Here is a 129,407-nt window from a genome sequence, read left to right as displayed (position 1 = left end):
TCGAGTTCATTTCGAGGGAACACACCTCCTTATGTCCGTGCGGAGTGATTACCATCACGAGGACCATAAGTGAGCTCCAGGAGCGATCCTATCCATACGGAGGTGAAAACCACACGAGGGCATAGTCTCTCACTCCTACTTAAATAGACGAGCGGGGTTTTTAGCTCATGTCATGATAATGCAACTGTGCAGTGGTGAGGAAAAGCGAAAAAAACAAACAATGAAAACTCAAATCAATTCCTAAACAACAATTATTCTGAACCATTAGCAACAGATTAGTACAACTATTTAATTGTCAATCGAATTAAATTAAAGAATCAAAATACAAACAAAACTTATTAAAACCAAACATGGATCAAAAACCAAAAAAAACGAATTTGTAATTTTCAATTGGAAAGACAATTAATTAATCGACTATCGGCCTGACTCTCTAAAAAAAGTCCCCAGCAGAGTCGCCAAGCTGTCGAAACGATTTTTCTTAAAGGTGAAAAGGTGAGATTTTAAAAACCACATTATTTTTTAATTTACCTCTTTCAACTGATTTTTAATTTAAAAACAATGCGATTAAAAACCTCTCGTTTCGAAAAATTTTGGATTTCCTTTACGATAGAAAAAAAATACAGTTCAAAGAGTCGCCACCAATCTTTGATTAGGGGTGATTGGGCACCCAAAATTGTTTGTTTTTAAATAAAATTAATTTTTATTAAACACAAATTAAGGTCTGCGTTACCAAAATCCGAGTTCGGGAGTCGGTTTTACGTGCAGGGAAGATTAGCACCCCACACGCCCTAAAACGTACCTAGTCGATTAATTAACGTCTTTGCAATGAACTTTACAAATTCGAATTTAATTTGATTATGATCCCCGACAAAACAAAATATACATATTTACATCATTTGTAACACCAAAACAAATTAGATTAAAATTACCCAACCATTAGAAAGATAAGAATATTCGATTATTTAAATATCGAGACCAGATCTTAATCAGTTTATAACTACCTTTTCTCGATAAATTTAAATAGTCGAATATTCTTTTCTTTCCATTCCCAAATTTAAAGTGACGAATCAATTTGTTTCACTTTTGGGATACACTTTTAATTTAAATCGTCAAAACGACCCTCTAATCAGTTAAGACAGGTCATTCAAGACAATTTAAATTAAAAGGGTATTACCCTTAATCCAATTATGTCGTATGGTCGAGATATGCACATGAGGCTAACATGCAAATTATGCAAAAGGATGTCACGCAAAGATTAATTAATAAAAATATATGTTACATCTAAATCCATGCTTATAACCACGTAATAACATATGCACACATATCATCATCGTTCAAACCATATATACATCCTAAACGGATTCTACTAATCACATATCATACACATAAGAAAACTTAAACATGAACTAAAACGTAACATGTAAAAACTTGGAGCCCTAATGTCTAGAGCACAAAAAACGAAATAACCAACATTTATGACCAAAATTAAATGCGCATGAAATGCAAAGATCAAATTAAAAACATAACAGATTAGATTTAAAGACGAAAATGCCAATTAACCAAAATTACGTGCCAAATGCGTAAACAATAATAAAAAACATAAACAGGTGACCAGAAAGAAACACTTACAAACCTGAAGAAAAAATTAAAATTTGGAAAATGTGATTTAGTGACTCAAACGTGACATGCAAAACAATGAAGTCAAAAGTCAAAATAGCAAATTTAAAAAACAAGACTGGGGACCAAAATGAAATGCCGAAAGCTATAACAGAATTAAACATAAAACTACGACATAGGGGAAACATAAAAAAAAAGTAACAGTTCAATGTCTGAAACGGCAAAGATTAAACAACACTTAGACTAAAATTAAATGCGGGTAAAATAAAGAGACAAATTGGAAACAGGAAAACATTCAGTTTGGGGACCAAAATAAAAAAAAAAAAACTAGAGGATTAAACGACATTTTCACCCTAAGGATTCGGTGGCTAAAAGTTAATTTACCCAAAACAAATTAATATATACCTAAACTACAAACCTAAACTAATCTAATCCTAAGTAATCATGCGCAGGAACACTCTGCCGCTCAAGCTCCATTTTTCAATCTTCTTCGCATACTGCCCATACTCCTCTCTTCTGGCCTTCAATGCCATACTCGGCTACCATCCCTTTGGTGGCCACTTCTCTTCTAAACGTAGCTCACCATCACACTCTCGTCCTAAAACTCTACACAATCGAGCCTAATAAAACCGACCCTGTTCAAGATGGTTCCCTCCTCTCCATTCAACAGGCCACACAAGGGAAACAACCACTGCGGCCCCTATCGCTCGTCTAACAGTTTCCACCCGACGAAGGCTTGGGATCACTCCTCTCCGGCGAAATTGAAGCGAAACAAGGTATAAAACTAACTAGTAATTTTTTTGTTTTTACTTTACAATTTGCATTTAGTTTAATTTTTTAATAGATGAATGGAAATACTAATGTAATCGTAGGAAAAGAAAAACCTTGTAGGAATTGAATTCCACTTTGTTTACTTTGATTCGTTGAAACGAGCGAACTCTTCCGTTCCTTTTTTTTCAAATTGAAGGAAAAAAATACAGTATAATGTTTGTTTTGCTATCTATCTTCTGTAAAAGAAACAATGGGTTCTTTTGTTTTTTTTTGCTCTCGGTTAATTGCTCCCCCTCACTGTGTGATTTCTGCCGGATGCCTCTTCTCTTTAATTCCCCTGTTCTGTCCAAAAACCGCCCCTCACTGATGTGTAATTTTTTTTTTCTTTTAAAACTGATCTCCCCCCTTTCCTTTAGTTTAATCCCATTAAACTGATGATGAGTGGTTATCTCCTAAAAACAAAAACTGCTAAAACCGACCCTCAAACTGCTCTCGTCTTGTGCATATATCTGTCCATTGGCTTGAATGGGCCTGTAATTAGTTTTGCTTCGGGCCTGCTCCGACCTAGACTCGGATAAAAACGAGCATCTACAGTGAATGATCGAATAGTTCGCGATCGCTGCCAATTTTACCGTGTCTTTTGGACTTACCCTCATTGTATTAATGCAGTCAAGTACTGTAACCATTTGTCCAAATTGATGGTACTTTCTTGTATGGGAATACAAGCAAGTTTATTATTGGCTGTGGTCCAAGATGGAAACCGCAATATTCTTCCTGTGTGTTTGCCCTCGTTCAAGGAGAAGACACTGAGTCTTGGGCTTTTTTCCTTAAAAATTTACGTTTACATGTTGTCACCAGGGAACGAGTATGCATTATTTCAGACCGAGGAGCCGGATAAAAGCAGCAATGGACTCTTTGGGTACAATGTATAGACCTCCACATGTTCAACTCGTTATTGTGTCCGTCATATTGCTGCAAACTATTACGGAAAATACAAGAAGAACGATGAACGTCAGTTAGTTGTGCGGACAATTTCTTATTACTTATTTATACTTCATATTAACTATTACATATTCCTAATGGCTTAGGTTACGAACTCTTACCTCAAAGGTTTGAGTCGATGCTACAAGAGCTGTTTGCAAAAATAAGAAGGGGTGCAGTACATTATGGACATCAGCAAAGAAATGTGACAAATGCATATGACGGGGGGTATCGCTATGGTCATATGAAACAAACTTGGCTGAAGCAATAAATTCAACCTTAAAGGGGGCGCGTTATTTACCAGTCACGGCGTTGGTTTAAAACGACTTATTTTCGTTTGGGTCAACTCTTTGCAAAGCTCGGTGGACAAGCTCTTACTTGGATGCAAAACAGACATATTTACCACCCAAGACTAGTAGTTGATTTACAGAAAAAAGTGGCTACATCAAATGGGATGTTAGTTACAAATTTTTCTCGCACTCGTGAATTGTTTCGTGTAACCGAAATGCCACGTCCGCTGCAAGGGATTGAAGCTAACTCTTTCAGAGTTAATCTGCAAGAGAGGTGGTGCGATTGTGGTTTCTTTCAAGCACTCAAATATCCATGCTCTCATGTCATTGCTGCTTGCTCACATTCGCATTTGGACTACAAAATTATGTTGATCCCGTATACCAACTTTCACAAGTATTCAAGGTATATGAATTGAGTTTCCGCCCATAGGAAACGAAAGAGACCCAAAGATTCAAACTTGGAACTTGGCTTACAATTGTACCAGATCCATTGCTATTGAGGGACTCAGGTCGTCAAAATCTACTAGAATACATTGTGATAGATATTCGGGAGAAGTCAACAAACAAAACGATGTGGGCATTGTAGAAACATCGGCACAATAGAAAAAATGTCCAGCTCTGTTATCATCATATAACCGTTAACTCTTATGTAATTATTGTATTTAAATGAATGTTTTTGTTTCTAATAATTTAATGTTATTGCATTTATAATTTGTCAATGTATGTACACCTAAATAATTATTTTTAACTTTTAAATACATAAATAATATATCACAAATCAAAAATAATATAACCATATGTAATATTATAATTTCATACATTTTTCCTATAACTACAATAAAGTCAAAACTGGTTTTCATATATTTTATATCATATTAATATATTTCATCCACCTTTAACACACATTAACAAATACATTTGATAATTCTTACATTATAATCGAAACATTTTACATAATATTATTAATTTATAATAATAATAAAATTAAAATATTTATTATTAAACAAAATACGTGGCAGTCGAGCTGGCGAAAGGCGCGTCCCCGGGGATGCGCCTTCCACACGTGGCATCCAACTCAGCGAAAACACGGGTAAAGCGCATCCCCGGGGACGCGCTTTTGCCAGCTCAGCAGAAAGGGTGCTACTTCGGGAAATATTTGTCAAACGGTGTCAGAAAGGGAATATTAAAGAAAATGGTGTGTCAAATAGCCGGTGAAGTTTTCTCAACGTCACCCCTACACGTGGTCCCTCCATCTCGTACTCTGCATTAACTCAACACCCATCTTTTTAATATTTAATTTTGATATCATTTCATTTTAAATTATTAACGTTCATTAAAAAAAAAAACTATTAATTAAACAGGAGTTTTAAAATAATTAATTGTGTTTAATTTGATTATTATTATAGCATATAAAATATGAGATTGTGTTTGAAGGTTTAAATCTCTTCATTCATAAACGAAAAAATATCTACATAATATAAAAACTCAACAAAAAATTATATATTCAAAAAAGTTCCCCGAAATAATTATTATAATTTCACGTATTGACAAATCATTTTTCGAGTTAAAAACAGACTAATTCAATATTTTAATTATATTAGTAATCGGTTTTGACTAAAGCATAATATTAATAATAAAAGAATATTATATTTCAACCTCGTCAGACTCCAATCCTAGCAGTTGATACACTTACATGGCGGAGCCGAGATTATATATAAACAGGGGTCGAATTATTAATTTTTAAAAAAAATATACAATGATTTATTATATATTTAAACTTATAATTCAAAAAATAATGTCTAATTTATCTAATAATTAAATTTATAATGATTTAAATTATTATTAGACAAAAAAATTAAGAACATTAGATTATCATTCCTTTTTTTTATAACCACCGATTTCTAATCTATTGGTCGACTAATTCGGATCGGATACTGCAGAGATGAGGGCGACCCTCCCAACCCAGTTTGCTCCATTCGCAATTGCTAAGATTCGAACTTCTGACCTTGCTCAAGGGATCTAGTGTCTCGTCTCTTTAGACCAACCGATTGTTGATATTGAATTATCATTCTTCAGCACACCTCCTACTTGCTTAAATATCTAATAAATTATTATATTCTTAATTTAAATACTTATTTTTATATTACTAAAATACTATTAGATCAAAATCTATCGAATATAAAATAATAATAAAAAATAAAAAACTACCAAACTACCAAATTGATTTTGGTATTTTGGCAGTTAGCATATAATTGTTGGACAGATATGCGGTTAAAGTTATAGAGTTGAGTAATAGAAGTACCTTGGCAAATGACAAGGAAAGGCTTTAGCAAATCAAACGGGAAGGGAAGATGAAAGGCTTTTTTTTTTTTTTTAAAGATGAAAGGGTTAAAGTCAAAATAAGCCCTAAACTATACTTTTTATTTTAAATTTATAAATTAGTTTTTACTTAAAATAAATTCTTAAACTTCTATATGAAATTATTCCAAGTATCATTATTTTTAATTAAATGATATATTTGTAACTTTTAAAAAATGATTTGATTATTATTAAACTCGTATTCAAGTGATCTTTGATGTAGTTTACCCTTAGGAAAACTGTCCAGTACACTATGTATAAAGTTTAGATTACATAGGTTTGTTTATTTAGCTTAGATTTTAAATTTAAGGGGTTTATACTTTTATTGGTTAGTGTTTCAAGTAAGACTTATGATTAAAATAAGTAAGCGATAAGTCATAAGTTCAGTTCACGTCTCCTTATTTTATTTACATAATATTATCAAATATTTTTTATGCTTTAATCAGTGAAAAATTTAAAAAAAACAACTATTAATTAATTTTGTAGAATAAGCCGTTAGTTCTCGTAAGTAAAATTAAACGTTCAAGTCTTGATGTTAATAATAAAGTAAATTAAATTAGGAAAATTATTCTCCTAATAAGTCTTATCCAGAATAAAATTTAGATATGAATTATTAAAAAAATATTTAATCATTTTTAACTAATAGTAACCGCTAGTTTTATTAAATAAAGAGTGAAAGTCTACAAAAACAATAACAAATTAATTACATAAGATATATCTCCTAAAACCATCAAGTCAAAAAACTGACCACCTAAGAATAAAAAAATATCATACAAGGGTTTATATCTCAACCATCAACACTTACATAAAAATGCATATATTATAATTTACTTTCATGTCACATAGACACACAAGCATACTTTCACGCCGAGTATTCGAAACATATCATTTAGTTCAAACATCATAGTAACACTTCAATCTATAATAAATTATACATAATATACATATGTAACGTATAAACATAAAAGTAATTTAAATATATGAATATAGTTAAATTAGTAAAATTATAATGCTTTTAGTTTCATATACATATCAACTATCTAGCACTACACATGTCATATACTTTTTTCTCATATCATTGACAATTTTTCAATAAAATTTTACTAAATTATTTGAGACTTAAAATATTTACATCTAAACATAATTAGAAAACATTATAAGTCATTTGAATCAATCATATGCACATCTAATCATATTCAAAAGTCATATTGTATCATATAATAAGGTAGCATATAAAGTGCACTCACCTTACTTATGAGTTTTCGTATTCTTATTTTCATGGTCTTATGATCGTAAGTTCAAGGAGTATTCAAAAAATTTAAAATATAAAAAATATTATTATATTTTCGATTGAATCTACTTAATAAATATCAATAGACTTAGGGTGATGAGAGATTGTAAAAGCTTTTATGATGGAAGTGTTTATACTTTTAAATAATTTTTTATTTTTAATGATTTATAATTTATTATTTTATATATAGTGATATTTTATTTTTTAATATTTATAACAATTTGTTTTTTTTAAATAATTTTTATATTTTAAATTTAAATAATTACTTATTTTTAAAAATTAAATAACCTTCAAGTTTTTTAAGAGACTAGTTAAATCTTTTTGTAATATCATTATTTATGGTAGACTATCACGATAGTACTATAGCGACCAATGTTATTTTATGTTAATCAAAAGATTAAATATTTTATCTAGTTTAAGATCCACATTAAATATAAAATAAATTTAAAAATTATATTATTTTTTTAAAAACAATTAAGAATCTCAAATACCATTAAATTTAATAATTAAGATTTTTCCAAAAAAAAATAAGAAAGAAAACTCAGAGCATAGCACTGAAACAGCTGGATTTGTTAGACGCCATAAAATCCCTGGATTTTAGCCTCTCAATCCCTTCATCTCTCTCATGCAATTCAATGGAAGCAGCCGTTCCACAATAGTAACATAAAAAAAAGAAACTCGCTACCTCCAACCCAATCCAATATTGCCTTTTACCAAATGACTCGGAATAAAATCAATCTATTCCAGTTTAATTTCATAATTCAATCTAAAGTACTGAGTTCGTTAATACTAAAATTATATTTATAAATAAATAGACGAAATTGCTGGAATCAAAAGCTAGCTTAATTATTATTATTTAAAAAAAATCAAATTTGAATTACTTAGGAGCACACAGATTTCTTTGACACTCATGTCCAGCAAAACCAGAGGCAAGCGCCAGCAATCTAACTACGAACATGTCTATCTGTCCATGTAAAATATAAATTAGCAGGGAGAGATTTGGTGGTGCACTCACTTTATCTTCTCTCTGTGATTCTGAGTTTTTACTACAATTAATTTAAATAGCATTGATGATTCATCCTTTGTCTCTAGTAACCTCTTTCTTCTAACTGCAATTGAAATTTGAGTTTTCAGAATCTAAATTCAGTTTATTTCAGTTATACGCAGGCGCCGCCGCCGCCACTGCCGACGATGATCTCAAAGTCAATTTCAGTTTCAATATAGATTCTTTTCCATTAACCTAAGCGTAGTTCGGTTGTAGTGTAATTGAGATTTCCACGCAATTCAGTGATTTCCTTAGTAGAAACAATATGGTAGAATCCTGTGCGGTTCGGTCCACTGACGAGGCGGTGGAGGAGATCATGAGAATCCACAGATCTCTGCCGCCGCGCCCTGCTCTCGACGAGGTTCAAGCTGCCAAGGAGCTAATTCGGAATGTCGAGAAGGAAGATCAAGCTAGGCTCGACGCCATTGCTCGGAAGATCAAGAGCCCTAATGTCCCCCAGGAGCTCTTCCTTATCCTCCTCGAGATGCAAAATAAATGTGTTTACTTCCAGAGCAAGGAGCAGAAGCGGGAGGCTTACAAATTGCTGGATCTCGAGGCCGTCCATGATTTGTTCGATGAGTTTATCCAGAGAGCTTCCGATTGCCTTTCATCTTCTCCTTCTTCCTCCAAATTTCACGATAAATCCACCCACTCAAACGAATTGCCCAGCGCCGCCGCTCCTCCGCCGTCCTCCAACAACTCATTTGCCGCTGCTACGACGTCTTCCTTCACCACCAGGGAGCCTGCATCAGGGCGTGTGCTATTCTCCAGAGATGATAGTTACGTTAAGAAGGCCAAGTCTTCCTTCTATGGTAACGCCACTGATCGGGGGTTGGGTATTTCTGTTTCATCTACACCTCACATATTGGATTCCTCTCTGAAATCTGACGCCGCCACTGCTTCCGGTTACCTTCTACTTACCTTAATTTCTTTGTTTTTTAAGTAAAATATTTAGAATAAGATTTTAGTACACTTTATTCAGCCGCTGGTTTCTCTTTCTCTAATACTCCATGCATATTACTTGCCTGTGCAGTTCAAGATGGTGAGAAGTTGAGTTTGATCAAGCTAGCTAGTATAATTGAAGTCTCTGCAAAGAAGGGCAGTCGAGATCTCAACCTCCAAGCCAAGTTGATGGATAAAATTGATTGGCTTCCTGACTCAGTAGGAAAGTTGTCCAGTTTAATTACACTCGATTTGTCTGATAATCGTATTGTAGCTTTGCCCGACACCATTGGTGGCCTTTCATCATTGAAGAAACTCGATTTGCATTCAAATAAGATTGCTCAACTCCCAGATTCCATTGGAGATCTCCTCAGCTTGGTCTTTCTAGATCTAAGTGCCAATCAGTTGTCATCTCTGCCTGCTACATTTGGGAGATTGGCACTCCTGGAGGATCTTGATTTGAGCTCGAATCACCTTCCTTCACTCCCGGATACAATCGGTTCACTCATTAACCTAAAGAAACTGAATGTGGAGACAAATGACATTGAAGAAATTCCACATACTATTGGTCACTGCTCTTCACTTAAAGAGCTTCGTGCCGATTATAACCGGCTCAAAGCCCTTCCTGAAGCAGTTGGGAAGATAGAAACGTTAGAGGTTTTATCCGTGCGGTATAATAACATCAAACAGTTGCCTACAACTATGTCATCTCTGGTGAACCTAAGGGAGCTAGATGTCAGTTTCAACGAGCTCGAGTCTTTGCCTGAGAGTTTATGTTTTGTCACCACACTCGTCAAGATGAACATAGGCAACAATTTTGCTGATCTCCGATCCCTACCAAGGTCTATTGGTAACCTTGAGATGCTTCAGGAGCTGGACATTAGCAATAATCAGATCCGGGTCCTCCCAGACTCTTTTAGGATGCTAACCAGCCTTAAAGTTCTACGTGTGGAAGAAAATCCCCTGGAAGTTCCTCCTAGGCACATTGTTGAACAGGGTGCACAGGTAATATTTCCCTTGCTATTGCTTGTCTATATATATATATATATATAAATGCAGAATAAAACACTACTTGTTCATTTCCTTAGGCTGTTGTCTGGTATATGGCTGATGTAGTCGAGAAAAGGGATGTTAAATTACCGCCGATGAAGCAGAAGAAGAGTTGGGCTCAAATATGCTTCTTCTCCAAGTCTAACAAAAGGAAGCGCAATGGAATGGACTATGTCAAAGCCTGATTTACGGCACTTGTATGTTTGGGGTAAGTTGTCAGGAAAGCATCTTGTTGCTAAATCTTATCGTAATGGCAAAATCTTCATTAAGGAAAGCTAATTAGCAGGATTTTCACTCGTAGCTGTTGTATCTTACAGTTTTTTTTAGCGTTAACGAGTCAGATGAAATCAATTAGCACGATGCACCAGTCGTTGGCAATGCCAAGTGGATCATAGATCATCATTCTGACTTCTCAAATCGTGGATTTCAAATAAATGTTCTAATCTGTATTTCTATTGTAAAATTTAAGTTTGGGGGTACCATTTTAACAAGCCGTAATAGAAAATTTTATTTATTTGAAGACTGGGATGGTTTGGAAAAAGTTTGTAGAACGATACTCGATCACTCAAATTTCTGATGCTACCTGCATCCATCGAGAGATTCCTCTTTTTTTTTGTAGGTTTTGTGTCCATTGATACTGTGAGTCTCACCTGAATTTTCACCCATGTTGTAGCTTTAGTCTGACATTGAGATACATGGTGGACTTAGCACAAGCATTTACGGACTTCACGGAGATGAGCTGATTCGAAAGAGACAAACATGAATTATGTGGCAAAGGTGATAGGGAAATGGCATTTGGGAAAACTGGTTCATTTGATTCGCCGTTGGATGAGTGATGGGTCAGCATCGTCGGTATTTTTAGTCTATATTTGTACTATCTCATCTTCAGTAAAAGGGGTTTGGGATCTTGCCAGCACTCTGCAATGCATTAATGAAAAGTACAATGTTTATAAATTAAATTTAACTTCATTTATAAAATAAATGTTTAAGTTATATATTTTTTCTTTTAAGTGTTTATTTTTTAAAAAATAGGTGACAAAAATATTTGGTAACTATTTTTTAGGGTATCCGTTTTTTAAAAAAAGTGTCTAATAAATATGTGATACGTGGTCTTCAAACATCTTTTCTCCTTTTTTTTTATTGTCTAAAGAAATAAACAGAAAAAAAAATTCATTTTGTTTTTGAAAAATTAAAAAATTCTAAGTTTTAAACACTTCGATTTCGACTTATATATAGATCGAAGTCTTATGTATTCTCAGCACATTAATTTTAGTCTATACTTCTTTATTTTCTCTTTTTATAAAAATTAAAAACTCTACATCTTAGTATCAAACGTTTTGATAGCAAAAATCTATCTATTCAAATATGAAACCAAAACCCAACTCTAAAAAATCAGTGTTAAAAAACTTCAATTTTACAACGATTTGGATAAAATATAAAACTTAAAGAATTTATCAATTAAGAAAAACAATGTTTTTAATATATGATCCAAAAATAAAAATTAAATCAAAGATTACATATCTACTTTAATAAAAAAATAGTATAATTTATATATTTATTTTATAATAAAACCTTAAAAATAATATAAAGTGACAAAATCTATAGCAGAAGACAGTAAATAGATATAAGTTTGATTATGAGTAGATGATGCTATGCTGTTGCTGCTCCGCTCCACCCTCCATGTTTGTAGAATAACAAGTAATGGTATATGAGGGATGAGGACAACTGCCAATGCTAACATTGTATAGGATATGGTTCTATTTATTTATTTTTTAAATTTATTTGATAATTTATCAATTTTTTTATCTAATCTAATTTAATTCAACTAGGCCCCTTATATTATATGGTTTTCAAACCAACCTAATCCAACTAGCCCAATTTCGGCTTTTCCATTAGAAGTAACTATTCTTTTCTCCCCCAAACCCTAAACCGGTTAATAAACAGTATTGGTCTGCATTCATTCAAAGCAGCTTAAGCTGTTAAGCTAACTTTATTATTCATTTTTTCCTTCTACATTTTCAGTTCACCACTGCATACTGTTGGGAGGTATGCGTGCAGATATGAACAAAATTGAATTAAGACTTTGAATTTTATTTATAAATGTTGTTGACGTATGATGGGGAGATGATGGTGGCAAATATTGATATCACGGTTTACCTTTTCTAATTAAAGTTCGAGTATTAGTTTGAAACAAAAAAAAGTAACAATATCATTTTAAAAGAAAGTGTCAAGTACAAGGACAAATTTAGTAATTAAGTGTTTTCTCTCTCCTTATGCTAGGTTGCATTTGACGGTGAGAATGACATAATTTAAATTGAGTGTCCAATTTGCTCAATATGAATTTTATAGGGATTAATTCACTCATTTTTTTAGTAAAGGGACCAAAATATAATACATCACTCAGTACAGATACTTCTGCGGTACTTTCAACAAAAATCTCGCTATATTACAAATTTCATAAACTAAAACTATAGTCATATATGAAAAAAAAAAGTATAGTTGGATTTAAACCTTCTAGAGAGAAACATGGCGAACGGACCAAGATAAAATTATAAAACTTTAGGGAGATAAAACTTAAAAAATAGAAGGGCTTAAATTAAATAATTAATTTTTAAAAGGGGTTAAATGTGTAGTTTGTCCACTTAACTATTGATGCATGTACAACTTATAAAAATAGTTTAGACTTTACCTTTGTTGAGTTGTCGAATGAATAAAAATGAATTATTGGTTTAATAAAATATTATCTTTACAAACAAAGATAACTATTGGTAGCCATGCATTTACAAGCTATTCTCACAACACACTGTTGGCTTGCAAAAGGTTTGGCTTCTCTCATTGTTCTTGTTTACTTGCAAGGAAAGTCCCTTTTGCCTGCTCCGACACGACACCGCGTCATCAGCAGATCTCATGGTCCCTTCGCCGGGGCAGGCTTCGAAAAGGAGAAGTCGTCTTCATTTCTTGTTTCCACATGGTAGATTTCACTCGTTTCAGTTGTTTGCTCATCGTGGTCCACTCTTATTGTTAAATTGTCGGTTGATGCAGGTGTCAATGGTTCAGCTTCGAGATCAGACAAGTCTTGATCATCATAGGTATACAACGAGCGAGTTGAATGACCGGTAGTTTTGAATCGGTGAAGCGATTGTCCAAGGGAATGAAGTGTCGAATTCGGGCTTGCGCTTCCACCCGTGGGGGACTTTCTTGCATTCCCTCGTCTCTTTTTAGCAGCCATGTGCCAATTCTTGAGGGCCTTGGATGTTTGCTCGTCAAAGATGGACTTCTTCATGCGGGAACCCATCTGTAGAAGTATCCAGCAATATAAGCATCAGATGCCTAGCATTATGAACCCGTGGAGGATGTAATCAGAAGATATTGGAAACGGAAAATGCACCTGAGTTACTAGGGCATATAGCGGAAGGGTGATGTAGCTGCACAAAAGTAGAACTCCGACCCTGCAAAACACCAGAAACGTTCGAGTATCATATTCCGACAAACAATCATATTTCAATCTGTGGTGCATAATATTACTATCCACAATAAACGCTTAAGCTTACCCCAAAGCTATTTTTACTATGACAAGTTTGAGATCATCATGAAAGCAAGCATTCATCCCAAAGGAATACTGCACAAGGAATTACAAAAAGGAATGTTACATACTTATAGAAGACTTCCAGAGTAGAAACAACGAAAAAATGGATTCGGAGAAGAACAAATAAAAGAGCACGAGAAAAGTTGTGAATAAGCAAGTTAGAAGAGCTAAGATAATTACCAAGATCCACAAGAAATAAGTTATCTGGAATGCATTCTGCCAAAAGAAGAAGAAGAACGACGGATGTTAGATCAGTGCTCATCACATGAAATATTCTAGACAACTAGGATAGAAAATAGCTCAAGGATTGAACTGGTTCATTTTCTGTTAAAAGGCAGCTATTCTTATAACTGAGAATCAATCGATGTAGAAAACAATGGATACCTGAAATAATGCAAAATGTATCAGATGAAGAACTAATTGGGGTCGACCGAACCAAAAGTATTTGTCAGAGGCTTGTACAAGAGGCATTCCCTGGACCACAGCATGCCTTTCCGTAATTTCAAGAGCCATCTTTGTCAAAATGACTTGAAGCTTTGTCCCGACAGCTAAGATTATCTGTTATCAAATTAAATAATTAGAACTTTAAAATCTTCAACTATAATCATACAGAAACTGCTATTAAGAAATATTGCTTACAATCACAGGAATTATGCATGCCCAAATAGTGCTTGCCACCCTGCAAAAAGCATGTGTGTTAGATTAGTAAACAGAACTCAGCTTATAATTCAGCTTACCATAGCAAAAAATTTAATCCGAAAAGATCCCCTCAAGAAAAGGTGGCTCACCTTTGACATTTAGCAGCAAGAAGACCACAAATGATGCCCAGAGCACTGGACTGCAAAAACGATAAACCTAGGATAAGGCATATTTAACAGCAAGGGAAGTTGTCCAGACAAGACAGAAATATAACTAGTACCTTACTCCTACAACGATCTTGAAGTCATCCTCCAATGATCTTTTGATATATTTTTGGAAGTTAAACTTACTTCCGGGAGCTAAATGAACCTACAAGACAAGTTTGGAAAGGTCAGGAAGAAAGGACAAACTGACATCAAATATTGTTGGCTTTGTAGTTGAAAGAAACTCACATTGATAAATCCATTTCGCAATGTCAAGTAGTCAACCCTCCCAACAGACCTGAAAAATTGTCGAAAGAAGCATCCCTGCAGTGAATGTCTAAGAAGGTCAGTACTGAATTAGAAGGTATCACGTTGAAATACATAGTAATAACCCAAGAGAACTAAACATTACTCAAGCAAAGCAAATTCCGTTTTTCTCATAAAACATTACTTACAATGTAAAAGAAGACAGGAATCCTGGTCCAAAAGCTGGTGTGAGCTTTCACAAAAGATGTCTCATGAGTAAGCCTGAATCGAGAGGGATCTGCAAAAATCAACCACAATCAAGTTAGTTACCGGATGCAGTAAAGATTTAAAGCTATAAAATGCACTAGAAGTTACTTGCGGAAACATACCGTTTAAAGTAAAATGCACTAGAAGCTGTTAGTTTCCTGCTCCCACTTTTTGCCACGAGTCAAAGCAAGCTCCCACTTTTTCCAGCCACGAGTACTTTGCATCTAGTGTAGAGCTGAGAAAGAGGATCATGTACAACACACACAAATAAGACTAAATTAATTACCTTTAGTCTCCCAAGCATCATAGTAACAAAACTATACAAAACATGGAAAACAGCAAGGAAGAATATGAGGATGTGTAGCTCATGCAACCCTTCGACGGATATAAGCGGTTCATGCCCCTGCTGAGAAAACAGTTAGTTACAATTTGAGAAGGACAGAAATATATGTTTCAACCTATACTAAGGCCAAAAGCAATTCTAAAGTTGCACCGACAACGAACAAATAAGTGATTAGGAAGATTAATCCAGAAAAGTAAACAAGAGAAGCCTCCATATAGCTGTAATTTGAAATGCCATTACAAGATGGAGGATGACTTCAGGAATCTTAAAGGAGTATTAAGTGTTTTTGATTTTATTACAAACTGGTATCTATAAGACCAATTTGAAACTGTAAATGATCAAACATCATTTCACTAGTTTGTAATCCAAGAATTAGTAATAAAAAACCATACTACTTGGACATTAACAGATGTCGGTGTAGGTTCACCTCCTTGCATTTAGGAGCGGTTGAAATGGTAGCCAAACTTCTACGGTCGAACCATAAGAGTCTTCGACGGTGTTCTTCTTCACTGTCTTTAGGGGCCTTCTCCTCGACAGCAGGTCTACAAGGCAACATGGTATTCGCGACATCTGTAGGATACAGATTCTGGCAATATAGCTCTGGCTAAAGTGAGGAGCAGCGAAATAAAACCCATAACCATCAGCTCTGCAATAATCATGTTAAAAGTAAAAAAAAAAATTAATTGCACAGAACAGTGGCATCTATAGAATCGAACCATAAAAGCATAAGATGTAAGCAACTTGTTTGTACAACCAAGTTTCTGGGTATTAAAAGCAGTATAAATAACTATCTAGTGGATCATAAGAAAACAAAATCCCCGACTTACCAGCTTTAACCTTGTCCAGAGCTTCAAACAGAGCTCTCTTGTGTCTTTCTGTGAACCACTGGATGCCACAAAAATATAGAGATGATGATGATGAAGATAAACTGAATTAATTTCAAAAACCCAAAAATGATTTAAAAAAGGTAAGAACTTGATAAAGGAAGGGAAAACGGGTTACCGTTCCAAGTTTGTGAAGAACCTTCTCCAAGGTAATTGAAATGATGATGATAACAGCACAAACACCGGACACTGCCCATGTAGGCGTCTGGTCAAGCTTCCTCTCCCCTGAACTCTCGGATGCCCCCATTACTCTCTCTCCCTCCATTACTAACAAAACCCACAAACAGCACCATAGCAACAATCCCTTCATATCTTTCTTTTCCAGAAGGTAAAGGCACAGACAAAGACAGATGAGAGCAGAGGCAAAAGGAACGGAATCTGTAGTGGAGACAAAGTATTAATTTGGGTTTGCTGAAATTTAGAAAACAGCAGCGGCAGTAATATTTGTTGCCGTTGTTAAAAAGGGGGTAATAAATACTAGAGATTCGGAAGAAGAAGAAGAAGAAGAAGAAGAAGCTAAGAAAGTTCAGAAACGGGCGCCTCTGCTCTGCTCCAACATCTGAAGTTGATTTGCGTCAAATACCATGAATACTAACACGCTTAGGATGATTTAGGTTTAGCCAGCCAGGCAGTATCGTTCCATTTTTGTTGATTGGTGAGCACTTTGGGTTACTTTAGACGTAGTAAATTATGGGTGGCAGTGAAAGTCGAAAATTTTGTTGTTTTTTTTCTTGTTTTCAACGAATATTTAATGTTCAAGTCAAATAAGAGTTCACAACTGAAAATTAACGGCGTGGAAATTATGCAGCTGGGGATACGTACAAATGTAGAGATTTGTCAAGTCAAATTGTCCATTGAAATGATTAAAGTATAGAAAAGGTGTCCAATGAATCAAACCCTTCGTGTTGATAAAAAATGAAAAAAAAGAAAAGAATCAACCCTCCGAGCCAACGGCTGCCGTGCCTCACCAGCCTACTTTCCAACTCGGTTCTACTTTTTTGGGCAAGAGCTTGGATAATGGATTGCTTATAGTTATCTGGTTCCCATTTGGAATATAAATAATTTATTATCATTAATGGTCACCTTTCTATTTCATCCTTTCCATGCTTATAGATTCAAAGCTTGGAATTAGTCTCTACCTTTTTCACTTTCACGATCATAAATAATATTAAATTTTGAATGTCACTTCACCTAATCACAGTTGACCACGATCGATATTATTACAATTAATTTTTCATATTTTCAGTGTACTTGTTATACTACAAAATCAAAATTTAATTCATGTGAAAGGTGAGTGTTAATAAAAGAACGAATGAGTGTTACGCATAATGATAAAATACAATATACATTTGGAAATCAAAATTAAAATTTTGAAGATAATATTATTTAGAACAATGATAGGCCTTGACCACACAATTTGAGACGACTTGCTTAAATTTGTTTTAAAGGTTTTGGATGCCTAAATTAATTTTAAAAGAAAAAATAATTAAAACTTTTAGAATTTTGAGATTTAATGAGAATGACAATTATAAAAAAAATATTAATAAAAATAAATAATTGGCCTGGTATAAATGTTAAGTCGATTTCATTCTTTAAATTTTGAATTTTGGGTGTTTGCTTTATTACTTTTAAGGTTGTCTGGCATGTTTAGGTCATTTATTATTTTTCTTTAGATAAGATATATAGAGGGCATTTGAGAAAGACTTGAGATTTAAATTCCTATTAAAGAAGACGCGGGTATGAACTTCATTGAGTTCCAATTTTACCTCTTCTTTTTTTGCATGTTCAATCAAATCCAGTTTTACAACACCATGGGTTGCCATGACTGAGACCATCATCACGCGTTACTGGAATTCGAAATTACAACTTCACAGTTCAAAAAGGTTATTATTTGATCCACGTGGACAGGGTCATTATTAACCCTTTTAATAGAATTAATAATAGATCATATATATATATATATATATATATGAGAAAATAACCTCAGTGACCAAAAATCTCAGATAATATACGATTTTGACCAATTTTTTTTGGATTTACGAAAATGACCAATAAAATCGCAATGCGATCTCTAATTCGCATTGCGATCTCCACTATCGCAAATTCGCGTTGCATTTCGCATTGCGATAGTTGAAAATCGCAACGCGATTTTCCATTTCGCGTTGCGATTTTCCATTTCGCGTTGCGATTTTCTACAGTTGTCGTTGCGATAGTCTACAGTTATCGTTGCGATTTTCCAAATTCGTTGCGAAAATTCTTTGTGATAGTTAAAAAAAAAGATTTTGTTTCTTAAAAATTTTCTCTAAAAAGACACGTATGACCACGACCACGACCACGACCCGACCCGAGACGGACGACGGCGGCGGTGGCGCGCGAGAGTCCCCCTTGTTCTCTATCACTCAACAAGGAAGTGAGAAAGCCAAACCTTAAATACCATTCCCAATAGTGTTTCCAATACTATGTGGGATTGAGCATTACCAACACTTGTTTCCAGTACAATGTGATTATTCAGGAAACAATTAACAATCATACACCTTAAAACAACTGAATTAGCAACCAATTGCATTAGTACTATACGATTAAATATGTCATAATTAAAAGTCAATTTACAATCAATCGCGATTATTGTAATTTTAAGCAAAACATTCAAAAATAATATCACTATTTAAGGCTCAATCCCACATAGTATTGAGAACAAGTGTTGGTAATGCTCAAATCTCACATAGTATTGAAAAACACTATTGGGAATAGTATTGGAAACACTATTGAGAATAGTATTTAAGGCTTGGCTTTCTCACTTCCTTGTTGAGTGATAGAGAACAAGGGGACTCTCGCGCACCGCCGTCCGTCTCGTCTCGTCTCGTCTCGTCTCGTGGTCGTGGTCGTGATAATACTATCTTTTTATAAAATGAATATAGATAAAATTTTAATACAATTATTATCAGTAAAAAATTATTTCGTAGAAATAATTTTGAATTTTAATGTCTATCGTGAATCACACTTATAGCCATCACTAACAATGATCCTTCTTGGGTAAGGTTGGGTGGGCGCCGGTCAGGTTACTTACGTATGAGCTTAGTGCCGTCTTCCCCTTCGACTCCACGGATAATATTGTAAACGAGTCAAGTTGAATTTGAGTATTATTGAATTTAATTTAACTCGAAAATTTTAAAATAAAGTTTGATTCGGCTCGAAAATTTACGAGCAAAAAATTTTCAAGTTTGAATCGAATACAAAATAATAAATTGAAGCTTGAAATAAAAAAAATCTTAAACTAGTTAAAGTTTTATAAATTAATTTAATAAAATTTATAATTAACGGTATTTATCTACGCTCAAACAGCATTGTAGAATTTTTCTATGTTATAATATTTCATTTGGCAATCAAAACTAATTCAACACGTGTATAATAGTTAAACCTGTTAGGTGACACCGTGTGAGACAGACGAATTAATTTAAAAAATTGCAAGTAGGCAAGAAAATTATTCTACACCAAATGTGATTTATTCCACATAAACTCAAAAGCATATAATTAATTAAACCAATATTACATTTAAATATACAAAAGCAGGTGATGGGCACTGTAGATTAAAGGCCACTGCCACCCTAAAAAATTATGAAGAAAAACGAATATTGTACATTAAAATACAGTAAGTTGACTCTGAATTCTTTCCCCCTTTAACCTTTTTATAATCAATTAATTAAATGAAGAGATTAAATAAAAAATAAAAAATAAAATATTAAATGAAGGATTGAGTGATCCAATGAGAAGAGATTATTTCAAGATTTGATTTAGTTTGAATTGAACCATTCAAGAAGCTTTAATTAGGTTGTAATCCGCGTTGATTTATGTTGCTGCATCCTCCATTTCTTCGCCATTTAAATATATAGCTTTACTTTTAAATCATTGATTGAACCCAATTACTTGCACTATTAAAAATATTAATTATTATATTATATGGATAATTCTTGTACTTTTCATTTCGTGTCAACTAATTTGATCCAAAAGTTGACGGAATCGAATTCCTCCACTAATTTTAATGACATAGGATTGCGACAATTAAGATGGATCCAGAGAAGAACGGATAAAAACGGTTATTTTAAAAAAAAATTAAATTTCTATATCATATATATATATATATTTATTAAAAATTTATTTTTATCTCTCTAAAATTGGCTATTTTGCCGGAATAATGCATACGGGGAGGTTTAATTCCCCAAATAATGCACTTTAATTATTATTTCCCCAAATGGGGTGATTGCTGGCTATTTGCCGGAATAATGCATACGGAGAGGTTTAATTCACCAAATAATGCACTTTAATTATTATTTCCCCAAATGGGGTGATTGCTATAGGAAATATGGAAAGCTCGGCGTCTTCAGATTTGATGGAGCTGTCGTCGTCTTCAACTTGGATATCCCGGTGTCTTCAGCAGATGTGGAAGCGTGGGAGCTGTGCATGTATGATTGATCTCTCGGTGTCTTCAGTTGGATTCTTCATAGGAACTCTCGGCGTCTTCAGTTGGATTCTTCGTAGGAAATCTCGGCGTCTTCAGTGCTGTGCATGGGACTGGACGTGAGAAATCACGGGTTCTGCAAGGAGAAAGCACGGGTTCTGCAAGGAGAAAGCACAGAAATCACGGGTCCTGGGTCCTGCAGGCTGCACGTCTGCATGTGGGGGTCCTGCACGTCTGCATGTGGGGGGCATGCAACTGTTGGATTTCTCGGCGTCTTCTTTACATTTAGGTAAGGATTTCTCGGCGTCTTTGCATGGAAGGCTGGATATCTCGGCGTCTTCTTAACAAATAAATCCAATAATGCATGGATGAGTTACGAATGTGTTTATAAGAGACTGCTCGGGCTGAGGCAATGTGAGAGTTTGGGGCTGAGGCAATTCACAATTACAGAAGCAGTGAGAGCTTGAGAGGGAGATTGATCAGCAGTAAGATCACAAAGCATAGCCTGAGGTAATTTAAACTCAAGCCCTAGATCTCATTTGATTTTGTTTTAAAGGTTTAGGGTTTCATATTGATCTCATAATTTTAGTTTCATAAGTTTATTAATTTTGTGATTATATGTTGTTACACTCTGAAATAATAATTTATATGTTGTTACATAATTTGAAATAAGGTTGGGACCATTTTGGAACATTGTAAAGTTTTAGGGACCGTTTTGTAAAATTTAAGGAATTTAAGGAATAAGAGTAATTATTAAAAGTTGCTATACTATGCTGGAATTTAGTATTAGTAGGCTTAATTGGTTAAATTAGAAAGAATTAAAATTTATGGATTAAATTGCTAACTTTGAAAATGTTGAGAACCAAATAGTAATTAGGGATCGTTTTGCAAAATTTGAGGAATTTAAGGAATTAGAGTAAATTATAAAAAGTTGGTATACTATGCTTGAATTTAGTATTAATATGCTTAATTGGTTAAATTTGAAAGAATTTATAAATTTAGTGATTAAATTGCAAAGTTTGAAAATGTTGAGAAGCAAATAGTAATTAGGGATCATTTTATATTTGATGTTTATTTTTTATTAAAGTAGATAACATGCAATTGATTATTTGAATAAAACAATGTAATAATTGAGTGTAATATTTAATTTTTTTTGTCTAGATTTGTTGAAACATGGCCGAAGAAAATGTTCTTTTGAGGCTAGATGGTCGACACATTTCGAGTAATTTGGGAGAACTGGTAATATGATCGACTTATTTTTTTTATTTGAGAACGGTGTATTAATTCTAATTACAATGATTAATAAATTGCAGGATGACGAACAACGAGTCCTTCGTCCTCGACTTATCAACTGTGAGATGCCAGATCAACGTATTGTTGATAATTTGAAAACAGTGGGTTTTTATGATGTTGCTTTTGTAAGAGAATTTCGGTTGATCCCCGGTTTGATAAGTGCATTAATTGAAAGGTGAAGACCAGAAACTCATATTTTTCATCTTCCATGTGGTGAATGTACGATCACTTTGGAGGATGTGGCTTTACAACTAGGGGTTCCTACAAATGGAATGGCAGTGGTTGGAAATACAGATCTTGACATGTTTGCAATATGTGAGCGTTACCTTGGGAAGGTACCAGACAAAGATATAACAAAAGGATCACGGCTGAGATTATCCTGGTTGGCAAATGAGTTTAAGCTCGATCCACAATGTAGTGAGCGAGACATTATATATGCAACTCGAGCATATATATTACGTTTGATCGGCGGAATCTTGATGCCAGATAAATCCAGTAATCTTGTCCATATACAATATCTTCCGTTTTGGAGAACTTCTTTATGACCCGTCAGTATAGTTGGGGATCAGCAATATTGGCATTCTTGTATCGCGAGATGTGCAAGGCATCATTAATTGTTAATGATGCGTACACGACTGAAATCGGTGGATGCACGATGTTATTACAATCGTGGGCGTGGTACAGAATTCCATGGTTAACACCGATTAGCCGAACTGCAGTTGACTTTCCTCTTGCCGGAAGGTAATTTTATTGATTTAAAATATTTTATCTTTAATTAAATAAAGAATATTTTGTAAATGAAAAATAATTACAAAATTTTATTTTGATTGGTATACAGATGGAGGCATAAAATAGAAAGAACGGGGTTGGCGCACAACAACGTGAAAGAGTTTAGGTTTAAGATTGACATCAAATGCAAAGTTGAGGTATATATAAAATTAATAAGTGAATTTATTTTTTATTATGTTTATATTATAATATTGTTATTTATTAATTTGTTGATTTTTATAATTATTTAATTAAATAATAACTATATAATTTTATTTTATAGTTTATTTGGAGGCCGTACGATGATCAAGAAATTATGTCGTGCGTACCGCAACATGTCTGGGAGGGTTGTGAATATTGGTGTGCTGTTACACCATTGATCCATTTCATTCCAATTTGCCGATAGAGTGTTGAGGCAGTTCGGCTTCCACCAACATATTCCAGTCATTCCAGAGAATCATGATGCTCTCCATCGATTAGATGGGCGGGGTAGGGTCGGTGAGGATTGGTCGGTGAGGCATGCTAACCATATCAATCATTGGAACAACAGGGGTTCATACTTGCCAACGCTCACTCCCATACAAGCAGATGACTTTGACTTCAAGAGTTCGGAATACCTGAATTATTTTTGGGAACATGAAAAGCCGTTCTTGACAACGATCAGAGAAAGGCGACAATTTATAGAGTATACGAAAAAATTCGGTAAACCCGAGAAACCAAGAAGGACTGGGAGTGGGAGTGGGAGTAGGAGTTCTTCTCACCGTGGAGCAGAACAAGAGACAATGGATAATATCCCACCAGAATCTTTTGATCACACAAGATCATTTAGTCAAGTGGTTGGTGATTCTGGTGTTACGCCCTACACTCCTCAGCATGTTCCTCATCAATCACTCATGTTCCCTCCTATGTTTGGGGCAACAAATGATTTTGATCAGATGACATCTATGATCACAAGTACGAGTGTTTGTCCTCAGATGGGAGAGCATAGTGGTGGTGGGCATGTATTTACAACACCAGAACCTATGCCCTCGATGAATGAGCAGGTTGGTTATGCTGAACAAACTCCTGAACAAGTGCAACGACAACAACGAAACCGACGTGGGCCTCGACATTATTACTCAACAACACCCCGACACCGACAAGAGTTGTAATCCTTATTTTAATTATTTGTATCAAATTAAAGTAATTGAATCGAATATTTACTATTATTATATCAGTAAATATAAATCATTAAAGTCAAGTAATTATTATTAAATCATTAAAATTAAATCATTAAATTAAGTAATTATTATTAAATTATTAAAATTAAATCATTAAAGTAATTATTATTAAATCATTAAATCATTAAATCATTAAAGTAATTATTATTTAAGCATTAAAGTTAAATCATTAAAGTAATTATTATTAAATCATTAAATCATTAAATCATTAAATCATTAAAGTAATTATTATTAAATCATTAAATCATTAAATCATTAAGTAATTATTATTAAATCATTAAAGTTAAATCATTAAATCATTAAAATTAAATCATTAAAGTAATTATTATTAAATCATTAAAATTAAATCATTAAAGTAATTATTATTAAATCATTAAAATTAAATCATTAAAGTAATTATTATTAATCATTAAAGTTAAATAATTATTATTAAATCATTAAAGTTAAATCATTAAAGTAATTATTATTAAATCATTAAATCATTAAATCATTAAAGTAATTATTATTAAATAATTAAAGTTAAATCATTAAATCATTAAAATTAAATCATTAAAGTAATTATTATTAAATCATTAAAATTAAATCATTAAAGTAATTATTATTAAATCATTAAAGTTAAATCATTAAAGTAATTATTATTAAATCATTAAAGTTAAATAATTATTATTAAATCATTAAAGTTAAATAATTAAATTTAAATAATTATTATTAATATGTACTCGAGTAATTGAATCGCATATAATATAAAAATTTATAAAATAATAAGATTACTGCTGAGGTCTATACTGTGGAAGGTTTGGACAATTTCTTTTTGAATGCTCTTCACCTCTACATAATCCACACCTCTTCGGTTGGCCTTTCTCTCTAATATGTATATCCATACTGGTATGAATACGAGTAGATTCCGGTCGACCCGTTGGACTTCTACGAAGTAGTGGATTTGGCAACCATTCATCATGATCTCGATTGTCCCAATAAGATTCATTTGGGATCGGTCTGAACTCATGGTTGTATATATTTAATATCCTCTGTAGGTGAAAGCACTCATCAACATAAGTGTATGAATTGATTCCAGTATGCATACATGCAGCGACTGCATGAGCACACGGATATCTCCACGCCTGAAAGCGGCCACAATCACACCATCTTTGTCGTAAATTAACAGTAAATGATTCTCGATCTGCTCTTTCGTTGCGACGTATGCATGCGATGACAACAAAAGTATGTCCAATTCGATCGAAGTCATGAACAAACATTGAGGTTGCCATACGCTCATTTGCTTCCATTGCTTCTACCACCGCCGGAGCCCAGATTTTACCTCGATTTATCAGACACTCGATCTCTTTCCCTTTATCAGACCAAACTTTAACCAACCTAAAGTATGTCTCTTTCACCACACTCGTTATTGGGAGATGTCGTGTACCTTTTAGTACTGAATTAATGGCCTCAGCAAGGTTTGTAGTCATGTGTCCGTATCTCCGACCACAATCGTATGCTTGCGACCACTTCTCCCGCTCGATTTTCGACGCCCATTTCCAAACGCGCTCATCTATGGCCTTCAAATCCTCTAATCTCTTGTCAAAATTTGGTTGGCGTAGTTCATATCATGTTTCAAAATAGATATTGTGTTAAAGTCAATTTATAAAAAAACACATAAATGAGTACAAATGCTGAAAATAAAACTTACCCATGCTGACTATCTCCCTACGAATACGGCCGTTATGAAACTTCTCAATACAATTCTTACCAATATGACGGATACAATATGCGGGATATGCGTGCGGAGGTGTCCAACGACTTCCCGGTCGTTCAATTGCTGCCAAAAGGCCAGTTCCTCGATCGGATATCAAGGAAACTCCTTCTTCTCGGACGACATACTTACGTAGATTATTGAGAAAGAAGTCCCAAGCCTCTGTTGTCTCTCCTTCAACGATGGCGAATGCAATTGGGAATATTTCGTTGACCATCCTGCGCAACTGCTATCAATAATATATGTCTGTATTGACCGTATAACCACGTACCATCTATTTGGACCATACGTTTGCAAAATGGAAAACCTTCTATGCAAGACTTGAATGCCCAAAAGAGTCTATGGAATATTCTCTTCCCTTGAACAAGTTGATCTTCTCGGTCGTATGCAGGCATGGTCTGAGACTTCACGATGGTTCCAGGTATGAATTGTTTCATAGCTCGTAACAAATCAGGTAACTCATTGTATGATGTATCCCAATCGCCATATATCAACCTCCTTGCCTTCTCCTTCGCATGCCACACGGGTTTGTATTTTACATTGTATCCGAACTGGTCTCGAATAGATGCTGCTAACACCGAGCAAGGGATCCTTGGATTTTGTTCAACCAAAACCTTCACATATTGACAAATTACATCGGAGTCCAGTAGTCGGTGGTCTTGTTCGATAGAGTTTTGCAAACATGTGTGGACCATTGTACCTTGTGATGACCCAAGCATCTTGCCTCTGCATTTTGGACACTCTGATCAACCATTACACTCGGGCCCATATTTAACACACTTTGCGTACAAAGTTTTCTGGTTGGACTCTGCAGTCTTGCAATCTACATGGCCTCTTATGCAATACTCTTTAATCGCTAGTGTAGCTTCTTTTTTTCCTCTGTATTGCTTCCCAACTGCTAATTCACCAGAGTTATCGGACGATTCAATCATATAGCCTGAAGTTAAATGTGGCATCTCCGGGAATTCAGGTGCCCTCATTGCTTCATAATCAATCTCCTGCATGTGAGGGGTAGGTTGATACGATGTCGAATATCATCAATATTGATATCAGCTTCATCACCATGGAACATGGCATCATCCTCAGCCAAAAGAGGTTCCTCAGTTTCTTCATCTTCACTGGAATCTTCAAGTATTTCTTCCCAGCGGTTTTCAGCATCATACTCTACGGCTCCAGATGTTCCACCAACTTCATTTGCACTTTCCAACATCGCCACAAAGCTGTTCATCGACCTATATGTTGGGTTATCGAAATGACTCTCGAAACCCATTTGAGATGAAGTTTCAACCGCATTTATTGATGACCCAGGCACATTAGATATATTACACAACTCAACAAATAACTCAATAATTGGAATATTTGTTGAGTCATGTAATTCAACCATAGTTATAATATCATCGTCTTCTTCAAGTGGTACTGCAGCACCTGACCGGATTGGGACATACCATAAATCTGTACCTCAAACCATCAACTTTAGCACGTATTTTTTCTTTCTATCCTCTCCTTGATCTCTGCAAATGTGATGTCCCTTTTAAACATCATATTTATAGGTATTTCAGACTGAAAAATAACTCCGACCTCATTTTCCATCATATGTCCATTGTAATGGACAATCGTGAAAAATTTGTTGCTCATTTTCTCTACACGTAAAAATATAGATATTCAGAATAAATTACATTAATAATGTAATGAAAATTAATTATTTACAAAACTATAAATAATAAATATAAATTATGTTAACAATTGTTTTATAAAAATAATACTTAAATACATTATTATTACGGTAAAAATGTCAGGATTACATAATGGGAATTTTTTCCCACTAAATCAAAATAAAATTCTAATAATTATTATATAAAAATACAACTAAAAATTACACGAAAATTTAAATTAACAATAATACTCAAACTTAAATTTTCTGTATACCTAATCATCAAACTTACATTTTCTAATTTAAATTAACATTAGTACTCTAAATTACATTACTATGGTCTCATTAACAAAATTTAAATGTATCATTCTCCTAACATATATGAGCATTCTTTCAACACGAAAAAAACAGAGTTCGCATGGGAAACGAGAAAGAACTTACGTGTTTTTGAACGACGTTAAACCAAAGCTCGAAAAATTACCGAACCAATAAAAATCTCCAATATCACTTCAAGCAGCAGCTCCAATTGAATCTAATGCAAAAAAAAATTCCTCACTTGCTTCTGTAAGTTAAAACCAACTGCATGCAATGAAATACAATACCCACCCCTATTTTATAACAAGTCGGTGCACCAATTATTGACATTTTTTTATAATATCATCCTGCAATTGAAGACTTCGAGTAAATTATTAGTCTCAAAGCATACAACAAATCTCACGCTTCAGACGAATCTCACGCTTCAGACGAATCTCACGCTTCGGCCACAAAGAATACAGACGTATGCAGAACGAATCTCGGAGGAAGAAGAAGACGCCAAGATTTCATGACCACCTGCAACCAAATATTCTCCATGTATAGCTTAAGACGCCGGGAAATCGAACGCCCCTGTAACCCTATTAACTAAAGACGCCGAGCACTCCTATTATTATTGTATTCAACTGTTAAATCAACTCTGCATGCATGCAGAGAGTCATGCAGAGATGAAGAGTCCAGGCCCCCAGAATGCATGCACGATTCAGAGAGTCATGCAGAGATTCCCGCCAGACGACAGGTGAAGACGCCGAGAGATCCACCTTGGCATTCCTTGTAGCATGCAGAAGACGCCGAGAGATCCCACAGTCCAATTGCTTGAAGACGCCGAGCATTCCCATAGTGTCATAACCCCAAAGACACCGAGAAATCAAGCATGGAAAAATTAACCCTAAAAACGCCGAGATATCCAAAGAACCACTTGAAGCACTGTACATTTCACCCCATTTCGGGAAATAATAAATAAACTGGATTTTTTTGGGAATTAAACAATCACTAAATCATTATTTGGCCAGTTTTGCCCTCTAAAATTTTATAAGTTCTTATTTTTTAATATAAATCTTTTGTCTATCTTTAATCAAATGTACACGTGTAATACAGTTTGAGCTATAATCTTAGACAAAATAATTTTCCCCGTCAAAGTTGTTGAGTTGGGTGTAAGTCTTTCTTCAACACCAGTCATCCATTGTGGCAATATTAATACAGTTGTCCATGCTGTCAACCATGAACAAAGTAAATAAAGAAATGGAGAGAATGGGTCTTATTTATTCAAGCTTGATATTTACAAATGAACAAACGGAGAGTTTTAGCAATACCGCTGAATCTGTAACAAAAAGTAACTCCTAACAAGGAGGATAAATGAATATAATATTTGATCAACTGTTTGTATAATATTTGTTTATATTTGTTTGCTGACCTAAATAACTGAGTATGAACAAAATTTTTAAGTTCATTTAATAAATAAACAAACACGAACATAGGTGGGTTCGGTTCATTTATGTTTACAAACAAACTCATTTATCGACTCGTTAGTTTATGTTCATGAACAAACTCGTTTAATATCTAATTTATAAGCTTGTTTACTTTTTATTTTTATATTTTAAATATTAGTGAATGTAGGGACTAAATTGAACATACGATGATATTTGGAGTTTAAATTATGAAGCTTAAAAAGTTTAAGCACCACTGGAGTAATTTTACCATTTTAACTTACAGATGAACATGTTCGTGAACATATAAATGAACATGCGCGTGAATGCTAAACGAACAAACACGAACAAACACGAACACCTTCAAAAATAAATAAATAAATAAACACAAATACGATCTTATCATTCAAAGTTTGGTACATTTACACCCGTACTTATAACAAAAACTAACATACTAACATAAATAATGAGTTAATTTCATTATATGTCTTCAGACTATCACTCTCATTTTAAATTATTCATAAGTTTTTTTGGATATTTCAATTGTATCCCTAAACTACGTCTTTCATTCTAACAACAACAACAACAACAAAACCCTATTCCTATATATAACGAGATAAGGGGAGGTAGGGTAGTAGGCTGCCCCCAACGCCAGGTTGAGAGCAGCTTCTGTGGAAGACCTCTGGCAGTCAAAAAATTAAAAATAAAGATAAAATGCAATGCATGTATAAATAAATAAATACATAGTTGAACAGTCTTCATATGCAGTCTTCATATGCGCGTATGTAATGGGAAGTAATCCCTGCAAATAAATCTATGCGTAAAAATCTCTGCATATAGACAGAAACATAAGACCCGACTAAATTTAAAAAGAGGAAACATGAAGATAAGGATACACAGTAGTCAACGATAACAAGCTACGAGAAGAAATAAAGTCAAAAGGGTTAAAACCTAAACTAAGGCAACACTACTCTGCTACCCTAGTTCTAAGCCTTCATAAATTATAATGACAAAAACGTAAAAAAAGTATAAGTCATGGAAATTACTACAAGGGCATTAAAAGAAGATAGAGATGATACACCCTATGGATGTGACCCGCACTACTCGACTACCTTGGTTTTAAGTCTCCATACTTTCCTATCAGAAGTCATGTCCTCAGTAAGGGCTAGATCCTTCAAATCAGATCTCAAGCAGTCTTCCCACTTCCGCCTTGGTCGTCCTCTCCTTCTGGCACCGTTCACTGTAATCGACTCTACCCTCCTAACCGCATCCGATGGTTATCGCCTAAAGACATGCCCAAACCACCGTAGTCTTCCATCCCTCAATTTTTTGGATACAGACACCACCCCCAAGGACATCCTAATAACAGAGTTTGGTGTCATATCCCATAGAGTCCTACCATATGCTCATCGAAGCATTCTCATTACTGCGGCCTCCATCCTCCTTACATGATCCTTATTGATTGCCCAACATTCTGATCCATACAGCAGCGCTGGTCTTTCATTCTAAATTGATCCCAAATTTTTGAACTTTTTAAGTTCATCTTCAAATCATGGCTCTTATTCTATATTGATCTCCAAACTTTTGAATATCCTAATTTCATCTCCAAACTTTTATATGTTTTTGAAGGGTGCTATTGGAAAGTTCAAACATACAGGGACTAAATTAGAATGAGAGCCATAGTTTGGTGATGAATTTTGAACATCTAAAAATTTAGAGATCAATTTAGAACGAGAATCATAATTTAGAGATACAATTGAAATGTTCAGAAATTTAAAAATAAATATAAAATGAATATTATAATTTAAAGATGTACGATACAATTAACTCGATATAATCAGAAAAAAGCCCATCAATGATTGATTATAGTAAGTCTAACAATAAACTAAAATGGATGTGATGAGTATATACATATAAGTGAAAAAATGTTCAAAAGTTTGTTATGTAAAGATAAAGATCATATATGGTTAATATAATAGAAGCTAATTTAGTGAAAGTAGATGGCGACTTCACGTTGGCATTTCATTAAATGCTACTTGCACTTTTCAACAATTTAATCCTAAGGTGTATATGTAGTACTCAAATTATGAGATAAATCTACAATTTAAAATACAAAATTTAAAAGATCGAGTCGTTATCTATTATAGCTTGATGAGTGCAAATATATATTATTTTCAGAGATGATTCTATCTTATAGGGTGAATACCTTTTATGTACATATACATAGGCAGAAGTAAAGAAAGATTTTTTTACTGTATTACTCCATGAAAACTATGCTATACATAGATGTTATAACCTTTAACTACATAAGATTATCCTTTTTAATCCCGTGTGTTCTGTTTAGAGTTTATCATTAATTTAAAATTTATTTATTTTTAAATAATATGGGTGGCTAAAATTTAAAATTTAGGATGTTAGGATTGTGTTTTATAAATTCTATGATTTAGAATTAATAAAATTACACAAAATGTATTAAATAATGTGGTAGTTCTTACTTTATCTACTTTTTTATTTTTAATTTTGTCGTTTACCGAGTTATAAGTTGATATTATTATTTTTAATCAAAGAATATATATATTTAAAAGGATAATATCAACTTCTGAACACAATCTAATAGGAGAATATGTAGCAAGTTGGTCGAACCGGGAATCTCCATCTCAATCAAGAAAACGAGACTGAATTTGGTCCAGCCTAATTATTACGGTTGTTGCCGGTTGCCATCATTCATTCCATAATAGTACCGAATAATCACTGTACTGTAACTTGTATCAAAGCAAACAACATAATTTACACAAAGCAAACTCAAAGACAGACAAAATAGAAGGGTGAAGTAAGTCACGGTCACTGGTGACCTTCATCGATATTTCCTCCATGTCTTTTACTTAACCCCAATTTCCTTCTCCATTAGCCAACACTAGCACTATCAAATCAAACAGCGTAAAAATAACACTGCATCCTCCTTCCCTTTATCATAATGGGATTTATTCATCTTCTTTGTTGTTTTAGCCTCAGTCATCAACCATCAGCGTAGGGAGCCTGCACCCAATACATTTTCTGTCTCACACTTTCACTCACTCTCATTTACATATAAACAAATTAAGGTAAAAAATAACATGGGTTTCTGGACACTGTTCGAGGTGGCTTGCATGCCTATTTTACAGGTACTTATAATCAGTTTGTTGGGTGCTTTCATGGCAACTGATTACTGTAAACTTCTCCCTGAAGATACCCGCAGATACTTGAATAAGGTGATGTTCAGTTTTTAACTATTTTCATCCATAATTCTGTCTGTAATATGTTGGTGATGTTACATATGTCGTGTAATTAAAATGCAGCTTGTGTTCGTTGTGTTTACCCCCTCGCTCATGTTCGCAAGTCTCGCCAAGACTGTCACGCTCCAAGATATCATTTCATGGTAACATACATACATACACAAGTATATATATAGAGATACATGCATGGGGACTTTGGTTTTCAATGTGTTTGAACCTGGACTCACAGGTGGTTCATGCCTGTAAACGTTGGGATAACCTATCTGGTGGGAGGAATCGTTGGATGGATTGTGGTTAAGATTCTGAGACCGAAACCCCATCTAGAAGGTCTTATCATCGCTACATGTTCATCTGGTAACATGGGAAACCTTCTCCTTATAGTTGTCCCAGCAATCTGCAATGAAGATGGAAGCCCTTTTGGGAACCGTAGTGTTTGCAACTCAGTTGGACTTTCCTATGCATCTTTCTCCTTGGCGGTAAATCAATACTGTTTATTTCAAGCTTTATGGGCAGATTACTACGTGATTACTTATTAATAGCTTTTAATTAATGTAGATTGGTGGTTTCTACGTATGGACTATCAGTTACCAAATGGTAAAAACTTCGGCTATGAAACTCAAAGCAGCTGAGGAATTCGCTGAACCGAACAACGAGTCGGATGCCACGGTGGAGGACCCGGCTTCTGAAAGGAGGAAGTGAAATTGAAGTTGAAGTTGAAGTTGGTATAACGACGGTGGCAACAAAGGGCGTTGAAGATCCGGAGAAAGAAGCAGGAGTGGGTAGCCTGCACTTTTATATGAATAATTAAAGCAATTACTGATTTCATTAAACCATCTTGGGTGTTGGGTATTGGCCTTTGAAACCAACTGTTATTGCAGAATGTGAGTAGCCCAAAGCAAAAAGGGAAGGCATCGTTGTGGGTTGAAGTGTTGGGCTTTTTTCATCAGATTTTGAAAGAGCTAATGTCTCCCCCCAACCTTGGTGCAGTAAGTTTCTACGGGACTCCTAATTCAAAAAATTTAGTATTATATTCAATCAAATGTTTTTTTTATCATTATGATCATTAGTTTAGAACGTAGATTTGGATATGTCATAAAGTAGGTAAGTTGTATCCATCTATCATACAAAAGACTTGAATCTAATGTGTATGTCAGATATTGGATTCATTTTCGGAGCGACTACTCCGTTGAGAAAGCTTGTAATAGGTGCAGGGGCTCCCCTACGGGTGATTCAAGACTCCACAAAACTTCTAGGGTACACTCTCTTCTCCTCTTAATTTGTTCCTATTATTGTAAGAAGGAAAGGGTAATTAACAAAGAAGGAAAAATATGTGCACTGCAGATGCAACAATCCCTTGTATCACCCTGATAATAGGAGCCAACTTGGTAGACGGAATACGATCATCGTTAATAAACCCTCATAATCATAGGCGTGGTGTTTGTCAGATACGTTATACTCCCGGTTATCGGCATTTGGGTCGTAAAAGCCGCCGGGAATCTCGGGCTCCTATCGTCCGACCCTTTGTTCCGCTACGTCTTGATGATTCAGTTTGCTCTCCACCTGCCTCCAATATTGGTCAGTGATCACCTGAGCCCTCATTTTGCATTTGCAGAAAATAAAAAGAAACAATAATGAATAAATGTCATTTGCAGGGACCATAACCCAGCTGTTTGGTGTGGGTCAAGAGGAGTGTTCAGTCCTCTTCCTGTGGACATACCTGATTGCAGCTCTTGCTCTCACCACTTGGTCAACAATCTTCATGTGGATCTTGACCTGAACTTTCATCAACAAATTAATCAAAGAAAACTAATAAGGCATACCTATTCATATTTCGTTGCATAGTTTATAAGTTGATGATAATTATATAATATAGTTGCAGTATGCTGTCGACTTAATTGCAATAATGAATGAATAAATAAGAAGATACAGATAGATACAGATCTCTTAGGAGTGCTAGGACTAGGAAGCCTGTTTCATCCTGCATTTTGTATGTATAATTAAATTAATGTAATTGTAACTCATATTCTTACTCGGATACTAAATTAACTTTTTTCCTATTATCGTAACATGTTTTTTTCTGAGTTTTTACCAAGTTTTTAACCTGTCGGATGTCTAAGCAATGTAGCGGGTTTGACCTCAGATAACGGTGAAGACGAGGTGGTACAAATCGATTTGGGGATAACAGATCCGAGTGTCTACTATTTAAATTGTTTTGTGAGTTCGTTCCTCGCATCTAGAGTAGTAAATGAGAGCTACTCTAGAGAATGTATGGCACCCGATTTATGGAATCTTTATCACAAATTTTAGGAGAGGGCGTTTTTTGTTCAGGCTTTACCATATTACTGACGCAAATTTTAACTCACTTATTGGTTCTTTGTGTATTACTTATTACATTGAGGGTGATGGCCCCTTAAATGTTCCTCTGTACCATCTGGATTATTGGGTGCTGGTCCATGGGGGTTCATGTCAGAGTAGGTTGCTCGTGTCTTGTTAATTCCATTGGTTCATTGTTAGATCACGATGTCTCTGCAATATCATTGGGCTATAAATGAATAATGTGGGTGTCCCCTCCTAAAATTTTAGAAATTCACCTCCTATGTCCATCCTTGATTGGAATAAGATCCTCCTCGAAGGGCGGCTCCATGCTAAATAAATTCCCAAGTTTAGGAATTCTTTGGCAAAGACATAAGGGTAAGGATGAATCTTCCAAAGCCTTATCAGATAATTGAAACTGAAGTTAACAAGAGGATAGAGGTGTAGTTGATTCAAAATGTATCCCTTTGAACGCAGTCAAAGATGGAGTCCATAATGGTGGTTTTGACATTGGAATAGGCTTTCATTGAGGAAGATAACCAAATTGAACAAATAGAGGGTGTTCACGAATTCTCAACATCCATCATGATCAATGCGACCCTTACTAACCAGCACACAGTGACTCGCTTCAACGTGCAAATCCTTTTTCTTTCTTTTTCATATTCTTATGATTAAACATCTGAAATCATTGGTACATGTAATAAAGCCAAATTCCCAAGTGGAGATCATATACTAATAGTTTTCCAATAGGTGGAAAACAATGCGGCATTTGGTTGATGAATTCTCATCTTTTCTGAGACAAACAAGACATACCACCTTTGGGTCCCTCTAACTGTAGACAAAAAGGTCTAAGAAGATCCTTTCCCCCCCCCCCTGCTTTTTCCCCATTTTCAATCAATTACTCATAGCCGTTTGCAACAAGCAACATATCAAACATTATGCAAACTTATTTAAATATTCCCATTTCCCACCACTCCACAAGTCCCACATAAATGCTCCATGGTATCAGTAATGACATGTCCTTTTTCCTTTCATTTCTTCTTTGGGTGCTCAATGGAAAAATATTAATTTGAAAAGGTGAATGAAAGATGTACTTAGGTTGAGATAGCATTTAGAGTAATCTTCTTTTCTTCTGTAGGAACTTCTAAAAATTATATTCATGCATTTTATAGCAAGACATCATAAGAAGCCTCCTATAACAGAATTTTGTATGAAGGGGTTACATTTTATGAATTACTTCTTTTTGGTATATTTTACCTGTAATTTTGTCCACAACAACAGAGCTAAAATTTCGGAAAATTGTGGACGCTTTGTTGGGCAGTTAATCCAGCACTTGGTCATGGCAGTCCTTGGGGATATCGGGCCTTAGGCCACAAGAAGCTATTCCTACTGCCGCTTGCACCGGTGAACAAGCAGAATAGGCTGCCTCGCCTGTCACCATCTCCCAAATCACCATACCAAAAACTATAGGAATTACTCATCCATGTCTCGGTAACATTCTCTGGGTCCCCAGCAATGATCTGCCCTCAAAAAAATGTTATGGCCAGAAATAATCAGCTAATATAAGTTGTACAAAATGGAACACGAGAAGAAAATTGGATGAAGTAGATATAACACATTATTGTGCGTGCAAATAAAATCTGACATATTAATTATTGAAATTTGGTATAACTTGCAGATAGAAAGAGAACCAATAAGTTAAAGTTGAAACAAATTTTCACCAAGAGAACTCTTCCGTATGGTGCCACACATGCCAGGAAAACAAATACCAACAATAAAATATGATATCACTAAAAGGTTACTGAAATATATAGAATCAATTAGGAAAGGTAGTGATCACACAGTGGCCTTGAGTATGGAAAAGGACTATAATCATGCTAAAATCAAAAGGTTCCACAGACTATTTGGTAATTGTGTCACTTCAACAGTATAAAGTAGTGCATAAATAAAGGGAAACACAATATTGAAGTGTGAAGCAAAAACAGTCATTTAAACATGTTGCGCATGCCCAAACAATGATGTTTTAAGTGGTGACATAAAGACTTTTAGCAAGATTAGATTAATAAACAGTAATACCGACATACATTGAACCTTAAGAACACATATTGATGGAGTCGACTGCACATGATGGCTATGAGTTATGACTAGCATTAGCAAATAGATTTTGTGCAATCGGGCGAGGGGAGGGAATGAGGTTATGGCTGCATTATGACATTAATTCAAAGAACAGTAAGGTGAATGCAAACCTCGGGAGCAAGCCAACGGTAACCATCAGTTTCATACTCCATTGCTTCACTAAAACTCTTGCAAGCAGTGACTATACCCATGTCCGCCAAGCATGCATTCCCATGATTATCTAACAGAATCCTCTGTGTGTTAAGGTCTTTGTATGCAACGCCATGATCGTTCATGAATTTGACTCCCTCTGCTACATCAGCAGCAATCCTCATTATATCCTTGATCTGAAGCTTCTTGTTCTTCAGCATCAAATCATGGACTGATCCACCTTCCATCAACTTGGTAACAACGCACAAACCATTATTTTCATCAACACAAACACCATAGAATTGCAAAATGTTCCTATGCCCACATGTCATGAGTTCTAAGAGATCTTTTCGGAGCTCAAACTCATAAGAATTCCCCTTGTCACATCCTTTGAGCCTTTCGATTCCAACACGTTTACCCTTGTAGACACCTTTAAAAGAGTTGGGTGCAATCTGATCAATAAACTCAAGACTGTCGGAGTTCAATAGCCATTTCCCAATCTCTTCTGCCCCTGATTGGACGGTTCGCCATTCATTGACCAATACAACAAACAACGAGGAGGGCAGAGGCATTGGAAGCTGAATCCTAGTATTTGGATTTTCGAACCCATTTCTTTGAGTTTGCTCAATCGGGTCTTCCTCAATTTCCCCAAAGTCTCTCCCTTTAGTACTCTCCTCCTGACATCCACAAAGTCCAAACGGTAGCTTCAAAGTGGTAGTCTTGGTTTCCTGAGAGCGGATTTGAGGGCATTCTTGATGTGGGATTTAAAAAACTTGTCTTGGGTGTTTTGAACTAAGAAGAGAATAATTCCAAGGGTGAATCCTTTCTTCTCAAATACATGTATCTTCTTGCAACAGATGGAAGAAGTATCAAGGGCACCAGACATGGCAGACCATGAAAAGGAAGAATTACAAGCAAATGTGAGCTTAAACACCGAACCCTCTACCTCATCATCAGATGTTTGCTGAATAAATATAGCAGGTTGATCATCACCTGATGCCTGCTCTATCAATTTTACATGTAGAAATACTTCTTCATATCAAATCCCGCTTGTGCATAACTGTCAACATGATGCCAAAGAAAAAAATTAGAAAAACTTGAAAAATTGGGGGAGAAGAAATAGCTGAAAGGAAACTGTTGTTTAGAATTCTGTTGATTGTTCTTGCATTCTTTTTTAGAGTAACCTAAAAACTGAGTACGAACAACATGCAAGGGAAGGGAAGGGAACCTGAGAGGCAAAGAATCATAATGCTTGCGGATATTGGAGACAAGCTTCTCAGGCAACTGGCTCCCAGGATAAAGCTGAGTCAAGTTCCGAACAACGGTACCCCATACCACTTTCCGGCTAGCCTCGGCCTTGGAGGAAGCAGGATGGACAGAAGAAGCAGTAGAAGGCTGGTCACGTGGGGATGAAGTGTCAAGATTGAGAGAGCTCTTGAGAGATGCGATGGCCTCGGAGACGTTCCTGCTCAACCTCTGGAACCGTTTGTTCTTGGCGGATGCCGCTTCGAGCTTGGCGGAAGCAGCGGAGGATGAGGAGGAAGAGGTGTCCTCCGATCGGTCATTGGAGCGCATGAGAACCTGCTCGACCATGTCGTCATCGGTGGTGGTGGTGGCTCGGCTGGACCAGCACTCAAGGGCTGCAGCCATGGGGTGGCGGTGATCGTCGCGGCTCGAGGTCTCTTAATGGGGATGGTAAATTGGTAATGTAGATGGGAAATGGGTTACTGTGGAAGCCTGTGGGAGGGGCTAAATTACATAACTGACACCGTTTGTTTTTAATTTTATTTTTCTAACACCGTTCGACCAATATTTCCAAAACTAGCACCCTTTCTGCTGAGTTGGCAAAGGCGCGTCCCCGGAGACGCGCTTTACCCGTGTTTTCGCTGAGTTAGATGCCACGTGTGAAAGGCGCGTCCCCGGGGACGCGCCTTTGCCATATCAGCAGACACATGTGGAAGGCGCATCCCCGGGGACGCGCCTTCCATTAAATGTCATAAATGCCCCCATCCGTTTTTCCTAACTACCCCTCCTCCTCCCCCTATATAAACCCCTCAACCCTCACTCATTCTTCACCACCAAATCATCTTCTCCTCTTATATAACTCAAATTCTCCAACTATTTGAGTTTTAAATTTGTTATTAGTGGTAATAATTTTTTTATGTTAGATTTTTAAATAGTATTATTTTTTATATTAATATATTTATGTAAATTATTTTTTTATTAAAATAATATTTATATAATTATTATTTATTTAGAAATTATAATTTTTTGTAAATATTGTTTTGTCTACAGTTATAATGGAAAACGAAATGCTGTTGCGATTGGATATGATCATATCTCCAGACATTTTAGCGATATGGTAATATTTTTTATAATTAATGTTAATATTAAATTTATTTTTATTTTAAAGTTATTATGAATTTATATTAATTTTTACTTTTTATAATATATATTATTTTGGATGCTGATCGTATTTTAGAAACTTTTATTAAAATCCACGATACCGACACCGGAACGTATTTTGCCATATTTGGCTTCTGCTGGGTTGGGTATATTGCAACATTATAGGCGGTTGCAAACTCGAACCTGTCCTAATTTCTGCATGATTGAGGGTGGAGGCCCGAGACACACACTTTTCACTTCCATGTGGAGAGGCAACAATTACATTGGAGGATGTCTCTATGCATCTGGGGCTTCCGTCGACGGAAATATGATGTGTGGTATGGCGGATGGTGATTGGCAATCAATGTGCATTGATTATCTTGGAGCTGCTCGCCAGAGTTTAATGGAGGTAGAATAGCTTTATCTTGGTTGAAAGCTAATTTTGAGGTTTTAAATGAAAATGCTTCAGAGGATCAAGCAAAGGCATGTGCTCGGGCATATATTCTACGAATAAGAAATGTGTCGGGCGACGAATTTAAGAAAACTGCTATCGGTGGATGTCTTCTGCTTCTACAGGCGTGGTTCCGCATGCCTTTCTTATGCCGATCGTGAATGAACCATACGTATTCCCCTTATTGTTGAGGTAATTTTCGAACTAAATTTTAATTTAAATATTTTCAATTAAATAGGGTGATATTTAGTTTATATTATATTTCATAGGTGGTCGATGAAAAGAAAGGACCATAAAAGTATACCTACTGGGTTAGAGGAAATTCGTTTACTTATTGATACGAAAGCTGGGTCTGAGGTATGTTTTTAATTTGTTTAATTATTAATATTTTAATTAAAATGGTAATTTCGAACTAAATTTTAATTTAATATTTTCAATTAAATAGGGTGATATTTAGTTTATATTATATTTCATAGGTGGTCGATGAAAAGAAAGGACCATAAAAGTATACCTACTGGGTTAGAGGAAATTCGTTTACTTATTGATACGAAAGCTGGGTCTGAGGTATGTTTTTAAATTTGTTTATTATTAATATTTTAATTTAAAATTTAGATATAATAGAATATTTTTTATTTTTGAATTGTATATTTATATTTCAGTTTCAGTGGATAAAAGAAAGATGTAACTGGGTGGTGAGACACAGAGATTGGATTGCGCTTGGGAGAACCGATATACACTGTTGGCCCATCGACAATATTACGCTGAAAACTGGTCATATGGTTACGGATAACTATATGGATGGTTTAATGAAAATGGGAAGCCGTTTCTACTTTCGGCGGAAGCACGAGGGTTAACATTCCTAGGCGCCGAGAAAGTCGTCAACCGTCTCAATATCATCGTCCCCCGACGCGTGGACGGAGAGAAGGCGCTACCGGTTCTGCATCAGTCCCACCAACATCCTTATTCGTCGATGCCGCAGGGGTACATGCCCAGCCCTCACTCATATGCCAAGCCCACCAGTTTATATGCCATCTTCGCAGGTTACATTCCGAGCCCGCAGGGTTACATTCCTAGCCCGCCAGGTTACATGCCTAGCCCGCAGGGTTTTATACCATATGGAGGTGCATACGACTATGTTTAATGATCCAGCATATGTTCATATGCATCTTATTTGGCTGGTGGTGCTTCTCCGCAGACACCTCAATCTTCATCTGGATCACATACATCGATGTCAATGTTTCCACAGTTTCCACAGTTCCCGGGGAACGGTGGGATGTTACTAGCACTCCTCCAGGGTCGTTATTTTATACAGGCCCTTCAGCCCCTTCAGCGTCATCTACACCAAATGAAGAAAATGCTGCTGATGATGATAGTGAAGATGAGGAGACTGAAGAACAAGTTCCACGAAGAAATCCTCCGAAATAGGCAACCACCGCCATGTGGAACTCATTCGAGAAGACGACATCGGTGATCCAGTTATTTAATGTTATTTAAATAATTAAATTTCAGAATTTTATGTAATTGGTTATGTTATTTAAATGTTTCATGGTTGTTACATACTATTTTTAATTATTTTTTTATTCACATTTAACATTAAATGTTTGATAAATGTTTTTAAAATACAAATTTATTATTCGAAATTTAAATTTAAATTTAAAAAAAAATAAAAATAATATTATTCAAATTTAAATTTAAAATAAATTATAGTATTCGAAATTTAACATTAAATTTCAACTTAATATTCCAATTGTATTCGAAATTAAAACTTATATTCCAATTATAGTTCACAATACTTAAATTGAAATTAAATTTATCCATACTATGATTTATCAACATATATAAAACGTATACATTAAAATCAACTTATGTTGAGTTCATCGATCGACGGAATCAACCAAGAGGGGGGTGAATTGGCAATTTATTCAATGTCACATTTCAATGCTCATTCCATACAATTTCAATGTCACAATCAACTTATCACTTCACATTTATTCAATTTATCCATAACATTTTATCTAATTATTCAAACTTCACACAACGTTTTAATTTAAGTTATTCTTAACTGTTGAAACTTTCAAAAGAAGTTAAATTTAAGTTATTCCCCGGGGACATGAGTGACAATAGGGCAATGATAACTATTCTCTGACGAAATAATGGAAGGCGCGTCCCGGAACGCGCCTTCATGTGAATAGTGAATAATAGGTACTGATATTCTAGTGTCCCCGAGGGACATGAGTGACATAATAGGGCAATGATAATATTCTCTGACGAAATAATGGAAGCGCGCCCCCGGGAACGCGCCTTCATGTGAATAGTGAAATAATAGGTACTGATATGTCTAGTGTCCCCGAGGGACATGAATGACATAATAGGGCAATGATAATATTCTCTGACGAAATAATGGAAGGCGCGCCCCCGGGAACGCGCCTTCATGGAATAGTGAAATAATAGGTACTGATATATCTAGTGTCCCCGAGGGAATGAATGACATAATAGGGCAATGATATATTCTCTGACGAAATAATGGAAGGCGCGCCCCCGGGAACGCGCCTTCATGTGAATAGTGAAATAATAGGTACTGATATATCTAGTGTCCCCGAGGGACATGAATGACATAATAGGGCAATGATAATATTCTCTGACGAAATAATGGAAGGCGCGCCCCCGGGAACGCGCCTTCATGTGAATAGTGAAATAATAGGTACTGATATATCTAGTGTCCCGAGGGACATGAGTGACATAATAGGGCAATGATAACATATTCTCTGACGAAATAATGGAAGGCGCGTCCCCGGGAACGCGCCTTCATGTGAATAGTGAACCGATTATATACACTATTATATGCAACGTATTATAAACTTTCAAAACAAACTTCAGTTCACAATCTTTCAAATTCTCAATTCCCAAACTCTAAATTCTCAATTCTCTGAAATGAGTTGTCTTTCTGCTGTTGTTTGTATGATGGAGAGAAATTAAGGAAGCTGAAGGGGGTTGTTTTTGAGTCAGATCATATATCCCTTAACCTTGAAGAGAAACATCACAAATTGAGGAGTTAATCACAAAAATTTCGTTAAAGATTCGTGTAGCAGGCCAGAAGACTATCTTCACTTCAATACAGTTCCTACGAACTTTTTCCGCTCACGTATACATCATTTCAGCTTTCAAACGATGATGATGTTTCTATGATGGTTGATGCTCATATGGGAGTTCACAATCTCTTATTGAAATGTATGCCACTTTTATTGAGGTTCGTGTAACTCGTGGTCTCTCATATTCCTCACTTTGGCATTGCATATCAAACTGATCAAGTGATAGCCCGACACAACTTATCTGTAATGATTTCACATCATTAATGGCGGATCCAACGCCATATACCATGCCATCAAGTTCAATAGGAAGGCATTCATCTGCAACTGCTTATGATCTCAACCCGTGGCTTCACCAATAATCCATATGGAAACATCTCTTCTACTTCAAGGGGCAGACATTCATCTGCCAATGTTTTCGACTTACATATGGAAATGCCAACGAGACGACAGTCTATTCACATCCCACATGATCAATGGCCTCAAGTTCAAGGGGAGGACACGCAAGCGGAACTTATTTGACCTCAACATTGGATTACGGAGGAACCCTCATCTCCACCAGAAGAACCTCTTCGGGAGCCAGGTGCAGATGGTGCTGAAACGGGATTATTCGTTGAACTGACTCACCACAGTTCAACGTACATTCTGATGATGACGAGGATGACGTTCCGATAAATACAACACCAGCCGAACTTCCTGCACATATGTATGAGGCTGATTATGATGCAATGTATGAGCCTGAATTTCCAGATCTTCCTGATGTTGGCAACTATGGACTTCAATCATCAGTCAATGACGGTAATTTACATATTGGAATGAAGTTCGCATCGAAGGAGGAAGCAATGATGGCAATAAAGAGTTACAATATTCGTAACTCAGTTCAGTCCCGAGTTGATCGATCTAACACGGAGAAATATGTCTGCTACTGCGTCCAACGTCACAACGGATGTCAATGGATGGTCCGTGTATCAAAGAGGAAGAGGAAGAACAACTTATGGGAACTAACCAGATACAACGGTCCTCATACATGTTGTGCAACAGGTATAAACCAGGATCATCCCAACTTGGACTCCAACATTATTTATCAAGCAATCATGCCCATTGTGAAGCAAAGCTCTCATGTAGCTGTTGCAATGTTGATTTCTGTTATACAGTCACAATATGGGTACACTGTCTCATATAAAAAAGCGTGGTTGGCAAAACAGAATGCCATTTGCAAACTTCATAGCGAATGGGATTCCTCTTACAACGAGCTGCCCAGTTGGTTTCATGTTGTGCAAAGACTTAATCCCGGGACAATTGTTGAGTTCGAAACTCAACATCATTACGTGAATGATCGAATGGTTCGCGATCGCTGCCAATTTTACCGAGTCTTTTGGACTTACCCTCAGTGTATAATGCAGTCAGTACTGTAAACCAATTGTCCAAATTGATGGTACTTTCTTGTATGGGAAATACAGCAAGTTTTATTATTGGCTGTGGTCCAAGATGGAAACCGCAATATTCTTCCTGTTACGTTTGCCCTCGTTCAAGGAGAAGACACTGAGTCTTGGGCTTTTTTCCTTAAAAATTTACGTTTACATGTTGTCACCAGGGAACGACTATGCATTATTTCAGACGGAGCCGGGATAAAAGCAGCAATGGACTCTTTGGGTACAATGTATAGACTCCACATGTTCAACGTTATTGTGTCGTCATATGCTGCAAACTATTACGGAAAATACAAGAAGAACGATGAACGTCAGTTAGTCGTGCGGATGGGTATGTTACTTTTTCCCAATTTTTCTATCAATCTTATTACTTATTTATACTTCATATTACTATTACATATTCCTAAGGCTTAGGTTACGAACTCTTACCTCAAAGGTTTGAGTCGATGCTACAAGAGCTGTTTGGCAAAAATAAGAAGGGGTGCGAGTACATTATGGACATCAGCAAAGAAATGTGGACAAATGCATATGACGGGGGGTATCGCTATGGTCATATGACAACAAACTTGGCTGAAGCAATAAATTCAACCTTAAAGGGGCGCGTCATTTACCAGTCACAGCGTTGGTCAAAACGACTTATTTCGTTTGGGTCAACTCTTTGCAAAACTCGGTGGACAAGCTCTTACTTGGATGCAAAACGGACATATTTACCACCCAAGACTAGTAGCCGATTTACAGAAAAAAATGGCTACATCAAATGGGATGTTAGTTACAAATTTTTCTCGCACCCGTGAATTGTTTCGTGTAACCGAAATGCCAACGTCCACTGCAAGGGATTGAAGCTAACTCTTTCAGAGTTAATCTGCAAGAGAGGTGGTGCGATTGTCGTTTCTTTCAAGCACTCAAATATCCTGCTCTCATGTCATTGCTGCTGCTCACATTCGCATTTGGACTACAAAAATTATATTGATCCCGTATACCAACTTTCACAAGTTTTCAAGGTATATGAATTTGAGTTTCCGCCCATAGGAAACGAAAGAGACCCAAATGAGATTCAAACTTGGCTTACAATTGTACCAGATCCATTGCTATTGAGGGACTCGTCCAAAATCTACTAGAATACATTGTGATATGGATATTCGGGAGAAGTCAACAGAACAAAAACGATGTGGGCATTGTAGAAACATCGGCACAATAGAAAAAAAGTCCAGCTCTGTTATCATCATAACCGTTAACTCTTATGTAATTAAAGTTTTTAAATGAATGTTTTATTTCTAATAATTTAATGTTATTGCATTTATATAATTTGTCAATGTGTACACCTAATAATTTTTTTTAACTTTTAAATACATAAATATATTAATATATTTATTTAATATAATATTTAATATTATTAGTTATAATTTTTTTAAAATTATAATAATTCCACCTTCTAAGTAGAGAAAATATTAAATTAAACAAATTAAAAGTTATTAAAAATTTATGTATACGATGACACATTTCATATTCTGATTAGAGGATTAAATTATTAAATTAAATTTTCAATAAGATTAATTTTATAAAATATGTCAGTCTTGAAGATTAAATATGTAATTATACTAATTATTAACTTATGCATCAATATTTCGTTAAATATTGATATGAGATGACTAGATTGATTGATAACATTAAATAATTAACTGATAAAATTAATAGATCGATAATCAAAATCAAAAATACTCGAAACTTGATAATTCTTACATTATAATCGAAACATTTACATAATATATTATTAATTTATAATAAAATAAAAAAAACTATTTATTATATAATAAAATACGTGTCTGCTGAGTTGGCAAAGGCGCGTCCCGAGGACGCGCCTTTCACGTGGCATCCAACCAGCGAAAAACACGGGTAAAGCGCGCCCCCGGGGACGCGCCTTTGCCAACTCAGCAGAAAGGGTGCTAGTTCTGGAAATATTGGTCAAACGGTGTCAGAAAAGTAAAATTATAATCAAACGGTGTCGTAAAAACCCCAAGGCGAGGGCATTGATGTTTGATCTGCTCCAGATTTCTGACTCGCTATCTGCTCTGCTCTCGTTGTCCTTCTTTCATTTTATTTATATTATTTTCGAAATTAAGACAAATAAGAGTAATTTATTAGTTGTCTGTGTTGGATTTCTGACATCGGACGGAGTATGTATGAGTAGGTCTGTAAACGAATTGAATGTACACAGATGTATGTTTAAGTTCGTTCATTTAATAAATAAGCGAACACGAATAAAACGAATAATTTTTTTTTGTTCATATTTGTTTATTAAGGAATATAACTTGTTCATGTTCGTTCATTTAATAATAAACGAACATAAACGAACACGAACATAAACGAACACGAACATAAACGTTGGAGACCCTACCTTCCATATCCTTTCATGAAAATAGTCGACAATGCAAATCAATCAAATCTACAGATAAATAGCGTAAGAGTTGATTAGCAGTGATGAATGTTTGAATATCAAATATTTCGATCGATCTTTTAAAGATATTAAATGATTCACACGACTTTAATTTAACGATATAACATTTATCTTAGTGGTCCATGATTACATATAAACAATCATTTTCCACTACGTTATTCTAATAAATTCGTTGGCTAAAAGTTTTGTGACATCAATGTCAGATTTTAGTGAGGTTTGTTAATAATGATTTTTTCCGTGGCAGAGTAAAAAATTTAACAGCATGAAAATTTCGAACGGTACAAATTGTATTATACAAGGCAATAACATAGATCCGAAATCCCTTCGATGCTACATATAATAACTGTATTGCTAAACCACCATTCAAAATTTCAACGTACCTAAAGTTTACTTCACAACTAAAAGTCACACAAGAACTATGAAAACAAAAGTTCATTGTCAAAGTGTATTTTCTACTTATTAATGGGTTCTTCGTGAAAAACTCATTACTTCCGCTATTACACTCTTTTGCAGAAATTACATAGAAACCTTTATTTTGTTTTCAGGCAAATTCTATATATTTTCTCTTACTGATGCTCATATACTTCCGATTGTTATCTTTATCTTCCCATCTATTTCTAAAAAGAAGTATGATGTTTTCTTGAGTTTTTAGATGTAAGATATCCGCAATAACTTTACATCAAACTATTAACCAAATAAAACAGAGAAAGAGATGAAAATATACCTGTAAAACTTCAGATTGCACTATAATATAACTGTTTTGATGCTTCAGCGATCGTCTCCACTCTCTAGTGAACACTAGGGTTTGGGAAAAAAAAGAGAAAATGAATATAGGTGCGAGGTGCCTCACGGGTTAACATATTAGATTTAATCTTCAAATAAAATTGGGTTAATTATGAAATTGGTCATCAGAATATCAGATTAATTAATATTTTAAGATACTTACAAATTGGTCACCAAAATTGATTTCAGAAGATTGGGTTAAACATAAAGATTATATAACGAACATAACCGAACGTTCACGAACGAGACCTAGTTCATGTTCGTTCATTTGATTAAACGAACACAAAATTTTGTTCATGTTCGTTCATTTAATAAATAACACACGTAAACGAACTTCCCACGCACAATTCGCTGAACGTTCAGTTCATTTACAAGCCTATGGATGAGGTAAAACACTGAAAGATGAGAATGAGTTGCTAATGCTATTCAACACTATACTACTTTGTTTTCTTCATTTTATCCAGCAATGCCTAATACTTGATTTGATACAATAGAAGCACCACATTCACATTCACGTTCCGAAAAGGACAGGCAAGCCCACTCCTCTTTAGTCTTTCACTTCACAGTTCACTCACATTTCATCATCTTGCATTCATGCATGCATGCTCCATCATTATCTCCATTGATCATAATTATTATACTCTTCAAATTATTGATTTAGTGACAATAAAGTATATGAACTTTAAATTTATTAACATTGTTAAGAACATATTTAAATTGAAAATCCTATACAGTTTAACCGTTGAGGTTTGAAATTAGAAATGGGGTTGTGTAAATTGGTTGATACGACATGGTAAAAGGTTAAAAAAGGACTCTTTCTTCTCTGTCAATACCATATGACCCTTTAGTCAAAAAAAAATACGTGTGACCCACACTGAGTAATCATGTGAAATCAAAGCAAAGCGGAAGGTGTATATTTGGGACGTTAATTACGTTTACTTCTAAGCTGGGGTCCCATGTGTTCTATGAAGAAAAGAATCAAGATTGGCTTATGGATATGCATAAAATAATCAATAGGTCCACTCGAGATCATATCTTTCACATATATCAAACAATATATCGTTTATATTCTTAAACATTTTCTCCTCTGTGTATGTTAATGTTATCTTTTGGTTCTAGGTAATAAGAGTAAGCTGCAGTTTAGGGTGGTTTGGTTGGGTTCCACAACCTCCATGTGGATCCTCACTGCTTGCTGTACACAGTAAAGGCTGTACACTGGTCCTTCTATACCATATCTGTTAGTTTTATACAAACAGTGCCAAAACATTATATTTTCTTGCCTAGAAAGGGATTGAAGTAAAAAGACACAAGGGACGTGTATAGATAATCCAGCATAAAAAGAATCCAAGTTTCATACTTGGGCACAAACACAATGAACCCGTTGGACCTTATCTTCACTATCCTGGCTTCTGTGTCAGTCGGCCCGCAGCATACACAAATTCAAAACATGGGCAATTATTCATAATGGTATATGCAAGGCTGTTTCGACTAGATGGGAGAGGCCCAAGGCATGTACCGGTTTCTGAAGTAAATGAGAGTATGGAGCTCCACTGAGGCCCTGCTTGCCATTTGGGCATTCCTGTGTCTATAATTCAGATCTAAAACAGGTAAAATACATTGTAAAGATTGTTTCCAAATCCAAGGAAGCCTAAAAAATGCTACGAAAGAACACAAGAGTTACTATCAGCAATACTAGTTAGTTGAGCTCTGTCTTGGAAAACTGATGGAAGCTTATCAATCCCTAGGGATGCAGCAAGCAACCTGTCACAATCACATCTGCAAAGAGAGGAATGTTACATACTCGATCGATAGTATCATAAAAAATATATATCAGCAAGAAAAAGAAAAAGCAACAAACAAAATGTTATTCACAAACCTGCATATCTCCTAATAGGAGAGGTGAAATGAGTATATAGGGGAGCTGCAAACCCATAATGATGACATTCTGGAGGGCTTAGATCCCCACTACAGAAATAAACAGCCTAATTTGAAATCCAAGGCAAATTAGTACAAAGTTAAAACATGCCTCACCCAAAAAATCATCTGGAGATTGAAATGGTTTTCTAGCTAACTTAACCTGTGTCATACACTTAGTTGCCATATCCGAATCAACTTATTAAAGTAAGGATCATCACGGTGCAAGACAATTTTTACAGGAAGTAGAAATCAACTATGGAAGAGAGCGGCCAAACAAATACATGAACATGACCCTAACAAATATTAAAAATAAATAAACAGGTAAAAAAAATCAGAAGCCTGATAAGCTACATGTTGGACAAAGCAATGCCTAGAAAGGAATCATCTAAGGTGGTACATCAACTATGCTGTCAGACATATATATCATTAAAAGGAATCTTACCCAGCACGGTCAAGGGAGTCAGCCAATGCCTTGATGATGCAACATCCAAGTCGAGTCCAACAGCAGCAGCAGTGCACAACAAAGGTTCAAGCATCTCCCTTGTAGAAGTTGGATGACGCCTGAACCAAAACCCAGTGAAGCAAGACAAGGTGTCAAACAACAGCAATATCATTATCAAGAATAGCCACAACTCCAGAATTTTCCGTAAAAGGTCCAATATTAGATGGTAAACGAATTTTCTCAATTATGAACCTTAAAAGTATTCCGAATTCATGAAGAGATTAGATGGTGTACAATATTCACAATTATCACCTGTTAATGCATTTTATGATTTAACATCTTGGACCAATGATTTGTATTAAATATACTATCGTGCAATTTAATTTATCCCATGATAAACAACTCCAGTGACAAATTCACACAGGATCATCAACTGGTTTGGATTTATCTGGCATTTACAGAAAACGTAATCATTTTCTGAGGGGATAAACCTTAACACGTCTGGATTTTGGGATAGCAAAGTGTTATGTAAAAAACAAGTTTACCTTAGTATCAGTGAAGAAATTTGAGGTATATAGCATGGCTAGTTCTTCCTATGAAATCAGAATATCAGTTGATGATCTTTCAACGTTCAGTAAAAAAAAAAAAAGATAACAAATCATGAGTTCATAGTAGAGAAATTTCGAAGTTAGCATCAGAAGCATAAAAGAATATTCAATTAATCCAGCAGATTGACAAACTCCAACTCAATCTCTCCTCAATAATAGTATGTTCTTTCCCTATTAATAGCTCTATTAACTAACAATCAACTGCAAAAATTGGGGGGGGGGAATATAGGTGATTCATAGTATGAAGCTTGAATACACCGCATGTAACTCTCTTCGGCTACCATTCATCCGTGAGTCACACCCAACTTTTGAATGACCCATTCCCACTAACAATTTACTAAAAGTAGCAAGTCTGGCTAGGTTTTTACTATGTAGGCCATGGACAATAAACAAATGACTACACATCGAAGACTTAACATGACAAATAATCTACTGGGTCATAAACTACAGAAGAAATCTATCTTAAGAGGGAACCTGTGATGCATTATGTCAAAAACAAGTTATCACAATAACTAAACGAGAAGAAAATAAACACTTATCATTGAAAATTAGTCGAAAGGCTATATTAAAGCACCTATCATCCATCCTAGCCTCCGCTTCAACATAAGACAATGCAGCACATGATTTGATATTACTTTTTGTAAATCTAGTCGAGATAATCTCCGCATCAGGCGACATTTCCTGGAATTGATGTGAACATAAGTTTTTATTTATTGAAATGAATACAGAAAAGTGGCCATAAAATTATTTGAATAATTTAATAGCGCATACCCAAATAGCTGAGAAAGCTAGCCTTTCTACATCTGCTCTAAGTGAACATATATCTGCAAATAATGATCTTTAGTACTTGAATATCAGAAAAACAATTCAAAATCCAAATATAGAATCCATCAATCCAATAAAACCTTTTTGTTACCATAAGCAACTCTATAACAAATTCGGAAGGGGAAAAGGAATACAAAAACTGACCTTCTGTCAAGGTTTAGGAAGCATGTCAATCCGGTGCTCAACGGGTTTCACCATCCATGTACTTTACAAATGTGTCTCCGTTAACAAAAAGAAAGAAAATAGCAGATATAAGAGCTTGAAAATAAAAGCATTTTATTAGCGGCAGTGAGCGAAAATAAGTGAATTTGAGGAATGAAAAAAGTAACTTATGGAACTGATTACTGAAAACATAGAACTTGTGGAGAGGATTGGTGGAGAGAGCTCTAATTCTGTTGTAAACGGCCATGTTCTTGTTCTTAACCTCATTCAGCACCACGGACAGTAGTACGGCGTTGTCCATGGAAGGGTTCTCCAGCAAGTCGATCTTACAACATCAATTAATAATAATAGCAATAATGAAAATGTTAGTATTTGGGAACACAATGAAATAATCAGTATAATTATATTGAGCCAAAAGGAAAACAAAGAAACCTGTTGAAGGATGACATTGCTATCAAGAACAACAAGGGGAGAAGCAGCATCCAAAGGGGCATTTGAAGTGGAAGTGTCGCATGTTTTGCAAGCAGCAGCTCCACCGTAAATGTCATCTCTCAAATATATTTCTCTAACTTCCTGACCCACCCCAATGCCACAACCAAATCAAATACAACCAATCATCATTATAAACAAAAACTAAAATGAATTTGTTACATAAGAACGAGTAAAACTCGACTCGAAAAACTGATTTTTTTAAAAAAAAACTCTATTCGAATTAACTTCAAGTTATAATTTCATAAACTCGACTTTAATAGTTTAGATTGAATTGTAAAATACAAATCGACTTGTAACTCGAATAACTCAAAAAAAATTATAATCATTTTATTGTATATAATTATGAAAAATTATTTAAATTATAATCAAATAATATGATAATATTATAAATATTCACAATTAAATTTAAACAATAATTCAAAAATTCGATAAAGTCGGCTTGACTCAAAAAAAATTAAATTAAAGTTATAAAATAACAATCGTCAACTCGAATAACTCAAAATTTATTTTTACTTGGAACATTCACCCCTACTGGGATAGGATTCCATATTTTCATTTTTATGTAATAAATATGAATAAATTGAAGAGGAGGAGAGGCGTGTAGCAACCTTCTTAATTTTGCCGCCCTTGGTCTTCCTGCTGAACGTGTTGCTTTTCAGCATATTTTCTCTTCTTTACTGACGTTTTCTGCCTCTAATGCTAAGCGCTCCTCTCCTTTACACTTCAAGTTGGAGTGCAGAAGCAGCAAAGAATCAAATTACTAACTAAACAAAGATATTAGATAACTGAATAAAATAAATGAAATTCAATGAACGCCTTCTTTAATTATTCCTTTTGAAAACCTAATACCCCAGCCCAATAACTTACTTCTTCCTCTCAAAAGTCTCTCGAGAATGATAAGAAAAAGGTTTAGAAATCTCAAGTTATAAAAAAGAGTCCAAGTTTACTTATAGTCACTTTACTATACTGAAAGTTGGACAAATCGACAATAGCATGAATTGCCAATGTTAAAATAATGATATGAATTTTATACCGTAAGAAATTCATCTCAGTTATGCTATAAAATTTAAAATTAAAATATTCACAATATTATTTCTAATGATAATAATTAAATAATTTTACTAATTTAGATCTACTAATAATATCATAAAAGTAGATTGATCAAACTATATTGAATAAAATTACAAGGGCTTAAAATGAAAACGTGAATATAACTATAAAAATAGAACGTTGAATTAAAATTGGAGCCAAGATTAATGATAATGTAAGTCAAAGTTATGAACATGAATCATGAAAAAGATAATGAAACATATTAAAAAGAACTTAAATATTAGATTTTTGTACAGTGAGGGACTAAACCATAATTAAACTAAAATAAAATAACCTTTTATTTACTTTTTACAGTTTACTGCTATATTTATATTTCCGTCGGCCCATTGAGAAAGTACAGAAATCAGTAGGTAAGCAAAATCAGAGAGGCATGTCGACCCTGAAAGAGATCCTAACGCGGCGTCCAGTGGCGGCGACCATCAGACTGACAGTGCCGGCGGGAGGAGCAAGACCTGCACCGCCTGTAGGGCCAGCCCTCGGACAGTACCGGCTCAATCTAATGGCCTTCTGCAAGGATTTCAACGCCCGAACCCAAAAATACAAGCCCGACACCCCCATGGCAGTCACTATTACCGCCTTCAAAGATAACACCTTTGAGTTCACTGTCAAGTCTCCGTCCGTCACGTGGTACCTGAAGAAGGCGGCGGGTATCGAGTCTGGAAGCAGCCGGCCAGGCCACGTGATAGCCACCACGTTGTCCGTCAGACATATTTATGAGATTGCCAAGATTAAGCAATCCGATCCCTATTGCCAATACATGTCCCTGGAGAGTATTTGTAAGTCCATTATTGGGACTGCTAATACTATGGGGATTAAGGTGGTCAAGGACTTGGATTAGATTTTTTATTTCCTTTTCAATCTTAAATTTTGCAATGGCGTTTTTTTGTTACTGCTTTGGATTAGGTGCATCTTAACTGTTCGACATATTGTCTGTGTGGGAAAACCTTGGCATGTCTGTTTGAATGATTTCGGCAACTTTCGAACATCATTTCAATTCACTGCATCATTTCTGAATTGTTTTAATTTTCCCCGGATTGAACCTGGAAAGTAGTATAAATCACAGGAGACTCTTTTGTATATGCCAGATGAGAAACTCTAATAGCACTCTACTTAAATCTCTGATGTATATGCATTTGGTATGAAGTTTCAGAATCGAAGTGTTAATCGAAAAATGATTACACGCAAACCTCTTGAATATTTATATTCTGAACCAATCAAGTTTCATACATCAAAGTTTTAATCAAAAGAAGTGCCTTACAACAGCCTTAGAAACCTTCCAGTGGACCTAAAAGCTCGCAAATTTCACCCACTCTTCATCCTCCTACCCTGCTTTGATCAACGAGCTTTTTGCTCGACATTGTCAAGGAACTGCTCGACAAAATACCCACTCCATTATGTGTGTGCCCCCCAGTTGAAGATGTTCTTGTCAGCCTTGTTCGAGGCCGATTGCAGAGAGGTTCTAGATTTGGCTTCTGTTTGGAATACCCCTCTTGTGAAGTTTTCAATTAGAGCCGGGTATATGGGTTAAGGCCCACGGGCTACCCGTTTAACCCGTAATCCGTGAGGGTTTCGGGTCTCAAAAATTGAAGATCGTTTAAATTGCGGGCTTTTTAGCCCGGACCGTTAAACCCGCGGGTTTAATGGGTATAATCGCGGGCTACTCGTTAAACTCGCTAAAGTCCGCTTAATTTAAAATTTATACAATTTTAGAGAAAATAAACTTAAAGAATTTTATAGAAAAAGAAAATAAATTACTTATAAATATGATGTTACTTATAATTATTGTAGTTCTTAAATTTATTAGGGCGTTTATCATAATTTTACCGTTGCTTGATATTTTTTTCATTTAAATATACATCATTATAATTTTGGTATTTAAAGATTTTTTATTTAATTTTGACCTTTATTTTTTCGTGAATTATGTTATTCATTTTGTTCTTTAATTATAAAAAGTCACGTGATATTCTAATAATATATTACATGACACGTAATATTTAGATTAAAAATAAGAAAGAAAAGTAAATGAAAAAATTGAAAACATACTTTTCAACTTTTAAAGACTTTTACAAAATAAATATATTTTAACAAATTAATTACTTATATTTTTATCAATTTTAGTATAATTGTATCTTTCAAATTTACTCTTATACTGTAAGAATTTTATTTTATATTTTCATATTATGTTTTAGTATTTCTCTAAAGTATCCATAAAATACAATTATTAGGAACACTTGACAACTTTCTTGTTAGATTTGTATAATGTGTTTGACTTTGTTGAATTTTTATGTTTGAATTTTTGCTTTCAGACACTTCTGTGCCTTCATATTATAGCCTTGAATAATCGTGTTTTATAAAAGTATAATGTGGTTATTGTTTTATTTGTTTTTCAATTTGGTGATATAAGTGAATATTGTTTTTTTAATTTAAGTTTAAGTAATTATATCATTATATATATATATATATATATTAATGATTAAAATATTAAAAAATTATTATTTTATAATCATTTCTGGCTATTTAAAATAAAATTTAAATATTATTTATTATTTTGACGGTGTTACCTTCCTTTTCAAGTTGCTCGATCATTTTTAAAGGTATAGTAAGTTAAAACATTATTTTTTATTACATTTAAAGCATTTAAAATTATTTTTATTAAACGGGCCGCGGGTAAACCCGTTTAGCCCGCGGGTTAAATGGACGGGCCGCGGGTCTTAAAATTCAAAACCGTTTATGAATGCGGACTTTTTAGCCCGCTCCGTTTAAACCCGCACCGTCAAAATCAGCGGGCTAAACGGGCGGGTAGCCCGTATACCCACCTCTATTTTCAATATCAGCCAATTGGTATTTCAATCTCTTACTGTCTAAGATTCCCTCAATCTTGGGCTTTGCCTAAAGAATGTAGCTGATTTGATGTATTATTTGGTAGGCTTGGCTGTGTTTTTTTTTTTGAAGTAGGGATTATATTTATATTGATATTGGCATTAATCATTATAGGCTAAAAACAAAAGACCAAATTTTGGTTGCATTTGCATTTTAGAGTAGGCCATTAGATTTTGAAGTTAAGAAATATTGTCAATGTCGACCAAATTTGTGATGTCAGAAAAAAAAACACAGTAAAAGAAGAAAAAATGTCAACTAAATCATCCTCTACAACATACCATCAAAAGCAAACATTCAACAAATAAACATATACTAAAAGAAATAAATAAAGGATTGTTATCCAAAAACAAAAACAAAAATCATTACAAGGCCACTGAGTGCATGAGAAATGAGTTTATACAAATTTTACGTTCATATGGCATACAATGATTATCACCGACGATTTGGAAATAACAACATTACGTGAGTCCAGACCCGTCCATAAACAAGGAGAAGAAGAAAAAGCACTAAAACTAAAAAACTAAAAACAATCAAAAGAAAGAAAATGGCATCGGTATAAAGATGCAGATAAGGGAAAAGAAAAACAAGACTTAGCACAACCACTCCTTTATCCAGACGCTGTATATACTAATAAAAGAATCAAAGCCGCCAGACAAGAGACCAAAATCTAGACCTACAAGGCATGATAACGTGAAACACCCCCCAGCCGTCCATTCAATTGCATTTATATTATTTATGTATTTATACCTAAAAAGCACTCCATTTATCGGAATCTTTCCTCGGACTCTGACTGTCCAGTGATGTCCTAAATGGCCCCGTTGACCCAAATGGATCGTTGTCATCAAACGATGTGAACTCATGACTGTGATCAAACCCTGTAGTGCTTCCCATGGAATCAAACCTTGATAGTGATTTGTCAGGTCGATCATGTGCGTTTAATGAATTAAACCCCGAAGGGGGGAACCCATAACCCTGATCAAAGTCTGTTGAGCTGCGCATGGAATCAAACCTGTCAAAGGTGCGGGGTTGAAACAATCCACTGTCTTGCATGTTGAACGAATCAGACCTAGAGAAGCTGTCAAACGAATAAGCATCTGATCCTTCACCAAAACTCTGTTGGGAATGATGATAAGCAGGGGTGCTCGGAACAGAGTCCGCAAAAAGAGACGAGCTCTGCCCCTTGAACATGTTATCTGCATAGGCAGGAGTGCTTGGAACAGAATCTGCAAATATGGATGAAGTCTTCCCCTTGAACATGTTATCTGCATAGGCAGGAGTACTTGGAACAGAATCTGCAAACAAGGATGAACTCTGACTCTTGAACGTGTTATCCGCATAGGCAGGAGTGCTTGGAACAGAATCTGCAAACAAGGATGAACTCTGACCCTTGAACATGTTATCCGTGTAGGCAGGAGTGCTTGGAACAGAATCTGCAAAAACAGATGAGCCCTTCCCCTTGAACATGTTATCTGCAAAAGCAGGGGTGCTTGGAACAGAGTCTGCAAAAATAGATAAGCTCTTCCCATTGAACATGTCACCTGCATTTGCAGGGGTGCTCGGAACAGAATCAAAAACAATTGGACCTTTCCCTGGGAACAAGTTTTCTGTGTGCGAGGACTGTGTTTTTATGCGCTTTATATTGAAGTCGCCAAGACCAAATATAGAGTCATCAGTCTCCTGCAAGAATTCTCTTTAGACCAATTTGTGATTCAAAATACAATTCCGACAAATCTTTTCAAGACACAAATAACATCCGTTGTGAAATATATTGAAATCAAGACAAACAAAAGAAACTTCGATATTCAAAGAAAGAGATAAAACAATATAAGGTTTCCTTTGATAAACTAAGTTGACACTAAAAGGTCCTGAGATATAAAACTAGAAAATTGTAGGCACTGCTCAACATCGGCTAAAAGACCAAACAATAAATTTTCGTCATAACTGAAACATAATTCTTTTTCATTGACAAATCTGAAACTATTAAGTGACTAAGAAAACCCAAGCCGAACAGAGAAAATTAAGTTTCATTCTCGATTTGGCTTAAGAAAGAAAACAGCCTGCAATTTAATCTGAATGGGTGCTGCAAGACAAAAAATCCACTAACCTTGCCTCTTTCATTGTCAAAACCCCAAACTGGGTTGAACTGAGAATCAAATTTTCCCCAGCTATGTTCATCAAAACTCATGTCCTCAGAAAATAAAGATTCCGCACCACCCTGATCCCTGTACAGGTATATCACCAATTAGTCAATAAACCATAAGCCTAAAACATCAAACACTTGAAAGGAAGAAAAATGAAAAAGAAGATAAATCCCTACTGTACAACCATGTGCAGGTTCACTGCTTGCAGAAAATGATGCAAGAAGAATTGTAGCTGGAGAACTACATAATACTGCAAACGAAACAACACACCTTCTAGGTTCTTTAGCGAGAGCTGAGCTATCAGCATCATCCGTTTTCTTGGCGTGGGGGGACCCATAAGGATCACTCGTCTTCTGAGCATGGGGAGAACCATCAGCACAAGTAGTCACATGGATATCCTGCAATTCTTGAGATTGCTTATCTGTTGTAACAGCTGGCTTTTTGGACAGGCCATCCTCACTTTGATCAAGTGCTAAGTCTTTCTCAGGGATCCTTTCACTTGTATCTGGAACCTTATCTGAGTTAGCATCAGCAGCAGTTGTAGAAGCTGTTTCTTTTTTAACTAATGAAGATTTTGGTTTGGAGGGGCTATGACATTTTGCACATCAAGTGTGAGCTCCTTTACAAATGTGAATCCTACAAGGAGAATCAAGTCATGATTCATCAGAATAGAATACAAATTACACTATTCAAAAGATATTCTATACATTATGTTCAAGGGCATGCCAACTATTATTAAATAAAGGTCACCAGACAATAGGTTGGACATCAAAAGATATGCCCTACAAGCACATACCTTCATCTTCAAACTTATCCCAATCTTCATCCCAATCAGCTGCACTTTCTTGGATTCCAGTTTGCCAGCCTTAGAAAAGTTGACAATGAAGTGCAAAAATCTTAGGTATAAGCTTATATAAAACACATAAGAATAGCTGGACAATGAAATGCTAAAAAAAAAGTAGCCTGATTAAGAAAACAAATCCAATTAAAGCTCTCCAGATATCTAAAATTTACTATAGTGAAAAAAGAAAAGATGAGGGGAAACCTAACAACCACATCCAGCTCAATGCAGATTAAAAAGCAAATAAAAAGACACTGTGGTCATATCTTAACATTTGCATCCCTCGATTTGCATTCAAACGTTCTAAGTTCTAACTCTTTCTTTTTCTTGATCTCCAGTTCAACCTTTAACCCTGTTAAACAATTTCTCTATGCTTCTAAAATATGCATCCCTCAATTTGAATCCTAAGTGGCTATACCTTATCACCTATAGGAATTGTCCCAACTTGGAGATGGAATATCCACATTTCTAGGTTTGGCGATGGAATATCCAAATTTTTTTGGTCTCCAGTTCAACCTTTAACCCTGTGAAACAATTTTCTCTATCCTTCTAAAATATGCATCCCTAAATTTGAGTCCTAAGTGTCCATACCTTATCGTCGATAGGAATTGTCCCAACTTGGAGATGGAATATCCACATTTCTAGGTTTGTCCTTTTACTAAATGTACAGTCTATATACTGCATCTTTGATTAGCTCAATCTAAACCCCCATGATTCAAGTGTTTGTCTCCAAAGCATATGGAAAAGACCATAGATCATAAAATAATTATAACAAACATAGACCGAGACTCTGAGAGGAAATAATACCAAAAGGAAGCTCCACCAGTGAAGTTGGTTTAGCACGTAATCCATATTGTTTGCAACGTTCATTAAGAGATTTCACTAATTCCTCCAGACTTGATTGTATTTGATTTGCGCGCTCCTGCACAAGCCAACAGAAACTACACTCTTACATACAAGTTTCCACACCAATGACTAAATTTAAATTTACATATAGATAATACCTGGAGAGCACCATCCTTATTGTCACCATGTTCTATTTTGACAATTGCCTGATACAATTCCATTTTTTCCTCCTGCAAGTGATTCAAGTCAATCTGACAAAAATTTCTAATGAAAGCAAAGCACAAGAAATTTTCAGAAAAAGGAAATTCAAGCATGGCCACCAAGCCAACCAACCTTTAGCTATCACTAAAAACATAGTAAATTCCTAAATACCTGAATATCACGAAATGTGGACTCCTCGATGGTTAACCTAGAGGCTACATCTCCAGACAGCCTGTATTTCTCTTCATACTTCTTCGCCAATGCTTCAACCTGAAATACAGAATAGTTCAACTGCCCAACAACAACAAAATACCAAGCGGAAAGTAGATTGAATTGTGGAACATTGAAATAAAAGGCAAAGTACCTCTCTTTTGTCAGCAGAGGCTCTTTCAGTAATCTCATTAAGTCGATTGTCACATCTGCTTTTATATAAAATCTATTGTCGAGTGGCAACAAGTGGAAATGAAAAGGGAAATAAATCAATAGTCTGAAGATGCAACATCAAAGACAGCAAAACATATGCATTTTAATAAGAATTTAGTTCAAAGATGATTCCCATCTAAGGCATTCTTATGTCTTTAGAAAACCGTGTTTAATCCCAAAGAGATCAACTGTAGTTGAATGATGAAGGCCTTGCAATAATCATAAAGACAAAAGGAGCATACTTACAAGTTCCTGCATCTTAGCACGAAAGAATTCAGTTTTTTCTCTTGAATCTTGTATCTCCTTTTCCAGCTCTTCAACCTTCAAAAAGAAAAATGAGGCCAACTCAAATTCTTGAATAGATAATATCAAGATTCAAACATTTCAGAGAAAATAGAACCTAAAACGATTATAAAATTGTAACAGTTTATATTATATCACATTTCACAAGCAATTGCCTAGACGAAGTTACTTTAAACATCTCTTAGGAATAGCGAAAAATGAAGATGAACTAATCAGACTTTTTAAGTGGCAGTCCAACACATGAGATGTCATCTATATCATTGATTGGGGAAAGGAAGAATAAAAATAAAAGAAATTTCATGGAAATTAAGTACAAATGAATCAAAAGGGAAAGGGCTGGGGGTTACAATAAATTACACATTGGCTACTAGTAAGTCACATAGAAAAGAGGAAATGCCTTTTTATTTGCATCTGTTGCCTCTTTGAACTTTGAGTTAAGAGAATCTTGCTCCTCTTGGCTAAGTTGATCTACAAGGTTCTTTTCCAGAACTGGAACCTTGGACTTTTGTGGAGCAGGTGGCGTCTGTGCATCAGTCTGAGAAAATGACACTGGCCTTGGTAGTCTTCCCCTAGCAGAAGGTAAAGGTGGCCGTGGAGCAGTAATAGCTTGTGGTTGCAGAAAACCTATAAAAGATGTTTTTGTAAAAGGAGATGATCCATGAAGAAAACATGGAAAAGCAACATACAGAATAAATATGACACAATAGAAAACAATACCATGAGCAGGCCCCCAAGCTACATTTCTGTGTGAAACTGGAGGATGACCTGAGGTGGATGGAGTCTCATCAGATATGAGACTATTTGGGAGCACTGAAGGAAGAAGGCGACCTTCTCTATAGCGTTCCATCAAATAAAGAGCAGTACAAAACTCTCTCAAAGAAAGCATGCTGTCATTATCTTGATCAGATAGGTCCCACACCTGCTTTAAGACCTCTGAAACACCAATAATAATTTCAGAATAACCGTTGTGCCTCATAAAAGGAACACAAAATTATTTCTGAATTTACAAGAGCTATAGGATTCTAAAAAGAGTTGTAACTGCTGATAAGGAGAAATAAATTAAAATAAAAAGGTTAAGGTAGTAAAATAATTAAGAAATGAACCAAACTGGTTTCAACTACATTAACTTTTTAACTAAATATTTTGTTAAAATGATTTCCAAACCTAGTAACCCAAAGTGTACGAAGGAAAAACACAAACACACTGAAATCATTGAATATTGATGTTCTCAATGATTTATCAATAACATTTTTAACAATCAAATTGATTGATGTAAACCAAAGAGATTGACTTATCTTTAGAATGAGGGAGAAGCCAAACCAGAAGGGAAAAGAACGCATAGACACACAAAAGGAAAAGAAAAGTACTTTAACAATATTGGTAACGAAAGAGAGAACAAAGCCCGTAAAACTGCATATAACCTGGTGTAACACTATACTTATTGAATACAGTGGTCTGGCCGTTTAAAATTAATAGCTATAAATAACTAGATAGATTAACATTTAATTGATCAATAATAGAATTCGTTATTAAATACAGTGGTGTAACACTATACTTACCGAATACAGAGGTCTGGTCATTTAAAATTAATAGTTATAAATAACAAGATAGATTAATATTTCATTGATCAATAATAGAATTCATTATTTTACAACAAGCCCTACGGCCCTACCTGCCTACCTTGAGTTTAAGATTAACGGCAAGGCAAATTTTATCTCTCTCTTTATTCTTCATTTTGAAAATTTCAATAGAAACAAAGAAAAAGTTTACGCACAAACTCTACTTCTGACCTACTAGTGCCTTGGGCCCAATTACTTCATCGTGAACTCTTGTTTTCCATTGATCTCACTATCATGATTTTCCTTTTACCGTGTTTTTGTTTCATCAAAGTTTTTAGTTCATTTCTACCATTAATACATGCCATCAAAAATTAAAGATGCTAACAGTTATGTTTCAGATTTTAACAAGGAGACATTCACTTAGAGAATAGTCCCTAGAATAGTACTTGTACAGATAGTGCCTTGAGAAAAGCTATGTCAATTGATTTGTTAAAATAATAAAAAGATTGTCATCTTTATACTTATAGGTAGTTAAAAAGATTGTGACTAGCTGTCCAAAAAAGTAACTAAAAAATATAATATAATCTTAATGATCTGCCAATTATATCATGCAGAGTCCGCATGTTCCATTGCACTATCACCATAAGATTTTAAAAATAAGAAAAAAGGTATTTTAACCAACAGAGTTGAACTAGTAAATGATAAAACAAAAGCTGACAGCCACTCATAGCCTACCTCTTGGAAGCCTCCAGCTTAAGAACAGATTGCGAGCCTGATCACCAGTAATCTTTCCATCTCTATCAGTGTCAACTTGTACAAATACTTTTGTGTACTTTTGTATATCAGATTGAGTCATCTTTGGCCATGGGGGCTGAGACCGAGTTGATTGACCAGAAGACAAATTCCCATGTCCAACAGGAAACCCAGTTGAACTAGATGCAGCACTGCTTGGACCTGCAGCCTGCTGGTACTGTCTCCCTGTTGGATGGCCTGGGTGATACTGACCACCCACAGGCTTCTGAGAAAGTGCACCCTGCAAAGACTCAGCTGGGCTTGACTTTGCAGAAGGATAGGGCCCAGAAGCTGGAACAGAGGTAGTTGAGACAATGGAGCCAGTTGCAGACGATGTGGTTGCCAAAGAAGTTTGCTTTGATTGTGATGAAGTTGTAGAGAAAACATCACCAAAAAGAGAATCAGAGGCAAATCCGTTTCCCGAAACCACCAATGCCTTGGAGTCCCCTGCTGCTAACTCATTGGATGGTATGGATGAATCCTTTGGTTTTGGAGCAGAAGAGGATATCTGCACAGGGGTTGCTTGTGGTCTTGGTTGCATAGAAGGTGTCAACCCCAAATCTGTAAGTCCAAATCCTTGGCCTGTAGAAGGACTTACACTTCGGTTTTGAACTTGGTTACTGAAATCCGCTGTGAATCCACTTGAGCTTCCACTTTGCCAATTAGTCGAGGAATATGATGTTGGAAGACGAGGAGGAGCCACCATGTTACCAGCCCTCAGCTCGCCTTGTGCAGCAAGTGCTGGTTGTATTTGTGATGAAGAACTGGGAGGCATTGCTTGAGGTTGCCTCACAACTTGATTTTGCAATGGTTGAACATACTGCTGGTTTACACCCACATTGCCAAGACCAGGTGCCCCATTGAGGCCAGAATTCTGGGATGGCACAGATGAGTTGCCACTGGACTGTGAAGTAACAGTTGCTACCCGTGGGTGTGGTGTAGGTGTGGCAGCAACGTTTATTTGCGGAGCAGGAATCTTAGCTGAAGCAGGGCCATACAGTGCAGCTTTGACCATCTCTGGTGTTAGATCTCGCTTACTTTGTGCCACAGTTACAAGTTTAAGGGCATTATAAAATTCTTGTCTACCAAGATAACCCAGTTTCTTCTGGTCAGCATACATCCACACCTGTACAGAACAGAACATTAACAAAAACTCAACTGATCGCAACTAAAACTATTTTTCCAAAGACTAAGAGTTCCCTAAAAAAGCAGATGTGTTTTGGGGGGGGGGGGAAGGGCTACCGAAACCCTGCGAAAGACAAAAACTCACAAACAATTACGAATTCAAATCAGATTAAGCTGTTAAGATTAGTGTAAACCCTATATCGATTATGTATTTTTGTTATGCTTTCTCTCAATCGCCAGATAGTTGCCAACATTTAAAAGCAACAAATTGTAAGAAAAAGATTCCAGTGAGCATTTAACCAATCGATTAGAGCCAAATCTGATGAAGTCCACCATTTTCAATAATTAATAGCTCCTAACGCTAATCAAATAGAAACATTGTAAAATTGGCGGAATAAAAAAATAAAATCTGATCTATGACTCAGGAATCACCAAAGAAGAAAGGAAACTTGTCAATAGGTAGGAGAAATATGAAAACAAAGAGGGAAATGACCTGGGCGAGAACTTGTTTGGGCAAATTGGAGCCTTGAAAAAAGGCAACAGCCTCGGCTCCGCTGATCTGGCCGTCGCCGTCCAAATCCGCTTTCCTAAAATAAGCATCGAATAGATCGGTCTGGTTTTGCGCCGCCATTCCTCAATTTCCAGTCAATCCGAATATTTTATGCTGGAATTTGAATTTGAATTTCAATTTGTATTCAAATCCACGAATACATGAAACATAATCGAAATCAGATGGGAAATGGATCAATAACCATAGACCATCCAGTTCCACACTTGAAACATGGAACATGAAACTTGGAAGGCCGATGCCGAATACAACGAGAGAGGGTGGCCTGTTTCTCTTTCCCCTTTTTCTTTTTTATGCCTATCTTTCTTTCCCCTTTTCGGCTTTCGTTGTTTGTTGTTGAAGATGTGCACCGGATGAAATTAAAAAATTATTAAACTTAGATCACCTGTGGTAAAAAAATAATAATATTTAAAATTTGTTACAATTGCAATGTTGGATAAAATATTATACTATATGTTTTATGATTATAAATAATTATTTTTTATTATATTTACAATGGGAACGAATCAAACATATTTTTATATAAAAATATATTTATAAAAAGTATTTTTATCAAGTGATTATGAGTAGAGTAGTAAGAAATATATATATATATATATATATATATAATTTTATTATGTTCGTGTATATTTCGTAAGTTATTGTTGTTTTATTTAAAATCTATATGAAAATATGAAAAAGATAATAACTCACTTATGATATTGTTAATTAGTATTTTTGTTAGTGATTTGGTCGATTTTTTTATTATATGGATAATTTTATCCATTAATTCTATAGATCTGTAGTTTTTTTAAATTTTAAAATTGACCTAATTGAAAAAAGTAACCTATATATTTTAAATATATTTATAATATATAATAAGTTAAGTCAATTGAATATTCTAAATATATTTATAATATATGATATTTTTATACATTTAAGTTAAATTAATTTAGTCAATTAGTCGTATGATTTAAAATCGGATTGATTATAACGATTTAAGGTTCGATCGAAATATTGATTATTCTCCCCTAATGAAATTTCATTCTAATAAAATAAGTTGCGGGTTCGAGCATCATCAACTACATTTGTATTCACTATCGTAGATTATATGTTTTAACATTTGTATTCACTAAACATGAACCAACTTACCTCCGTAGTTAAAGGAATTGTTGTTGTTCTTAGAAGTTACGGGTTCGAGTACCATCAACTACAAAGGTGATTGAACATTTATTGTCAAATGAATAAGAGTACTTATAACAGATACTATTTTATAATCGACTTTAGCTTAATTAAAAAAGCATTTGCTTTCACTAAGTTATGAAATCAACACTAATATATTCCCCTGTAAATAAATAGGGGTTTTGCCCTAGTTTTTCTTTTTCTTTAGACTTGCGTCGTTTGCTTTTATTTCTGTTTTGTTTGGCTGACCGTGATATTAGTATTAGTATTAGTATTAATCGTCCTTAGTAAGTATTCATTGTTTTATTTTTTTATGTTATATATTTGATTTTTTATTCTTTTTAATTTTAAAAAATTATATCTTTATGATACGTTTTCGTCCGTCTTTGACACGTTTTAGTCTTTTTATCATTGTTTAGTTGATCTTATCGTTTAATTTATTAAGACTAGATTTGACATCGTCTCGACTAATAAGATGACATTTATTTATTATCATGTCGGTCTGTTTGCTTTGGACCCGGATGAATTTGAATATGTGGTTTGCGTTCAGAGATAATTTTCTCACGATACTCAACTTTAATTTGCAAATGTAGGTGATCTTTCAATAGTTTAATCCATTGTTGTGGTTCGTTTATCGATGCAATCAGATTTATTCACATATTTATTTTGTTTGGATTTTTTATGAGTTTTTAACTTTTTTCTTATATGATCTTTATTGGCTAGTTTCGTGTATATGATTATAAAAAATGTCCTAATTATATGTTTAATTTACACTTATAATTGTAAATTGTTATTGTAATTTTAATTTTTTCTATTTTAATATAATTAGTGGTTTTTATTTGCTTTAAAAATTATTTATTCTCTAATAAATACTTTTGAAAAGATATCTAAGATACTTAACCAACTAAATAAACTATGAGTAAAGTACACAAATTGTTCTCTGACTATAAGATATTGTTTTGTTGAGTCTTTCGACTATTAAAAATTATCAAAATTATCCATCGACTATTGGGAGTTATTTTGTCGAGTCACTCTACTATTAAAAGTTATAAAATGGTACTCAATTATTCATTATATTCCAAACTCGTCATTTTTCGTTAAAAAATTAACAGCAATCTGAACTGGATGTTAACTTGCTGGCCGAGATATGATAAAATATGATATCATAATCTCAAACGACTATCATATCTCAATCAACATGTTAACATCTAGCTCAGACGATCGTTAGTTTTTTAATAGAAAATGACGAGTTTGAAACATACTGAATAGTCGAGGAATCATTTTGTAACTTTTAATAGTCAAGGGACTCAACAAAACAATATCATATAGTTTGAGGGACCATTTGTGTACTTTACGCATAAACTAATTACCATTTTCCTTTTTAAAAATGTAATTACCATTTCCGTTGGATTAAGTTGTAAGCAACGCTGTTGATATTTGATATATATTATATAACCGTCTGCCCGAGTAATTTTGGTTTTGGATAGTCATTTTCCAGCCAATAAATCAGAGCCTCCTTCCATTTCAAGCTTCAATTTGATGATATATATATATATATAATTCACTTATATGGCGTAATTAAATTAACTAAATTTAATAATTAAGACAAAAACTTTTAAAACTAAGAATAGTTTATGTTTTCATTTTTTTTAATTTTTATTATTAATCTCAGTCATAATTTATTTTTGTCATTTCGCCAAAATCTTTAAGGACAGAAGTGATGTGAATCATTTAAAATTTTAATACTTAAATATATATTTGGTATTTAAACTAGACACATCTTCTTAACATGGAATGTAGAAAAGTTTTTTTTTATTGAATGGAAGAAGAAACTAAAGCATAACTATCCAGCAGTATTCAGCAGTGTACTGCTGTTCCTAACCCTACTGTAAAACTCAGATATTTCTATAGGAGGTTCAGGAAGAACGTAGATGCCTACGTCCCGCGACCAAGCTAAAGCAACCAATCCATCCACCACCCTGTTGCATTCGCGTGGTGCGTACTTGAAACTGAGGTACCAGTTGCGTCTAGTGAATTCGAGTATGTGTGGCGTCATCGAGTAAACAGCAATACGGGATCTCATACCTTAAATCAAATGAGAACCGTTTAAGAAAATAGATAAAATGGAGAACAAAATAATATAATTCAATTGCTGGAAAAGCATTACAAAGGCATTCAAGTTTTAGTACATCCATCATCCATGGATCATCCCAGAAGGATGATATGAAAAAGTTAACAGGGAAAGAACTATCTAACATTTATTCCATTGCACTCATCTTTATCTCGTATTCAATTATTGGTGTTATTCTAGTTTAGAGGCAAGCAATTGAAACATTCAAATGTACACTCTGTCAAATTCAACTTCCTTGCAAAACCAAAGATGAGCAAACAAAAAATAAAGTGGAGTAAAACTCGTGCGAATCCTACCTCAACTATTGTCTCTCCGACATTGAAGTTACCTGCTATGGGAACGGAACCGAACTTTACAATTGTGTGACTTTCTTTTGTTCGATACATGCAGGGGCCTTGAAATCCTGGCATTTCCACATTGGTGTACCTTAAATAGAAATAAAACCGTCAGCATTAGCAAAGGTTCCAGAGAAAAACACAGGATTAACAACAGCAGTCGGGATTACCCATGTTCTTGTCCATCAACGGAGAGTTCTTAGTAATCATATCTTTCTTGGCATTCACTCTATCCCTATAGGAACAAATGCTCAATGGCAACTTCTTTAGCTTCACTCTTCCCCTCTTTTTTACCAGAAGAATACGTATCTTTGCAAGCTTTTTCCTTTGATTCTGCTTCACCATTATCCAACACCGACTGCCATGATGTTTCGTAATTGGCTACCTTTACATGCTCCTTAACCAAGTCATCAGAATCAATCTCGGCTGCCATCCTAACTCCATTGCAGGTAGAAGGCGGGCTTCCTCTCAACACAATACCCCCATTGGGAACCTTTGTGCTGTCCAGAGTTGGCAAGCTCTTAGGCCTTTTCTGTTGATGACCTTTACATTCAGATATTGGCGAATCTTTTGAGATTCTAGGAGAACTATTGATTGCCCGGTGTAACCTTTGGGCTAAATCTTCATCTATCCTAGAATTCTCAATTGGTTGGTGTTTTTTGTATAAAACTTGAACTGGGACATGCTTCTTGAGCTTATTCTTTTTGAGGTATTTATCCTTACTGCCAGCATCTTCATAAAATGTTGCTACCATGTCCAATGCACTCTTAGCTGCAGCGATAGCTTTAGCTGCAATTGCAGCCTTCTCCTCTGCTGCAGCTTGGGCAGCTTCAGCAGCCTTAGCAGCAGCAATAGCAGCTGCTCTCGAGGCCTCATAAATCTCCTCTGGAGAAAGGTTAGGGTTATTGAAACGTGAACTCAATAAGTTATTAAGATGAGCATCAACATCACTTGATGAAGTAGCAGATGATGGTGAAGGTGGTGAAGGAGATGAAGTTGAAGAAGCAGCTATTGGCTGATCTGAAGCACCACTTGCATTCGAAGCCCGATTCTTAAAACCCGCTAACAGGCGCTTCCGAGGAGGCAAAAGGACATCGGCATCCAAGTGATTGATGTCACAAACGTTAGTATCCATAAAATCCAGCTTATTATAACCCGAAGCACCAAAGAGTGAGTAAATTCTTTACAAGGAGAATCCAACCGCTCCAATTCACATCGATTCTATTAACATCAACAATCATAGATTCAGTGTTAAATGCTAAACAGAACCCAAAAGGAAAATCTGAATCACATGGCAAAATAACAAATAAAAGGAATCTCACATAAAAAAACCCCAGTTTGGAAATAGCATAATGCAAACAGGTGATCATTGAAAGATGTTTCAACCGTCGTAAACGACATAAAGAATGAAAGACTTAAAAACCCTATCTGCAGATTCTGTTGTAGAATTACCAGTAAAAACCAATGGAAAATTAGATGATCTTGCAATTAAAATGAATAGCAAAATTGAAAGAGGAGGGCTGAGCGATTAAAACAACGTAAATTCTGAGACTGTAAAGGAATGGTTATGATGTAATGATAATGAAAACGATGAGAAATTAAAAAAAAAAAAACAAAGAGGGAATGAAAAATGATTGAATTTTGATCGAGTACCTGGTTACATGTGTATATCCGGAAAAGAAAGAAAGTGTTTTGTTTTAGGATTGTAGAGAGAGATAGAGCTGAGAAGATGATAGTTAGGGTTTGCTTTTGCGTGGGGGAATTTGAAATACCAAAAGGGAGAAATGGTATTTCAAGGTTCTGGAAAGAAAAAAAAAGGTTTCCGAGCCAAAGGAGGGAGAGGAATGAGAAGGAGAGGGAGAAGTGAATGGGAAATATATAAGCTTGATTCAATTTAAGATTTTTGGATTTACATTTCCATTTTTTTCAATTAAAATCTTCCAAAACTTTATAAGTTGAATATTAATTTATGTAATCGAATGAATCTTAATTAAGTTGATAATATTAATATTATAACACTTTAGAAATTATAAATTTAAATTTCGTTCGGTAAGCATTTATTATCAATTGATATAGAAAATTACGATCAAATACTACGTTCTAATCGATCCTAGACTAATAAAGAAAAGTGTATACTGATTTCGGATTAAGACCGGCCAATATGTGTTAAAATGTCCATAGTGTAACAATCCAACAAAATCAAGCACGATCATAATTTCAAGGAAGAACTCGCCAAAACATTCATGGGTTTCCTCCTATTAACGAAACAACCAAGAAAACAAAGTCAAATCACAATGGCACAATCATACTAGGAAGTAATTAGCTTTACTATGTTAAGCATGCTATTGTTCCATGATTAAACCGAATTCTTTCGTCTCCACAGGTCCAACAACCAGAGTCTTGGACGCCATGTTTGCTCAACCTGACTGTAATGTCTCACCCTGCCATGCCGTAATCTTCCGCCTGGTCGTAAATGTCGTAAGTCCCCGGAATTCCCATTTTTCCAGACAAATGATCATCTACTGCATCAATTACAGGGATGTGATCGTTTAGATTTTCCAAATTATCGATTGTAGGACACCTTCCTGAAAAGAATATGCTTACCGTTGTATGCATTTGGATTGGACATTACACTCAAGAAATGCAATTCAGAGGATATCTCAGGGTTTGGGAAGCACAGTTCTTGAACTCTAAGTGCAGGGTTGTGCTGAGAGAGAAGATTCTTAGGCTTCGTCGTCTTCGTCTCATTCGGTGACTCGACTTCGGTCTCCTGTTCTGATTCAGCATTTTTGGATGATGACCCCAGTTGCTTCCTCTTAGACCGAGCCCGTCTGTTTTGGAACCAGTTATAGACATTTGATTCAGAAACTTGGCCATGCTGCTTCAGTTCCGAGGCTATCTCTTTGATCTTTTGCTTGCTCGGAGTTCCAGTCCCCTGATCAAAGATACGTTCCAGAATCTGAAGCTGCACAGGTGTCGGAGTCCACCGCTGCCTAGCGGTAATTTTGTGCCCACCAGACGCCATTAAAGGGTCACAATAGAGGTTCCCCAGCCTATCACCTGCAAGAGGGATTATTGTTTCAGCCACAACAAACAATATCAAGTATCTGAGTTTAACAACATCATCAGGTATTTTGTTTCGTCACATACAACACAAACAAATAATCTAGCTAAGAATATCTGAAGAATTTAGATAATTAAAAAAAAAGAATCATTGTTCTTCACAAACAAAGCATTAAATGGGTATTTTTAACTCATTCAAATCAGTAACAAGACCCATGTTGATAAAAAAAGACCTTTGAGCAATACCCTTTTAGATAATGACAAAAAGAAAGAGAAAAGGAGCATGATATGAAATGAGAGAAGCCATAAATGAAAGACACAATGAAAGCATATAAGGAGAGAGGCCTGCAAGATCTTGCTGGGCGGTGAGGTTCTTATGCATCTCAACGAGCTGCTCACAAATGGAGGCATAAACAGCAATTTGGTTCCTGAGAGTCTCCAACTGCTCATCGGTCATCACTTTCACATACATCAATCCACCATTGTTCACATTTACATTCACGATATCTCTGTGGGTTTCATTCTCTTGATGGCCTTCCCATTCCATTGTCATGGTTTTTTTTCTTTTAATATTCACTAGTTTCATGAGAAGTCTATCTTGATTTCTCTGTCATGTCTTTGTTTGGAGGAAAGGAAAGTCAAGTGGTTGCTCGTGCTCGCCAAAGCAAGAGAACAGAAAAATAAAAGACGAAAAAAGAAAAGGTGAAAGGAGAAACTTTGAAAAGTAGCGTAGAAATGGACAAACAGAGACAAGAAATTGTTGGATGTTGGCCATTGACGGTGCTTAATACACATCCCGGGTCTGTTAGGAAAAAGGCTGGTTTTTTCTTCTTCTTTTACTTTGACTTGGACTTTTTCTTTATCTTATACCGTTAAAATTTAGGTTAAATTCTTAAATTAGTGTATGTACTATATGTAAGTTATAAATATAATCTCTATACTCTAACTTGATATCATGTTTTCTTATATTGTTTAAGTCATAGGAATTGTAGTAGGTTAGATATCTAATTTTTTAAATTATCTAATTTAAATATGAAAACTTGTAAATCAAAATATGTTTTATTTACAAATTATATAAATTTTACTATTTAAATTTAAATGTGAAATAAATATTATTATCCATTAAATATTTGAATCTATAATAATTTAGATTCATCAAAATCGAATCCAAATGTGTTCTTCATTTGACAATATAAAGTTAGATACATATATTTAATCTATTTCCGTATAAATAATATATATTTAGATAATGGATATCTAAGGGTGCATCCGCATCTACTGCCTATAGTAGTTTTGGCATCTAAATTTTAATACTATTAAAATTTGTAATATCCAAATCTAAAGAAAAATAGACTAGATACTCGTGTATCTTCGGATCCACTAATCAAATTACATGGATTAATATTGAAATTTAAAAGTATAAGCATTAAAAATAAATCAAATTAAATTATAAAGATTAAATTTATAATTTATGAATAACATAAAGACTAATGATATAAATATTATTCCATCCATATATTGAAAGAGAATCAGAGTTTTGTTTCCTTCAAGTCATTTACTAATTTAGTTATATTTATAAATATAGAAGAATTAATATTCCATTTACTACGTAAAAGTAGGGATGGGCATGAGAACCGAATTCGAAGGGTTTCGACCCGACTCGGTCGGGTCGAAATTTTTAAAAAAATTCAAGTTCGGGTCTGGTCAGATTTTTTAAATATGATGTTCGGGTCGGATCAGATTCGGGTTTAGGGTGAAAATATATAACTCGACCCGATCCGAAAAAAAATATAATTTTACCTTATATATTTAAGTATAATTACAATAATACCTCTCTATATTATTTTTTCAATTAAATCACTGTTTTTTTTAATAAAAATAATATTTTTTTATTATTTAGGGTCGGGTTTTTAAGTTATATATCGGTCCGAGTTCGGGTCGGGTGAAATATTGTTTCATGCGGGTCGGTTCAGATCTCGGGTGGAGGAGTCATTGTTCTCGGGTCGGGTTGGGTGGACCAAAAATCCGACTCAACCCGACTCATGTCCATCCCTACATAAAAGATAATATTTAATTCACTTATATATATAGATTTATACACTTATATATAGATTTATACACTAATATTGTATTAAATACATATTTATAATACGACTCCTTTACTTAAATAATACATTTCCTTGTTACTCTCCTCGGAGGTCGTCACTATTTCTGCAAGCATTTCATGACGATTCCCATGAGATTAGTCGTAGACGATCAGTTGTCTTGTAACTGGAGCTAAGCTCTTTCTTTATTTCAAAAAAAGAAAAAAGTTGGAAACAATTAAAACACAGATTTGATTGGAGGGGTAGCCCACCGGTGGTCCCACCCGCAAATGAAATGATACTACAATAAATAATAATATAATACAGACATATGTGATATTATATATATTGTGCAAGGCTTAAGCAAAGCCCTAGATTACTAATGGTGTTGGAGGATTGTGAATAATAGTAGTTGTTTTCTTCGACACTAAACATTATTAATTAAATCAAATTGTAAGCGCTAATTATGCAGTATTTCTTGTTACTTAATGTTTTGGGTAAATTTCCTATTTGGTCACCCACTTATTACTTATTTCTACTTTGGTCGCACAACTACTACTTTTTTTTAAATCAGACCTTATGTTAAATTTTGATTATTCACCGTTAAGTTTTTAACGATAATATTGATATGATATTTTTTATTTTCCAATGTTGACATGTAACTTATGAGGACACGTCAATATTACAATTAAATTTTTATAACTTTAATGAGCATTTTATAACTTCCAAAACTTCAATAACCAAAAGGATCATTTTAATAGACTTTAGTGACCATTTATATACGTAACCCTATAATTTAAAATTATGAATTGCGATACCAATAGTTCAACACCTCTCTCTCAAGTGCGCCAACCCCCCAAACCACCACCAGCAAGAACGGGAGGAGCTTCCGGGAAGATGCGAGTAATGAGTAACACCACAAAAAAGAACAAAATTTGGTTTAGTCATATGTGATGCCATAGATCTTGGTTATGATAGAAGATGAACACCACAAAATGTGCTTTGCAGTTCCATCTTCCTAGCACCAGGAACAAAATGGTCAGGAAATTTGGATGGATGATTTGTGATCATACAGGTTTAGAAAATACCCCATTTTTTACCAAGACAGAATAAATACCAGTTTAGGCTAAAATGGCAGAAAGCAAGCTTCACGATTATGCAATGATGACTAGACTGCACGAATGCATATCCACTATGTTTCCCTTCATCTTCCTAAAGCCAAGACAGCAACTAAAAATGTGTTGAAAAGCATAATATATTAATATATACTCCATATAGGAAAATACAGAATATAGAGCTGAAGAAATCAATCGGAGAGTAAAAAAGAATTGTATATCTCAAGCGAAAGCAAGCAAACATGAAGTGTGCAAAAAAGATTAAAAAAAGGTTCAATACATGGCATACTATCCATTACTCATAGGATGAACCGGATACATCATCAAAGACAAGTTTTAATCTGTAGCCTACTCCATTATCTAAGGTTTATGAAGCATACCGACCAACTGAGAGTAGATTTGCTCTTTTGTCGCATCCCTGTTGCTTTTATCCAAAGTGAAAATGGTTGCACCTGGATGATTCTTCAACCATACAACTGCACAATTTTACACAGAGCTATACAAATTTAGCCATGAAAAACAAAAGGGATGCAGATTCTACTAGCAAAGTCTAGGAGATTACTTAAACAATAATAACAGTCCCAGTCTTTTATGGTTTTATATCAAATTAAGTGGGAACATGATCAAAAAAAAGAAGAGGTACACAATCACTACAGAAATATTTACCTGCAGGTAAATCTTTGCCGAACTTTGGTATTGGGACAGTGGCGAGAAGAGGAATATTAGATTGAAGAATATTTAGAATGGCTGGAAAGAAGTATGAACTGAACAACTCCATTTTACCGACTTCATCAATAATGAAGAGATCGGTATCTTCTCTGATCTGATAACAAACAGCATAGTTTAGCCTTCAAACAATTTTTTTATAGACACAAATGAAATGAGCATGCCCATGCATAACTTAAAACAGTTAACGCCAAGTTCCGAAGCCAACAGATTAGACCATAAAAGGACATTACAATATTAGTTTGACATATAAAGATGAAAAAATTATCGAGAAAGATGATTTTATGGATAAGCGGGAGGGGAATAAGGATCAAAGGAGCATCAATCATAAAACCCACAAAGCATCGAGCAATAAGAGTTTGTGTTAAGCAAGCAGCCACCTTCAATTCAGGCAATACCAATGATTCAAACCATGCTATATCCACTCTGTATTTCCCAACAGCCGGCCACCGGTGTGCTTCAGGACTGTCAAACATCAATAGCAAAGAGAGATTTAGCCGAACTCCTTTTTTCGATAATAAAATAAACTTTATTATTACTTCATAGTCAGAATCATTACAATCAATTCCGAAAACCAGATAAGCTATGAGCAACCTGATTGTCAAACATTCACAAAGCAAAACTCGAACATGGACAAACCGATTATTTTAGGCATGTGCTTCCTCTAGGACCAATCACAAACCCTAAAAAATTCTGCCCTTCCTTATTCATTTTTGACACCACGAGTAAGAATCAGTCTCTATTATAACATTTGTCAATCTACATTCCAGCTAAAATTTGATTGCGGCAAGCACTGCATTTGCTTCCACTAACCCTACATTACTAAAGTAAGGAATAAATCAAAAGTTGAGGGGAAAACCTGGAAATGGCGGAGCTGGCGAGTTGACCTCTGCGACCATCCAAAGTGACGACTTCAAATCCAACCCTCTCACCTCCTTGTCGAATCTCTTGAGAGTAGAAACCCTGAAGCTTGATGTTGGGATTAGAGAGCTTCAGGCTTTCGCATATTCTCATAATCAGAGTGGTTTTACCAACACCCTGCACGTTTAATAATCCCAATTTCAAATTTCTGAATATTGCAAAAAACGAGAAATCATTCATAATTTTTACAGTAAAAAGTGAAAGCATTAGCATTACTTACGGGAGGGCCAGTAACGAGTAAGCATTTCCCAACACCTGCCATCATTCCACTCTCTACGGAACTGTGAGCGGTAGATACAGATCAGAACTCACCTCCATTGCTGTTAGTATATACAAATGGAGGAATACATAGTTTTCTGGTTCAAATCATGGATTCACTCAATTTCTAGAGTTTTTGGGCCTCAATCCATTGGTCAAATGCCCAGGTCACGGTACGCAAGTTGGGAATTCTAACAGTGCTCATCCTTTTAAAACTACGAGTAACTCGCACAACCAGTCACTAAAACTTTTATAGGAATTACAATTTTGTCATCAAAATCAGAAAAAATCATTAAAACTACGAGTAACTCGCACAACCATTTTGATACTTCAATATCTTTAATTGACTTTATTATGTGAACTTGAAATTCTTGTTATATAATATACATGATCTTCAAAAAAAGGATGAATGCTTAAAAAAATTGTATATTTTCAGAGATTTTATTACACAATTAATTAGAATCTTCAATAATTAATTTTGTATTGTCAAGTGATATTGCCCTGAAACTCTCATAATTTTTTTTAATCTTATAATAAAATAAATATTCATATAAAACATAAAATATTTATTGACTGATCTTTAAAACAAATTTATATAATCAATTTAAAGATTTGATAATATCAAAAATTTTAATTGTAAAATCAAAAATCTTAAACGACCAATTGACATTGAATGACCCATGAATGAGATTAGGACTGTTTCCTGGACCTGTGTCCTTGTTGGTTTAGCCATGCATGGTCGTGGATTGCTCTCTGCTTGTAGTTATTATGGATCTGTTGAGAAAGGAATATTTTGATTTGATGAGGAAATTGCCTAAAATTGAACACTAAGGATGCAAGATGGATATGTTGTGTATGGCTAGACGAGTAAGTGAGGCACTGGAGTTTAAGTAAATGCCTATTGACCCCAAAAACTGGTAAATGTTTGCCGTACAAATGGAGAACTCGAGCATAGATGCGAATTACGCCAAGATGTCTCTCACTGGGAGAAGAAAACCAAGACTAGGGAAGTAGACAAGAAGGGGATGAGTAAGATCCCAGGGAGCAGTATAATGATGGACAATAAATACAAATCAGTCGCCGGGGTTGTCCCATAATCAGTACAAGAAAATACGCAAAACTAAGTTAACAAACTTAACAAGGGTTGAGCTTAAAGCGTTAAACACTGATTTCTAAGTAAAAACACAAAAAATAACCACAAACTTAGTTGTTGATATTAAGTACAATATCCATGAAGAAGTTACTGTTGCAGCTAGTCCATCATATCCATCTGTTATGAAATCTAAAATTGCATTCTTGGTTATTATCTATTATTATCAAGTTAATTGTTCATATCTAAGTAGGACAAGCTATCCAGAATAAACCTAACCAGATCAAATCAGCAAATTTGCTCATTCAATCCTCATCTTCATCCTGCAACAACACAGAAGAAAAAACAAATTAAAATCCAATCTAGCAAACAGCAAATCACATATGTTTATTAATCTGCAGATAGAGTGAGTATTGAATTAGAATCAACCTCTCCGCTCCCCCCTTCATCGTCATTAACTTCAGACTTTGACTTATCAGATTCATCATCGTTTCCTCCACCACCAGCCTACAAACGTAAAATCAAGAATTAAATCTATGATATTAATTGCATAAACTAATAACAGAGAATAGTGAAGAATAAATATTATTCTTGTTTACCAGTTTCAGGTCATATGCCTGGATGTTCTTGTTGTATTCAGTTTTGCGCTTCTCTGCATTCTCGACATAAGGAGCCTTCTCCTGAAATTCCAAATGATAATTAGAAAATTCTTCAGGAAAATACAAGTCTAGTAACAAAAAATCTAAAATACAATACTAGTACTAGCATTATATGATTCTCACCAAAATAAGCAAAAAGAAAAGAAAATAGAAGTACTCACAGCATCTGTCATGCTTTTCCACTTCGCACCACCAGCTTTGCCAACCTAAATACAAAAATTTAATGACTAAGATCTTCGAAGTCCGAATTCTAATTATCAAATTAAAAAAAGAAACTAAAGAGACTTTAACAATTTGCGTTAACAATGATGACTCACAGCAGCGACGGATTTGTTTTCAGGATTCTCCTCTTTATACTGCTTCCTGAACTCCTCCCTTAATTGATTAATCAATCACATAATGAATGATAAGAAAAACAGAATCAGAGACGCAGAAAAATAAGTTGTTAAGAGAATATATATCATACATGAAAACAAAGAAAGCACTGGGAGGCCTTTTTGGCTTGTTCGGATCCTTGGCGGCCTTCTTCGCACGCTTTCCAGCGCCTGCGCCTTTGGCTTTCAATCTATCAAGAAATCCGAAAACAGGTCTTACGTTCCTCGTGGTTGATATATAAATAATTAGGAAGCAAAACACAAATTAATCGAATAGAACAGTGCAAAACTCACTTGTTGCCAGTTTTCATCGAATCGGACTTCGTTTGACCACCTTTCATGATGAAATCTGCGAGAAAAAAGGCAAAATCAAAATACTCAGGTTTCCGTCAAAACCAGTTTAATAGGGGACTGAGTCGGCGCCGCTAGTTACCTGAAGCGATAGTGCTTTGCCTTGGGAAATAAGTAGGCGAAGAGATACAGAAGAGAGAGTTCTTTTTAGAGTTGTACTTTAGAGCGGTTTTGGAGTGTGGGGGAATGGGCTTTGCCTAAAACTAAAAGGGATTTCGTACTAAAAAGGAAGAATGTAAAAATTAAAATAGAATCACGAAAAAAATATTGGAGCCCGCGTTTGGGCGGGAGTTCAAAAAGGTTAATCTTTTAAGCCACGTCACTGATCCTTATGCCTTGAGTTGATTCCTTGCAATTTGATATTAACTTTTTTTTCAATTGGGCGTTGGGAATTGGGATCATTCAAACAAACGGCCTCGGCACAGGGTGAGCTCTTTTGCGACTCAGAAAAGAATGCATCCAAGATGGATACTCCAATCCGTTCCATTCTCATCTAATTCAATGCCAAATGTCCAGTTAAGCTATGTTATATATTTAATTGGTTTATCTCAACACGAATTAAATGATTTTAGTAATTAAAAAATTATTAATATTTTTAAAAATTTTAAGTTCAATCATCATGTATACAGGAGTATGAACATTTATTGTCAAATAATTTAAAGTCTTTAAATAAATATTATCTTGTATTCATCCTAAAGTTTAAACTCTTCAGACTGTTATGATGTTAAGGTAAATGATATTCATATTTTTCCTTTGCAAACTTCTCAGGATATTGGGTGTTAGGTTAGCTTCAGGTCAGGATATATTCAGCCAGAAATTTGATCTAACTTTAGGGTGCGTTTGGTTCACGGAATGTAAGATTACCTTCGGGAATAGATTACGGAATATAACATTACCTAACACATTACTGGGAATGTTACATTACTGTGTTTGGTTTGTTTGGCAGGAATGTAAGATTACAGTGTTTGGTTGAATGAATAAAAGATTACTGGAATGTATATTTTACCAAATTGTCATTGCTCTATATTTTTTAACAAGTTGAATTCTAAATATTTAAATGAAAATTATAAATATAAAAATAATATATTACTTTATTATTTAAATATATCACGTATTATTTTAATTTTAATTAATATTAAAATTTACATAATTTATCTAAACATATATTAAAATTTTACATCAACATTTAACTAAATAAGCATATGAATATTGTAATAGATCAAATTTTTCGTTAATCTTTGATTTGACAGTTCACACTTTAATGTGAGAATCAAACACAAAGTGTAGTCGAAAGTGAAGCCAATCACAAAATTACATTGCCACAACAATAAAATTCAGTAGAAAGTGAAGCAAAGCATTTGCTTATGTCAAATTGCAATGTTTAATCCGAAGAATCGAGATTATATCGTAACAACATGTTTTTGTAGTAATTGTCTAAATCTCTTTGCATTAGCTACCCCTTCAGCTATAGGACAGCCACAAATATATCATATAATACGTGACCGATGAGCTTAAAACTAAAGGAAAACATAACCTCTAAAAGATGGCAACAACCAAGCATACAAAACTATATATATGAGAAAAGGTAATGCCCTCTACTACAGGATCTAGTCGGTATGTTCCGACTTAGGCCCTTCGCTTCCCTTGAGTGCGGGAACTATCATCTTCAAAATCTGTTGATCCTTTCATCCTTGCACAGTGCTGGATGCGTGAGAGCCCTCCCCCGTCTCTTGCATCCGGCATCACCCTCTCTTTCGACTGAGAATGCTTAGTAAAGGGAAGTGCCCATCCTCTCTGACCTGCCTTGTAACACCTCCAACCCGTATCCGACCCGGATACGAGTCCGAAGTGTCACATTGACTTTTCAAATATTTATTCGTATAAAATAGTGAGTAATTTAAAAACTTTTATAACATTTAACTTATTTAAAACGTTTACAAAATATATCAGAGTTCATACAATTTATATCTTTAGACTACATGCCAACTACACTCTATATACAGTACATATATTTTCTGATCTGACATTTGGTAAGGAGAACTGACCTGTCTTGCTCCGTATTACTCTTTACTCTTCTCGAAACCTACGTGTGAAACAATCACACGCTAAGTCGTTGACTTAGTGAGGCAATAAATAAACATATAACAATAAATTCATGAATGTGCATTCATACCATTGAATCATGACATTTCAATATGCATGTATATTGCATGATAACAATATAATCATGTCATACACACATGCAACATACATTCTTGTATTACTTTCACTTTCATTTGTCTTTCAATTGCATTGCCCATGTATATTATTATCTTTATCAACATCATTATAATTCAGGGAACACATGTTATATCACCAAAAGTATATACATCACATATATTGTATTGTTATTGTCTCTTTATTCGCCCATGATACCTACGTGTAAATCACTTACTTTTTATAACCATTTATAAACCCATCGTATACATATCACATTCAGTATGTTTGTTTAATCTCTTTATTAGCCCATGTACACTAGTAAGAACTTAAGGTATGTGAGTACATTGAGGTTGTGCACACATATGCTGTCACCACAGCTCGATCAATGTCCCGAAGGACCTATCCAGAGGTCATAAAGATCATCGGTAACTATCCAGAGGTCATAAAAATCCTCGGCAACTGTCCATAGGTTCCGAAGAACCTAGGTAAACTGTCTATATGTTCCTTAGAACATAGGTATACTGTCCATATGTCTCGAAAGACATAGGTAATTATGTCCATATGTTCCTTAGAACATAGGTATACTGTCCATATGTCTCGAAAGACATAGGTAATTCTGTCGATATGTTCCGTAGAACATAGGTATACCCTCGACTCTTGGCATGCCAACTATACCACTAGCTCTCTTATCATATAACATGAGCATTATCATTTATAACAATCAATTTACTTATTCATATCCTTTCTCTTATGAACATATATCTTTTCTTTTTAGTCGCGTACCAAATGTACGTGTAATCATTGATCTTATAATCACATGTTCATTCTCTTCTGTCACATACCATATGTGTGTGTAAACATATATCTCATAAACATGTATTTATGAATCTCATATCATATCACATATTCACATAAACATATAATTCACATATTACATGTACCTTTTCTCATATATCTCATATCATATAATTTATGCTCTGTCCTCTTATGTTCACATGACATAATGCATACAAATCATATTCACACATGTTTTTACTCATGAATTCATACATGATACAAATCATGTCATTCACATATTTAAATTTATTACTTCATGTACTATAATTATAGGAAATAACACTTCTCTGGTGTTCATATGACATGTAAATCATTGTCATATTTTGTTCTCATATGTTTCCCATACATCACATATATCACATATTCATATAGGCTCACGATTTTTATCACCTATCATGTCATTTCACATATACACTTTTATTACATTAAAAGATGGACATGTAGTCTTATGTGACCTATCAATACTATATGTTCATATAATCTCCTTTTACCTTATAAGTAAATATTACTTATTTTATCCCACATTTCTATTTATTCTCCAAATTATTTATATCAATTCACATGGTTTATTACACAACTTATATCACCTTTTCATGTATTACAGTTATCTTGTCGCATATCTTATATCTTGTCATCATATCATTACATACAAAAACATGTCAACACATATAATCAAGCATACATACATTTCATGTCATTCACATACTTATAATCAAGACTTCATGCACTATAACTATAGGAAATAGACTTATCACAAGTCCAATTTCCATATAATTCTATAAAATAAGATGCACTCACCTTAGCTTTGCTTTGATTCGATTCTAATCCTTCAATTGTTTCTGAATGGAATCACGTTCTATATCTACATAATCATTCATAGATCTATATCAGTATTATAATTAATATACTCTAATAGTTCACTCCTTAGACTAAGAAAAATGTCAATTTCATCTTTCAATAAAAGTATGCATCGATGCACTACCGATGCATCGGTGCATAAAATGCATTCGATGTTGTATTATCACTGGGATGCATCGATGCATGCCTTATGCATCGATGCACTAATTGCATTTGATGTTTCCTTATTAATGGGATGCATCGATGCACTACTTATGCATCGATGCACGAATTACATTCGATGTATTTATTTTAAAAGAGTGCATCGATGCACTACCAATGCATCGATACACCTTCAAACAATTTCTGGGTTTTAACCTTGATGCATCGATGCACAATGAATATGCATCGATGCACTCTGCCCAGAATCCTCTTTTTGAACCCGAAAATCATTCATTTTGGATTAAATCCTTCATGTTTCATCCCTTTTTTCATTCTTAACTCTAGTACACATACTGAAAACAATCTATACTCATTTATTTCATCTTAAACCTCAAAATCCTATCTTCCATATGTAATTCAATAATTACATCAATTTTGCAACATGTTTCAAATCCAATTATATTACTTCATATCTCTTACTTAAATTGATGACAAGTCAAATCCAACTTTCAATTCTTATTATAAACTCTATTTCAAGATTTCATTCAATAACCACTAATCTTTAATCTTCTCTATCTCCTTTATCTTTTGATTTTAGGACAACCTAAGCTTTCCATAATCTTAAGTATTACCTAAGGATCAAAACCCACTCTTAAAATCAACAAATCATCAGCTAACAAGGAATCTTACCTTTGCCTTGGAGCTTTCACGGGAGGAAAAAGAAAATGAAGAAGAAAAGAGAGAAGAGATTTCTGGAAAATCTCTCATCCTTATCCATATATATATATCATTATTTAATTCATCTCTTGGTTAAATGACCCTTTTGCCCTTTAATACCTTTTATAATTACTAACATCTTTTAGGATTTATTTCCAGATAAATCATTGAACTAATCCATTCTTCTACTTTAATCACCAAATTTTGAAACTTTAAAATTAAGTCACTAACCCATAGTTTGGGATGTTACATGCCTGCCTGTTCTGTCCATTGTTGTTAGCCCCTGAGACAATAGTTGTAGGAAAATATATGATTTGAGGTTATAAGATGGGGAAAAAAAGCATTGCCTCAACATTATTCAGGCCGTTACACCAACTATAAATTTGTAAAGTGAAAACTGAGATAATAAAAAAAACTAAATGAAGAAACGGGGGAACTAGTCTTGCCTTTTTTTCCCCTTATTCCGTGATGCAAAATTACAAGGGAAAAACATTGTAGTAAGACATATATTACCTATGGTATCATTGCCAATAAAATTCTTAGACCAACCAGGCAAATACTTTTGGGTTTTTCCATTCCAAGATTCTTCAAAACCAATAAGTTCATTTGGAAAATTCACCAATTCAGAAGATTTACTTTTAAACTGCCATTGGACCAGTTAATCTACTTCTATCAACAAATATACAACAACACTTTGTTGCATGTAACACTAACTTGCCTTCATTCAAATTATGCAAGGTTTGCATTGTATCCACCATACCATCTGAATTCAACTTTTTCATGACAGAATGACCCTACAAAAATGTTCTCATCATAATCCAAAGTACAAAAGACTCAAAATTTAAATTTGTTCAGAGAATTCTTCCACCTCAAAAGTTAACCGGTGGAAGTTTAAAAATGTTACCAGCTCAGAGAGTTCTTTCCATGAAATGAGCGACACACCGAGCTCTTCGACTTCCTTCTTCTGCTTGCTGGAAACATTTGCAAAGATGACAATAGCTGAAGAAAGAAGATAAATACTTAAGTTGATGAGATTTTGTTGTGGAAAATAAGTAACCTTAATGTAAAAGCTCCTAATTAATGGAATCTGGACTTACTTTTTAAGTAAGAACAACATGCTGGAACACATGATAGGATCTGTCCAGGATAAAAAAAACATAATGTGAATCAAAACTTAAAATGAAATGCAACTGAAAAAAAAATTATAGTCTGCAATTGGAGGAAGCAAAATTCATATAACATTATCTAATGACCACATTGCTTCATTTTGCAATGACAACTTACAGCAGGGAGTTTGTTCTCTTGAACAAAGGCTATTTAAACTTCAGCATGGTTAACGATGGACTCCACTGCATTAGCACCTGCAGCAACGTAAAACCAGATAAATTATCAACTCGAAATGAATTAAATAATGAAGTTTGAACAGTAAATGGAGTAATGGAATTTCCAAGAGAATCATATAGAGGTACATATGTTATAGCTTGACTGTTACAAGCATATAGAAGAGAGGATAACAAACAAATTATACAATATAAACTTGTAAAGTTGTGATAGTGGCTTGAATAAGTGGTTATCGTCTCAATTGCAATTCCACACGCCTCCATAGCAATGATCTAATCTGGATAATTGGACCCATATATACCACATCGGTCTCCCTACAAATGTGACCGCAAATGTTTCATCTGTTAATAATAAGTGTGTTTAAACTGGCTAACTTTGGTTCCTCATGGCAGAACCTGTTCTGAGTGCAGCATCATAAGCCTCCTGATATGTGATCCATACATAAGGACCAGCTTGCTGCAAAAGCAAAGGAAACTGAACTGTGTTATCAAATAAAAGGAAAGAGCTTTAAGCTGATAAGTAAACCTCAATTTTCAGTTCGGTTAACATGTTGCATGTATCCACCCTACCATCTGAATTCAGCTTTCTCATGACAGAATTCTCTTGGACCACCAAAGCCCCCAAAGGGGTCACCACCAAAATTAAAGAAAAGATCTCTTCCACCTCTGCCTCTTGCATTTTCTGGAACCCTCTAAACTCTAAAAGAGGAAAAATAAATATGAATTTCAAAGAAAGAACACAAGCTTTCAAATTACTCATAAATCATGCGAACGAGTATCAAATAGAGCAACACAATCAATTCAGTCCAAATTATTGAACTTCATATATATTTAAAAAAAAGACCCAAAAAAATCCACCGCGATCATATCACAATTCAGAAGCAAAAATCAATCCATACCCTAAAACCTAAATGTTGGAGGATCATATTAGAAAAATAAAAATCAAATATAATAAATGAATTAAAAAAGGAACATTTCTGTAATGAACAATCGCAAAAAATAAGAAGTAATCAATGAACGATTAGAAAGTGGTCATCAAAACACATCCACTAAATTTCAATCAAAATCGAAGCTTGAAAATAGAGAACGGGACGATCGAAACCCTGTAAACTTCTCTCGCCAAATTGAAGAAGCTGGATTTTTTCATTCCCAGAAGCAAGCAAACGGGGAGAAGGGTATTTTAGCCCGTGAAGAACGGTAATAAAGAAATACCTAGCTGAGATGTGGGAATAACATTCCCAGTAATTCAGACCAAAAAAACATTGTTGGTATTTTACCTTCACTTGGGAATATGATTTATCCAAACATGGGTATCTTAATCCGGAAAAAAGTATTCCTCCCAGTAATCCAAAAATCCGTGAACCAAACGGCCCCTTAGGGTATGTTTGGTTCACTGAATGTGAGATTACCAGCGGGAATGTAAGATTATCAGGGAATAGGATTACTGGGAATATTGTATTTTGTGTTTGGTTGGTTTAGCAGTAATGTAACATTATCGTATTTGGTTAAAGGAATAAAAGATTATTAAAATGTATATTTGACCAAATTGTCATTATTATATATTTGTTTTTTAACAAGTTGAAAAATGTTTATATATTTTCTTTAAAAATTTAAATTCATAAAATTTATATATATTTTTTTACAAAATTGAAAATATAAAAAAAATTAATGAAATGATAAAATTTTATTTTAACCCCTGAACTTCATATAAAATTTTAATTATAGATTTTTTTTATAAATCTAAAATAGTTTAAGGATAAATTTATAATTTAACCTTCGTAGAATTTTTATTATTCAATGACAGAATAATGATATTTTTGAAAGAAAAAAAATTAAGGGCATTTTAGTCCAAAACATTGGTAATCCAACAATACCTAAGGAAATGGAGGTAATGACATTCCCGGTAATATAACCTAAAAAATCTACTATTGGTAATAAAACATTACCGGGAATGAGATTCTCGGCCAACCAAACATGAGAATGTGGATTCTATTCCCATGAAATCCCATATTTCTTGATCCAAACACCCCTTAAGGTAACTTTGCCAACACATCCACTTCAAGCAAAGCTTCCATTTTTCAGCCCCAAGGATGATAGAGGAAAGATTGTGAGGGGAATATGCATCACAAAGACTTATTTGAAGCCTGATATGTCTAACTTTTTGGTTGTATGTCCTCCAAGATGTAAGAATGATTTTCTTTGCTTTTGTTAAAATATTACACTAAGATAAAAAAAAACCAATAACTCTCGGCTCTTCATTTTTATCCTTAGCATTGTTTCCTGAGCAGGTTACTTCAATCATACTTCTCCAAATAACTAGTAATTTGGTTGTTTGTCCATCGGGCATGTAAGTTTGTTAGTTTCTGAATAGGTTTTATTTCTTCTTGTTGTTTTGCGATGATGAATTTTATCAACCGTCGTCTTTTAGCTTCCTTTACCTTTTTAAACATCATTTGTGATAAGTTTTTTGAGAAGTGAGAATTGTCTACCTGGCATTTAGTTGTATTGTCTTTCGGAAATTTAAAAATTCAAATGTAAGTTTTTATTGATAACGAGTGAACAGAAAAACTTGATCGTTATTATTATTTTTACCTTGGTTAATGTTTCTAATCTTATGCATACCTAAAATGGAGTAATTATATCCACCTGCTTAATGCAAAAACGTAAAAGTTCCTCTCTGTTTTATTAGGTTTGTGTTATATATCTCAGCATTATGTAATGATGATGATCAAGGAAAGAAGTTAATTCATGCAGTCACTAACACCCTTCTTACAACTCCCCCTCCTATAAATTCTGAAAGTAATGTTGTAGTTCAAAGTGAGACTGCAAAAAGTGGTTCTACGGGTCCAAGTGATCCTGGAGAAGGAAAACCTACTCTACTTTGGAGTGTGCTGTATAGCCAGGAGCTCACTTTGGTATGTTTCTTATGGTCACTTTTTCTCGTGTGTTAATATTTTGGTATTGCGACTTTGGGCCTCTATTTTGTTGTGTTTCCTTCTTTTTTTAGAATAATCATCACTATTTCTAGAAATATTGTACACTTGGGAGTTGGGACAGGGTTTTAAAGGGATCACTCAATTTGCTTAACAGTTAGAACTTGGAGTTTTGTTAATGTACTGTGTAGATTGTTAGGGAAATCGGGTTATTTCCCACACGAATGTAGTTTCAAAACTGACCTAAAATATCAAGATCAAAACCACTAAAGGTTGTACAGCGAATAAACCCGTCAAACTATTGAATATTGAAACACAATAAAAAAAACCCGAATAAAACAATAAAGGAGAGAACACACCAAATTTACGAAGTTCGACGAGAATATCATCTACTCCTCGGGCATCACACCAGATGATAACTTCACTATCAAAAAATATTACAACAAATGGAATTCTTTAGAATTCCCAAAGTGAGAGAATGAAAAAACAAATGGAAGAGAAAACTTGTTTTGGGATGATTTCTAATGAAATACTTAGGCCTATTTATATTTGAGTTCTAAGGACTAAACTTATAAATAACCTAATATTTTAAGGACCAAACATGAAAAATAAGTTGGCCACCTACCAAATAATTTTCCAATGAGTTGGCCACCGACCAAGATTAATTTTTCAATAAGTTGGCCACCAACCAAGATTAAATTTCCAATCTTGTCAAACTTAATTTCAAGTCAAACATAACAAATCTCCACATTGGCTTGAAATTACCAAGCCTACTCAACTTCTTCAACTCCCCAAATTTGATGTTGTGCCTCTAATTGCGCTCACAAGCGCCACACACCTGAAGGTGTTCATACTTTCATGATGTTAATCAAGTTCAAACAATGATTGAACTTGATTAATGTTACTACCTTGGTTATCATATCTGCGTGATTTTCTGCTGCTGCAATTTTCTGAAGCAAAATCTTTCCTTCTTCAAAGATCTCCCGTACAAAGTGATATCTCACGTCGATATGCTTAGTCCTTGAATGGTAGACTTGATTTTTCGCTAAGTGAATAGCGCTCTGACTATCACAATAGAGATTAGTGTGACTTTTAACAACTCCCAAGTCTTCCATCAACCCGTTAAGCCAAATTGATTCCTTCACAGCTTCTGAAACTGCCATGTATTCTGCCTCTGTAGTAGACAAAGCCATCATAGATTGCAAAGTAGACTTCCAACTTACTGGGCTTTAGAAAGAGTAAACAATTACCCAGTAGTTGATCGACGCTTATCCAAATCACAAGCATAGTAGGAATCAACATATCCAATCACATACTGACCAAGTGCTTCATCCTGTTCAAAAACTAAACCAACATCCACAGTTTGTTGGAGATACCGTAGAATCCATTTCACAGCTTGCCAATATCCTTTTCCAGGATCATGCATGTACCTGCTCATAACTCCAACTGCATATGAAATGTCAGGACACGTACACACCATCACACTGATGTATTTATGCCTCATCAAAAAATTATCAAATCGCTTGTACCATTGCCTCGAAGATTGCTTCAATCCATATAGCGATTTGTTCAGCTTACAAACCCATTTCTCACAACTACCATCTTTGTAACATCCGCAATACCGGGTTAGTGACTAAATTGAAAAGTTTCAGAATTTGGTGACTAAAGTAGAAGAATGAAATAATTAATGATTATTGGAAATATATGATGAAGGTTATTTAGTAATTATTAAAGGAAATTAAGGGTAAAATGGTCATTTGACCAGAAAGATTTTTATCTTTCTTTTAAGGTGATAAAAACGTGGGAAGAGAGCTATCTGGAAGCTTTCTTCTTCTTGATTTCTCTTCTTCATGTGGGGCTTAGCTACAATAGGTAAGTTGGGTTTTTATAGTTATTTACTTTAAATATTAAGTGGATTTTGATTATTTGGGTATTAAATAAGCTTAAGGAAAGCTTATATGGGATTTAAACAATAAGATAAAGGAATTAAGAAGGAATTTGTAATATGAGTTTTAAGATGGAATTTTGATATGGTATGATTGTTGAAGTTTTATGGATGAATTTGACTTGTCATCAATCTAATTAAGAAGTATGAAGTGTTAGAATTGGAATTAGAACACATTGAAAATTTAGTGTGATTCTTGAATGCCATGTAAATAATGGAATTTTGGGTTTAAAAAAGTGATTATGGAATAGAAATGAGTTTAAATATGTGTATGGAAGTTAGGAATATTAAAGGAAGTAAAATATGAAGGTTTGAGCTGAAATGAAGTGAATTTCGAGCTCAAAATAGGATTTCTGGGCAAGGGGAATCGGTACCCATTCAAGGGGAACTGATACCCCCTCAAACGAACCAGAATTTACAGAATGTCAAGGGGGAACCGATACCCCCACAGGAGGGAACCGATTCCCCCTAAAGGAAAATTGTAAATATTGGTTTAATAAGTTCGTTTAAGTTGCTAGTATCAAATTACTAGGTGTAGGTATCTAATAATTGTCTTAAAATGTATAATTATGTAGATTCAGAGCTTAAACGAGGTCCGGAATCATTGACAAGTAAGATCGATAAAAAGGGAAGATAAGAGATTGGAATGGACTAGTGAGCCCAGGTGAGTGCATATTAGTATTATATGATGTTAAATGGAAATAAGACTTGCGACAAGTCTATTTCCATAGTAAAATGCATGAATTCATAAATAGAAGTATATATGTGTTGACATGTTATTGTATATATGTATTATATGGTTGATGTGAATATGTGATATGTTATGATGATATAAACCATATGATATGATAATAAATTATATGAATATAAAAGATAAGTTATGTGATAAGATCTTTGATATATATATATATATATATAAATGAAATATTACTACGTGAATACATGTTATGAGATAATTTAAGTAATAATATGAGAATATGGTAAAAGTGAGTTTATGAGAAAGGATATGAACTAAGTAAGCAAAGGTTACATAAATAATATATTAACTAGGAGACTTGAACTTCAGTGATACTATGAGCATATAAGATAAGATAGAGGAGAAAGATTCGTATGCTTAAATAAAATTATGATACATTAGTTGTATAATAGAAGCTATGGAGTGATATGAAATGATTATAGGAGTTGTACGGAATTGAATTAAGTAAATAGATTAAATTGCACATAAAAGAAATAATATAAGTAATATATTCGGGTTTATAAGTATAATGTAGGTTAGGTAATGTAAGTGCATACTAAGAAATACAGAATAAGATAGATGATATGATGTAAATTATATTATGAATTAGTGATGTAGGAATGAGATATAAATATGCAATAAAACTTATGTGTTATATGATAAATATGAACATATGAGAATAAGAGATTAGATAAGTGACTTGGTGATAGAAGCTATATGACCATGGATTACGTAAATATGAATAATTTAAGTGAGATGTAACTATGAGTATTTGAGTATGTATCCATGTGAGTTGTTTCATGAGGTTATATGAAATACTATACTATATGACTATGTGAGTATATGAAAAAGAATATAGGTACATGCAAGTTATATCGAAAGGAGTTGTGTAACCATGCTTGATATGTATTACATGTATGGGAATATAAGAGAATAAAACATAAACTATATGAAAAGATATGATTCATGTGATGTGAACCATGTGAACATATGAGAAAGTGTATAAGTTATATATATTACATAATATATGTGATTTTACAAGAAATGACATGAGCTATGTGATTACATGATTATAAGAGATCAGACATGTGATAAAAGATAATTAATATGCGTGTGTGAATATAAAATGATATAAATGACAATGCCCATGTTATGTGTCATGAGAGCTAGGGGTATAGTTGGCATGCCAAGAGTCGAGGGTCTATGTGGTCCTTCGGGACATATATGTATTCTTTGAAACATGTGTGAAGTCTGGTGAGACACATACTTGATCCTTGGCATATGTATATGATTCTTAAGGAATGATATGTGGTCCTTCGGGACATATATGTATTCTTTGAAACATGTGTGAAGTCTGGTGAGACACATACTTGATCCCTAGTATATGTATATGATTCTTAAGGAATGATATGTGGTCCTTATGGACATTATTATATGGCACTACGGTGCAATTCTACGCGGCACTACGGTGCAATTCTATGTGGCACTTCGGTACATTTATATGAGCTGTGGTGGCAGCATTAGTGCACAACCTCCATAAACTCACATATCTATAGTTCTCACATATGTACATGGGCTAATCAAGAGATATAAACAAATATATGTTAGTGATATGATAAATGTTATATAAATGATATGATGTTGTGTGTGTAGAGTGTTTGATTGAAAAGGTTAAGCATAAAAGTATGTGATTACATGATAAACTGTTAATGATGAGTTATGTGTACGTATTTATTTATTGTAATTAATCTGATATGATTTTTCAAGATATGAGGGAATCATGTAATTTGGTATATCATGATAGAACAGAACATGCATGTATTGATATATGTTATAAAGTGCATTATAAGTTTTTATGCCTCACTAAGTCATAGACTTAGCGTGTGATTGTTTCACACGTAGGTTACAGAAGCTAGAAGAGAAACGAAGAAGAGTAAACAGGTCAGCACCTCCCTTACAAAAATTTCAGATCAAAAAATAGAGAATTTAAATGTAGTTGGTTATTTTGAGTATAGTTGGCATGTACTAATTGGTTGTATTAGTTATGCTCTGATTGATTTTGGGTATTGTGGTCACTTTATGTAACTAAACCGCTTTTACTTTAATGAAATGTTTAAATTTTCTTTGAATTTTGTCAAGAGTCAAAGTTTGAAAAGTCAGTGTGACACCTCATACTCGTATCCGGGTCGGATACGGGTTGGGGGTGTTACAATCATTGTATCCTTCTGGATGAGTCATATAGATCTCCTCTTCTAAATCACTGTACAAGAAAGTCATCTATACATCAAGTTGAGCTAGCTCCAAATTCAACTGTGCTACCAAGGCCAACAATATTATAATGGAGGAATGTTTCACAACAGGGGAAAATACTTCATTATAGTCGATTCCCTCCTTTTGAGCGTATCATTTAGCTACAACCGTGCCTTGTAGTGAACATATTTCTTGCTATGAGATCCATCTTTCTTTGTAAATGCCCACTTGCATCTAATTGCTCTTTTACCTTTCGATAATTGTGTTTCCAAGTGTTGTTCTTTTGGAGAGATTGCATTTCTTCATCCATGGCACTTTTTCACTTATCACTTTCCAAGCTTTGTATTGTTTATTGGTAAGTGATAGGGATATCATCATCAACAACTGGAAGAACATAAGCCACCATATCAACAAATCAAACAGGTCTACGAATTTCTCTCATTGGCTTTGTAACTGTAAGTGGTTCTGGTGTCTCCAATGGTTATTGGGTTTGAACCTCTTCATCTTCTGATTCTTCTATTGGAGTTGAAGAATCAATTGCATCAACTTTTTTGATCATCATCTGCTGAAACTCCACCTGTTTTAGAGTATGCTCCAACTGCTGCGGAGTACTACTTGTCTGGATAGCTTCATTTGTTACCTTCTTTACTAGGGCAGATTCATCAAAGGTAGCATCTCTGCTACAAATTATCTTCTTGGTGTTTAAACATCAAAGGCAGAATCCATTCACTCCATGGGTGATTCCCATAAAGAGAGCATTATTTTCTCTCGGGTCAAGCTTGGATTCCTTCACATGATAATAAGTAGTGGATCCAAATACATGTAAGGAATCATAATTAGTAGTAGGTTTTCCATACCATACCTCCAATGGTGTTTTTCCTCCTATCGCTGATGATGGCAGACGATTGATGAGATGACCAGCATATGTCACAACCTCAGCCCAAAATGCCTTGCCTAACCCAACATAGACAACATACATCGAACTTTCTCCAATAATGTTCGATTCATACGCTCTGATGCCCCATTCTGTTGTGGTGTATTTCTAACAGTGAAGTGTCGAACAATATCATACTCATGGCAAACGTCAAAGAATGGGTCACTTTTATATTCCCCTCCATTGTCTGTCCTAAGACGTTTGATCTTTCTACCAGTTTGGTTCTCGATCATATTTTCTATTTAAGGAAAATTCGAAGCACTTCATCTTTAGACTTCATCGGATACACCCAAACTCTTCTGGAAAAGTCATCTACAAAAGTTACAAAATAATGGTTTCCTCCCAAAGACGATGTCTTTGAAAGACCCCATACATCTGACTGTATATAATCCACAATACCTTTTGTATTATGTATAGTGGTGCCAAACTTCACTCTCTTCTGCTTTCCCATAACACAATGCTCGCAAAAGTTCAATTTGCAAGCCTTTGCACCTTTCAACAATCTTTTCTTTGCCAGAATTTGCAAGGATTTCTCTCCAGCATGTCCTAACCGCATATGTCAGAACTGGGTTGCGTCCAAATCATCACCTCCAAAAGCTGCTACATCTGCTCCAATAATTGTACTACCTTGGTAGTAATACAAATTATTTTTCTGATGTCCTTCATCATCTCAAGTGCACCATATGTGACTTTTAAAACTCCATCTCTCATAGTGACTACTGAGCTTTGGATTCTAATGCTCCCAACGAGATGAGATTTTTCTTCAAACTGAGCACGTATCGGACATCAGTTAGAACTCTGGTTGATCCATCTTGATTCTTCAATTGAATTGAACCTATCCCAACAGTTTTACAGGCATTGTCATTGCCCATATAAATAACTCCTGTATTTAGTTCTACTAAATCAGAGAACCACTCCCGATTAAGGGACATATGATAAGTGCAACCTGAATCTAATATCCATTCATCTGAATGGAATATTGTTGATGAAACAACCAATGATATGTCAGAGTCATTTGCATCATGCTCTGCAACACATACATCTAGAGCAGCTTTTCCTTTTTTCTTCAGCAGCTTTTCTTTCTTCTTCAGCAGCTTTTCCTTTCTTCTTCAGCAGCTTTTTCTTTCTTCTTCAGCTTTGGACAATCTTTCTTCCAATGGTCTTTCTCATGACAAAAGGCACATTCATCTTTTCCCAGTCTGGACTTCGACTTTGATCTCCCTCTCCACTTTGGCTTTTGACTTTTCGAGCGACCTCTTGCCACCATGGCCTCCGTTGCTTCGACTTGCTCTCCTTCTTAGTTTTCTCCCTGAGCTCATAACAATACAAAGCAGCAGTTATATCTTTAAGGGTAACATTATACTTACCATGAAGTAACATTGTCTCAAGGTGCTCAAATTCATCTGGAAGAGATGACAACAACATCAAGGCCAAATCTTCATCTTTGAAGGTTTCGTCCATGTAACATCCCAAAAGTCGGGTCAATGATCAAAATAGAATTTTTGGTAATTTAGTGACCAATCTCAGAAGAGATTGAAAGTTTAGAGATTTAAATGAAAAGTATTGATGTTGGATTTAAATAACAAAGTTTGAAGTAACAAGGGTATTATGGTCATTTTTCAGAAAGATTTTTATTTCCCTTTATAAAGGGTAATAAGCACGTGGGAAGGAGATAATTTCTCAGAGTATTCTTCAGTCTTCTTCTTCTTCCTCCCGTATCTCCAAGCTCAAAGGTGAGTTTCTTTGTTTGTGGATTAATTATTGATTTTAAGGTTGGGCTATGATCATTAGAGGATAAATAAGCTTAAGGAAAGCTTAATTTGTTCTAAAACAACAAGATGAAGGATATAGAAGAGATTAAAGAAAATGAAATTTTAAGTGAATTTTTGAAATAGAAGGAGTTAATAGATTTTGAAGTTGAATTTGACTTGTCAAGGGTTAAATTAAGAGATGTGGAGTGATAGAATAAGTTTTAAAACATGTTCAAAATCTGGTATGATTCTTGAAGTTAATAAAGAGGAGAGGATATTAAGGTTAAAGACGAGATAAATGAATATAAATGAGTTTAAACATGTATATGTAAGTTAAGAATAAGAAAGGGGATGATATATAAAGTAATTAAGCTGAAAAGATTGGATTTTCAGGTATAAATTGGAATTCTGGGCTATGTGCATCGATGCATCAAGGGTAAATCCTAGAAATTGTTCAAGGTGTATCGATGCACATGAAGTGCATCGATGCACTCTTCTAAAATACGAACATCGAATGCCATCAGTGCATCGATGCACAAGTAGTGCATCGATGCATACCTTCATTAAAAGATGAAAATGACTATTCTTTTAGCCCAAGAAATGATAGTTTAAAATATATTAATTAATATACTGATTAGTATCAATGAATTACTATGTAGATTCAGAGCCTAAACAAGTTCCGAAACTTGGCAAATAAGATCGATCAAGGAAAAGATAACATATCGATATTGACTAGTGAGACCAGGTGAGTACATGATATTAAGTGTACATGATGTTTATGGAATTAAGACTTGCGATGAGTCTAATTCCGATAATAGATACATAAGTACAATAATATAAGTATAGTATGATATGATGTTTAAGAGTACCTGAGCATGATCCTGTAATAATATGGTGCTAGAAGTATATGAGTAAATGCATAGGTTTAATTGTCGAATGTATCTTTATATGTGAACCTTGTGAATGCATGTATGTGTGATAATAGGTTATATGATCATAAGAGATAAGATATATGATAAAATATATGTGAAAGTGATATGACTCATATGTGTTTCTATGAGAACGTTACACGATATGCTATGTATGTTATATGAGTGATGTGAATATATGTTATGAGATAAGAATCATAATTATGAGCTATGTGAAAAAAAAGAATACAAGTACAAGTGGAAAGTTATGTGATACGTGAATGTGAATTTCATGGAAAAATGCTACGTGAAAATAAACTACGTGACTATGTGATATGAATATGTGAATGTGTAATGAGGTAAAAATAATGCCCATGTTATGTGTTATGAGAGTTATAGGTATAGTTGGCATGCCAAGAGTCGAGGGTCTATGCGGTCCTTTGGGACATAGTGGTCCTTTGGGACATATGTGTTATAAGTTGTCCTTCGGGACATCTACGTGGTCCTTCGGGACAAATTCTATACGCCCCTAGTGGGAATTATACGAGTTGTGGTGACAGTATAGTGCACAACCTCTATGTACTCACATGCCTTAAGTTCTCAGTAGTGTGCATGGGTTAACCAAAAAGATAACGATAAAATGTGAGTTGCAATGAGAAATGTGTTACATGTTTTATATGATGATATATATGAATGTGTGTATATGTTACATGAAAGAATGTGTGTTATGGGTTATGGCATTTGTTATGGGATGTATATGAATATATGTTAAGGTATATATATAAATGAATATCAAGGATTCATATAATGATGTAGGAACATGTTATAAGATATAGAATATGAAAATAAGAGATCATATGAACAAGAGATAAGAGATAGAAAGGATAATCATATAAGAGTGTGAGAAAATATAAATGGTGACGTGCATGTGAGTATGTAATTGTTATATAAAAAGTACGTATACCAGTATGACGTTGTATTACATGATATGTACATGCATTTGATAATTTATATATATATTTATATGTCTCACTAAGTCTATGACTTAGCGTGTGAGTGTTTCATACGTAGGTTTAGGAAAGTAGGAAGAGAAGCTAAGAGGAGCAAGACATGTTAGTTTCTCCTTAATGAATGTAAGATCAGAACCTAAATGAATAACATGTATTTTGTTATATATAGAATTTAGTTGGCATGTAATTAAAATATTTGTATTAGATACGCTCTGATCAGTTTTGTAAAAGCATATGTTTTATATCATAGAAAATATATGGTTTTATTAGAAATATCAAACTGAATCTTGGGTATTTGTAAAAGTAAATGTTTTGAGTAGTCAATGTGACACCTCAGACTCGTATCCGGGTCGGGTACGGGTTGGGGGTGTTACAATCCATGCCCAATAAGTCTGCCACTATCTCATTGAACGCAGTGATGTGTTCATTCATACTGGTGTCTGGTTGATAATCAAATATGAATAATCTTTTCTTCATGTGAAGACGATTCTGAGAGCTTTTCTTTAGGAATTTTTCCTTCAATGCTTTCCACATCTTTCTTGAAAAAGTCTCGTTCTTGTACCCATACTTCTGCTCCTTGGAAAGACAAGATCGAATCGTGCTGCACGCCAAACGATTGATTGTTCGCCATTCTTTCTTTTTCTTCCTCAATGGCGATGTCTAGACCTTGTTGAAATAAAACGTCTAACACCCCGCCTTGCCACATGCCAAAATGACTGTATCCATCGAACAACTCCACCGAGAAATTTGCATTTGACATTACCCTCCTCACTGGTCCAAATGAAGAGCTTGATGTCTCAACTGATCCGTATTTTGGCATTTTAATTCTTACGAACAATATTCAATATCGCGAACTGTATCTTTTCATCAACGGAACCACCAAGATAACCTCAACCGAAGCTCTGATGCCAATTGTTGGGGAAACTGAGTTATTTCCCACACGAACGTAGTTTCAAAATTGACCTAAAATGTCAAGATCAAAACCACCAAAGGTTGCACAGCGGATAAACTCATCAAACTATTAAATATTGAAACACAATAAAAAACTGAATAAAAACAATAAAGGAGAGAACACACCAAATTTACGAGGTTCGACGAGAATATCGTCTACTCCTCGGGCACCACACCGGATGATAACTTCACATTCAAAAAATATTACAACAAATGTAATTCTTTAAAATTCCCAAAGTGAGAGAATGAAGAAAACAAATGGAAGAGATAACTTGTTTTGGGATGATTTCTAATGAAATACTTAGGCCTATTTATAGTTGAGTTCTAAGGACTAAACTTATAAATAACCTAATATTTTAAGGACCAAACATGAAAAATAAGTTGGCCACCTACCAAAGAATTTTCCAATGAGTTGGCCATCAATCAAGATTAATTTTTCAATAAGTTGGCTACCAACCAAGATGAAATTTCCAATCTTGCCAAACTTAATTTCAAGTCAAACATAACATTGATGTCAATATACGGTTGATTGTATGCCCTTTTCAACAGAGTTATGTTTTGTATACAGGGTCAAGTTGATTTTATCTGTTCTACTCCCATGACAGATGGTAAACTGAACTACGATTATCTCATAGATGCGACTGTTAAGGTACATAATTTGCTGGTGTTAATGAAATTTAATATTCTATACACACACAATTGCCTGTTGTTGTGGTGCTTTGTTTGAGCTTTTTATGTACTTTGTTCTTTGGAATGAACTACACACGAAATGTTGAACATTTCTGATTGCTGATTGGAAGGTAATACTGGCTCTGGAATATGACAGTTATTTAAGGAGATTTTCCCTGAGGATGAATTCTTTCCACGGGCATCCTCAGAGAATCACGAGGATGATGGTGATGGTGAAACCTAAAGATTTGTTGAATGAAATATCTTCTCTACTTTAATGGAGCATCAAACAATCATGATCCTTCTCCAAAACTGCCCTCAATGATCGGGGGATGCTTCTATCTAATGATCTATTTGAGAAAAAGGGTGAGGGATTTGATACACATTTTACAATTCCAAAACATGGTGATTTTTCGGATAACTAAACCACTGCTGGCTTTGTTTCCCTTTGTATAAACTTATGTTGTATCCATCTTTTACCGGTTGTATTTTGGCCATATTTATAGTCTTGATGTAACAGTATAAAAGAACTCCCCCCCCCCCCCGCGAAGTATTAAAAAGAGTTGCAGCGACAGTTATGAGGTGTTTTCCGTTGCTTGCATTTGTTGAATGTTTAAATTAAACACGTTTTTTGAATCAAATATAATGGTCGGTACCAATTACCAGTTGGTTGAACTTATTGCAAATGCTTCCCCGACTGACTCTGCTCATCAATAACTTGATCTCACACCGAGGACAGAAGCCAGTTTCTGACCCAAAGATTTGTCAGCCTGTAACCACACATAGACGATGACATCATTATTTTTAAGTCGAAAGATAATTTAGCATGCTGGGGTATTTGTATAAACTGATTAAAGATCAAAGGATAGAGTCCCACCTGTGAGGCTGTGACTAGTATGAGATCCAAATGCTGCGAATCCCAGGCGTGACCCTTGGATCAGACAAGGATATACCTGCCTATATATTAAGTGATAGCTCAATACCAAAGAAGGATGTCTTTTGCTTTACTTTTGGTCATTTAAAAGGACTAAGCAGTACTCTTATGATTGAAAATGCCTTCTGAAAAACAATTAGTAGTTTCTTCTATGTTCCTTTTACAGTATTTCAAAATCTAGTTACCTCCCGCGTGTAGAATATAACAGCAAAACCTCAAGGGTCTCAGAGTTTCAGGACTATAACGTTCATAGATAACAGTGGAAAATCGGATGTCTGGACTCGAAGGAAATCACCACATGTGAGGTGAGATATGTCGTGAGTACCTCAAAGAACCCTTTTGCCCTAGCTCCTCTGGCATGAACAGATGATAGTCTTCCAGGCGAAACGGGCCTGCAAAAAAAAAAGTGTACTTCAGGTTCCCGTCCTATGTTTTGCCAATAATCGACCCAAAGTTTCAATCCTTGTCCTCGATGGTTTAGCATCTAGATCTTGTGAAAATGGTACAATGAACAAACATGTAATAGGCACAAGTAACTTATTAATTACCTCTTGCTCCCACGGTGAGTGATGAGTTTTGCATATTTGGATCAAATTCGTTAAACCTATAGGCTACGGTTACTCTCTTCAAAAATAGATCCAAAACGTTTCTGGTTTTGTTTCTCGTATGTTCTGCCTATGGCCCTTAGTGGTGTTTTGGCCTTTTCTTGGTTACTGTTGCTACATTAGGGTACTTATTATTGTTATCAAATATATATATAATATCCCTAGACACGATAATGGAACAGGCCACGGTGAGATGAACTTATCCCATGTTCGTGATTTTAAGATAATCAACGCCAAACTTAATTATATATTATAGTTATAAAAGATATATTTACTCTAAAAATTTTGGATTTAAATAATTGTATTTGTAGTTTGTATATTTAATTTAACTCTTCTGTGTTAATATATATTTAACGGTCATACGTGTAGTGTGTTTAATATGATATTTATGCAGTTACTTAAATTTACTCAATAATCGTAAGATAAATTCGACTCAAATTTATGATAATTCTCAACAATGAGTACAACAACAATACAGATGAGCTTATAGAGTAAAGAGAAAGGAGAATAAGATAAAGAAGAAATGTTTCGACGAGGAATACTTAAGTTTCACTAACCGGACAAAACGTTCTACCAACTCCATTGATAATAATCAACACTGAATCTCTAACCACTTTAACAAGGCGGGCAAGCCAGTTTGATTATATCATCAATCTGTAAAGGCATATGACCAATTCCTTGCAAGAAATTAGATAAATCTTCTCAAACATACATTAAAGGACAAAAACAAAAGACGATGAGCATTTAGAAGATACTTTCATCGGATAACACAAACTGACATTCTGAAACTTGATGTTGCATCATACAGAGAATTGATGAAATGACAGATACTGTTTGAAGTTAAAAACAGGTAAATTAATCTCAAACATGCTTTATTTTCTAAAGAAAATCACTGATCTTATCTGTTCTGCAACACCATGAGAAGTTGCATGCCTTAACTTTTGCCATTATCATCATCGTCATTCTCTGGTGGCGGAGGGTTATTTAGATCCAATAAAAAACTGGTTCCTGGTTCATTGAGATCAATTTCCAAGCCCCACCCTCTTCCCACCCTGGACGAAGAAGCATCCCCCGTTGCAACACTGGTGTTGAAGTCTTCTTGGCTCATCTTGTGCATGGTTTCATACGCCCAGGTTCAACAGCGTTGGAGCTAGTTGATCCTTGAGAGCCTTCTCATCGTTATTGTTCCTTTCCGGAGACCCGTCGGGTGGAGTAAATGACGGCGGAGGAAACGCCCCCGGAGTTTCCCTTGGATGGGCTCTCAAATGTCCGAACACCGCCTTCCAGGATCCGAAACTTTTTTTTACACACGTAACATGTAGGTTCAACACTCGGAATGTCCATTTCCCCTTTCTTCCTCGCTTTCGAAACTCTTGCATTGACACCGGTGGACCCAACATCCACACCATCAGCATCATTCCTCCCTCTCTTTCTGGCGGAGATCGGCGGTGAAGAGGAAGAACCACCACCAGCAACACCGTCAGCCTTATTTTCCCCTTCACCACCCCCACCCTCATTATCTCCATCCCTTTTCTCATTCGGACAGTGATTCTCCTGGGATGATTGCTGCTTAGAGGACGAGGATTTCTCTCCGGGTGGTTGATCTTTCGGGTCCGCCATGTTCAATATTCGGAGAAAAATCAAGGAAATGATTGTTCACAGATCAGAAACGCTGGGTTTTGGTTGTGTTTATATATTGGTTTTTTGAACTCACTGGCGGTTAGTTCCCGTTAACTCCATACCAGTAGGTGACTGTTCATCTTGACTGGTTACATCTCTCTTTGCATGTATACATATCGCTCAACGTACGGTGAGGATGGCATATCAGATTTCAGTGAGTGGATTATTAACTAATATTAGAACGTCGTGCTTGTTACCGGAAACGAGTAAAAGAATGAAGCATTTTTGGTAATATTTTTCTTTATATGTGAAAACAATTATGTGATTTCCATATAAGTAGACTAAGGGATGAGGGGCCATGTAATTAGACAGCAACTATAAATTTGAAAATCCAGGCATGCAGATAGAATCTCCTTAACTTTCCTTGTATATACTAATGAAGATTTGTTAGCTTTAATTCATTAATGACTGGCTTTAGTTTTATCAAAGAAATTATAGCTCATTAGTTATTATTAGCCTCCCTTTGCTTAATGGATATGATTAAGACTTGAAAATGCATTAATTGATAGGCACGGATTGGTACCAAAGAAGGCAAGTTCTAAGACCCATATATATATGTGTTTTTAATAACGAAGTTCAATTATTAAAATTCGCATATATTTTTAATAAATTATTATGTAAATCGATTGAAAATTAACGTCACACGTGCATTTTTTTAATAAAGAGTGGTTATATATTCACACGTGCAATTGTTTTATAAAGAAAGTTATATATTCATAAGTGCACTTTTTAAACATATTTAGAAGATGATTATATTGGTCTATTGAATTAAATTCCAGCTATATTTTTTAAACAAATACAAACAATACACGTACAGTTCTTTATAAAGAACGTTTATATAAAATTTTCAATAAAAGAGGTCAAATGCTATGTTACAACATCTTCATTAAATACTTGATTTTTTGAATATATTTTATTAGATAATTATATAAATTAATTAAATTAATGTCAAATGTGCATTCCCCTATAAAGAATGTTTATATATTGATGATTCATACGATTGAGTTTAACCATATATGTTTATCTTTAAACATACTTAATAGAAGATTATATTAACCGATTGAGTTAAATTCTAACTATAGATTTCTTAGATGAACACAGACGATACATATACACATCTTTATAAAGAATGTCTACGTAAGTTTTCAGTAAAGGAGATCAAATGCTAAATTAGAATATATTAATACTTGACTTTTCAAAATATTTTTATTAGATAATTGCATAATCGATTAAATTAACGTCAATGTGCATTTTTTTATAAAGAATGTTTATATGTTAGATGATTCAGTCGATTGAGTTTATATATATATATAAATTTAAGCATGTTTTTAGAATATTATATTAATTGATCGAATTGAATTTTAGCTATAGATTTCTTAGATAAATACCGACAACACATATACACTTCTTAGTAAAGAATGTTTATATAAGTTTTTAATAAAGGATGTCAAATGCTAAGTTTAAATATATTCATTAAATATTTGACTTTTAAACATAATTTTATTAGATAATTGCATAAATCGATAAAATTAACGTCACATGCGCAACCATTTATAAAAAAATATTTATATATTAGATGATTTAGTCGATTGAGTTTAAACATATATATTAGAAGATTATATTAATAGGGTCGAGTTGAATTCTAGCTATAAATTATTTTAACAAATACTGAAAAACACATATATACTTCTTTATAAAGAATGTTTATATAAGTTTTCAACAAAGTAGGTCGAATGCTATGTTAGAACATATTCATTAAATACTTGAGTTCTGAACATATTTTTATCATATAATTGCATAAATCGATCGAATTAACATCACACGTATATTCTTTTATAAAGAATGTTTATATACTAGATTATTCAATGATTGAGACTAAACATATATATTTAAATTTAAACATATTTATTATTATTATATTGACCGATTGAGTTGAATTCTAGTTATAGATTTTTTACACAAATATAAACAGCATATGTACTCCTCTTTATAAAGAATGTTTATGTAAATTTTTAGTAAAGGAGGTCAAGTGCTAAGTTATAACATATTCACTAAATACTTGTGTTTTAAAAATATTTTTATTACATAATTATAAAAATTAATTGAATTAACATCACAATGGCATTCCTTTATATCGACAACACTTATATATATATATATTGACAAATTATAAATCTATAAATCTAATCTAGAGGGAATGAGAGGGGGCTCTAAGGAAAAAAAGAGAAGTGCTCCTAGTAGGTTTAGAACTCAAAACTTAATATAATACGAGGGAATAAAGATAAACAGCTTGACCAACAAGCCAAATGTGTTTGCTCACATATACATTTCTTTTATAAAGAATGTTTATAAAAGTTTTCAATAAATGAGATTTTCAATAAAGGAGATCAAATGCTAAGTTTGAACATATTCATTAAATATTAATATTTTAAAAACATTTTATAAGATTATAATATAAATCAATTGAAGTAACATCATATGTGATTTCTTTTATAAAGAATGTTTACATATTAAATGATTCGGTTGATTGAATTTAAACATATTTATGATTTTTCTCAAGTGATCGATGTTCAAGTTTGTATCTTTTTTATACAATTTTAATGATAGCAATTTTTTAATGATTTTTCTCATCTAGAGTTTTCACATTTTTATGTACGTTCATTCTTACTGTTATCTTTCTCAAATTTGTAACAAATTGATATCAAAACTTCTAAATTTGTTTTGCTTACAATAATGATGATCATGAAGTGTAATGAGAAAAATGCTTGTTTTCAATTGAGATTGGTTTTCAACATATTTAAATGTGTTGTTTTGATAAGAAAAATGATTGTTAGTAGGATTGTATGAATTGACACAATAATAATTAAGTTGTTCGATAGAATAGTTAATTTCGTTAAATAAAAAGCTAATTTCGTTAAATACTCTTGGTTCAAAAGGGTACAAATACACTGATAAATGTAGAGTTTTGAGAGAACACTTATATGATAATGAAAGGGTAAATGAAGACGATCAAGTTACATGTTTTACAAGGTTCAACAATTACAAGTGATACAACAACGACTTCTTCCTTTTCGGACGATGAAGATATTAGACTCGGACATATACATTTTTGGTATAAGTGAGAATAATATGGTTGATTTTAGTAGAAGATGACTTACGAAAGCATTAACAATTTGAAATTTTGTGAGCACAATATTTTTTGGGAAGTGAAAGAGAGTTTGATTCATAGAAGATATTCATAACACCATGTGAGCATTAGATTATGTACATTTTAAGCTCTAGTAACCATTTAAAGTCCCTTTTTAAGATAATTGATAATTATGTGATAATCATTAATGATTTTTCGAGAAAGGTTTGGGCATTATTTTTAAAGCAGAAAAAACGATATGTTACAATTTACCCTAAATTAATGATTATATTCATTTGTAATCTTTGTTTGGGCTATAACAGGCGTTTATACAATAGCAGAAAAGTATATTACGAGCGGAGCCCATCAGGCCTCAGCCCAAAGACGTTTCTCAAATCTAAAGAAGTACCGACCAAATTGGCTGCTCACGGCGAAAGTTTAGAACCCTTTTCCCTTAATCGGGTTCGTCAAGATTCAAACAGCCGGCTGGGCAGCAAGGAGCATACCAGCTACAAAACATAACATGACCTAACACAGATATCCATGGGGATTTTCATGAGGGCCAAAAAGTTATTCTCCACTTCTCTCAAATCCTTGACTCGGTTTCAGGTCTCTCCATGTTTTTCGTTTACATTTGTTTTTTATTTTATTTTTTATTTTGATTGTGGCATTTCGTCGAATGTCTTTTCGATACAAAACTATCTCTTACTTGTTTTTTTTTTTTGGCCTTAGAGGTGGAATCACACGTTAGGTGAAAGAAGTTTGCAAGGTGAATTATTTTCTTAAATGGTTCCAGCGCCTAATCCCGCGCTTCAACAATGTATCATGCGTTAACTAATTTAACCTCCCGCTCAGCATTTCTTTTTCCAGTCATTATCTCGGATTTGAAACTCTCGATTTTTATTAAAAATGATGTAGTTGACACCTCAAAATGGAAGAAATTCAAGCAAGCAAAATGGGGATATATGCTTCTATGATTTCGCATCCATCCTGGATAGTATTGAATGTTCTTCATAAAGGAGGTAATCATCTTTTTCTTTACCCATCTCTTTTATTAAATGTTTTCTGTTTCCAAAGCCTCGTTAATGTAGGTCCTTTAAGCTAAAAAAAATGCAAGTTGAATCTTTCACCTTTGTTTTGTTCATACTATTTACTAATTTGGTCAGATTTTTGTATGGAAAGCAATGCTACTTGCTTTTTCCCCAGGGTTATGTTTTCTTTGCGTGTTTCAGGTTTTGAGGCCTATTTAGTTGGCGGCTGTGTCAGAGATTTACTACTAAATAGAATACCTAAAGATTTTGATGTGATTACCACTGCAAATCTTAAACAGGTTTGGCCACAATTTTCTTAGTATTCTTCTTTAGTTAGAATTTATAGGGTAACGTGGGTTGATATAAAATGTTTTCTATTATTGTTCGTAATATATTGCTACAGATAAGAAGTAAATTTCATCGAGCTGTGATTATTGGACGAAGATTTCCAATATGCAGAGTGCAAATCAAAGGTTCTATAATTGAGGTCAATTTCTGGGTTCATTACTATGGGTAACTTTTTATGTTAATTCTGGATTAGAATTGCCTCAGTAGCGAGAATTTTCTTAATATATAATATTGATTTTGGATGTTTAAATAGGTATCAAGTTTTGAGACAGTTGCAAAACATGATGAAGAAAAAGAAAAAACTTTACCATCTTTAGTCCCAAACAGATGTGATGAAAAAGACTTAATCCGCTGGAGAAATAGCAGGAATCGGGACTTCACTATTAACAGGTATTAGTTCTCATATATATTTATTTTGTTTATTCCTTGGAAAGACCTATTATAGTCCATATATTAGCTTTTTAAGACCCCCATTCCCATCTTCTCCATGATTAAGCTTGAGTTTGATGCCGTCTAGTTGATAACAAGTTTGTTTGAATTTTGGGTGCAGCTTATTTTTTGACCCTTTTACGAGTAACATCTATGATTACAATGATGGAATGTCAGACCTGAAATTGTTAAAGGTGATTCTCCACCACTGCCAGTAACAATTTTATGTGTTTCATGACATGCTCTAATATTTATCCGCTGACCCGTGTTTGGTCTCAGCTACGGACGCTAATCCCTGCTCATGTGTCATTTCAAGAGGACTGTGGTAGGTGATTTTAGCTTTCCTGAGTGCAATCTCTTACAAGTTCTTTTGGATGGAACAACTTCTACATTATGGGACATTAATGGAAATTTACTGCAATTTTTCTGACCTAGCAAGAATTCTCCGGGGTTTAAGAATTGCGGCTCGCCTATGCTTGTCATTTTCAAGGGATATTGAGAGGGCAATGCATGATCTTTCGGCCTCCATTGGGGGATTAGATAAGGTAGTTAAGAAATATCAGTTTAGAACATTCATGTTGTGTGTAGCTAGTGTCACTTCTCTCACTTGCTCTTACTCGGTCTCTCTCTCTCTCTCTCTCTCTCTCTTCATTTGTGACTCTGAGTCATTCCTTGCCTCCCTTTCTTGTACCATTAAGATTTGCTTGTGGTAAACCTCAACTAGGCACAAAGAACCAACCATATTTTGTCTAATTTGCAACCCTTCTCATTTTTGGTGTAAATTAAGGTGATGTTATCAATATTTCCCTAATACTTACCGTCATAACGTTCTTCATTTATCCAGTTCAGGTTAATGCTGGAAATGAACTACATGCTGTCATATGGAGCTGCTGTGCCTTCCATCTGCTTGCTCCAGAGATTTAACCTGCTGAACATTTTACTTCCATTTCAGGTTCATGCAATTTTTAGCTTATGGTTGCCCATAATTTAATTTATTGAATTTAGTCATTATAGAGGTTAGTTGAGACTTGTTAGCTTCGCAGGCAGCATACATTAATCAACAGAGATCTGCCAAGAATTCAATGATGCTGATGGTGAGCTTGGTTTTATGTTCTGTATTTCTACACTGTTGATGAAGAAGTCCTTATTTTGTAGCATGAAGGGATTTATGAAAGTTTTGTTTTCTGTGCAATTCAAGTTGACTTTGTCAAGACTGTTTTGGGACAGTATGAATACTCAGTATTAAAAGTATTTGGAATTCAAAGCTATTTATAGATATTAGTGCATTCTCTTGACACTCTCACTCCGTGTATATTTATACTTATCTTGAAAGTTAAGGTTTGTCTTGTCGAAAGTGCAATCTGAATGCTTTTGGAGTTACAATAACCAATTGATAATTATTTATTATCTGCAAAATATAACCGTCATTTTGCTTATCTGGTTTGACATGCTTAGCATGGAAATTTGATATAGTTTTGACAATTCTTAAAATATTATTCCAGTCAATATGATTCTTTCAAGGAAGTGAAATACTTTCCACTGGCTTGTATACATATGCTTTTTAATAAGGTCTTTGAGACGCAATAATTTAGGCTTAATGGTTTGACTTCCTGAATTGTCGTCCTTTGTCTTTTTGGCAGAAATTATTCTTCAATCTGGATAAGTTGGTTTCTTGTGATCATCCCGCTGATAGCAGTCTATGGTGAGCTACTTGTCTCTTTTTCTTTGTTCTCAAGCATAGAATATCTTAAGACTATCTTTGCATTACCGATAAACTCTTGGCTATTGTAAAGAGTTGTTAGACTTTCTTTTAATTTACTGGAAACTCTGGCAATCTGTTTAGACCTTTCTCAGATTGGGTTGAAAATATTATTTCCGAGAAGGATGAGTATATATGTTGGTGGGAGTATTTTTATACTGCACATGATGGTTCATATTAGGAGGAATTATCATAATATGTAAATTAAAGGAACTTGTGGATGGTATCAAGTGGACTTTTCATGTTATTATTTCAGCATCTGAGATGTCCTTATCAATTTTCCTGAATGGAACAGGGTCGGAATGTTGATGTTTCACCTGGCATTGGTAAACAACCCTCAAGATGCTCTTGTTGTCTGGACCTTTGCTTCTGTTATATATCATGGAAATTGGAAGGAAGGTGTTGAATTTGCAAGAGAACATGCTAAATTGGATGTTAAATTCGTTCCCGAAATTGCAGGATTTTCAGAAACTAAATCAGATGAAGATCTTGCCAAAGAAGTTGCTCAGTTTGCGTCTTTAGTGCAAGATTCTGTATGGGCCTTGACAGAGACTAGCAATCTACTCGAATCAATGTCGAGATATCCATTTTCTCCATGCTCTGGCTTGGTAAGTGCCTTTGACATCCACTCCATTGAATTTTTTTAGCTTTCTTATCAGAAAGACGTGTTCATGTTTTCCATACTGAAGATAAATTAACCTGCAATCAGAAATGCCCCTATATCATCCCTTGATGTGCTTTTAGTTTCTTACTAACAATTGGCATAGTTCTAGTACATGAACGTATCTGTATACGTATCTTCTTTTAGTAAATAATTTTTATTTTTCCAGGTGTTTATACCGAAGAGCACTGCAAATAAAACTGCTAAACTTTTTGATCTGATAGTAGAAGATATTAAATCTTTCATGAAAGGAAGAGGGAGAATAAGTCCCGAGATTAACTATCACCTGCTTGGGACAGGGGATCCATGTGAGACGAGATATGTGCTTGGAAAATTATCTTAGAAACAATGAAGGCTGGTCCCTATGGAGATGCAGCAGAAATAGCCTCTGATGAGAAAGACCGCCTACAACCAAAGGCAACTGAGGAAATTCTGACCAATAATAAATCTCCAGTGAAGAAGGATAAAAAACTTGCCCCATCATTATCAAATCCTGACGGCAGGGGAAGCATGCCGAAGAGTCAAAAATTGGTTGAGAGCAACCAGAATCCTTCCGGGCTACATACTGCTACAAAGAACCAGAAAGCGGTTGCTGATGAGAAAGACAGCCTACTAAAGGCAATGGAGGAAATTTTGACCAATAATAAAACTCCAATTAAGGAAAAAAAACGTGCCCCATCATTATCAAGTCCTGGCAGCAAGGGAAGCATGCTGAAGAAGCAAAAATTGGATGAGCTACATACTGCTATAAAGAACTGGAAAGCAGTTGCAAAAGATGAACTCAACATATCGGAGAAGGAAATAGGTCATTTACAGGGTCAGAAAAAGACAGTGGTAAAGGAATCGAAAAGCAAGAAGGATAAGGCAAAGAAATCTAAGCAGCATTCGAAGTTAGTAACAGAGAATCTGAAACCCTATATTCAACCAGATGCAGCGAAGGGAAAAACAGAACAGAAAGGAACAACAGGAAAGGAGAGAAGCGGTGTAAGTTCACTTTCTAGTCTCTTCAGGAGACCACTTTGATTATGATGCATTTGCATGCTACAATTTATTCAGGAGACCAATGTTGTGTTAACAGGACGAATAGAGAACTGAGAGGAGAGGTATTAGATGAAACATTTTCCTATTTGTATGTCATTAAATAGGATTGCATTAACAAAATTTTGACAGTTTAGCGGGTTGATGTGCTTATATTAATTTAAGCATTATTTGTATTAGTAATTTTGTATTACATTTTGTTGTGCCCGTCCCTCGTGATTGCTCAATTCATAGCTTGTGTGAAATTTTTTACTTGTGAAGCATAGCACAAAAATGAAAATTTGACCGATTGTGATCACAATAATAGAATTAAGGTCAAATATGCAAATGGTTATTATGTAAAACGATCATTGAATCTATTAGATTATTATAAAATGATTATTAGATGTTTTAAATACGATTGTGTAGTTGCATCAAATTACACTCAATTATACAATGATTTTTCTAATGTTTTAAATCATTTTTCATATAATTACATTGTGATGTTTACAAATATTTTAACTGCAAAATTGGAGGATGTACGTAATATAGTTAACATCAAATAAGTTCTTATCTTTTTCTCCAATAATTGAAATGTAATATTGATATTTAATTATATTTAATTTAACGAAATTTATAATTATATTAAAATCAAGAGTTTAAATTGAATTTTTACTCTTTAAAGTTAAACATGTACTTTTTTCCAACTATAATTAAACTAAACTATATTTTGAAAAATAAAAATAATATTTATTTCTTGCATCCCACGGATTAGAATTAGATTAGTGTACCAGTACCTTTCCATTTCAGTTTATATTATTATGATAAGCAAAATACGAAGAAAAAAGGAAGATACAACTACCCAAAAGAAACCTAAACTCAAGTCATTCCAAAACGGCACCGTTGTGTTTGTCCACTTCTCACCTACCCTCCCGGAGAAAGCAAATCAGCAACAGCCGCAGGAAGTATCATGGGTCTATTTACTTTTCCCTTCACTTGGAGGTGTAGCCAAAATATCATTCAAAAGAACACTTTTTCTATAAATACTCTCCACTTGCTTTCAGATCTTTTCCACTAGATTGTTAACCTCCCTCAAACTTTACTCTGAAAATCTACGTCCATGGCGGCAACACCCTTAACAACCCCACACACAACTCTCCTTCAAAAAACCCACCAAAGCCATGCCTTTCTCAAACCCAACGCCGCCTTCCATTACCGAGCCTCACGCAAGCCCTTCTCTGTTTCGTGTTCATCGACCATCCAAGATCGCCCCTCCCTCCAATCCCAGTCTCAAGATCGGGTCTTTAACTTCGCCGCGGGTCCCGCCACCTTGCCCGAGAATGTCCTCCTCAAGGCCCAGGCTGACCTCTACAACTGGCGCGGATCTGGCATGAGCGTCATGGAAATGAGCCACCGCGGGAAAGATTTCCGTTCCATTATTGAGAAAGCCGAGGCCGATCTACGTGCCCTTCTCAACATCTCCAAAGACTACGCCGTTTTGTTCCTCCAAGGCGGGGCGACCACTCAGTTCGCTTCTGTCCCTTTGAATCTCTGTCAGCCTGATGACATCGTTGATTATCTTGTTACCGGTTCGTGGGGAGATAAGGCTTTCAAAGAAGCTAAGAAATACTGCAAGCCCAAAGTCGTTTGGAATGGGAAATCGGAGAATTACGTGAGGGTTCCCGCGTTTGATGGTTTGGAACTAAGCCCGGATGCCAAGTATTTGCATATATGCGCAAATGAGACTATTTATGGAGTTGAGTTCAAGGACTATCCGGTTCCCGGCAATCCATATGGGGTTCTTGTAGCTGATATGTCTTCCAATTTTTGTTCCAAGCCTGTTGATGTAACCAAGTTTGGGTTGATTTATGCCGGTGCGCAGAAGAATGTTGGGCCATCAGGGGTTTGCATCGTGATCGTGAGGAAAGATCTTATAGGAAATGCACAAGAGATTGCCTCAGTGATGCTTGATTACAAGATCCACGCTGACAACAACTCTTTGTATAATACGCCTCCTTGTTTCGGGATCTATATGTGCGGGCTGGTGTTTGAAGATCTTTTGGAACAGGGAGGACTGAAGGAGGTTGAGAAGAAGAATGAAAAGAAAGCTGGTATTTTGTACAATGCCATTGATGACAGCAAAGGTTTCTACAGGTGTCCTGTCGAGAAATCCGTGAGGTCCCTGATGAATGTTCCGTTTACATTGGAGAAGCCGGAGTTGGAGGCCGAGTTTCTGAAGGAAGCCGAGAAGGAGAAGATGGTGCAGCTTAAGGGACATAGGTCGGTCGGTGGCATGCGAGCTTCCATTTACAATGCTATGCCTTTGGCTGGAGTTGAGAAGTTGGTTTCTTTCATGAAGGATTTCCAGGCAATGCATGCTTGATTCATGTCTCTTTCTATACAAGTGCTATTGTTCTCTTATGTTTGTGTTCACTCTTTATGTTTTTGCTTTGGTTTCAAGTACTATTGATGATAAATTGCTAGCTTTCATGTGTTTTTGTATGGGAAAATACTGAAAGTTCCCAAGCAGGGAAAGTTTGGCAAGATTTTTGTAATAGGTTGGAGACATGGGTTTGCTTGTTTCATTTCCCATTCAGATTCTTAGGTTCACAATATTAAATATTTATAATAAATCTCTTGAATTTTGATGTTTATGTTTTCCATTATCAATTGCACAACACATTTGAATTTTGGTATATGTGTAGAATTTTACATTCCCTCAACCAAAACCGAGTTTTTTTTAGTCCTCAACGCAATGAATCAGGAAGAAACTCCTGCTTAGGGCATTAGATGCAAATAGGAGCAACCTCAGAGGAAAATTTGGTGAGATTCAACAAACGGCCTATGTTGCATAACTAGGATTGCATCTGCAGCATGTTAAGTTTCGTTTTCTCTATTCATCTGAAAAATTCTATATATAGGCTTATTGCACTTGAGCATCTCTGGTTGCAGAAACCAAGGTTCATATGCACATATATAAGAACATCTTGTTGTGATATATATGTTACATGCAGTAGGTAGGAAGACTTGCCTAATATCGTGGTATATGCTATAGCAATTATAAGGAAAGTATATTAAGCATCAGACGGTGAATTGAAATCACCTCTTCAGAACTAAACTGAAGAAGCATAATTGTAACAGGAAGTAAATCTCCCACTTTACGTATTTGAAGAACCAGCAATGGTTCCAAAACATCATATGCATCGCATTTGAAGAAGTGTATAAAGCAATTAAATTCAATTAAGTCCTGCCTGTGTGATTGCGAATTTTTGTACCTGTTTCTGGAAGAGCTACTAATTACTGTCTCATTAACTTAACTAAGCCTGCCTCAAGGTCGGTTCTTTCCTGAAAAATAACATTCTTAGTTCCCATGCCAACATGAAGCCTTCCTTGCATTATTTTTCTAGATATTAACATTAAACTTTAACATGAAGAGAATTATGCGTTTAAACACTTAATGATGGAATATCTGAAGTATACAAGGGTGACAAATATGATTCTCTTCATTTGTCTGTTCATCGAATTGGCCCGATTGTGTTTGTGGAAAACTCTCCTTATAGTTTGTGCAACTGCAACATAGGAGCAAACTTATCATTTTAAATTTGAATTATTGTGTTCAACTTATTTTGTGTAATCCATTTTCCTTCATTTGCAGAACCATAAAAATTATAAAAATATTAACTCTATAATTGATATTTTGTAATTAATAGATCTTAATGATGTAAACAATTTGGGCTTATTTCATTCTTTTTATTGGTATATGGACCAAATTGACCCATTCAATGGTAGTTGGATTAATAAGAATCAATCTCTATGATAAAATAATAAAGGAATTAATTGGAAACAAGCTTTACCAAAAAAACTAAATTGATTAATTTAATAATAGATGGGCTAAATTAATACAGTCCCTATAATAGAAGGACCTGACAGAAACTTCAGCAATAGCAAACGAAGGCAGGGACTTGAAACGAAAAGAACATAAATAGGAAACTTCCTTGACCGTGTTCGTTTCCATCCTCATTAATTCCCTTGTTTCAATCTCTGTCTGCTACGAACTTTCCTAAAAATCTATCTTCTCTCGATCTAAACAGGAATCTTCTTATTAGCATATATATCTTCACAATTTCTTCTCAATTAATGGGGATTTAAATACGTGTTGAAATTAATTAAAATGCATGGAGAGAGAGACATTAACAAGATGAAAACATGATTAAAACACTGCCTCCCCTTCACAATCTGTCCCTCCATTTTTTTCCTCTCTGTTTAGAACTAACCCGCTGCTCAAAGGGTGCACAATACTACGTATTTACAGGTCAATCTCAAAGGAAAATCAAGAGCAAAATGAAGAAAAGTTTTTACAGCTGTAGTAGAAGTATGTAAAAAGGATTTATATTGATATGATCCATGAGATGCACCTCATGGAGTAGATGGAGACAGAAGGAGAAACGGAATCAAGGGCGGGTGCACCGTGAACCCTTGGATGATCACTCTCCAATCCATAGTCCATCGGACGGTACCCCAAATCTTCATCATGATCATACACGAATTCTGGGATCTCTATCTCCTTCCTCTTCACGTGCTCCCATAGATAATCCACCCTATTCACGTACCTCAATTTCCCGTACAACCTGCCATAGATAAAATCCATTATATGCCAGAAAAAGATGGAATGAAACGGTTTGGTTTGGTTTACCCTCCGGTGAAGAGAAAGCGACCAAAGGTGGCAAGGAAGAGCCGAGCCTGGAGGCCAGGGTGCACAAAGTAGACGGCTTGGAGATTATCCTTGACGTCGACGGGGATGGCCTCGTAGATTGATTTGAGGGCTGAGATTCCGGGGAAGTTCTCGCTCCGTTGAACGCCGGTGTGCACATAAAAACTCTTAGTTGACACCTACCCTATCTCTTAGGTTGCAAATTCGGTACCTACTAAGGGTAAAATTCTTCTTCTGTCTCTCCTAGATAGGAATTGTTTGAAGAAAAAAAAATTTACTCCATCTTTTCTTGTTTTCTTTGTTATCTATATTACTATATATACGTAACTATAAAATTATGTAATTTAATATTTGTTTGTTGTCTTGTAGAATTATTCGACCGCTGTTGGATTAAGAAACAAATTATTTCTTTTCTTTTATGACTTGTTGAAATATCAAAGGCTACAAGAGCTGCAGTTAAGACAACAGTGAATTCCATGAAAGATCTTGGTGCATAAGACAAACCATTTTTAAATATACTTGATACTAAGAAGATGGAGTAAAAGATTTAGAATCAAGAGAGAAAGTATGTGATTCACTTTGTTAAACCGTCGTCATTGTCGTTGTTGTTATTGTAATAAAAAGATATATATCTAATAAAAGAAGATCTTGAAATGATGATGGATTGTTCGATCTTATTAAAAAAATATGTAAATTTTGTCTTACATATTAATAAGATGTGTAAGAGATTAAGAACATTACTGCTTTCTTTCAGAAAATATTAAAGAGAAATGGTTGAAAAATACTAATTTTTACAAAGATTATGAAAATAAGAAATCTTTCCAAGTATGAAATGCTTCTTGCATGAGAAAATATTAGCAGAGATGGACACAAGGTGGATTAATTCTTTATATTCTTTGTTAAAGGAATTCAAAAGGAATTATGTATTAAGCAATTACCAAAATATAATTTCTATCAATTATCTTCTCACTTTGATCTTTTATTCCTTTTATGGATGTGTATATTATGTGTCTATTTATAAAATATAAAATTTATATATTAATAATAAATGTTATTTAAATAATATATCAAAATAATTTTATAATTTTTTATACATTTTTTATTTAATAATTAAAATTTAGTTTATTAAAAATAAAGTATATCATAAAGATTAATACATTTTATTTTTAAATAATTTTATATTCTTAATCAAACACTTTCGGATAATTTTTAAAATTTTGGTTAAATTAATTTTTGGTTTTTCAACTGAATTTACGGGTTTCACACCCTAAATAAGTAGGGAACAAAATATCCTAAAATTAATAAAAATGTAAAAAAAAATAGTATTAGTTTTAAGAGTTTATTTATTTAAGGTCGTCTTATAACAAATTTAAAATATATTTGATTTAGATTATTTTTTTATTTTAATCCATTTTGATTTGAAACAAATGAGTTGTATATAAAAAATTGAAATTATAGAATTAAATAGTTAAATAAAGTTAAAATTAAATTGCAAAATAAAAAAATCTCGAACTGATATATTTACGGGTCACGTTATTTGGGGTGGCTTTTGAGCCAATGAGATAGAAGAATGGGTGTTGGAGTTCGGGCAAATGGGTTTAAAGTTTGAACGATATTTTGTTGATATTCCCACGTGTAGGAAATCTCGGCCAGACATAGAGAAGTGTGCAGCAGATAACATGAACACCCCACCTTCCGACGGTTTCAAAACTTATCCATGCAATTACAGACGTCGGTCTATGTCACCACCCCCTTTCGATTCCTTTGTTTTTATCCAAAGCCATTTCAACTGATTACTCAACTGATTACTCAACCGTCAAAAACTTTCGTGTCGTTGATTCTCCTCTCTTTTTTCACCTCAAAATCTTCATCAATCACCAACCAATCTACCCTTTAAAAAGTTGGAACCAGGAACATCACCCCATCCATTGCCAAATTTCCCTACTAAACCAACCAACCATGGAAGCCAAATCGTTTCTTTCTTCTTCTTCTTCTTCTCCCTTCACGCTCTCTTCCCTTCCTTCTCCTCTTTTGCCTCAACATCTCCACTACAAGGGCCTGTTCTCAGTTCCTGTAAATCCGCAGACATGTCGAATAGCCGTTGTCCACGAGAAGTTCAGCTTCTGGTACGGATGCCCTAAGAAACTAAACTAATCTCTTTTTGGTTTTTCTTTAGCGTTTTGGAGACTACTTGAGTATTGTTGTATGTTTATGTATGTGAAGCACAAAGGCAAATCTTAGAGGAAATGTGCAGGTGACTGGAGTTCCGACTTCTGTTCCGGTGAGAGTAGCACACGAGCTTTATCAAGCTGGGCATCGATATTTGGATGTTAGGTAAAAAAAAATTTCAGTTTAAATTGAATCTTAAAAGCTCCGATTATTGTAAAGCAAGGGCTTCAATTTCTTTTTATTTTTTATTTTGTAGGACTCCTGAAGAGTTCAGTGCAGGGCATGTTCCTGGGGCCATTAACATTCCTTACATGTACAAACTTGGATCAGGTTAGTTCCAAATTTATCTTCTTTTAGAGCTAATTTGTGTCTCAAGTTATCTTCATTTTTAGCTAAATGAAGACAACGACCGATGTCTGGTCTGGTGTCTTGACTCGTGTATTACTTTACGTTTACTCCGATGTTGATTTGATGGGTAGGGGTACTTGCTTAATGCGTTTGCAAATTGCAAGCATGGTTTGATGATTTTTTCTTTGCCTTGCAACTGAGTTTTAGCTAGTTTTCTAAAAAAACGTGTTTTTGCTTGCAGGAATGGCAAAGAACCACAGTTTTCTGGCAGAAGTATCAGCACACTTTGGACAATATGATGAGATTATAGTTGTGGGTTTTTGTTTCCAATGGAACTCAGAACCTTTTCTTTCAGAACATGTCCATTTTAATGACAAAATTGCTTGGTTTTGCAGGGGTGCCAACTTGGGAAGCGGTCTCTAATGGCTGCCACTGATCTTCAAGCTGCTGTAAGCACATAGATATTTCTGAATTGGTTCTAAATCAGCCATTATTTCTGTATATTGAACTCGAAAACAAGCATATTGGTTTGGTTGGATTTTCAATCTTTGCACATAAGCTAATCTTTGAGCTACCCAAGAACTTTGTTCATATAGGCTATCCTTTTGAACTAACAAGTTAGTTCTAGTACTTTTGCTAGGTTAATCTACATGTTGAAGATGGATAGAAGCTAATCACAACTTCTACCATTGATTCTTTTTTCAGGGCTTTACTGCTGTCACTGACATTGCGGGAGGGTATGCCGCGTGGACTCAGAACGGGCTTCCGACGGAATGATGATGTTGTAGCCACAGAATAAGGTGCTGATACAATAATAAACTAAGAAGATCAAGTGATGCAAAGATCTAACTTATTAGTGTTGTAGCCACAAGATGCTCTTGTTGCTGTGTGGAGAAGGAAACAGAAACAAACAAACAATGAATGAATGGTACTAGTCTAGTTTGTACATAAAAAATCTCTTCTTTGCTCTTGATTGACATATCACTTCTTGTCCTGGCTTGCCCCTTATGGACTGATGCAATAAACCAGAACTAGTAAGTTCTGGTTTTGATATTTGCCATTAACCACATCAGCAGCCCAATGCAAAAGGTGATAAGAGTCAATATAGTACTATAAACTTCTTGTAAAAATAAATATTAAACCTATGGCAACAAGATATAGCTAGCTAGCTTACACACGTTACAATACCATCAGCTCATCGACAAGAACATGGATGGAAAAAAGATTTTAGACTAGGAAGTTCGTTTAAGAGACGAAAATAGAAGAAAATACAAAGAATACATCTAATTATATGAAAATTAAAAATTTTCAAGGGACGATTGTCTTAAAGCTGTGAAGCTAGAATTCAGGCTTTAAAGCTGTGAAGCGTCAGAGATATGAAAGAGTACATAAGATATTGGCACGGCTCAATCAGACCAAAACCATTGATGCTTTCGACTCTTGAAAGATCAACAAATGCCTTTTGTTTCATGTCTGAGTGAAGCAGGCCGATATCACAGTTACTATTCCATGCAACTTCAGGGCACGACAGCAAGCCTTGGGGGAAGCTTGCCCCAACAAGATCCCTAAACAATAAGGAACGAATCAGAGAAGAGAAAAGTGTAGAATATCGGGAAGAAAATATGGGTTTTAAAGAAGAGAGCAAATGAAAGAGAGAGAAAGTAAAGAAGTTTGATGGGGGGACTAAAGAGGGTCAGCTAGAGCATTTAAAACATCCATGATTCTCTCTTCCTTTTTCTCTGCCTTCAAAACTTACACACAGTCAAACATAACGTTTATCATTCATCGGTAGCTAGTAGCATCGATATGATCATATGAACATACGGCTGTGCATCTAATATAGATCAAGAAAAAGCTTGTCCTTTAAGGTGATCACATGGGCGGTGGGTGACGCAATAATGCAGAGACGTTGAGACTTGAGAGTTAGCCCATGCCATGATCGTGATATTATCTTTGTGCATCATTAATGAAGGAATCTCTATCTGGGACGAACAGACAGCAACATTAATAGGCAAGGCAAGGAAACGCATTATTTTTAGTAACTGGAACCGTCGTTTCAATCCAGTTTGGTTGTAGTTGCTTTGCTTGGAGTTGAAGGGTAATTACTAATTACGCTACAAGTACCAGCAAGAGATTACATTTTGCATTTTATCCCCTTTTCTTATTATATATATGGTTAATTCCACAACCATCACCGGCCTATAGTTCAGATTTTAAATTTTTTCCTAAAAGTTCAAAATGTTTTAATTGATTCATCATAGTATCAACATTGTATCAATCAAGTCTTTCAATCATCCTACTGAATTCAACTTGAATGTTAAATGCCAACTTAAATCCAAGCTGGAGCATTTTCTTCTTTCTAATTCGTCATATCTAAGTTGTTCATGTGATAGGAACAAACTTGTTTAAAATTCAACCCACTTGTTTTATATAAGTTTTAGGATAGATTAAGCTAGTGTTAGAAAGACATGATTGGTACAACATTAGTATTTTGAAGATTCAAATAGAATATTTTGAAGTTTAACGACTAATTTAGAATATGGTTTATAATTTGAGGATGCCTTGCAGAAATAGCCCTTTATATATTCAATTTACTTTACATGGCAACTAAAACAGAAACGTGGTTACGATATTGTCTGCTTAATTACACGTATAGATATTTATATACATGTATGTATGCATAAGCACAGAGAAAGAAATTGTTTTCAATTTCGTCCGCTGTGGCAGATGGTAGTTGCACTTGTAGACACTCATTTTTGTGGTTATGACAGTTCTTATATTGGTTCTATCAAAGATCAAACAATGTCTTCTTCTAGTTTACGTGAACGACCTTTCATCACATCAGCATGCGAGTATATTTATCTTCTTTAAGCGGCGAAAATAAACGTGTTTTCACCCCTAAATCCAAAGTAATTATTTCACTAATGAATATTCATCGCCAGCTAATAAAGGCAACGAAGAATTTTAGTGTATAACATAATGTATATTAATGGCGGGGGATTATACCAATGTTCCACCATAAACAAAACTCCGAAAATTGCTGCCTTTTATACTCAAAGCATCTCCAAGCAAGTCCAAATTTTCCAAGCTAACAAAATCCCATCTTTCTTCATGAACTTTCAGGTCTACCCGTCATCGTCTCCTCTCCCGGTAGGGCTAAATCTCAATGAAGGATCACCAGAATGGCTCAGCAAAGGAGACAATGCATGGCAACTAACGGCGACGTACTTTGTAAGCCTGCAAAGCGTTCCGGGGCTCGTGATACTGTACGGGAGCATGGTAAAGAAGAAATGGGCTGTTAACTCGGCTTTCATGGCTCTTTACGCCTTTGCCGCCGCTCTGCTTTGCTGGGTTTCATGGGCACACCAGATGTCTTTCGGGAACTACGATAGCTATCTGGTGGGGAAGCCTGTTAATTCATTGTCTAATGTGTTCCTTCTTAGTCAAATGGATGATGGTCATAAGCTTCCAAAGGCTGATTATGTGTTCTACGAATTCGCCTTTGCCGCGATTACTGTGATTTTGCTCGCCGGATCTTTGCTTGGGAGGATGAACTTCTATGCCTGGATGTTGTTCGTTCCTTTGTGGCTGACGTTTTCGTACACCGTGGGGGCATTCACTATATGGGGCAATGGGTTTTTTCAATACAAAATTATTGATTACGCCGGTGGTTATGTCATCCATCTTTCATCTGGGGTTGCTGGTTTTACTGCTGCGTATTGGGTAACTCACATACTCTCTCGTCTAACTCTTTTGGTCAAATTCTCTAGAAGGTCCCTGTATTATATGTTTTTATGGATTTAGTCTCTGCTATAATTTTGATCCTCTTGTAATGTGGTTGATTGAGCTGATGACTGCAGGTTGGACCTAGACATTCGCATGACAGACAACACTTTCCACCAAACAATATCATTCAGATTTTAGGAGGTGCAGGATTTCTATGGCTCGGATGGACTGGCTTCAATGGAGGATCTCCACTTTCAGCAGGCCTCGTCACTTCTTTAGCCGTAATAAACACCCATATCTGCACTGCCACCAGCCTATTGATCTGGCTTGCTTTAGACATGGCTGTGTACAGGAAAAGCTCGGTCATCGGTGCCGTCCAGGGGATGATTACAGGTCTCGTGTGCATCACTCCCGGTGCAGGTCTTGTGGATCCATGGGCAGCAGCCCTAATGGGAGTGATGTCTGGATCGATTCCATGGTACACAATGATGGTCTTGCACAGGAAAATAGCATTCTTCCAAAGCGTGGATGATACATTAGGGGTCTTCCATACGCATGCTGTGGCCGGTGTTTTAGGCGGTCTCCTTTCTGGTCTCTTAGCAAAACCCAGGCTTCTGAAACTGATGTACTGTAGCAACATATATGGCCCGGACTTACCACACTGTAAGGGACAGTTCCACCGTGGTCTCAGACAACAAATGGGTTATCAACTTCTAGGAGCCGGTTTTAATCACAGCATGGAATGCTGTTGTTACCAGCATCATTTGCCTTGTCATAAGCCGCATTGTTAATTTAAGAATGGACGAAGAGGCTCTCGAGGTAGGAGATGATGCTGTGCATGGAGAGGAGGCTTACGCCCTGTGGGGAGATGGTGAAAGGATGCCAAAACCTCGCCGTTTCCGTATACCGCTTATCTGCCGCCTTCTGGTTTCGACTAATGTTTGATAAATTTCAGATCAATTCTGGCGTGTATATATCCCATAATCATTGTGCTTATATCAAACTACTGGTAATTTATTTCGAATTCAAACTATTATTACTTCAAAATCAAGAAATACAGTTATGGCGACACGATTTTACAAGGTCCGGTCGTCCAATGTCATGCCACTGTTGTTCCATCTCTGCCTATTGTGCACATTTTATGATCACAACGTCGGGTGTTGGGGGAAAGAATATTCTCAATTATGTAGTAAGAACATCGGGAAGCTGAATCGAGTGTGCTCCAAGTATTTTACCACCAACATCTGGGAAATTTTCATGTCCGGGGAGCGGGTTTACTTTTCCATCGATATCTACTTGCACAGGATACATCAGAAGGTGACCCTGCAATGGTGAGTACTCAGCATTTGTGAATTTCTTCCAGTTCTCTTCTGCAACCCCATTCACCATCTTCACGCAATCTAGACTTTCTGGCTCCTTGAACGGCTTATTTACCTCACCAAGATGCTCTGCCCATAACGACATTCTATATCCATGTACCTGCCAAACTCCAGAGAGGCATCACTAAGTAGAAACTAGAAAGTACACTAAAAGATTCAGATTCTCATCAATAGCTTCCTGGCAATGCAGTCTCGAGGCAGTATTCAATGCCTTATTCTTATTACCAGTTACCATCACTGAACAGCAGCAAAATTATTGATCTAAAAGTCCATAGTTCGCTAGGAAGAAACAATAAGAAGAAAGATATACAAACCTGACCCCGAGGATATTTTTTCTTAGCCCATGTACAATGTGGTTGATAGGCTCCCATAGCAATCTCTGTGTCTTTTGTACCAGCCATAGATCTTTGGTTAATATTAGCTGATCCCACTATTACATACTCATCATCTACTATCATTCCCTTTGCATGCACGTAAATCATGAACCGACCAAATTTTGCAGAGTCAGAGACCTAAGCAAAATATAAAATATATTAATGATATTGCTTCATTACAACTATTATTCAAATACAGAAATCTAGAGTTATGTGGGTTCAGTCCTGATCTGATTTCAATAGACATTAATCTACAACAAGAATCTAAAAATATAACAAAAGGGTTTTGAACAATTACCGAATTACTGCCATTTAGCATTTCCTGGGAGACTTCTTCCCGATTACCAAGACAATAGAAATTGAGGTAATCTTTAGGATGTGCATCCTTAATTTGCATGGACTTGAGTTCTTGTGCAACAACATCATACATCATTTGCATTGTTTGACTCTGGAGACACAAGAGGGGTGAATCTAGGTAAAATACCTTTGGCATTTCTTTAATCAGAACTGAGAATTCCCCCTTCATATCCCGGTAACAGTAAAGGTGACGTCAAAACACTAAACCCTAAACCAAAAATGAAGTCGAATATAAAATAATTTCAACTATGCTCAACTAGTAGAAACCATAGCATATTTTCCCAAAGCACATTATGATAGTCATGCTTCCACAATTGGAAGGTCTTGCACCAGATATTACCTATGGACTAGCAATGAAACAATTTCTTTTCTTCAAGAATTCAAGGTAGGTATATATTGGAATAAACAGACAATTGCCTTGCTGCTTCATGTTTTTATCATAATGGATAAACATAAGATGCTTACAGCTAATGTGGTTCCGGAGCTAGATACTAACCTGCCAATATAGAATTTCCTGTACAGTAGCAGTTTTAGGATCACCCTCGGGCCACAAAGGAATAATGATATATACCGCGAATCTCTCCCTTGCTCTGATTTTAGAAGCAACTTTTAGCGCCAGTTCCATGGGGATCAGATTATCAGCCCCTGCTTATAGCATAAAAGAAAAAGACAATGAAGATCTAACAGAAATAAAATAATGGTAGTACGTTTTAGCTTCTTCGTTGCTACCAAAAGATTAGTAGAGACACAAGACAAATCCATGCACTAAATATTTGGGGGTAACATTCTTCTGGAACCAGAGAATTCCAAGATATGGAAACATATAACATCAATTATCAAGGAAAACACCATTGACCTGCATTTTTATATGATGGCCATGCGTATGAAGATCCAAGGAAATACTGATTTTCAATATATATGTAATGCTGGGCAGATCTGATAGCCTGTATATAAGCAGTTTGAATGCTTTTATCTATCACCAGATTTTTTGCACAGGTAAGATTCTGCAGAAAAGACATCCAACAATAAGAACCATGATATGACATTATACAAGTAAAAATGTAGCTACAAGTAGAAATCTGGAAATGGTGAAAATCCAGAATCTGGAAGAAAAGCTAATACATACAAGGTTTCCTCCATCTTAAAATCAGAAGAAAAGCAATTGCAAGGAGAAACCTGATTCTGAGCTTTTTTTATGTATTTGGGGAATCCTTTCAGTGATCCTGAGTCAATGGAGCGGAAAATCTGTGGAAGAAAAATAAAATCAAAATTGATATTTCCTTCCTGAGAAATGAAGAAAAAGATCAAAATAAACACGTTGTTATAAGCGGTGAAAATATACACAACCTGAACATCCCAGCTTTCGCGTTCATCTTTGCTATGAACATGTACTTTGGGATCATCTTCCGGAACTATTGTAGTACCATCGTCTGCCACACCTAACAGAGGACTTTGTATCCATGAGATTCGTTCTATCCTAACCAAAGAATCATCGTGCCAGTGAGATTTTCCTTTAAAAAGTAGACTGAACTCTTTCCACTTGGTTGATTTCCTCCACCGCTGCTCAAAGTTGATAAGAACATCATATGCAGCAGGCCCTTCGATTCTGCTGTGTAAATCATGCCATGGTTGCCTTGGAGCCTTGGTTCCAGTCTAAAAAGTAGAGACAGGTAGAGAGAAGAGGATAAAATAAAGAAGTGCCAAAATTAGAATTTAAAGTACCTGTAACTAAACCAGAATGTTTGATGATACAGTTGAAAATTAACTGAACAAAATGCCAGTCTCGTAAGGAAGCAGCTTGTTTCAAATTGCAACACAAGCATACATGCCCTAGTCCCAATCTAAATGGAGTGAGTTATATGAATCTCTCCCTCAACTTTTGCTGTCTAAGACCATGCTCCGTGTAAGTAATAGGCACAGTATCACTATTCTTCCATGTCACGCACTCACAGTGACACAGGCTGTAGGTAGTTGGAGATTTTAGTCACACTCAGAAGCAATGCTAAGAAATTACAGTCGTCATTTATGATGCTTAAGTTAGCATAATAAGCACTCATTCAACTGTAGTCAACATTTTTGACCAGGCTGAATTTTTTACAGGGAAAGTAGGATTATGAAAATCATCCTTGAAAACAGTGTCAAGATCACGAAGAAGTCGATGTTCAGGTGTATCATAGCGACCATCACAAAGATCGATACCTCCAACAAATGCAGTTATCTTTCGATTATTACCAGCTCCCTGTGTGTCAACAAGGACACATTTTTGATGATGCGTAAACATGGTTCCAACAACCTGCACAGAATAATTGCAGAAGCAACCTCAGCAAAATGTTTTGTTGAAGCACTTATCAATATCAAATAAAATTTGTTAAATCCATAAAATAGTTCGCTAAACTAATCTACTAAGCAAAACCAGACATGATAAGTAGAATATATGCACCCAGTTAAATCAGCAAAAACTATGCACTGGTTGAGATCCCATCAGAAGTCATCAACCTTCAAAGAACCCTATATAATGCTTTTGTCAAAGATCCATCAAACCTGAATATGCAGGAAATGAGTTCTTCAAGGTAAAGGATCTAAATTTCACATACATCGAATAAGAAAAATATATAATTCAATATCCTAGTGCAAAGCATTAAGGATATTCTAACTCATGACACATGGTTAGTAATACATCAATTAATTACTTGGGCACAAAGATAAAAAGGTTATTTGCCTAAAAAAATTAAATTCTTCATATTTTCTATTGATAGTAAGTTTCTGCTCTCCTTGAACTTAATAAGTTCCGCACCCTAAAATTTTATATGTTCGCCCCAACATAACATCCTGCATACAACAATAGTTCAAAATAAAGAAAGCCTTGCCTGTTGTTTGAAATACCCGAGCTTACTGCTAGCATAGCGTGGAGCCAGCACACAAGTAACAGACGAATGCTTAAAAAATTTCAATGTTTCTTCATCGTGCGTCTGCATCACTCCAACCTGCAACACCCATTAACACACACATTACGATCTCATAATTTCGAATAATCATTGGAGAAAACAACACAGAGTTTCAAAGGAACTTATTTTACCGTACGGATAGCAAATTTATCGCGCGAAGTTTTATCATCCCAAACCAACAACAGAACTCTAACTCCTTCTTCAGATTTATATTTAAGCAATTCACCGAGCGTTAAGTCCCCGCCTCGCGGCAATGGCCGAGTCGGCTCTCTAACAAGATTAATTTTATGAAAAACGGACCACCCAACAATGTAAACCATATGATGAGCCTCGGATATAGCATAACAAATATCTTCCCAACACATCCCTTGGCTATAAACTTTACCGTCGTCTAATTCTATTTTAGGCAACAAACCGTCCCGCACGTGAGCATCCTGGTAAAGGGTCACCTGGTTCCCGTTCCTTAAGGGGAAATACGTTTGCCTAACACCGGCTAGCTCTGGGTCGCTGGCGACGCCCTGCTTATACAACGGGTTTTTCTCGCATGGCGTGAATGTCATATCGAGGTAGATCGTTAGAAGCCGCCTCCGACGGATATTTGCAAGACTCACAGGTTACGCATCTCCGGAAATGATTGGCCATAAAATCCATGTTGGGCAACCTCCTGGCTTCAACAATGGTCAAATCTAAGTCACCGTGAAGATAAATCAACTCCTTCGACCCTTCCTCCGCCATTTTCACAGTACCAAAAACAACTGAGAAAGCTAAAAGAAAAACAAAAAACAATGTCAATGTTTGTGTTTGTGGTTTGGGCTCGGGGCAGTCGGCGCGGCGGTGGAATTTGGTGTTGAAAGGAGAACGGGAAACTGGGTTGTCGTCTAATGAATAAAACAGCGGGGAGGGACGTGGGTTTTGAGGGGTTAATACGAAAACTGACACGTGATTGATCATATATATATATATACATTTTGTCATTGTTTTCGAGGGACACGTGATTCTGAAATCTTGTCTTGAAATTTTAAATTTAAAAATAGGGTAAAATCTGAAAATAGTCCCTCAACGGACTGTTTTTATTGAGTTTATCCAATTATGAAAAAGTATAAAATATCATTAAATTTTAATAAATTAATAACATGATAATTAATAAAAAAATTATAATAATAATTTTTTACACTTTATATTTTATTTTAATTCTTAAAAAATATTTTTCAATTTTTCAATATTGTATCAATTTAATAAATTTAGAATTCTATTTTTTAATTATTTTCATTAGATTATTAAGTTTTAAAAATATGTATTTTTGAAAAAACTATGTGAAAAAATATACTCAAGTCTCACCATAATTTTTTTTTAAGAAAAACGTTTAAAAATTAATGGTACTACTAAAATGGAATTTAAAAGGCTAAATTGATAACAAAAAATATTAAAATAGTTAAAAATAAAAATTCTACTAAGACAAAAGGGCTAAAATATATATTAAGGATTATAAATAAGAAAACACGTAAGGAAAAAAGTGTAAAAAAGAACTAGAAATATTAAGGGATTGTTTGTTGGGCTCTGAATAGAATTATTCAACGTTGAATGTTGATCTGTTCAACATTTAAACTGTTTGTTTTTTATCTCTGAATGATTTAGTGTTGACTGATTCAGTAAAACAGTGTTAAATGATTCAACACATAAATATATTCTGACAATACAGAAATACATTCTAAATAATTCAGAACCATTAACAAACAAGTTAATTCATATATAATTTTTGAATCATTCAACATAAATCATTGTTAAACACTGGGTCGAGGATATACCAGATCACGATCTCCCGAGTTTTGAACAGCAATGGCGAAGCCGAGGTCTTCTCGCCTTCCGGCTCGGAAATCGTCATCGTCAACCATGTTTCTAACCATGCTGATCATCTTTACCTTCCTGGTTTTGATCCTTTTGGGGCTGGGAATCTTTTATATTCCTAGCATTGACGTTGGGAATTCGCCTAAACCCAACGATTTGACCTCGATTGCGCATAACGTAGTCGACAGGTGATTTTTGTTTTCGAATTTTGTGGCTCAGCTGGATGACGATCTGATAATAAACGCGGTTGTTTTGAGGCATTGTTTTATATTGCCAGAAGTTACGCCGATGAAGGCAGAGCTGGAAGCCTAGAGCTTCTATCTACCGTAATTTCTTGGTCAGTTTCTCAAAATTTTGGCTTAAAATTTAATTTGTTTTCTTCGCTCCAATTTTATTTTTAACTCCTAATTATAACATTATTGCAAATGAAGTTACTAGTGAACTAATCAA

General features: G+C 34.9%; 12 protein-coding genes, 2 long non-coding RNA genes and 6 pseudogenes across 20 annotated transcripts; 8 read left to right on the top strand and 12 right to left on the bottom strand.

The window, feature by feature from the left end:
• Positions 1 to 8,458: 8,458 nt before the first annotated feature.
• LOC120183832 (plant intracellular Ras-group-related LRR protein 4-like) lies at positions 8,459 to 11,240 on the top strand. 2 transcript variants are annotated; one of them, XM_039188451.1, is made up of 4 exons: positions 8,459 to 9,258; positions 9,387 to 10,300; positions 10,384 to 10,553; positions 11,019 to 11,240. In XM_039188451.1, the coding sequence occupies exons 1-3, from the start codon at positions 8,619 to 8,621 to the stop codon at positions 10,528 to 10,530; spliced, it is 1,701 nt and encodes a 566-aa protein (XP_039044382.1). In that variant the 5' UTR covers positions 8,459 to 8,618; the 3' UTR covers positions 10,531 to 10,553; positions 11,019 to 11,240. The 2 variants fall into 2 exon arrangements, with proteins under 2 accessions (XP_039044382.1, XP_039044383.1); XM_039188452.1 differs by lacking the exon at positions 11,019 to 11,240 and adding an exon at positions 10,663 to 10,681.
• Positions 11,241 to 13,055: 1,815 nt separating this feature from the next.
• Positions 13,056 to 17,131, bottom strand: LOC120183817 (annotated as a pseudogene).
• A 15,196-nt stretch (positions 17,132 to 32,327) lies between these two features.
• On the top strand, positions 32,328 to 34,687 carry LOC120183823 (annotated as a pseudogene).
• Positions 34,688 to 36,284: 1,597 nt separating this feature from the next.
• LOC120183819 lies at positions 36,285 to 38,978 on the bottom strand (annotated as a pseudogene).
• A 9,954-nt stretch (positions 38,979 to 48,932) lies between these two features.
• On the bottom strand, positions 48,933 to 53,091 carry LOC120183816 (annotated as a pseudogene).
• On the bottom strand, positions 51,304 to 51,808 carry LOC120183824. Its single transcript, XR_005521970.1, has 3 exons — positions 51,767 to 51,808; positions 51,569 to 51,621; positions 51,304 to 51,478 (listed from the first exon to the last, which is right to left on the bottom strand). It is a non-coding gene; the product is annotated as an uncharacterized LOC120183824 (long non-coding RNA).
• A 603-nt stretch (positions 53,092 to 53,694) lies between the features above and the next one.
• On the top strand, positions 53,695 to 54,380 carry LOC120183822 (54S ribosomal protein L19, mitochondrial-like). The gene has a single exon (XM_039188441.1). It carries the CDS (start codon positions 53,757 to 53,759, stop codon positions 54,222 to 54,224), a length of 468 nt encoding a protein of 155 aa, XP_039044372.1. The 5' UTR covers positions 53,695 to 53,756; the 3' UTR covers positions 54,225 to 54,380.
• Positions 54,381 to 56,602: 2,222 nt separating this feature from the next.
• Positions 56,603 to 65,406, bottom strand: LOC120183818 (epidermal growth factor receptor substrate 15-like 1). Its single transcript, XM_039188437.1, is given in 14 exon segments — positions 56,603 to 57,943; positions 58,371 to 58,488; positions 58,678 to 58,984; positions 58,987 to 59,043; positions 59,204 to 59,272; positions 60,056 to 60,170; positions 60,253 to 60,324; positions 60,467 to 60,565; positions 60,660 to 60,731; positions 60,965 to 61,039; positions 61,419 to 61,645; positions 61,739 to 61,954; positions 63,316 to 64,498; positions 64,991 to 65,406. Coding segments are annotated over 14 exon segments (3,678 nt in total). The 5' UTR covers positions 65,129 to 65,406; the 3' UTR covers positions 56,603 to 57,013.
• Positions 65,407 to 68,144: 2,738 nt separating this feature from the next.
• LOC120183820 lies at positions 68,145 to 70,526 on the bottom strand. The gene is made up of 4 exons (XM_039188439.1): positions 70,346 to 70,526; positions 68,863 to 69,913; positions 68,654 to 68,783; positions 68,145 to 68,311 (listed from the first exon to the last, which is right to left on the bottom strand). Exon 2 carries the CDS (start codon positions 69,825 to 69,827, stop codon positions 68,928 to 68,930), a length of 900 nt encoding a protein of 299 aa, XP_039044370.1. The 5' UTR covers positions 69,828 to 69,913; positions 70,346 to 70,526; the 3' UTR covers positions 68,145 to 68,311; positions 68,654 to 68,783; positions 68,863 to 68,927.
• Positions 70,527 to 70,887: 361 nt separating this feature from the next.
• LOC120183821 (WUSCHEL-related homeobox 13-like) lies at positions 70,888 to 72,431 on the bottom strand. Its single transcript, XM_039188440.1, has 3 exons — positions 72,101 to 72,431; positions 71,297 to 71,752; positions 70,888 to 71,214 (listed from the first exon to the last, which is right to left on the bottom strand). Exons 1-3 carry the CDS (start codon positions 72,339 to 72,341, stop codon positions 71,129 to 71,131), a joined length of 783 nt encoding a protein of 260 aa, XP_039044371.1. The 5' UTR covers positions 72,342 to 72,431; the 3' UTR covers positions 70,888 to 71,128.
• Positions 72,432 to 75,226: 2,795 nt separating this feature from the next.
• LOC120183798 (cancer-related nucleoside-triphosphatase-like) lies at positions 75,227 to 77,002 on the bottom strand. The gene is made up of 5 exons (XM_039188426.1): positions 76,822 to 77,002; positions 76,540 to 76,718; positions 76,061 to 76,145; positions 75,621 to 75,777; positions 75,227 to 75,430 (listed from the first exon to the last, which is right to left on the bottom strand). The coding sequence occupies exons 1-5, from the start codon at positions 76,864 to 76,866 to the stop codon at positions 75,315 to 75,317; spliced, it is 582 nt and encodes a 193-aa protein (XP_039044357.1). The 5' UTR covers positions 76,867 to 77,002; the 3' UTR covers positions 75,227 to 75,314.
• A 1,165-nt stretch (positions 77,003 to 78,167) lies between these two features.
• On the bottom strand, positions 78,168 to 79,545 carry LOC120183799 (HMG1/2-like protein). Its single transcript, XM_039188427.1, has 8 exons — positions 79,416 to 79,545; positions 79,277 to 79,331; positions 79,075 to 79,173; positions 78,926 to 78,983; positions 78,770 to 78,814; positions 78,549 to 78,629; positions 78,379 to 78,456; positions 78,168 to 78,272 (listed from the first exon to the last, which is right to left on the bottom strand). Exons 2-8 carry the CDS (start codon positions 79,321 to 79,323, stop codon positions 78,255 to 78,257), a joined length of 426 nt encoding a protein of 141 aa, XP_039044358.1. The 5' UTR covers positions 79,324 to 79,331; positions 79,416 to 79,545; the 3' UTR covers positions 78,168 to 78,254.
• A 3,673-nt stretch (positions 79,546 to 83,218) lies between these two features.
• On the bottom strand, positions 83,219 to 86,801 carry LOC120183804. 6 transcript variants are annotated; one of them, XR_005521967.1, is made up of 7 exons: positions 86,703 to 86,801; positions 85,996 to 86,124; positions 85,370 to 85,882; positions 85,183 to 85,222; positions 84,990 to 85,084; positions 84,317 to 84,879; positions 83,219 to 83,231 (listed from the first exon to the last, which is right to left on the bottom strand). It is a non-coding gene; the product is annotated as an uncharacterized LOC120183804 (long non-coding RNA). The 6 variants fall into 6 exon arrangements; XR_005521965.1 differs by lacking the exon at positions 86,703 to 86,801 and adding an exon at positions 86,528 to 86,686; XR_005521968.1 differs by lacking the exon at positions 86,703 to 86,801 and having other exon boundaries at positions 85,370 to 85,446; positions 85,614 to 85,882; positions 85,996 to 86,520.
• A 959-nt stretch (positions 86,802 to 87,760) lies between these two features.
• Positions 87,761 to 100,034, top strand: LOC120183808 (rab escort protein 1-like). Its single transcript, XM_039188432.1, has 4 exons — positions 87,761 to 87,772; positions 88,115 to 88,340; positions 99,412 to 99,492; positions 99,670 to 100,034. Coding segments are annotated over exons 1-4 (396 nt in total). The 5' UTR covers positions 87,761 to 87,770; the 3' UTR covers positions 99,757 to 100,034.
• Positions 100,035 to 106,676: 6,642 nt separating this feature from the next.
• LOC120183814 lies at positions 106,677 to 111,333 on the top strand (annotated as a pseudogene).
• An 849-nt stretch (positions 111,334 to 112,182) lies between these two features.
• LOC120183807 (phosphoserine aminotransferase 2, chloroplastic-like) lies at positions 112,183 to 113,757 on the top strand. The gene has a single exon (XM_039188431.1). The coding sequence runs from the start codon at positions 112,224 to 112,226 to the stop codon at positions 113,484 to 113,486; it is 1,263 nt and encodes a 420-aa protein (XP_039044362.1). The 5' UTR covers positions 112,183 to 112,223; the 3' UTR covers positions 113,487 to 113,757.
• Positions 113,758 to 115,359: 1,602 nt separating this feature from the next.
• LOC120183813 (ganglioside-induced differentiation-associated protein 2-like) lies at positions 115,360 to 116,292 on the bottom strand. Its single transcript, XM_039188436.1, has 3 exons — positions 116,260 to 116,292; positions 115,797 to 115,993; positions 115,360 to 115,731 (listed from the first exon to the last, which is right to left on the bottom strand). The coding sequence occupies exons 1-3, from the start codon at positions 116,290 to 116,292 to the stop codon at positions 115,491 to 115,493; spliced, it is 471 nt and encodes a 156-aa protein (XP_039044367.1). The 3' UTR covers positions 115,360 to 115,490.
• A 1,451-nt stretch (positions 116,293 to 117,743) lies between these two features.
• LOC120183810 (thiosulfate sulfurtransferase 16, chloroplastic-like) lies at positions 117,744 to 119,159 on the top strand. Its single transcript, XM_039188434.1, has 6 exons — positions 117,744 to 117,940; positions 118,038 to 118,148; positions 118,240 to 118,313; positions 118,573 to 118,643; positions 118,727 to 118,780; positions 119,037 to 119,159. Exons 1-6 carry the CDS (start codon positions 117,774 to 117,776, stop codon positions 119,106 to 119,108), a joined length of 549 nt encoding a protein of 182 aa, XP_039044365.1. The 5' UTR covers positions 117,744 to 117,773; the 3' UTR covers positions 119,109 to 119,159.
• A 2,283-nt stretch (positions 119,160 to 121,442) lies between these two features.
• On the top strand, positions 121,443 to 123,021 carry LOC120183834 (ammonium transporter 2 member 3-like). Its single transcript, XM_039188453.1, is given in 3 exon segments — positions 121,443 to 122,054; positions 122,192 to 122,785; positions 122,787 to 123,021. Coding segments are annotated over 3 exon segments (1,422 nt in total). The 3' UTR covers positions 123,003 to 123,021.
• Positions 123,022 to 123,068: 47 nt separating this feature from the next.
• LOC120183833 lies at positions 123,069 to 127,920 on the bottom strand (annotated as a pseudogene).
• Positions 127,921 to 129,407: the final 1,487 nt, after the last annotated feature.

This window comes from Hibiscus syriacus, unplaced genomic scaffold, assembly GCF_006381635.1.
Source record: "Hibiscus syriacus cultivar Baekdansim isolate YM2019G1 unplaced genomic scaffold, ASM638163v2 tig00112813_pilon, whole genome shotgun sequence".
Lineage (NCBI taxonomy): Eukaryota > Viridiplantae > Streptophyta > Magnoliopsida > Malvales > Malvaceae > Hibiscus > Hibiscus syriacus.
Note: the sequence above shows the minus strand (reverse complement) of the source record. Positions and strands in the feature narration are given on the sequence as shown.

Coding starts and splice junctions, on each gene's coding strand:
- LOC120183832 (XM_039188451.1), top strand. CDS start 8,619: ATGGTAGAATCCTGTGCGGTTCGGTCCACTGACGAGGCGGTGGAGGAG. Junction 9,259..9,386: donor TGACGCCGCCACTGCTTCCG/GTTACCTTCTAC, acceptor TTGCCTGTGCAG/TTCAAGATGGTGAGAAGTTG. Junction 10,301..10,383: donor TTGTTGAACAGGGTGCACAG/GTAATATTTCCC, acceptor TCATTTCCTTAG/GCTGTTGTCTGGTATATGGC.
- LOC120183822 (XM_039188441.1), top strand. CDS start 53,757: ATGTCGACCCTGAAAGAGATCCTAACGCGGCGTCCAGTGGCGGCGACC.
- LOC120183820 (XM_039188439.1), bottom strand. CDS start 69,827: ATGGATACTAACGTTTGTGACATCAATCACTTGGATGCCGATGTCCTT.
- LOC120183821 (XM_039188440.1), bottom strand. CDS start 72,341: ATGAAACTAGTGAATATTAAAAGAAAAAAAACCATGACAATGGAATGG. Junction 71,753..72,100: donor CGCCCAGCAAGATCTTGCAG/GCCTCTCTCCTT, acceptor TCCCTCTTGCAG/GTGATAGGCTGGGGAACCTC. Junction 71,215..71,296: donor CAATCCAAATGCATACAACG/GTAAGCATATTC, acceptor TAATTGATGCAG/TAGATGATCATTTGTCTGGA.
- LOC120183798 (XM_039188426.1), bottom strand. CDS start 76,866: ATGATGGCAGGTGTTGGGAAATGCTTACTCGTTACTGGCCCTCCC. Junction 76,146..76,539: donor GCCAGCTCCGCCATTTCCAG/GTTTTCCCCTCA, acceptor GATGTTTGACAG/TCCTGAAGCACACCGGTGGC. Junction 75,778..76,060: donor TGGTATTGCCTGAATTGAAG/GTGGCTGCTTGC, acceptor GTTTGTTATCAG/ATCAGAGAAGATACCGATCT.
- LOC120183799 (XM_039188427.1), bottom strand. CDS start 79,323: ATGAAAGGTGGTCAAACGAAGTCCGATTCGATGAAAACTGGCAACAA. Junction 79,174..79,276: donor TCGATGAAAACTGGCAACAA/GTGAGTTTTGCA, acceptor ATTTCTTGATAG/ATTGAAAGCCAAAGGCGCAG. Junction 78,815..78,925: donor AAAACAAATCCGTCGCTGCT/GTGAGTCATCAT, acceptor TTTTGTATTTAG/GTTGGCAAAGCTGGTGGTGC.
- LOC120183808 (XM_039188432.1), top strand. Junction 88,341..99,411: donor ATAGCCAGGAGCTCACTTTG/GTATGTTTCTTA, acceptor TTTTGTATACAG/GGTCAAGTTGATTTTATCTG. Junction 99,493..99,669: donor TCATAGATGCGACTGTTAAG/GTACATAATTTG, acceptor GGAATATGACAG/TTATTTAAGGAGATTTTCCC.
- LOC120183807 (XM_039188431.1), top strand. CDS start 112,224: ATGGCGGCAACACCCTTAACAACCCCACACACAACTCTCCTTCAAAAA.
- LOC120183813 (XM_039188436.1), bottom strand. CDS start 116,292: ATGGAATTCACTGTTGTCTTAACTGCAGCTCTT. Junction 115,994..116,259: donor TTGTCTTAACTGCAGCTCTT/GTAGCCTTTGAT, acceptor GAGATAGGGTAG/GTGTCAACTAAGAGTTTTTA. Junction 115,732..115,796: donor CGCTTTCTCTTCACCGGAGG/GTAAACCAAACC, acceptor TATCTATGGCAG/GTTGTACGGGAAATTGAGGT.
- LOC120183810 (XM_039188434.1), top strand. CDS start 117,774: ATGGAAGCCAAATCGTTTCTTTCTTCTTCTTCTTCTTCTCCCTTCACG. Junction 117,941..118,037: donor CACGAGAAGTTCAGCTTCTG/GTACGGATGCCC, acceptor ATGTATGTGAAG/CACAAAGGCAAATCTTAGAG. Junction 118,781..119,036: donor CCACTGATCTTCAAGCTGCT/GTAAGCACATAG, acceptor TTCTTTTTTCAG/GGCTTTACTGCTGTCACTGA.